The 137,696-nt window shown below is 32.4% G+C and overlaps 1 protein-coding gene across 1 annotated transcript; it reads right to left on the reverse strand.

The window, feature by feature from the left end:
- Window positions 1-73,245: 73,245 nt before the first annotated feature.
- Window positions 73,246-116,865, reverse strand: LOC145247985 (uncharacterized). The gene is made up of 3 exons (XM_080109642.1): window positions 116,097-116,865; window positions 79,632-79,752; window positions 73,246-74,348 (listed from the first exon to the last, which is right to left on the reverse strand). Exons 1-3 carry the CDS (start codon window positions 116,795-116,797, stop codon window positions 73,572-73,574), a joined length of 1,599 nt encoding a protein of 532 aa, XP_079965768.1. The 5' UTR covers window positions 116,798-116,865; the 3' UTR covers window positions 73,246-73,571.
- Between the last annotated feature and the right edge of the window lie 20,831 nt (window positions 116,866-137,696).

Here is a 137,696-nt window from a genome sequence, read left to right on the forward strand (position 1 = left end):
TGTTTATAAATATACATTATATATATATATATATATATATATATATATATATATATATATCATGGCATCTCACGTCGATTGTGACGTATGATGTTCTTGCAACTTCGTCTATTAATCCATGTCTGCGTGTCTCAGATGGCTTTCCAGTCCAGCCAATGATCTACATAAAAGTCCACAAATAGTGCAAGAGAAGTGTTCGAGTATATGGCTTGGACAGCGGATGATACTTTATTTCTTTCCTTAGTTTGACGTGGTTTGAAAATGTTTGATGCTGCATTTTTCATAAGCCATTTATTACGACCAATCATAGACGTTGATTGCAGCAAAGATTATTTCAGCAGCTAGTATATTGCTTTTTAATTTGTCCTTGTACCTAAATAATGGCCGGCCTACTGTCCGGTAACCACTGTAAGGTTGACTAGTCATCAACATTTTTTTTAAATTCTTTCCTCTTGCATGCGCAACATATGTATATATATATATATTAATATTTAAATACGCAACATATGTATATATATATTAATATTTAAATTATAATTATCAACTGACACGTGTTTCGTCGTCTACGACTCATCACAGTGGCTGACGAGTCGTAGACGACGAAACACGTGTCAGTGGATGATTATATTTTTAAAATAATATGTATGCCGCTCCATATTTAGGTGGTACCACATTGGTCAAAGGGAAAATTATTCCCAACGCGCATTTAGGTAAAAATGCACTTTCGTATAAAAATAATTGAATTCATTCAAGAAAGTATCGCTAACAAAAACAAATAAAAACATATATATATATATATATATATATATATATATATATATATATATATATATATATATATATGAGGTACGTTTCAAATGCAATACAATAGGATTAAAACCGATATCTTCACTGTGGAGATGTTGATAATAGTCGGCAAAAAAAATGAATGCATAAATTATGAAGTCTCATCTTAAAAAGGATGTCAAAGCACAAAAATAATATGCAAAACAATTCTATTGCAACAAACAATTACTAACTTGGAGCTAATTACTAAAATAGACTTTGATAATGTAATATATAAATTAAGTTACTTCTTGAATGTAAAACATTTGATTTGACTTAATATTATATATATATATATATATATATATATATATATATATATATATATGATTATTTTTTACTATAATAATTAAATACCTACAGACACTAGTGCTTCATCCTTTCGGGAATCTTCAGTACGGAGTGTCACGATTAATACCAGTCGCACGATTCGAACTCCGCAACACGAGACATTTCTGCCTCGATTAGAGAAGACCTAATCAATTCGGCTATCATTAACCGCGTGAAATAAAGTTGAATTTAAACATTTTTAATTTTAAATGTTCGTTTACGTCAGTCAGACAATGATCTGGGGTATATATATAAAGAAAGAAGAAAGAAGAACAATTGGCCATTTTTGTACCCTTTTTTTGCTCTCTTTTGACATTTTAACCGACGTTCTGACACTCGCTGGATTCGTAAGACGCTTCTCTGTAAGAATATGTGCTTTTTGAAACTTATAAGTTGATTTTAGTTGAGATTTGGATAGTTTTGTTTTGTAGGCCTATATAGGCGTGTACGGGCCATCCCTATATAGAGAGTGCTACCGCCTCTCTGATATATATATATATATATATATATATATATATATATATATATATATATATATATATATCATTCGTTGGAAAGCTATTTAGTCAGTCAGTCGTTTAATCACTTGCAATCTCTGCACCAACTTGCACTCTCGAATTTACAATAATATCAATGTTAATTTAATGTTAATTTAAGGGATTATTAGTTGTTTACCATGAAACACTCTTTCGGGAATTTTAAAAACAAACACTATATTAAATCATGGATCCCCAGCAGTGTTAATCATATACGACCTCCTTTAATCACAAGAACAAAAAATGTTTCAGATATTACATCTTGTTACTTACTCATGATGTATTTGGCTAACCTATTCACGTTATAAAAAATGTCTTCGTTGCCTGTGGGATTCGTCTCTGTTTCCAAATTCAAAATGGATATATTTTTTTTAAATTTGCCAGTGTTGTATTTATATTTACTATTATCATCCCGTTTAGGTTTAGTACTTTATCTATTTACATTCTTATTTATTTATTTAAAAAAAAAATGTGTATATCAATCAAACACGGTAGTGTTTGAATATATGATTAAGTGGCAGTTTTAGAATTAATGTAAAGTTTCACCGCTCACTCATTTTTCGACCAAATTTCAAACAATTATTACACTTTATAGATTACCTTCTTGGCTATATTGTGAAAAAAAAATCAATTTTCGTTCAGGAAAATTGAAGCTATGGTGAATTTCCTGGTGTTTAAAATCATAAAAATATGTCAGGGGTGAGTGACGCTTTTTATAACTGGTTTTCCTAGCAACCACGTCGCCTCAGCTACTACTGTTGTTACTAATCCAGTTGTCTCAAAAAGAGACGTAACAAGTGAAACCGAGAGAATGAAAGTATGAAAGGGAGATAATTGCGGAGATTTTATTGAAAGAAGACTAATCAACTTGGGATACCTATAGTTTGATGTATATATATATATATATATATATATATATATATATATATATATATATATAATTAGGCCAATTATATATGTATATATAATTGGCCTAATTATATATACTTATATATAAAATATATAAAAATATTTACATATATATGTATATATATGTATGTATGTATGTATATATACATATATAAGCGAAAATGTGTGTATGTATGTGTGTATGTATGTATGTTTGCATGTGTGTATGTGTGTTTGTTTTATCATATGCTTAGATCTGTTATCACCGGTTTGTCAAGCGCTGAGAGTTTGGTGGTTCTTGGTGACTTCAATGCACGGGTTGGATCAGACAATGAGACTTGGTCTCCATTGGGTCCATATGGCATTGGTAGAGGCAATTCAAATGGTATGCTGCTTCTCCATCTCTGCAGTGAACTAAATCTTCTTATCACCAACACTTTTTCCCACCAGAAACACAAGGAGACCTGGTTCCATCCCCAATCTAAACATGGCCATTTGCTTGATTACATACTGTGTAGACGTGGTGATTTTGGAAATTTTTGCAAAGTTAGAGTAATACGTGGTGCTGACTGTGGTACTGATCATTTAATGGTCAGAAAAATTTGGTTGTACACCTGCTTTTACAGACAAGTTCAAGCAACTTCATCATAGTATGAAAGGTCGCGTCAACTTCAATTGTCAGCTTTTGGAAGAATTCCCCATTGATAATAGTGTGAAGCAGGGTGATATAGCTGCACCAACATTGTTTTCACTCTATTTGACTGTTGTGCTCTGGTATGGTTTCCACGATTGTGATATGGGTGTTTATATTAGATTCCGAACGACTGGAACGGTGTTCAACCTCAGAAGATTCCAAGCCAAAACACTTGTTAGTGATGGACTTGTTAGGGAACTGTTGTATGCTGATGATGCTGACCTGGTAACACACGTCTCAGTAGATATGCAACTAGTGATGGATCTCTTTACAATTGCTTGTACCTGCTTCGGACTGACAGTTAGCATTAAGAAAACTAAAGTCATGTACACTCCCGCTCCCAATGATCTGTATTTGGAACCTGATATCTTCGTCTGTGGAAAGCGACTTGAAGTCGTAAAATTTTTGTCTACCTTGGGAGTGCCTTATCAAATGATGGCACTCTTAATGCGGAAATAAGACAGAGAATCAGCAAGGTATCTAATGCTTTTGGAAGACTACAAGATAGAGTCTGGTCTGACGGTGATCTGACTCTGACAACTAAAATTTCAGTATATCAAGCATGTGTAGTACCATCCCTACTCTACGCATCTGAAACTTGGACCTTGGACCTATAGAATTGCTCGTGAGGTTCCATCAGCACTGCCTTAGACACATTCTTGGTTTAAAGTGGTATAGCTTTGTCCCTGATACATATGTCTTAAAAAAGGCCAAAACAACCAGTATTGCTACCATTGTTATTAAGAACCAGTTGCGTTTGGCGGGTCATCTCATCCGTTTTGAAGACTATCGTCTCCCAAAACAATTGTTCTATGGTGAGCTCTTTCTTGGAAAAAGACCCCAGCACAAGCCCAAAAAACGTTTTCGTGATAGCATCAAGGAGAGTCTGGTGAACTTCCATATTCCTGTTGACAGTTGGGAGTCCCTAGCGTATGATCGCAAGCAGTGGAGGACACTGATATACAGGGGTGCAGAACACTATGAAGCAGCCAAAATAGACCGAGAGAAGCTTAAGAGAGCATGTAGGAAATGCCAAACCTTGCCGCCCAACCATGGAGATCTCTGGATCTGTAAGGTGTGTGATTGGGCTCTGTTGTCGAAGGCAGGTTTTGTTAATCACATGAAAGCCCACGATAATACAGGTTCTGCTGCTGTTAATCTCATACAAATCAGTGAGCGTTTTCAGTGTCATGTCTGCTTGAGGGTGTGCAAGTCGCTGGCAGGGCTAAAAAGTCATATTCGGGCACATGGACTTTTAGTGTCTGAGGGAGTGGCTCTCGTCTGACAAGACGTTGCAATCATCATCATGTATGTATGTATGTATGTTTGCATGTTTGTATGTGTGTTTGTGTGTCCGCTAAAAACTTTCGACAGACACGACGAAAATTCACAAACTCGGTATCATATTGAAGGACCATCCTTCGCTCGAAAAATATCGAAAAATTGGCCAAAAACGTTCATTTTTTTCACCCCGAAATCGACAATTTTCGACAGGGGGAGTCAACAAAAACGCCCCTCTCGTGACGACGACCGGTTCTACGCATGCGTCAGATGACGTCTTGACCTGATTTACTTTACATAGTTGAAAAACTGACTAAATTTCATGTACGTCGCGTTAGCTCAGTTGGTTAGCACGTTGGTTCGTTATCTAAACGTTTTGGGTGCGAATCGTGGTGTGAGATGTCTTTTTTTCGATTTTTTAAATTTAAATATTGAACCAGTCTTATTTAAGCCATTTTTCACGTAACGTTCGTTTTTCTTTTTTTTTTTTTTTCCTTTTTTTTACTTCGCTTATCCATCCCCGACCACACACACAAAAACACCCGGGTACACACCGATTTTAAAAATTTTAATATCGAAACGGGCCATTTTTCACGTGGTCGTTTTTCTGTTTTTTTTTTGTTTTGTTTTGTTTTTTCGATTTAACATCGTTCATTTGCCTCACGTTAGTTTTTTTGTGTTTTTTTTTCGATGTTTTGATTACCCACCCCCGCTTAAGTTTTAACGTTGTTTTCTTTTTTTTACTTCGCTTATAACAAACAAACCTGGTCATTGACCTCATTTGCTGAATAGCTATTGCTCTACGACTTCCGTGCGCTAACCTGTCAATTTGGTTCTTACTTAAATAAATTCAAACATCTTTCAGTAACTCATTCTGGCTGGCCGATTTTATTTTCAAACTTCGCCTCAGGGCTTCGGGTTCGATCCTACCAACTTTTAGCCCCCCCCCCCCCCGGTATTCTTTTCATTTTACAGCACACACACCTCCAAACACCCGGGCAACGCCGGTTACCCCCGCTAGTATAATATAAAGCTGAATGTCTGTCTGTGTGTGTATGTGTGTGTGTCTGGTCACAAATAGGCTCCTATATGGTTGACTATTTTAAAAAACTAATTACATATAATGATAGAAGATGTATCGAGACACAGGAATAGATATGTTTGATCGGGCAGAACGGTGGTCCGTTAAAATTGTGGGGTCTGCGTTCGCGCCTGGTCCGCAAAGTATGGAAATAAAAAATTTAAAAATTTAAAAAATCGTTTACAAGTGTTTTTGATATAGATGTATATAAGAATACTTTGATAAATATGTTTTAACTTAAATAAGGATGATATAATAAGATTGTGGGGTCTGCGTTCGCGCCTGGTCTCCATAAAATGGAAATAGGCACAAACTTTAATAAAGACTTTTATTATCTATCTGCGTCAGTATACTTTGATAATTATGTTTCAGTTTGAAGAAATATGGTATAATAAAATTATGGGGTGTTCGTTCGCGCCTGGCCTCCATAGAATGGAAATATGTCACTAAGTTTAACAAGGTTTTTTTAATATAGATCCAAAGAATATTGTGATAAGTGTTTCAGTGTGAACAAGTATGGTATAATAAATTATGGGGTTTATCTTTTTTATTTTGACTTTCATCATATTTTGCTTTGGTTTTGATACCCCAAATTCGAAGCTATCCCTTTACAATCCTTCCTTTTCATAACCTATCATACTTTCATAAATCAGAGTCCATTTTCTGTAGGCTGTTTTTTGACCCAGTCAACGACGGTACTTTTGCTAGTATATATATATATTGGCCTAATCATTTAGGAGTCCATACTCACACTCAAAAAAAGTATATCATAGCTAGATAGATAGATATATTTATTATTACTATTATATTATCCCTGCAGCAGTAATTAATTTTAATATTCCCATCGATTACTTCATGTATATGACCCCATTCCGATTTTTCTATTCGCATTCACCTTAGAACCCAATCCATCAATAGTCTACATTGCTTTACTAACTACACGGACGACCTCTAATTGCGACTTTCTTTGAACGACATCGTCCCCCTTCCTTCCATTGCAACCCATTTACTTTCCTCGTCCAGCTTCAGCATTTTTATTTTCTCTTGTATTGAGAAAGGTCCTTCCGTTACGGCCTGCCCACGCAAGCTACTTTCATCTGATATCAATACATGAATTTGTTCAACCTTTCACCTCTGCACTCGACAATAGCTATTCCCATTTAGTTGTGCCTACAATTTAATCTGCCTGCGTATAAAGCAAAGAAGTCTCTACCCATCCGTTATTTTCTATTTTATAACAACCGTCAAACGAATGTCAGTTTTCTCAACCACAGTTTATATATATATATATATATATATATATATATATATATATATATATATATATATATATATTTGTAGTCATCGACATACAGTCCTGTTTCGTTGTATCACAACTCATCAGTGCCGCTAGACTAGCCAAGTATTGAACCTAGAACCGTCGTGTTGACAGTCGGCAGTTCTCCCACTCGACCATGAAATTGACGTCCGTAAATAACTCGTCGGAATGTCTATTTAAATAGACACCCGCCACCACTTTTATAGTGCTCAAATCGCCTGTTCGTAAACAAACAAACAACGAGCTTCGCATATATATATATATAATTATATATATATATATATATATATATATATATATATATAATTATATATATACATGTATTTTATCCACATCACTCATATGTAAAAGTATAACTATATAGATTTGACTATATATGTGTGTCTGTGTGTGTTACTTGATTTTTGTACAAAACTTAATTAAAAACAATATGGAGGAAAAACTTATTTTTGGTCCCCCAACAAAAGGGAGTAGGCCTGTAAATTCACTCTCGTCCGTTTGTCCAATTGTTCTTTTCGTCTGCTCGCACTTTTAACTAAGCCTTTTAATTTTTTGCAATTTTAGCACAAACATTAAACATTTTATGATTAAAAAATGTAACAGAACGGATTTTCCGGTAAAACTCCAGTTGCTTCCCTTGGGGTGCCTTTTGAGTTAAGATGGCTAACATTGAACATTGACACTTTTCTGCTTATTTAAAAAAAATTGAAATTTTGTAGGATCGTCTAAAATCGATTGCAGTTTACAAAAATATTCAGTTTTATTAAGTAATACATACATGTTGGTTCGATCCTAGAAAATTTTTAAAAGTTTTTTAAAAGGTTCTGTTAATGATCTAAAAACTCAAGTAAATAAACTTATCACAGCGACTAATGCCGTAATAGACAATCTAAACCTCCCTCCAATAATTGGAGATTATAAACCTGGATATTTATATGGCAACGTAAACCTCATAAAATTAATTTCTCACTTCGTCCCATAATCTCACAGGTGACAACTTCAATATACAACTTAATTAAAAATCAATGAACTCATTACACCGTATTTACCTTGCCGATACAGTGTAAAATCTACAGAAGAACTCATGCAGATTCTTCAAGCCACTAAAATCAACAATAAAATCACCGCCTCTCTAGATGTCGAAATGTTTTTTCAAATGTACCAGTAAATAAAGCAATTGACATTATCATTGACAATACATACATAACAGTCCAACTCTTTCTCTACTGAAAATGAGTTCACAATTTTAAAGAAGTTATTAATAATGTGTACAACTAAAGTTCCATTTTATGGTCATCTGTGGATATACATACACAGGTGGATGGCGTAGTTATGGGTTCCCCATTGGGACCAACATTCAGTAATTTTTATATGGCGAATCTGGAAAACAAAGTATTTATTTCAATAGAGAAGCCTTTTATTTATGTTCGATATGTGGACGATATATTGATTCTTGCCGATAGCATAGAGGAAATAGAGAGTGCATTTCAGAGTAATTCCGTCCTTAACTTCACATACGAATTAAGTGCTGATAATAAAATCTCGTTTTTAGACGTTCTCTGACTCTAGTAGCGATGAATTTATTACCTCTGTTTTTTAAAAACCCTACATCCGTTAATTCCTGTAGTTAAAATTTTCAAAGTGAATGTCAATTCCGTTATAAAGCCAATATAATAAAGGATCTTATGCATCGTGCGAAGGTGATTTCCGCAAACAAAAATATTCTTTAATGAATTAAAAAATAGAAAACAGGTTTTCGTCAATTACCAATTCCCAACCTCTCTTGTAAATAAACAAATAAAACTAGCTATCAGCAACTTGAATCAAACTAATAATATCCAACAGGAAAATTCTCAACCTATCTATATATATTACCGTAACCAGCTACACAAGAACTCTAAAACTGATAAAAGTATTCTAAAAAATATAATCCGTCGATACGTGATTCGCAATAATAACAAAAAAAAATAGAAATCATTATCTATTATGAAAAACTGCAGACGACTAGCCTCATAATAAAAAACAAATTTCGCAGACAAATAACTTGTTAGAAAAACCCAATGTAGTTTACTAATTAAACTGTCCATTAGGATAGTGTATCTCTAATACTACTAACTACATAAGGTATACTACAAACACGCTGTCGTGACGACTAACTCTCCACCATTCCGACTCTAGTTCAATATCGGAGCATTTGGGAAAAGATGGCTGCCATCATTCTAAATTCCAAAGAATCAAGGGATGATGTATGTTTATTCATCGGAGGTATTCGATTGATATGTTGTCATTCTCGGTGGTAAGGCAAAGAGAGAAAGAAAACAAAATTAAACAGAAACGACGCTCACTATTTGCCGAGATATATGCAAAATAAGGGTACGAGCCGTTCATTTGATCTTTCAGGCATATATATTTAAAACAATGTCATAGTTCAGGTTCATTTTTTTTCTTTTGAGATGAGGCTTCATAATTTGTGTATTCATTTCTTTTGCGGACTGTTATCCTCATCTTCATAGTTTTTTTTTTGTATTATCACGTCTCGTCCAACTCATCCTTTAACCTTCTTCGCATGATTAACCGTGACGGGATAAGAGTGCTTAATTTTGTAACTGTATCCCCAGTATTTACTGTCTTCCATAGTTGTTGTTGTTGTCTCGAAACGTTTTGGCCAACTAATCCTCTGGTCTGCTTAGGTAGGATTGAAACCGCTATTTTCACACAATACTCAGCTGGAACTGTAGGGATTAGTGAATAGAGGTGTTGAGTCTCTATAGTGGCGCGACAACAACTATGGAAGGCAGTAATTGCTGGGGATACAGTTACAAGACTTCACATTCTTATTCCGTCGTGGTTAATCACCTGAAGTAGGCTAGAGGATGAGTTGGCCGAAACGTAGTTTTCTCTATTTGACATTCAAGTTCTCTCCTGTAGGCATTCAAGTTCTCTCCAGTAGGCATTCAAGTTCTCTCCAGTAGACATTCAAGTTCTCTCCATTTGACATTCAAGTTCTCTTCAGTAGGCAATGAAGTTCTATGTATAAATATATGTGTGTGTATGTTTTAGCAAGGTGCGACCAATCAAGATTGGATTCTTTTTCGTTTACGGCCAAAAGAAGGACAGTCAGCAATTAAAAATATGAGAGAGTAATTTAATGAGAGAATGATTACAAGAAATTAACTTATGACGAGACAACCGATCCAAAGAAACGAGACATCTTCATTAGGTCGATTACAATATTTTACGCATTTTTTCTATTTTTATTTTTATCTAACAGTTTATTTATTTATTTATTTATTTATTTTTGTCAATCTTTTATTTGTTCTCTTAGAAAATCTTTAGTATTATTAGATTCTATTAGGCTTCTTCGTGGTTATTTTTTTAGTGTGTGCTTTATGGGAGTTTTATTGTTTGGCATCCGTTGGATATGGCTGACGATACAGATTTTGGTGGTTCTCCAGTTTCACCTCAACACTTAAAATTATAATTGTACAAAGACTTTATTACGTACTTAGCTGTTAGGAAAAAATATTCTGTACACTAAAAAGAGGTAGATTCAACCGGCATATTTGTTTTTTAAAAAGCAAACCATTCTCCTGCAATTTTAGAAAGCCATTCTTAACATGAGTAGATGGATAAGTTGACTCTTTTCGTGCTTGAAATAAAGTTTGAGTTATGTCTGTAAACATTATTTAGCCTAAAAATGGCCGACGAGATCTCATGGATAAAATTTATTAGCAAAAATACTGGATGAGTTTGCGTAGTTTTCGGTGTACAATATTTTTCAACCTAACAGGTAAGCACATAAGACTCTTTTTCAAATAAGGTATCTTGCCTTCAGGTTGAACCCCAAGTGTAGTACCTGTTCTGAAGCTACACTTGTCTTTAATCAATGTGGAGTAAACTTCTATACTTTTGCAACTGCCAGGGTGCCCCTTTTTGAGGAGCCTGTTTTTCCTACACATTAAAAACGACCTTGTGTCACATTTTGCTCTCGTGGTGAAGCAAATAAATACACTTATACATTTTAATGTTATTTTGCTCATTTTATTTTTAGTGGCTGTTTAAAATATTCTAATAAAACTGGAAACCCACACCGGCTTATTCCACCCCAAACAATGTATATCGCCGGCATAATCACATTGACACACCAGTTCCTGCTGGATCACCGAAGTTAAGCAACGTTGAACCTGGTCAGTACTAAATGGGTGACCATTTGGGACTTCCAGGTGCTGTATGTGCTCTCCGCTTATCTCGGCGTTGTTTCCATTCGTCCTGGTCTTCTCGTTGCCACTGGACTCAAACAGAGCCGATTCAGGAGAGGTATGGTTGGGAGTGCGCAACCTTGCCTCACAATTACACACACTACTGCCCCTAAGGGGTATCGTTTGTCTTTAAGCATGGATATTGTCACTCAGAAGCAAGGTGTGATTATAGGATACATTTAAAGGAACTGTCATTGGTGTGCAGTAAGTTGTCCAACAAGATAGTTGTTCACTGTATATTTTAATTTCTACATGTTGATGCCGACGTGGAAACAACGAGTAATTACAAAAGCAAACGACCAAAGAAAAGAGTTTTGTGAATAGAAGTTTTTTTCAGCATCTCCGGACCCCTAACCATAACCCTAACCCTAACCCTAACCTCTACATGAAAAGGGTGTGAATTTGCTGCTTGTCCGACTGATCAGGGTATTTACGTTAAAGGTGGACAAAGTTGAATCATTTATAAAACAAGAATACGGATGTTAATCTTGAGAGACATCGCAGACACCTATTATGCAAGAATATTTTTGTACTCTACATAACTATAGACCAGTGGTTGGTGTATTAACCCCGATGAAGCAATACTACGCATGCGCGAATGGTGACCTATAAAGACATATGGTATGGGAGGTATTAGAAGTAATTTAATACGATATAAGAATTCCGTCTACTTTGCGGTAGATTTGGCAATATCTTCTACGTATTGTTACACTACCGCTTGAACAGAACCCCAGTGCCGCATCGATGTAGCTATCCCCGAAAGATTCAACCCCTAACTCTAAGCGGGATGAGAAAAAAGACGTCTGCTTGTTGCTATAATACCTATGAGCCCTGATTACATTAGATACATCCACTAGTATATAGCAGGGTTGTGGTATATGAGTGTTAACATAGATTGAACGCAACAACAAAGCGAAAATCACAATTCATATTTTCTGTGAATGTTAACCTGAGGAATTTGTACGTTTGCTTATCAGGCAGGGTGGTATCATCGATTGCAATCGGAAATGTTACTTTAAGTGTTCAGACAACGGAGCAATGTTTTGGAAGTATTGAATATAATTGTCTACTTTTTTTTCAGGTATCATTTTTCTTCGTTAAAATTCAACCCACATTTTTTCTGTAATTTTAACAACGGGTATATAACATCAATTCTACATTATTCTGTCTTTCCGTCTATCTGAGTATTTCACTTTTCATCGGAAACTAAGGGGGTGACCTGGCAATTTTTTTAAAATTATTTTAGGAATTAATAGGAATTAATAGGGACAAATATGTAATTTAACCATATTCAACCCTCAATTTGGCAGAAGGCACTTATGCAAATTCAACGGGTTATAACTTTTCCTTGTTTTTAACAGGCTAAGAAGTCTATTTAATGGATATTTAAATATATTTTAGGGATAGAAAGTTTAATAATAGCAATGTAAAGACCAAATTTATTACTCATGATGAATTAAAAAATTAAAATTAAAAGCTAGCTGACCGGTTTCGAACCTCGCTAAACAGAGCTAACATCGAAGTTTATAATGATTAAGAAAAAAATATGTGAGATTGAAATATGGCGGGGACAAGTAGAGGAATAAGGAGAAATAAAAAGAGAGAAAGAATCAGAAACTAATAAACATTCAGTCCTAAAAGACTTTCTTTTTGTTTGCAAATCAAAGAGAAAACCTTTGAAGATTTCATGTTGTCTCTATCTGATTCTTTCTCTGTTTTTTCCACTTATACGCCATATTTCCATCTCAAATATATTTTTCTTAATCGTTATTAACCTCGATTTTAGCTCTTGAGCAGGGTTTTGAACCGATCAGCTAGCCTTTTACTTTCTTATTTTTAAATGTATCATGATGTATAAATTTGGTATGTACATAACTATCATTTAATGGATACTTCTTTCAATGTGATATTAAAAATATATTTTGGTGAGGAAATCTCATTTTAAAATTCAAATATTTCAGAGTTTTATATTACATTTATCCATACATTTTAGACACTAATTAAGCAGGATTCCCCGAATTTGATTGTTTAAGTTTTCACATTTTAAACGCATCGATTAATGTAATAAAATATAATCAACACTGGAAAAGGGATTATAGCAACTTAATCTTTGTACGAAGGCATATCACCACGGCAAAACTGCTCTGTTCGCAGAATAATTTTTACCAGGCCAGGGTGGGTATTCGTCTTGTTTTCTATTTAGAGGAAAGAATAGTGTTATTATAAAAGTCTAATGCTGGTTCATCTATAATATAAATCTCACCTGTCTGTTTAAATGTGTGTACGTATGTATGTTTGCCTAAAACTTTCGGCAGAGGCGACGGATTTTCACGAGATTGGTATCATTTTGAAGCTCGACCCTTCGGACGACGAATATCGAAAAATTAGTCAAAAACATTAATTCGTTCTCCCTTTTTTCGCCGATATTTCTAGTTATGCCCTCTTTTCGATTGTCTAGCCTTCATTTAAACGTACGTTACTTATGATTTTGCGATGGGCGCAACAGCAAAGACGTCACTTTTTTCACATTCTTTTCGTCCTCTGTGGTCCGAATTAGAGCCTGTCTGCCTTCCTACCACCAGTTTTTTTTTTTGTTGTTTTTGTTTTTCTCAACCCACACCTCCAAATACCCGGGCAAAGCCGGTCACCCAGGCTAGTTATATTTATATTAAAAAAACGCCTATTTACATGTTTAATTGCGTCGTTCTCATTGATTCAACATTTCTAACAAGAAATCCGAAACATTATGCAAATATTCCAACCGCTGAACAAGTTTGCCGTCATTATTTTTACCCTCGAATTATATTGTTGCAAACTTCCATAATTACGTAAGATACGTTTTCTTCTTAGTGTGTGTACAGTCAGCACTAATCCTATTCGGGTTTAACTGGCTTCCTCCGAACAGAGGAAGTTTCATGGGAGTATGAAATTCACAAGCGGTCCCCAGTGGCATGTATATCCCCGTTACGGGAGATGACGACGTTGGGTTTTTACAACGTTTTGCAGGGAAGTGTCGACGTCCTCCTACATACAGCACCTGGACTTCCCAATCGGTCACCCATTTTAGTAATGACCAGGCTACACGTCGCTTAACTTTGGTGATCTGCCGGGAACCGATGTGTCAACGTCATTATTCTTTTTAATACATCATAACAAAATGTTACTACATGTTTAAATAATTTTAACATTTAAGTAATTGATTCAGTTTTCATGTAATGAATATGAGAAGAAAGTATAATGAATGGATTTTTATTTAAAATTCAATATCGGCGCCTTAGATCGCCACCAGCTTTTCAAGTTGACTGCGAACCGCATCAACTGATTTCACAAAAAAGCACGTGTGAAATGGTAGTCATAGTTCACGCATTCTCCCGTTCGAACAACAATTTGGGTCGATTATTAGTGCTAGGAACAAAATTGAAGGTGTCATGTTTGTCGCAAGATGGAGCTTCTACGCACTTTGCAATGGTTGTTGGTGAATGGCTGAATGCCGAATTCCTTGGAAGATGGGTGGGTCGTCGCGGTTTGCACGAACAGGTGGTCAGAAGGCCTGACCAAGCGGACTAGAGCATTTTTACTCTAGAGTTGGCTGAGAGAGCAAGTCTACTCTACAAAACCCAGAAATTTAGAACTTTAATAAAAGTCCATGTTTTTAGTGGTGGTGGGGGGGCATATATCGCGGAAAACAATGAGACAATCCTTGAATACTTCATTATATTAACAGAAGAAGAAGTATGGATGTGAAGAGGTGTGTAATATTCTGTTCATGTTTAACACATAGGAGATGTGAATTCCTTACTGAAAGAGGGGATTCTGTTTGCACTTTGGAGGAGGGAGACTCAGTTACACTTTGGAGGAGGGAGACTCAGTTACACTTTGGAGGAGGGGGACTCAGTTACACTTTGGAGGAGGGGGACTCAGTTACACTTTGGAGGAAGGAGACTCAGTTACACTTTGGAGGAAGGAGACTCAGTTACACTTTGGAGGAGGGGGACTCAGTTACACTTTGGAGGAGGGGGACTCAGTTACACTTTGGAGGAGGGGAACTCAGTTACACTTTGGAGGAGGGGGACTCAGTTACACTTTGGAGGAAGGAGACTCAGTTACACTTTGGAGGAGGGAGACTCAGTTACACTTTGGAGGAGGGGGACTCAGTTACACTTTGGAGGAGGGGGACTCAGTTACACTTTGGAGGAGGGAGACTCAGTTACACTTTGGAGGAGGGAGACTCAGTTACACTTTGGAGGAAGGAGACTCAGTTACACTTTGGAGGAGGGAGACTCAGTTACACTTTGGAGGAGGGAGACTCAGTTACACTTTGGAGGAGGGAGACTCAGTTACACTTTGGAGGAGGGAGACTCAGTTACACTTTGGAGGAGGGGGACTCAGTTACACTTTGGAGGAGGGGGACTCAGTTACACTTTGGAGGAGGGGGACTCAGTTACACTTTGGAGGAGGGGGACTCAGTTACACTTTGGAGGAAGGAGACTCAGTTACACTTTGGAGGAGGGGAACTCAGTTACACTTTGGAGGAGGGAGACTCAGTTACACTTTGGAGGAGGGAGACTCAGTTACACTTTGGAGGAGGGGAACTCAGTTACACTTTGGAGGAGGGGGACTCAGTTACACTTTGGAGGAAGGAGACTCAGTTACACTTTGGAGGAAGGGGAACTCAGTTACACTTTGGAGGAGGGGGACTCAGTTACACTTTGGAGGAGGGAGACTCAGTTACACTTTGGAGGAGGGGAACTCAGTTACACTTTGGATGAGGGGGACTCAGTTACACTTTGGAGGAAGGAGACTCAGTTACACTTTGGAGGAAGGAGACTCAGTTACACTTTGGAGGAGGGGGACTCAGTTACACTTTGGAGGAGGGGGACTCAGTTACACTTTGGAGGAGGGAGACTCAGTTACACTTTGGAGGAGGGAGACTCAGTTACACTTTGGAGGAGGGAGACTCAGTTACACTTTGGAGGAGGGAGACTCAGTTACACTTTGGAGGAGGGGAACTCAGTTACACTTTGGATGAGGGGGACTCAGTTACACTTTGGAGGAAGGAGACTCAGTTACACTTTGGAGGAAGGAGACTCAGTTACACTTTGGAGGAGGGGGACTCAGTTACACTTTGGAGGAGGGGGACTCAGTTACACTTTGGAAAGAGAGTCTTTCATATTAAGTTCTTTTACACATATGATCACAAAAGGCACATTATCCTTCGGTGGATGAAATAACGACAAAGACAAACGAAGACTTATAAATATGATGATCTTTCTTCCATCCGGATGAGATGATCAGGGGTTCGAATGCCTTGCCGATTTCTACATTGTCTTTCTTCCGTTTCTTTCGCTTCCGAAAGGGGCTTAGCAAACACTCCTCCTTCACGACTCGACCCTGACTGATCTGCCTCTACTTCTCTCTCTGATCTCCTGACTCGAACCCTCTTAACTGAATATATTGAAAACTATATTTCTTTGTGACGTCAGAAACGCGCTCAGACATGTGCTCTCCTCACGTGGATTTGCATACACATAAGTCCAACATAAATAAATTCCTGATGAACCGCCCCCTTAAGTAAGACACTTTATCAAATCTCCAATACTAACGATTATAACGATACTATCCCATTAAATACTGTACATGCAATAACCCTTATCCCCGAGTGGCTTCCGGGCCTTGATAAGCGGTGACCTCCATGTAAAAAAACACGTTCCTAGCAAAACAAAGATATTCCTTAATTTACATTGTTCGATATCTGACATAACCAGTTGTATTGTTATTTAGTTATTTCTAAAAACAATGGTCAATTCACTAAATCCCCAAGATTGCATTGTGTATTCACTTTAAATTTTGAATACTGGGTTCGATTTTAGCTTTTCCCTTTAATAAATATTATTTTTAATTTTATTTACGGAGTCAGTCCCTTTCCATATCTAACGCATGCATTACACTTTCTTCTCATATTTATTAATTGTAAAAATTATATTTCAAAAATAAATTGTATGTATTTTAAAGTAGGGTGTTACCTTTTTATCATGTAATATATAAAGACTTATTGATTCAGTACTTTGGTTTAGGGGTCATTGCTGAGACGTGCGTAAATCGATACCGACACGTGTATAAATAACTAGACCGTGGCGTTCGGCGTTGCCCAATCGTAAAATACGCTTAAATATGATATTTTAATTTACGCAGATTTCTTATTTATTATTATAGAGTCAATTATTTCATATTTTTATTGTACCCTTTATATAGTCATGATTTCGATTTTAAAAAAAAATATGATTTGATTGCCATCAGCTAGAATCGAAACCGAGACCAAAACATAGTTTCATGATTTAAACAATCTTTACAAGTAAAGGAAAGCCTGCATTTTATTTGTACTCAATATGGTTGGATTGTGGAAAAGAGTGTGGTTTCCATAACGACAATGTTTTTTGATAGACAAGATACAAGGAAGGCTGGTCGGATGGCCCATAAATTTTTTTTTAATTACATAGAAAAAAAAGAGTGTATTACATATAAATTATTGGATTTTTATGGACCGTTCTTTTATGGGTCTTTAGCCGATTAACATAATGTTTAAGAGTTCAAAAAGGGGTCAAATTTTAAAAAATCGTTAAATATTTTGTGCATCCATATAAGTTTCTATTGAAATTTTAATCACGTTATGTTTGTGTCACGCTGGTACAGTGGAAACATCACCATCTTTGAATGCTACAGTTTCTGTTTCGATTCTAATTCATGGCACCTAAATACTCTTTTTTTTTCTTTCGAAATCACGACTCTATAATAATATATACGAAATCTGGACAAATTAAAATATCATATTTAAGCGTCTATTACGCCCGGATAAAGCTGGGCACCCCTCTTTCGATAGTCATATATATATATATATATATATATATATATATATATATATATATATATATATAGAGAGAGAGAGAGAGAGAGAGAAATAAAAAGGAACAAACCGTATTATGTGTTCATGAACGTTTCGTCTTTATTTCGAGACTTCCTCTGGATATATATATATATATATATATATATATATATATATATATATATATATATATATATATATATATCAGTCTATCCATCACTTTTTATTTATCCCTCTTGTTTTATTTTTTTCTCTCATGCCCTACAACATGCCATTATTTATCTTTCTTTCTCTCCTTCTATCCGTGTTTCTAACTAGCCTTTTCTGTCTTTCTATCTTACTCACTCTCTCTCTCTCTCTCTCTCTCTCTCTCTCTCTCTCTCTCTCTCTCTCTCTCTCTCTTTCTGCCTCTATACTATCTCTCCTTTTCTGTCTATCTATGTCTTTCTATTTCTCCCTCTCCAATGTGTCCTACCATTCCTCATTTTTTTTTCTTTTCAACTAACCGTGTTTCTACCTATATTCTCTCTCGTTCTCCCTCTCGGATTCCGTACGAGTATTCATCGCTCTATCTATCTATCTCTTTCTATCTATCTATCTATCCATCTATCTATATATCACTTTCACATTTTTATTCTCGCTTATATATCTTCTCATTTCTCTATATTTGTCTTCATTTTCCTGTATTTCTTACCTCCCACCATTCTCTCTCTCTCTCTCTCTCTCTCTCTCTCTCTCTCTCTCTCTCTCTCTCTCTCTCACTCACTCACTCTTACTCTTTGCCGATCTCTCCCTTTCTCACAATCTGTCTCTATCCTTACAGTTTCCGCTGTGTATTTTTCTCTATAACCACCTCTGTTTCTATATATCCTCTACCGTTCTTTCCATTTTTTTTCTGTCGCGTTCTACGTTTCATACTCCCCTTTCTCTTCTCTCTCTCTCTCTTTCTTTCTCTCTCTTATTTTCTCTCTGTTTCTTTTTATTGTTCATTATTTGTATTCTATCACTCATTGGTGTTATGCATCATTGAACGGCGCCCATTGCATTCCAGGTCAGTTTGCTCAGCTTCAGATCACGATGACCTTTCTTTACGCTGTTCAAATTTCTAAAGAGAAGAAGATTTAAAATGGCCGCTGTTCAAATTCTACTTTTTAACAAACTGACAGCAAACGAATCCAAAATCCGCATAAGGATTCACATTTTACGTCAATCTGATAACAATTCGCCAGAATCAGTGACCTTTATTGCATTGATATCTCTATTTGACCAACGTTAGTTGTTTGTACTTTTTTATATATTTGTATGAAATTGATTAACAGATCATTAGAATTTTGGAACACAGCTGCTAAACGTGTGGTCGTAATACTTTAAACATTCTCTTAGCAGCACGTGGGGTTTTTTTGTGTAGTGCATATAATTGGGCGACGTTGAAGTTTATAGATGCTTTGCCAAAGGAAAAGAAGGACAGACACCTAAAAATATCTCTGGCTGGATTCCGACAACCCAAGAGATAGCTTCTGTTGGTTATGGTCAAATGAGTATCTTCGAGAACTGCGTATTATGTTAAGGTGGATATGTTTGAGAAAAGCGCTGTCCATGATTATCTATAGATAGTCCTTTTTAAACGGATACTGTCCGTCCGTTTCCTCCAGTGAATATCTCAAGAAGACAGCTTCTGCGCTATCGAGTAGTGTCTATTAACAAACGCAAAAAATCAGTCGGGGCTGAATAGATTCAAGAAAATGAGAAAAAGGAGATGAAAAGGGGTGGGATTTTTTATGAGATCAGGTGTCGGGTGGGGGCTGAAAAATGCTGATCAATTAATCTTATGGCAAGTTGATAATCTGGGATTCATGGCTGAAGGATTGTGTTAATTAAGCTTTGCATTTTTTGTTGTTTGGATTAGGACAACAAATTGTTTATAAGTTGAACTTGTGATTTTTGTTTGGAGGGAGGATATCTTTGTTGCAAGGAACTCTATAAAACAATAATTTTGGACCGGAACAACGAGCGGAACAATCCCGACCTGTGCAGTTGGCGCATTACTTTATGTTCATAATGTCACTCCTAGTTATTATTGAGTTTGCAGCCGATTCCATAACCCAAAGCCCCTGATATTACAATCCGGAATCAGTTTGTCGAGTTCCGGTTGTCTGAGGGTGTCACTGGAATAATTACTCTTGACTAACCTGAGAAGCAGTAAAATTCCACCCCTTCACTGTTGAGGTCCCTAGATGCCGGAAGTTTTCATGATATATATATATATATATATATATATATATATATATACATACATATATATATATATATATATATATATATAAAAGAAATAAAAATTACAATAAGTTTACCAAGATAATCAAAATGGTAAACTTAAAATATATTATAAATATTAAAGAGTTAATATTTACAAGTAAAGTAATCTCAACCAGATGTAAAAGTTCAATAAAACCGAAAAGGAAATAGAGCTTATAATATGAACAAATGATTAATAAAACATTTTAAGAAACATATTGAAAAAGAGTTAAAAACATATTTAATTTTAAAAAGGAAGCACAAGATAAGTGGATATTCCTTAATCCGCGGAGTTTCGAAAAAATACTCTTCTTCTCATCAGAGGGCAGGAATTAGCAAAATTCTGGATCGGATTTTGCATGTAAAAGTATTTAATGAAACCACAAGTAAGTCACAGATCTTACTTGGTTAAAAAAAGGGTGAGGTAAGGTGAATAGGAGGTAAAAGAAAAAATGATAAAAAGATTTCACATCAATGGATATTCCGGTGAAGGGAAAAAAATCCAAGAATGGTAAAATTCAAACACGGTCGAATAAAAAAGTTCCAATCCAACAGGTAAGTTCCAAATGGTCCAAAATGATCCAAAAGGCAGAATTCCTAGGAAAAAATCACAAATGGAATGAGTTCAAAATCATTAAAAGAAAAGTTCAAATGTGCACAGAAAAAGCACTGGAGAGGATATTTAAAACACGTCTGCCACGGCCGGAAGAATCAAGTAAAATAAGATTTTTAAAAAAAATGGTGAGGAGAGTATTTCTTCGAAACTCTGCGGATTAAGGACTATCCACTTATCTTGTGCTTCCTTTTTAAAATTAAATATGTCTGAAACTCTTTTTCAAGATGTTTTAACATGTTTTATTAAACGTTTGTTTATATATATATATATATATATATATATATATATATATATATATATATATATATATATATATATATATATATATATATACTAGCATGGGTACCCTTGGTTGACATGAAGTTCCGTTTGGAACACGCCTGCTATACTAATCATTTTCATCATGGGTAACGTGGATACCCCCCCCACAACAATTTCAAAAATAAAAGAACAGATAAAAAAATATATAAATGTAATCGCCCCCAAAAAGAAGTACCTGATGCCCTCTCCACCAGATATTTCAGCAGAAGGGATCACTGTTCTAAGAAAACTCACGAATTTTGTGAATCTAAAAAAATAACGTTTATAAACATTAACGCGTGCGTTTATTTCTTATTTTTTGTAAGGGCACTTTTTTCACAGGCTTTTTTTTTTTTTTGTAAATAAAGGAAATTTTCGATTTTTGGAGGAGGGAGGCATTTTGATTTGCTTGTTATTTGTCGTTTTATGTTTCTAATGTAATCCTCCCCCCCCCCCAAAAAAAAATTGACTTTGTCATATTTTGGGGTTTGTTTTGTTTATTAGATTGTTAGGTGAAAGTACGGAATGGTCTCATAAAAATAATTGGTAAATATGTAGTTTAGCGGCGTAAATTATTTGACAAACAGAAAGTTATAAAAACTATTTATTTTTATATAAAACACATTATTAGACCCAAAGGCTGAAATTTCTATTACTTTTCATCATTTTTTATTAGACTAAATGTAAGATAATACAAGCTGCTGTGTTGCTTTAAAAATTTTGCTTCTCTAAGGTTTGACATATTGGCCTTTTTAAGGCCAAATTTGGCCTTTTTTACACTCTATCATTACAAAAAAATATGGCAGCCAAAAATAGAATTCATGAAAGAACGTAAAAAGCTCAATCTGTCAAACCTTAGAAAGGCCAAATTTTAAAAGCAATACAGCAGCTTCAATTGTCTTACATTTAGTCTAATAAAAAATGAAAAAATAATAAAATGAAATTTTGGGGGCTTTATTTCAGCCTAAGGGTCTAATAAAGAGTTTTATAAAAAAAATAAATAGTTTTTATAATGTTTTGTCTTTCAAATAATTTACGCCGCTAAACTACACATTCGCCAAATAATATTATTTATCGTTATTTTATGTTTCAAATGTAATTACCGCCCCACCCACCACCAGAAAAAAAAACAAATTGTATTTATCATTTTTGCCCCCTGCCCAATCACCAAACTTGAAAAAATGCTAGAGGTTACATGTCTCGTTGAACGCTTGGTGGCCAAAAAGTGGGTGCAATTTTACGTTAAATATATATAGAAAAGTGATCCCCGACTCTAAGATGTTAATTTATTTATAAAGGCTGTTTAAACATATAAGGCCCCCCAAAAGTAGATCATTTTTGTTAGGGTTAAACGACGCTGGGTCACGTCGTATAAAGTTACCTTTTTTAATTAGAAATATAAGTTTGTAATCGATGAGATTAACGTGAGAAAATGTGTAAATTATGGAATTTACAGGGGGGAGGCTGCAGTAGATCTTCTTTTTTTTTAGGTTTTAACGAAGCTAGGTCAGTGGGTCACATCGTAAAAATTTACCGATTCTGTATAGCTGTTTAAAGAATAATAAAAACAACCAATGAAATTTTTTTTGTAAGCTTTTTATTTAATATTAAAAAAAAACAATAAAAGCCAAAAAAATTTCTATCTACACAGAATTATGTTTCAAGTATTTTATTTGGTGCGCGTTTGTATTGTTATGCTTAGCATCTAGGGGCAAATAACTCTAAGAAATTTTTTTTTAAAAGGTCGCTGTTGGAAATAATAATTCAAATTAAATTAAATTAAATATGTTATCAATATAAGTATTGTTTAAAATTTATTAAATACCAATTTTAAATGGCATACCTAAAACAATTCTTTCGCTAAAACATTAACTAAGATACCGGTATTTAGTAAAATCAATTTTTCTTAATGTCATATGCAAATAAGTTGATCTCTTAATTGTATATTTTTGCAAGAATCCAACTATATATAAATAAGATAAATGAAAAGACTAAAGTAAGAAACGTTTTGTATATATTAATCAAAATGTGAATAAACAAATGAACAAACAAACTGACAGGAATAAGAATTTATATATATATATATTTGTATTCCTGTTTGTTCACATTGTGATTAATAGATCATCGTATAAGGATTAGATTACTGCTCTGACGCAAAAGAACATTTAAAATTAAAATGTTTAAATTCAACGTTATTTCACGCGGCTAATGGTAGCCGAATGGATATGGTCTTTACAAATCGATCCAGAGATGGCTCGTGTTGCCGAGTTCGAATCTGTCGACTGGTGTTAATCGTGACACCCTGCAGTGAAGATTCCCGAAAGGATGAAACACTGGTGTCTGTAGGTATTTAATTATTTAAAAAAAATAATAATTATATATATATATATACATATAATTTTATCACTACGTCCTTTCTGTCACCTTTGAATTCTCATCTTCTATTTCACACACATACACACACACACACATATATATATATATATATATATATATATGTGTGTATCAAATTTTAGACATTAACCAAATTTTAACATTTATGACGTGAAATGTTTAAATTTCAAATCAAAAGATTTTTTATTATTCTGTGTAAGACAAAGAATAAATTTTAAGTAATGTACATTCTGTTGCACTTTTTAAAAAATAATTTAAAATTTTATATCTATATAATTAATTGCTTGATGAAAGATAATGTTTTTAAATTGCAACAAAATGTACATTATATAAAATAAAACCAAGATAATTTTTGTATTCAATTTAAATTAAATTTTTTTACGTTACTTTGTAAAATTTATAAAAGTGCACTTTAAAGATAAATAAATTTCAAATTGAATCTTGTACATTTATTTTTAAAGCCTATAGTAAAAAACATTTTGTTTAACAATTTTCATGCATTGGATGAAATGGTTTCCTAACTTGTATCTTATCTTTTTAAGATTATATTTTAAAACTTTCCTTCTCTCTATTTTATTTAGTATTTCTCCTCACACCACAACTTATTTTTGCAACCCTCTCTTTATATTATTACAGGTCTGAATATTCTCTCTGTTTCAGTTTGTATTTCTCCTCACACCACATATCATTTTAGCAACCCCCTCTTTGTATTATTACAGGTCTGAATATTCTCTCTGTTTCAGTTTGTATTGCTCCTCACACCACAACTAATTTAAACATACATACATATATACATGTATACACGAACACACATATATATATGGATAGATACATACATACATATATATATACACGCACACATATATATAGTCATCCAAATATAGTACTATTTCGTTGTTTCACGCACACTCACACACATACATACATACATATATATATATATATATATATATATATATATATATATATATATATATATATATATATATATATAAATGTTTATATGCCAGTTTTTTTCTATATTTGCATTTTGTATAATTCTGGCCCTTCTATTGTTCTGATGAGAAGCATTTAGCTTCGAAATGCCATGTTCTAAAGAGTTTCTTTTTCTTCTTATTTTCTTATTTTTACTTTTCTTTATTATTCTGATTCCATAATGAAGTTACTTCATTATATATATATATATATATATATATATATATAATGAAGTTACTTCATTATATATATATATATATATATATATATATATATATATATATATATATATATATATATATATATATATATATATATAGGTTAGTGCGTTTGAAGAAAAGAGTGAGTTCACTTCTATAAAAGAGTGAGCTCACTCCTATAAGCGGAGACTTATCGGGACAATATAATGTATCTAACACACCGATAAAATAGAATTACCACCCATCCACACTATATCTCTCATTTAGCCTTAAAACATAAACGACATACATTTAAGACTCTGATAAAAAAAAACTATACACCTTTCTACATTGCACTCTATATAATACGATCCTCCTTTATTTTGAATTCAATAAAACTCCCCCAACATCATATGTAATTTTAATTGATCTATTTCGTTCCTAATGAATCCCACGTTAGACGCCGCATCTTCCCTATGTTACCTAGCATCTTCTCTACTCTTCTGATGAGAAGCATTAGGCTTCGAAATGCCTTGGCATAAAGAGTCCCTTCTATCCCCCAACCAATTGTTTGTATTCCCTTATTGAATAAATGAACTAATCTATATTCACCAATATATAGTTTTGTGACTTCATTTCCCATTCCTATTGTTCTCCTAGAGAGAGAGAGAGAGTGAGAGAGAGAGGGGGGAGGGGATAGACACTCCACTGTCGTTATGAACGTATGAAAAGGATATAAAAATACCTCTTTCAATTCAGTCTGTATTTTGGTGCATGGCGTGACACTTCAGTTCAGCTACGAATGTTCACCATATAGTCACAAATAGTACAGCCGACCGGGATTAATGGATGAGGAAGCTGTGAGAGTTATTGATATTTAGTGAAATATCCATAACCTCGAAGTTGGTTCAAACTCAATTCTTCAAAATGATTGATGCCAGCGCCTGCATGACAAGCGGTTCGCAATTCTTCGCGATCTTCGGCGGTCAACAAAGTTTGCATCAAAAGTGGATATTTGTACACTCACAAAAACATGAGCATATTTTTCTGTTTGTCTTCATACCTAAGTTAGGGTCTGTCAAGTTTGCGCAAGACATCACAAAGCTGGCGAGTATTTAAGGGGTTTAATTTTTGTGACGATTTGTAAAACGACTATGTTAAAAGAAAGATGTATTAATCACCGTGGTGCGACTTTTTCAGGGGATTAATTCTTTTTCTCTTATACATGCCACAATCAAGTTGACACACCGGTTCTCCCCAGATAACCGAAGTTAAGCAATGATGAGCCTGGCTAATATAAGATGGGTGACCATTTGGGAATACTAGGCGTTATATGGGGTGGAAGGACAGCACTACTGTCAAAGGAAAAAGTTAAGCGCCTCCTTCCCTCTGCTAGTCTATGAGAGACCCCTGGGAAAATGCGTGAACCCACTTTATCAAGGTAACGTGACGTCATGAAAAGCAGGTGACTGGTGTAATACAAAAGCAATCATGGATAATTCTGTTCATGATTTCGTATCTCGTTGTGTGGGACAGAAAATCCCTTTGGGTACAATAGTCAGGATAATCGCCCAGTATGGACACTGCTCGGACAGAAAGAAACTGTAACCTACTCTTTGTACAGCTTCAAATAAAGCTGGGAAAATACATCAAAACACTTCCAAGAAAAAAAAACAACGTGAATGGGTTTCTAAATTATGAGCAACAATGAATTCATGAATGCCTTGAGGAAGATAGATAGATGAAAAGACATAACCGTCAATGCTTGTACCAGACAGGACACCACTTGAATGGATGAATTCTCTTTCGACATTTTTGAGATTATTCGTACGATTGTTCTCATTCCATATGTTATTCTCACAACGTCTCAACCGACTTAAGCTCCGACCTTCTTCAGGTGTATATTGTTGAATTCTGGAATTTTTATATCTAACTCTCGTAATATTTATTGGTTTTTCGAACATGAACTGTTTAGTAAATCGACGGGGGTAGATTGATCTTGTTCTGTCAGCTATGCTCTGGTACAATTAGAAATTATATAAAATTTATACCTGTCATGGCTTCATCTTAAGGGTTATTTTAACAAGGTTTCGGGCAATGTAACCCCGATCTTTGTCACGCATATCTTATCAAACTTGGACATCTGCATGTAATTCTGAAAGGATCTTTTAATTAATCCTTCAACTTTAAACTTCAATTTTATGTCATCTTCGAAATTTTAATGAAAGTCAATTGTTTTCAATTTTTTTATATGGATCGGATATTTATTTTAATTGCGAATCGCCACTCATCAAAGCCCAGAAGCCACTCTAGGATAAGGGTTAAATATTCGGAAAATAGTAAGACAACAGGAACTTAGGGAGTCTTAGATTATCTAGATGGTGTATTCAATTAGATTTTATTCATATTTGATTTGAAGACGACCCTGTTAGGGTTAGCTGAGAAACAGACACATGGTATTGCGTTCCACATGCAGACAGTTCTGGGAAATAAACTCTGCTCATGGATTCTCTTTTTTTTTAGTTTCGGACACAGATAGAGGATGAGGAACAGTGTTGGCGGTCGTTTCAGCTGCGCGAGTATTTGTTTCAAACGTCTTAGGGAGAACAATCATAGATTAGAGTTCAGTCGAGAACCTACCATAAAAGTATCGATATAGCAGAAATAGACTCGCAACTTCTTTCCTGTGAAGGAGAGAGAGAAAGAAAGAGAGAGAGAGAGGAAGTAAGGAGAATAAAAGGTCATCGCGTACTAGATTTCGAAGACGCTTTTGCATCGTCATAGCATGAAAGGGTGCTCTTAGGAGCGCCACAACAGATGAGGCAACAGTGCTCCATCCTAAGGGTGTATTTGGCTCTTGTATAGTTAGAGGATTGTGTCGAGATCGAGATACTTTCTGGAGCGGTAGAACGATCCAAGCATTTATCCAGTGATTTTGGCTACGAATCTGGTGTTGGTCTTCTCTTTCAGGTCAGAGGTAAATGTTAGTACTAGAAGTTTATCAAAGCCGAGTGCTTCTGAAGGCAAGATCTATTCATTTTAACTGGCGCACAGTCATCGGATTTTCTTTGAAACCATTATGGTTTAGCATCATGCTAAATGCCAGCTTAATAACCTAATTCATTCATTTTGTATTAATCAGATGATTATTTTTGTACATTCGTTTCCCCGATATCTTTCTTGTTAGAATTATTTCTTTGTTTGGTTAAACATTGCCGATAGATTTAGGGTTAGGGTTAGGGTTAGCATTGTGGTTAGTGTTAAGTTTAAACCTTTTCAGTTACTCTTGATAGTCCATACAATACTATACAAAAAGAAATTTGGTTTGGATTATACGAATATCGCTCCAAAAGTAAGGAATCCTATTTTTAACGCAAAAACTAACATGTTGAAGAGCTATGAAATGGTACTACGAGAGAAGTACCATTAAAACGAGTGATCTGTTATGCTCCGGGATTTACTTTTTTTTTTTTTTTTCAAAATCACCACTATAGTAAAAGTCTTTTTCGTAAAAAGTCAGGAGCAGGCTTTGTCACTCACATCTCTGTAATTACTCAGAAATCGACGAACCCATCTTCTAACCGTGCTGGCGTCAACGATTTCAGATTCGTGAACTTTCAATAGGCGCTGTTGACTGTTGATTGGTTCATTTTATTTATTTTATTTTTATTTTATTTTTTATTTTTTATTTTTTGCCTGGAGGAATTCAATTATGCATCTCTGCTTCTGACGCACGTCCAAGCTAAATAGACACGAAGATGGGAGTGGTAACATTAAAATGAGTGACTCTTTATGTTCCCGAATTATTTTTCTACATAGTCTCCATCATTCTCATTGCACTTTTGCTCGGAATTCATTGACGTATCCCTGCTTCTGGCGCCCGTCTATGACAGGGGTTGTCTTCTTAGCGTCTATAACTGCCAACATCTGCAACCGAAAGATATAATATTCAGGTCATGAATACATAAGTTCAAACATCATAACACTGCGATTTACGATCCCCGCTGATCCATTCGGGCGGAATAAAAACGGAGAGCTTTACTTTTGGAACATTCTTCGTATTAGAGTAAAGTATGTGCAGGAGTCTGGTTTTTGTTCACATTACATTTATATGTCTGTATGTTGGTAACGTCATGGAAACGGTGAATGTGGAAGGAATTCAAAAGGCAAGTCGCCCCATGAAAAGAAAAAAATAAGATGTTTTCCTTTTGGGACAATCCTTCTATGATAAAGCGCGCTCCAGACGCCCATGCAAAGCCATCATTCATTCTTGGCAAAAGTTCATTAAGAATGATGGTGGCTATATAGAAATATAAATTCCGGTGTACAAAATTGTCGCTAGTATTAATTTAAAAATTAGACAGTTATTATTACTAGGGTGGCTCGCCTTATAGATTTCCTAGCCACTCGCAGCTTTCATGGCGTTACCAACATACAGACATTTAAATGTATTGTTAACAAATATCTTGCGGTTATACTGTCCACTAACGTTTCCTCCTATATATCTAATCCGGATCACAGTAGCTTATCTTTATAAAGAAATAAGTTATAATCTTCTATATAAATAAAACAGTAGATGAATGTGTGTTTGTCTGTGTGTAAATATTTACCGATAAGCTCAAATTACTTGTTATAACACTGAAATAAACAGAAAATAGTAATCATACGCCAAAGATAGTTTATAACGAGTAAAATCTTTGTTTGGATGGATGAATAACGTGTATAGAAATACACCTGCAAGTTGAAATCCAAAATGTTCATTTCAACTTGCCATATTTTTACTTCTTTCTGCGCATGCCCAAATTCAATCCATTTCTTCAAGTCGTTTAATATTAATTTTTTCATAATTGTCTCTTGAAAGCTACATTGGTAAAAGACGGAGCTGGAGCGCTAAATCTTTTGATTTTAATTCCAGTTGATGGCACTCAAGTCACTTTTTTCACTTTGAAATCTCTATTAAGTAAAAGGTATAATATACTATTCGGGTTTGTATTACTGTAGACATAGATTCGAAAAAGTTGTCAAAAAACAAATATATAACAAATAAATGTTGTCAAAAGCAAGATAAGTTACTTTTCTACCAAACTGGATATATAAATAAAAACCCAGATAAAATACTGTTAAAAACTCGCTCAATATATGTTACCGTGACATAGGTTGACATATATTCGGCGGGTTTTAATAGTATTTTGTATAGTTTTTTATTTATAACACCTTTTCCAAAACTTATCGTGTTAAAGAGAGAATCAGACGCCATCTTGAATTTTCCAATACATCGGTAAACACTGTATGTTTTTCGAGCTAAATAAATATGTTACATTGAATAAAAACATGAAAAATATATCCAGTTTGGTAGAAAAGTAACTTATCTTGCCTTTGATAACATTTATTTGTTATATATTTGTTTTTTGACAACTTTTTCGAATCTATGTGTAAAGTAATACAAACCCTAATATTCAATAGAATTGGCTCTATAATAATAAGTACGATATCTGTGTTCAATTAAAATATCATATTTAAGCGTATTTTGTGATTAGGCAAGACCAGTGCCTCCCGCTAGTGCAGAATATTTTTAATTTAAATTGAATTGTTACGTTTTATTATTATTATTATTATTATTATTATTATTATTATTATTATTATTATTGGTGGTGGTGGTGGATAGATTAGCTGGTCGACCGGTGTTGCCCGGTCGTACAATACGGATAAACAGGATATTTTAATTTATGCCGACCGCATATGTATTATTATAGAATCAATCGATTGTTAATTATTATGTATTACGAAGGATGATTTGCCTGGTGGACTAATACGCAAAAAAAAATAATAATAATGTCGTTCATCAATTTCCGTCTGTGTTTGTTTACAATATCACGTCAGCTGATATTTGAGCCGACGATTAATACCCTGGAAAAGTCACTTCTGATTAATGTTTCGTTTTAAAATATGCAAAAGAAGAAATAATCTGCAGCGATTTTGAATGGTATCTCTTCTTTTATCAGAAATTGAATTCGCTAATAATAAAAATGAAAATAAAATGATGAGGTACACCCGGGGTAAAACAGGGGATCATTTGATATGTAGCTGAATGCTCTACCACTGAGCTATATCGCCAGATGAAAATAAATCTGATATTTTTTAAGAAGAAATGATTTGCTGAGATTTTATTATTTCCCCTTGGCCGGTATAACGTTAAATATTCTCCTATGAACTTCTTTTTATCTATAAGAGAGAAAGACTATTTTTAAGATTTTATTTTTTTCGATTTTTGGTACTTATCTGATGAATTTCTGTACATAACCTGTCTAAGAACACTGCCAGACATTTACATTAGCTTTGTGTGAAATTTGCAAAAGATATGCTCGGCCATTTCGGAACTTATAAAGAAGAAACTCACACACACACACACACACACACACACTCACACACACACACACTCACACACACACACACACACTCACACACACACACACACACACTCACACTCTCTCACACACACACACACTCACACACACACACACACTCACACACTCACACACACACACTCACACACACACACACACTCACACACACACACTCACACACACACACACACACTCACACACACACACACACAAAGTGACTTTCGTATAAGAGTCTTGATGTAAATGTAGCTGATCATTGTTTATCGTGTGAGAAAGGAGGTCACAGTAATTTCGACTTGCAGCTGTTCTTTACCGAAGAAAAAAGTCAGGTAAACTTTACATAAAAAAGGGAATATTCGAAAGAAACGTGGAAAATGTGCTGGAATAAAGGACTAAAGTAAAACTTATATCATACAATGTGATTTTATTATTTGTGTTGAGCTATGCAGCACAATATTACTTTCCGGTTCTTAAGAAGAAATGATTTGCTGAGATTGTATTACTTCCCTTGACCGTTGTAACGTAAAATATTTCTTCTGTACCTTCTTTTTTCTATTATTATTCATAAAATAGAAAATTCTATTTTGGAGATCGAACTTGTTCGATTCTCGATACCTATCGGATTAATTTCTGTACAAAACATATCTAAGAACACTGCCAGATATATAAATTAACTTTGTATGAAATTTGAAAAAGATAGGGTCAGCCGTTTCCGGATCTATAAGGAAGAAACTGTCTCACCCACATAAAGTAACTGTCATATATAAGAGTAGGAATAGAGATGAAAATACAAAATTACAAAATTACAAAATACACCCCTTGCCCTAAGCATCAGTTTCTAAATAGCCACATTATTGTTTCAGCATTGTCTGTATTCTGCATAAGTACCAAAACAAATAATTGTTAGCCATTTATTTAGGAAAAATTCACTTTGCGTGTTCTATCCTCGCTCAAACAAGAGAGAATACTGAGAGAATTTTTATTTTCGTTCCAATCCAGTTCACATTTTCATGGAGCTGGCTCTTTCCCAGATTAAAAACAATTTGTATAATTTTTTTATTTAATTATTTGGACTGTTATCTTCATCTTTTAGTTGTTGTTTTCAGGACGTTTCGACCGATTACTCCTCTGTCCTTCGTCAGGTAAACCGCGATGGGATAGGAATGTCGCATCCTCCAACTGCATCCACAGCAATTACTGCCGTCAATAGATGTGGTCATCTCACTATTTCCAAACTAATTGCCATTGCGTCTAACTTTAAACTCGTGTGTGAGGTAATGGGCAATCAAGTAGGAATAGTATATATAAAAAAAATATGCCGAAAAAATGTAAAAAAAAAGAAAAATAATCCAACGAAGACCGATGCTAAAACTAGTTGATATTTCTGCAATTTCGCTTCTCTTGAAGAACAAGACAGAAATCTCCTTTTGTGCCATTGTTTTTCTCGGTCAATATTGCTTGTGCCATCGCTAGCGCTTGGGTATTTCGCAATGCATGGCATCGGCCGTCCGTGGTGACGAATTTGACGTTAAAGTCAGTTTATGTCGGTGCTGAATAGAAGACTTTCACACATTTTATAGATACTTTATTGATCGGCCTGTCCGTCCGTTAGCATTTCTGGGTCAGAAAAGCATAAAATGGGACGACAAAGATAGTGCGGCATTGGAGCACCGACAAGGGACGGCCAGAAAGAGATGACAGGTGTTCATGACCGTTAATCTATCAAAACTATTGTAAACCAACTTCCTGACATCTCCACCCTCACTCTCTCCTTCGATATATATATATATATATATATATATATATATATATATATATATATATATATATATATATATATATATATATATATATATAGTAATTTATAAAATATATATGGCGATTAAGCTACACTGAATATTCCGCGTTTCATCCACTCTAGGACTCTTCAGGCTTATGCGCCTATTATAAGCCTGAAGAGTCCTAGAGGGGATGAAACGCGGAATATTCAGTGTAGCTTAATCGCCATATATATTTTATAAATTACTAACTTGCTCTACCTACGTATTGAGCACTTTTGAAGTAAATATTTAAAGTTTACGCATAAATCTATACTTTCGTATATTACTTTTATGTGAGTAAATTAAGTAGTTATATATATATATATATATATATATATATATATATATATATATATATATATATATATATATATATATATATATATATATACGTTAATTTATCCGCAGTGCCGGGACATCTTACTTTCATTTTTGCCGTTCCTCTTTTTTAACTGTCCTTTTATAGGATCATATACGACGTCATTAAATATGCCATCATATATAATATAGACATATATATAAATAGATATATATATATATATATGATATATGATATATGATATATATAATATTTAATTATTATAGTAAAAAAATACTGACAACCCCATTAAGAAACTCGTTTCTTATCGTTGAGGACTTTAAGTTGAATTTAGTCGGTCAATTTAGCTCTTATGCACAGATCATCGTATAACGATTAGATCACTGTTCTGACGTAAAAGAACATTTAAAATCACAATGTTTAAACTCAACGTTATTACACGCGGTTAACGGTAGCCGATTTGATACGGTCTTTGCAAATCGAGCCAGAGATGGCTCGTGTTGCCGAGTTCGAATCTGTACTGAAAATTCCCGAAGATGAAACACTAGTGTCTGTAGGTATTTAATTATTATAGTAAAATAATTATTATATATATTTTTAAATATGACATCATCACACACATATATATGGGTGTTATGATGTCATATATATATATATATATATATATATATATATATATACAAGTTAGAAAAGCATTTCATCCAAGGCATAAAAATTGTTAAACAAAATGTTTTTACTATAGGCCTTAAAAATAAAGGTAAAAGATTCAATTTGAAATTTATTTATCTTCAAAGTACACTTTTATGAATTTTACAAAATAAGATATAAAAATTTAATTTAAAATGAATAAAAAAATTCCCTTTGATTTATTTTAAGTAATGTACATTTTGTTGCACTTTTTTTGAAAAATCATTGAAAATTTTATATCTATATCATTAATTGCTAGATGAAAGATGATGTTTTTAAATTGCAACAAAATGTACATTACATAAAATAAATCCAAGGTAATTTTTTGATTCAGTTTAAATTAAATTTTTATACCTTACTTTGTAAAATTTATAAAGGTGCATTTTGAAGATAAATAAATTTCAAATTGAATCTTGTACCTTTATTTTTAAAGCCTATAGTAAAAACATTTTGTTTAACAATTCTCATGCCTTGGATGAAATGCTTTTCTAAGTTGTATCTTATCCTTTTAAGATTATATTTTAAAACTCTCCTTCTAACTATTTCATTTAGTATTTCTCCTCACACCACAACTCATATTTGAAACCCCCTCTTTGTATTATTATAGGTCTGAATATTCTCTCTGTTTCAGTTTGTATTTCTCGTCACACCACAACGCTTTTTTGCAACTCCCTCTTTGTCATACATGTCTGAATAATGAGAAAATCTGAATTTTTTTAACAAAAGCTTTAAAATAACTTTTTTAGATTAAATATTTTAAAACATCTTTCAGAATAGAAAATCTTTAAAATTTAATAAGGAACATATTTCGCATAGGTTTCATTAACAAATATTCAGTAGATAACGAGAAAAATAGAGATGCAAATTTCAAAAGGCCTGTATAACTGGTTTTGGTTAATAGTAGTCATCGCTAGCGAAAGTCTTTGTTATTGTTATTCTATTATTATTATTATTTAAAACATTTTGTGTCCTGCTCTTTCGCGCGAGGACTAATATATATATATATATATATATATATATATATATATATATATATATATATATATATATATATACAGCATAATAGTGTTAACACACCCCTTCTCGTCAGATCATCAAAGTCAAGCAACTTTGAGCCTGGTTAATACAAGATAGGTAACTATTTGGGATTTCTAAGAGCTCTGTGTACTCTCCGCTTATCTCGGAATTTGTTTACAGTCGTCCTGTATATACAGTTTACTTGCCACTGGTACTTAACAATGTCAACTCAGAAGAAGTATGGTTGGAGTTTGCGCATCTCCGTCCACAAAAATTTCACGCACGGATCACCCTACGTGGGTGTCCATAGTTTTTCAAAGACTGAAGGCGCCCATGTATATATATATATATATATATATATATATATATATATATATATATATATATATATATTATTCACAACCAGACACCGTCGCAGCTCACAAGAGTCATCATATCTAACAAACCGGAAGTCTAAGACTCGAGTTTGGCCCTTATATATATATATATATATATATATATATATATATATATATATATATATATATATATATATATATGGTGGGCGCAAAAATAATCTTTTTTTTTTCACGTTCAACTTCATCTCAAAACGCAACATTTTTTGCACCAACCTAATATATATATATATATATATATATATATATATATATAGTTATATATATATATATGTGTGTGTGTGTGTGTGTGTGTGTGTGTGTGTGTGTGTGTGTACGTAAATTGAATAAAATCACAACCTACATGAATAGAAATTCACTTATTTTGGCGTTAAGCTCTTACAGCTGTTTCGTGAAAGGATGGGCAATTACGTCTCGTCCATAGAACTGAAAATCTTCCATCCAGTCACTCCTCAGAGACGCTTACAACTATTCCCAACTAGTTTTTCAATCGGTTGTGAACACGTTTATTTTTTCCCTCCATATTAAATGGAGCTCGGATTTATACTTCGTTTTTAGTTTCGTACAACCCTTACAGTCAAGAACATCTACCTATAACTTTGTTTTTAGCCTATTTTGGGGGCACTATTTTAAATGAGTCTCACTTTTTAAGGATATTCTAATTTAATTTTAGCTTTTTATTTAGATTTAGCGGGTTTGAGGAACGAATGAGAAATCGATCAAACCCTGAATTCAGGATCCAGTATAGAATATGTACAATTAAACATGGATTTGGGGTTTTAAAAAAATGGGGGATTCTGTGAAAGTTAGTAAAACAGTAAAAACTTCGTTATTTACGTCTAGTTAAAACTTGATAATATTTACATGTAAAAAATAAAATGTGATAAATTAGTAATTTGGAGAAGTATGAAGCTAACGCTTATAATAATGAGTTAAGGAACTGACAAAAATAACATGGATTTGCCGTTTTAAAAAAACGTGAGATTATATTACATTTAGTAAAACAATAAAAACTTTCTTTTTTTACGTCTAAAAAACCTTTTGATCTAAATCACTTCTAAAAACAATGTGACGAAAGAAGGATTTAAAAATTATATAAGCTCTAGGTTCACTCTACATTAAACAAAGTTAGGTGTTTCTGTAATTCTATCTTGTATTATAATTATTCATTTATTGTGGGTATTCCTCTTTATCTATTATAATTATAATCTAATTTTACATTATCTCTAGTCTTAGTTTATATATATATATATATATATATATAATCGTTGTATACTTTGATTTACTTGATATAGATCCACTGAAACCCGTATGATTATTAAAGAGTGCTCAACTGAATACAGAGCAGATATAGTATGTTTATTATATCGAACATTAACCAATAATGTTTATCTCATAAACATCATACTATATATATATATATATATATATATATATATATATATATATATATATATACGATGGCGAAGTCCAGGTGACTTTGTAACTGGTTTCGGACCTCCCAATCATCACTTCCTGTCCTGCATTGATGATTGCGAAAGCATGAAACACTATTGTCTGTAGGTATGAAATACATATTTATAATTATTAGCCTCTTAGAGTTTAGCATTGTCTGTAGGTGAAAACAATTATTATTTATATATGTGTGTGCATGTTACTCCTCATTTATAATAGATATAAGTTTCTACTTGTTTCTTGTTTAGTTGCTTTGTATTTTATGGTTCGAAATATACCTAATGCATTTTTTAAGACTAAACTGCTTAAAAACGGTCAAATACGCGAAATTTTGCTTTATGTTGACCACTCTTGCCACTGTGGACAAGAATATAGGAGTGAACTTTTTTTGATGCCTTCTAATTTGTGAAAATCCTTATAATAATCTACTAGCTGGCCACCCAGCGTTGCCTGGTCATTCACTAGGCTTAAACATGATACTTATCGGATGAATTTCTGTACAAAATATATCTAAGAACACTGCCAGACATATAACTTAAATTTGCAAAAGATAGGATCAACCGTTTCGGTACCTATGAGGAAGGAACTCACACACATAAAATGACTTTTATATAATAGTGTATGCATATATATATATGGGTTTGTGTAAAGATTGAAACACTAGTGTCTGTAGATAATATATAATTATTATAGTAAATAATTATGTCAGCCCCTTTAAGAAACTCGTTTCTTGTCGTTGAAATAAAACGTCGGTCAATTTAGCTCATATGTGCAGATCATTATACAATGATTAACTCACTCTTACGGGCGTTAAAAAGCATTTAAAAATTAAGTTTTAAATTTCAAAAATATTGCTTGCGGTTAACCCGTCCTTGCTAATGGAGCCAGAGATGGCTTCTGTTGCCGGGTTCGAATCTATCGACTGGTGTTAATCGTGACACCCTGCACTGATGATTCACAAAAGGCTGGATCACTAGTGTCGGTAAGTAATATATTCATCGATCACTTCAATATACGTCATATATGACGTGTAGTGAACAAACAGACAAACAAACACGAATAAGACTTTATTATAATACTAGTAGGCTGCTCTGCATTGCCTGGGAAATCTATTTTCATTTTTGTCCCCCCCCCACACACACATACATTATATCATACATGACGTTATCTCCTCTGGCGCCATGTATGACGTCATCTGCTATAACATTATGCATGTCATAACATATATATATATACATATATATATATATACATATATATATGTATATATATATATATATATATATATATATATATATAAGAGCAAATACTTAATAAAACATTTATTTAATCTGAAAAGGAAACACTAAATAAGTGGATAGTCCTTAATTCGCGGAGTTTCGAAGAAATACTTTCCTTTTCATCAGAGGGTAGGAATTAGAAAAATGCGGGATCGGATTTTGCTTGCAAAAGTATTTGATGAAACTGCAAGTAAGTCAAAGACCTTACTTGATAACAAAAAGTGAAGCAGAGGAATTAGGGTTGAGAAAAAGGTGCTTTCAACGAAATCTTTTTATTATATATGTACATATATATATGTATGTATGTATATATATATATATATATATATATATTTATGTCAGGTAATGTCATGTGCTACTGGTACCATGTAACCCAATACTACCTGCCTCATGGTTGGGTCACCGGCGACTAAACTGGTTCCCCCACCAGACTTTTTTGGTGAGGAGGGCGGCTAGTCTCCCTGAAGGATTAAAAACAAGACCTTCCAAAGGTCGAATGAACTCTTTTTCTGGGTCAACGGCCAACTAGCACCGTGTATATTTGTGTGTGTGTATATGTGTATTGGGGTGGAGAGGGCTCCCGTAAGCCGTGGTGAAGGCAACCTTTCTAGGAGAAGCAAATCTCTGATTTAAAAAACCATAAAGCAGAAGACCATTACCCGCATTAAGCTGGTCTACAGTTTAATTTGTTGCTGGCTATCTTGCTCTTGCTTGTTGCTGGATCTCAACATTTTGAACCAAGAGAGAGACTTAGCTGTCGTACAAAGCTAAGACTCTGTAACATCATATTTGTATAGATACTCCCTTAGCCATTTGGGCTCATGGATTTTAAATGTCTGAGGGAGTGGCACTCGTCTGGCAAGACGTTGCAATCATCATATATATATATATATATATATACTTGTTTATTGTTATATAAACATGCTCACATCCTGCTGCTACAAATAGCCACTTGTTTCAATCAAACAAAAGATATCATCAGGCAGCGACTTGACTATTCAAAAGTTCAATGAATAATCAATTATTATTCATTGAACTTTTGAATAGTCAAGTCGCTTCCTGATGATATCTGTTGTTTGATTGAAACAAGTGGCTATTTGTAGCAGCGGGATGTGAGCATGTTTATATAACAATAAACAAGTATTATCAGCTCTTTTTATTGAGCACTATCTAACAACCTCGTTGAATTCATTAGTCCATTACTTTTGAATATAAAAAACCCGAGTATATATATATATATATATATATATATATATATATATATATATATATATATATATATGTATATATACAGCAGCATTGTTGCTAAACACCTTACAAAGCAACGTTCCTGTTTCCGCTTTTAATATCGAAAAATATTAGTAGACAATAAATCTGATCTGGAACAAACCATCACAAAAACATGATAAACTCTATGACTTTATAGAAAAATAACCTCATGGGCACAAAAGGCACACTTTTTATGGCACAACTCCCGTCTTTGTAGCTTCTGATTTTTTTCATTTTTAAGTAAAAAATAGAATGCATTACTTTTGCAACGACCTTCATAAAAGATTAAAATCGCTGGCACGTTTAAGACAATGTAGAAACTGGTTAGCGGATTTGATACAAAAATCGGAAAAATCGAGTTAAAACGAAATTTCGTTATGTTTTGACTTGACGCAGAAGAACGTATGTCTAAAACATATTTCGGTATGTAGCTCATGTTTATGAAGTTATACCTGTAAATAAAATAGGGGAAAATCTAATTGTACTTTATAAATACAAATTGTTGTTTTATGAATTTTGAGAAAATGTTCCTTGTTTAGTTTTAATCTTAATCTTGCAAATCAATTCTTAATCGAAAAAGCGAACAGAACTCTGCCTTCATCCATTTCACTCTCTCTCTCTCTCTCTCTCTCTCTCTCTCTCTATATATATATATATATATATATATATATATATATATATATATATATATATATATATATATATACTAGCAAAAGTACCCGTCGTTGACTGGGTTCAAAAACAGCCTACAGAAAATGGACTCTGATTTATTAAAGTATGATAGGTTATGAAAAGGAAGGGTTGTAAAGAGATAGCTTCGAATTTGGGGGTATCACAACCAAAGTAAAAATAAAATAGATGAACCCCATAATTTATTATACCATACCTGTTCACACTGAAACACTTATCACAATATTCTGTGGATCTATATTTAAAAAAAAAACTTGTTAAACTTTGTGACATATTTGAAAAAGCGAACAGAACTCTTCCTTCATCCATCTCTCTCTCTCTCTCTCTCTCTCTCTCTCTCTCTCTATATATATATATATATATATATATATATATATATATATATATATATATATATATAGGGCGACCCCCCCAAAAACGGGCCCAACTCTAATTAGGTCCCGTTTCTTAGTGTTTTGTTCGAATGAAATGAAACTTTGGTCATAACTAGTTTATTATATTCAAAATATCACATCAAAACACTAGGGTCTTTGGCCTTTTTTTCTCCGTTCTACAGCATATGTTCTAGATGGCCTCCATTTACCTCCATACATTTCTTGAGGCGCAGCACAAAGTTGTCCATGACGTTCTTACAGACCGAATTGGTAATGGCTCTCATCTCCTCCCTGATGGCTTCCTTGAATTCCGTGATGGTTCTGGGTTTCCCTGCGTAGACTGTGTCCTTAAGATAGCCCCAAAGAAAAAAATCTGGGGGGCTTAGGTCCGAGTTATGGCGTGCCCACGTAAAATCAGTCTTGAGACCGATCACTCGGCCTCCGAATTCTCTTTCAGCCGATTTCAGGACAGGTTTGAGGTGTGAAAACTTGCTCCCTCCTGCTGGAACCAGAACTTGCTCATGAGTGGCGGGTAGATGGTCTGGAGCTCACTCTTGAAGGTTTTAAGGACCTCCACATACCGCTCCTTGGTGACTGTAACTGCTGCGCCAGATTCATCGATGAAGATTGGTCCGATGGCCGAGATTGCAGCCCACACCGTGCACTTAGGAGAGTGCAGAGGCTTGGTGGCTACGCCATTGGGTCTGGAGGACGCCCAGAAGACATTTGTCTTGGAGTTCGCCTTTCCATAAAGATGGAAGTGGGCTTCATCTGAGGTCAAAAGGAGGTTAAGGAAACTTGGTGTCTCCTCGATCTTCTCGAGCATCTTAACTGCCATAGCCCTCCTCTGCTTCTTGTCTGAGGCTGTAAGGGTCTGCATGGGTAAGCCCTGATATCGTTCACCTGCACTCTCCTGTAAGTCTCATGGAACATACCGAGGGAATGACTTCGCCTACGCACAGAGCGTTTCGGACTCTGCTAGAGAGACTTTCTCACTCTTTCGACAAGCTCGGCTGTTCGATTCTTGGGACGTCCTGAATGGCTTGGACGGTTCTCTCTGGCAGCGTTGAGGTTCTCCACGGTCCCATACTTCTCGAAGTGGTCCACCCAGTTCTCAATACTGCTTTTGGATGGAGCCTTTTCTCATTCGAACTGACGCATGAAACTGTCCTGGGTTTTCTTAAACGAGCCTTTGTAGTAAAATTTAACACAGTGTATTCTTTGTCCCAGCTCCCACTGGGGTCTTGGTGTACTCATGGTCGTTGATTCTGCCATATCCTGTAAAATAAGGGCAATCGGTGAATGAATAATGGAAATATCACATAAAGTGTACACGGGGCTCGCCTTTTTGGGTTACCCTAATATATATATACATCCTTATCTCCATTTCTCTCTGTCTCTTGTTCCGTCTGTGTCTCTACCTACCTACCTACCTACCTACCTACCTACCTACCTATCAACCTGTTTATCTATGTATTTATCTGTCTATCTATCTATCTATCAGTTTCTTAGTTCTCTCCTCTCGCTTTCTCTCTCTCTCTCTATCTATCTATCTAATACATCTATTAGTATCTACTCTCTTTCTCTTTGTTTATCTATATATTAATATGTCTATCTTAATCTTTATCAATTTCTCTCTGCCTCTCTCTCTCTCTCTCTCTCTCTCTCTCTCTCTCTCTCTCTCTCTCTCGTTCCGGATTCAATACCGTTGACCAACCTGAGTATCATGACAAACGACTTAAACGTCAACAACAGCTCATTCCCATTGTGTATAACCTTTGAATAATGAATACCGTTTAACCTAGAAATGTCTCTCACTTTCCTGACATCTCCTACATCGTCTCTGTTTCAATCTCTCTTCATCTCCCCCCCTCTTTCTCTCTCTCCTTCCCTCTCTCTTTCTATGTTTATCCATATTCCATCATGTTTTCTCTCCGCTACCATTCCGATCTTAGTGTCTTGTGAACTGCATGCGTGCTGTCAAAATATCATTGTCTGTGTTTCTTTTCTTTCATTGTCTCATTATGTGTCCTGTCATATGTTGAACCCAATGCCTGCAATCTCGCTCTCTATATTCATGCGATTATCTTTCCTACTGTCACCATATTGCGACCGACTCTTTGTTTCTCTTCCATTCTGTGTATCTTCCACTTGTTATGAAGGAACAGATCCCAGTAAGTAAGAAGGAAAACTAGATAAGTTTCAAAACACGTTATGCAACATACAAATATCTGTGCGTTAGGTCGCCAAGCTAATCAAGAACCTTAACTCCAGTAAAGCAACTGGTCCCGACGGTATTCCAATTATAGTGTTAAAAAAATTACAACCAGAACTTGCCCCCATACTTACAAAACTGTTTAAGCGTTGCCTTAAGGAGAAGTGCTTCCCAACAACCTGGAAAACCTCATCATTGATAAGTGGTGAACACCATGTAAAAAAAAAAAAAATGAGATTTGGAAAAGGTTTGGATCGAACCCAGTAAGAAAAGTTTAAAAAAGAATACATATTTAAATCCTATGAATGCAGAACGATTGTGATCGTTCGTGCAAATAGCTAAATAATCTTTATGTCAGAGATAGATATTTAATTTAGGAATTCAGTCGATTGTTCATCCTTTTAGAAATAACTGGTTATTCAATATGTCAGTTAAAAAAATGGACAATACGAGTTTAGAAATAATAATTAAAAATAGGTAAGATTTTGAACAATTCAAATTGGGAATTCTTTTTTTGTCAAAAGTGTGTTTGGACATACATAAGTAAAATCCACGTGAATAAATGTCACGTGGAACAGTAGGCCTCTGACGTCATCAAGAAAGGAGATTCTCAATATAGTGAAACAGGGTTCGAAGTTAGTCAATCATAGTCACATTCCCAGACAGTCAGTAAGCAGACGAGAGTCTTACAGCGACAGTGAGAGCTGATGCCCTCTTGGGGGCGAGAGGGGGGAAGAAGAGACCATGTAATCGTAAAAGCTTGAATCCCTGACAAGCATCAATCATCCAGCTGTATGAATAAAGAATCATCTATATTTGTAAACTGTAAAGGTAAATGTGTTTTGCCTATCATCTTGGGAACGAACATTTGTATAACCCCCTTCAAGTATTAATTGCCTTTCCCTCCTCCATCATCAGTAATGATTCTCACTCTCATTACACATTCCTCTCCTTCAATAATGAATTCGCATCGCCTATGTGTTATAAATATGAACTGTGTGTGTAATTTATATAAATGTCATAACAGCTTCTGTATTATATGTCTCAGGTATGAACCCCCGAAGCACTACACAATACACTGTATGCTTTTTTATATATGGGCCGTCGTTTATCAACGCTCAAAGATCACTCGAGGATAAATGTTAATACCTTTGCCAAAAACCAATACCAGGAGAACGGGAAAAGCCTGCATAATGTATAGTACGAGGTTCCTTTTTTCGTACAGGTATTTTCTAATTTGTTGAAGAGTCTTGAAATCTAGTATCTCATTGCTATACATCTTATGAAATGACTGACCAAGTTTTATGATTTCAGATTAAAGTAAAAAGCTACAGTAGGAATTGGAGTACACACTACTAAAACCTGATTGCCATGGCTGGTGAATTTCGGAAATGCAATCTGTGATGATACTTTAGAAGAACGATATGAAATAAAATTCTGTTTTAAACTTGGAAACATATAGACTTTTTTGACTTTCTTGCATGAATCGAGCGTCAGTTTTTGAGTGGCATACTAGATTCAAGAAATGGCAAGGAGTTTGTGAGGGATAGTCAGAGGTGTGAGAGGAGTACGGAAGTCAGAACACCAGAGTTGATTGGCCAAATAAAGAATTTCCATTGATAAGGACCGTCCTATGTTTATAGGGGCAATAAGTGAAAAAATTATGTCAGTGTGGGAACTGTACACAATTATTCAGTAGGACCTGAAGATGCGGAAGATTTGTTCGAAGTTGGTCCCAAGGGTCCTCAGAGAAATCAAACTATTTGATCAAGATGGGCATCAAGACAAATTCCTCATCCCCCATAATCCATACCTTGCTCCCTGTGATTTTTCATTATTCCCTAAACTCAAGGAATACTCTAGATGCTATCGTTAATTGAAAGATGAAAGAGGCTGTAACAAGGGTCATTGACACGCTCACACAAGGGGACCACCATGAGGCCTTCCAATAGTTGTTGGAATGGTATAAATGCATTGCAGCCGAGGGAGATTACTTCGGAGGGGACTAGAGTATCAATAAACGTGCACAAACGAAAAAAGTCTGAAAAATTATTCAAGGTACCTCGTATCTCAGGTAATAAAAGATACCAAGCCCAAAAGTTTGAATTGGGTTTTAGTTGATGCCAAGAAGGAACTCCCCTTGAATTTATTGGAATTCATACAATAAAATGATTTGGACATATTCTGATTTAATACATATAGCTTCTAACCAGGGATGAAGCAGAAAAAATATCAAATCGGGTTCAAGGTGGAAACACTTAAAGTTAAAACCGGAGTATCTTGGCAAGAAACGGAGAGCTGTATGAATTGTTTTGTTGAAATGTATAAAATTTAAATATTCCGATTACTAAAGGAAAACTTTGTTATATTATTAATTAAAAGAGGAAAAGTAAACAAAATTTAGTTGACCGGTTTCGCCCTTACTCTTCAAGAGCTGAATCGAGGGTTTTTCTTTTGCATTTTATTAAAGGAAAACAATTAGGAAATTATCAATATTAAAAAATAAAGCTGTGTTTTGATTTATTAAAGTGGATCAAACCAAAAGCCAAAGAATACAAAATATATTAAAAATCGATATTATGATATATGCGCAATAGTGGAATATGCGCAATAGTGGAATATGCGCAATAGTGGAATATGCGCAATAGTGGAATATGTTAATTACGTTGAAACCTAAACTACATTCCTTCTGTTTACAAAGCGATGGTTTCTTTAAACAAATGTGAACAGTCACCAAGATGTTCAGATGATATTTGGACTGTGAATTTCCATCTTTATTTTTTTAATCCTGGGTTAGGGTTCTTCATTATGGAATTGCCTTTTTTTTTTTGTGTTTTTTTTTTTGTTTATTTTGGGGGATTTGTTTTACTTCTTCCATAATCGTAAGCACTTGGGTGCAACTGCACAAATTTTTATTGAAAAATGGTGGTAGCCGTAAGGGAGCCGAAGCGGGCCTTAAAATAGCATATGAACACCTTGAAAAATGTCAGGGATCGCTCCCTATTTAAGAAAGCTCCGTTCAATCTTGACAGATTATAGATACTCCCTGAAGGAGGCCTTGCATACAATTTTTTGTGGTAAGAGTTGCATTACTTCAATCACACATGTCCTGAGTTAGCATTTTTAATTTCAGCTGCAAGTATATACGTTCAGGACAATTGTAAACAATGCTGAGATAAGCAGAGAGAACATACAGCGCCTAGTATTCGCAAATAGTCACCTATCTGGTACTAGCCAAACTCATCGTTGCTTAACTCATGTGATTAGTCGATAACCAGTGTGTCAACGTGTTTATGTTCATGTTTAATGCAATTTACATTTACACTAGATGTCATGATGTTGTCAGAGATACGGTTATAACTGAATTGCTTTACTGAGAAGTGCATATATTTACTGAGAAAAACACATTTTTAGAGAGAAGAAAGCATTTTACCGAGAAAAACCTGGTCCTGGATATGACCTTAAACTATATCCGATGGTAAGGCCTCAGCTTGCGGCTTTGGGGAGTGTAGAGCCACCCTTTAATTGCCATTGCTCCCAGGTCCACTCTGACCCGGAGTGGTAGTACCTGTAAGGGTCCCAACTATGGGTTAAATAGAAACCGACGTGAAAAAAAAAATATACTCTATTAAAAAATTATTCTTCAAAATAACTGGATTCGGCATTAAATAACCTGAAATGGGTTGCTATGTTGTAAAAGAAAAACAACCAATCAACCACCTTTACCAAGAAGTCCACATCTTTTCCTGAAATACACCTATTTACCCTAAATTAGAAACTTTTACTGAGAAACGTACACATTTTCTTCGAAGAAGCGGATGCTGTTTGTTATGATGGCCCATATAACAGTTAGTTCATAAATAAAAAAGTTATTGCTTCTAGATCAATATTTCTCTAGTGTTCCATGATCAATCTCAAGCTGCCGGGACGGTCTATTTTTAACTCAGTTCAAAAGTAGTTTTCTAATGTGTGCCATAGATTATAGATAAGCCTTCATGGGTCAGTGAGATGGAACTCTATTAAAACTTTTTTTTTATCTTACTGTTAACACAAAACGCGATGAGGCCATCGAATATTCGACTCGCAAATAATTCGGAGGTGGGAGATTTTTTTTCCACTCTATCAGGCATTGCCCCGCTATTCATTGATCATTTACTCTTTTCATTCTTTTAGTGAGCCGCCGGATCGATAGTTCGATAATGACCCCCGAAGAAGGAAGTAGATATGGAAAAGCAGAAATAAAGTGACAAAGTATTGAGTTTGTATAGTTTTATCTTATTGTTTGTATGGTTTGTCTTACATAGACTATTGTTCTCATCTTATGTGTTAATTTTACGATATTTTGAGTGATATAACCTCTAACTTTCTTCAGATATATCTGCATTAGAGCATGCGTGGATGCGTGTGAATATATCAGCAGGAGCTGAAGCTAGTGAAAATATAAGCAGCAGCAACCGTTAAAGCATGCATGCAAATTAGTGTCACAAGAAAAGTAGAGAAAAATACTCCACGTAGTCGACAGAGAAAAAATGCGAGTTGGAGTTATTTCCTATTCTTTGTCTTGGTTTCCTTTATGACTGAATCCTCGCACAACGTTGGAGTTATTGCCTGGTCTTTGTCTTGGTCTTTTTTTCTCTTTTTTTTTACACAGGCATCACCACATTATCAAGGCAAAGAGGCCACTCAAGGATAAGGGGTAAAGAGTATACAGTAGAAATTGGACAATATAGTAATCATTAGTAATGAAAATTCGGTAAATTTGATAACTTATATGGAACGGCTCATCAAGAACTTATTTACGTTAGACTTGAACACAACCATATTGTAGTCAGCCGGAAAACAGGAAAACGGAAGACAATTCCACAGGCGTGCAGTTCTAAGAAAGAAGCTTTGTTCATGGAATCTACGTTTAGGTTTAGGCACAGATAAAGAGTGGGGGGAATTATTGATAGTTTTACAGCTAGACGAGTGTTTCTTGTGAAAGTTAGGCGAGGGGGGGGCCATAGACTGAAGCTCAGTCGAACACTTTCCATGAAAATGACTGAATCCTCACACAACGTTAGAGTTATTGCCTAGTTTTTGTTTTGTCTCCTTTATGACTGAATCCGCACATAACGTTAGAGTTATTTCCTATTCTTTGTTTTGGTCTCTTTGCGACTGACACTGCACACAATATGTGTTGGTCCGTGGACAACATTACAGTTGGAGTTCCAATTTAGGGGAATTTGGGGGAGAATCGATTTTGGAGAGATATTTTTAGTGAAAACCGGTTTTGAAAGTGTACTTTAATCTGAGAAAGCGAGAGAATGCTATATTATAAACAGGAAAAACATATTCAAAACAGAAATATTTAATATATGTTTAAGATGGAAGATTACATCTAAAACATGGAAAACATGAAATCTTCGTTAATATTTTAGGATCCTTGTAGAACAAGTGTTTTTTTTTTTTAGCTGTGATATATCAAAGAAGTCTGCATCGATAATTTAATTACTCATGGATCTGAAAATCGTAATCAAAACTTCCCCACTCAATTACACAACTTTTACTTCATGAAAAGTTATTAATAAAAGTCATTGTTCATTTGTTTTCATTGTAGAAAGAAAGTTCAGTGAGAAAAGTTATGAATATTAAAAATGAATAAGTGGATTTGTTTTTGATGAACAGACGATAACGAGAAAAGTTAAAGAGTTATGGATGCTTGGTAATATCTGTGTTCGGATGTTTATGACTGTGTGTATGTGTGACTTGAGAAAACAGCAACTCCAAGGTCCTACAAAGAGGTATAGAAGAGTTCGTACGACACAATTATGTTGACATACCGATTCTCGCCAGATGATCGAAATTAAGCAACGTATAGCCTGGTCAGTACCAGATAGGTGACCATTTGGGAAAGTGAGGCGCTGTATGTACTGCAATGTAAAATACCAGGTTAAAAAACTAGAACATTCTATCCTTCTTGTGAGGGTAGATGGGACTCTCTTAAGCCATGCTAGGCACCCCATCTAGTGATGGCATCACAATAAAAAATATCCTTCATAACCTCAAGTATTCAGCTACCGACAAGATTTGAATAGCATAACATCAAGTATTCAGCTACCGACAAAATTTGAAGTACACTACAAACTCGAGTTTCAATCTCGGCTGCGGATGCACTGGATGGAGGCAATGTAGATCTTAGCTCTGTTGTTCCGCTTAAAGAAATTTTGAAAAAAATCTGGCTTTTATGCATTTCGAGAGCTGGTCAGTACAAGATGGGTGAGGATTTGGTAATGTTGACCGCACCCGACAAGAATTGCTAAAAGTCTAGCATTTTCATTTCCTCTGCTCAGGATATTCGTGTGACTAAGGACCTCTTATGAATTTAACATTCCCTTGGCACTTGTTTCTCTGAGAAAGCTGGTTCAATCCGCCTGTGGTGAATGCCATTTGCATAAATTATTAAAACTGTTATGTGTTATGCATCTGTCCAGGGATATGAACTTGCAACAAATTAACAAAAAAATAAAATAAAATAAAACTCAGTTATCCTGCTTTGACAAAGTTCAAAATAGACTCCGTAGCCTAGTGGAAGATACCCTTTTATCTTCCCTCCAACCTATTTCTCACAAAAGAAACATTGCGGGCCTACCTCTTCTTTATTGTCATTTTCATGGCAAGTGCACGTCTGAGCTCCAATCTATGGTCCCCCCTCGCCAAACTTTCATGAAAAAACACACGTCTAGCTGGAACCACTATCAATAATTTCCCCCACTCTTTATCTATTGTAGATTTCATAAACAAAGCTTCTTTCTTAGAATTGCATGCCTGTGGAACTCTTTTCCATTTACCTGCTTTTCAGCTGACTACAATTTAGTCGTCTTCAAGTACAACCTAAACAAATTCTTGATGATCCATTTCCTTAAGTAATCCAATTTACCAAACTTCCACTACTAACAATCACTACAGCATTATCTCATTGACTACTGTATACCCATTAACCCTTATTCTTGAGTGGCCTCTGGTGGTAACTCCTCTGTGTAAAAAAAAAAAAAAAAGAAATATTTATTTTAACATAAATAAAACCTACAAATAATATTTACACTTTATGTAAGAATGTATTTGCTAGTTACCATCTGTCTGTCGATCTATCTATTTATCTATGTGCGTTAGTGTTGTGTCATAACAAAATAGTAAAAGAAGAAAATCAAGTCGAGGTTGGTTTAACAGACAAAGTGTATTAACATTCCAGGTACAAAGGTAGGAATACAGGTATAACTGACTAGCGCTCAGGTATGGCAGTGGAGTACTGTCACTCCTTCTCACCAGTGTAGACATTACTGGCACTATATATATAGTGAAAACCGGTGTAATTCCCCTTATGCATAGAAGGCCGGTATAACAATATCTATATATCTATAAAAGTGAAAATGTCTGTGTGCATGTGTGTGTGTGTGTGTGTGTGTGTGTCTGTGTACACTTCCATACAAAATAACTCTGTCAATATATATTAGTGAAAATTGGTGTAATTTCCCTGATGCATAGAAAGGCCGGTATAACAATTATCGATATATCTCTCGATCTAATTACCTATCTATTTCTGTATTAATCCATCTCAATCTATTTTTGTATCTCTCCATCTCTTTCTCTCTCTTTATCTAACTGGAGAGATAAACAAGAGATGAATATGAAGAATGTTGATAAAAGGCTGTCAAAATATGGTAGGGCTGGATCGTGGACAAGTTTACCGGAAGTATTTGGTCAGCTGACAGATCTATGTGTGTGTTAAGTGGATCAGGTTAGCTGGAGATGATTGAAGTTGGAATTTGGACATTGAGCAAAGTGGACGGTTTAACATTTCGTGACGTGTTTCAGAATGGAGACCTATAATTAACCACAGAAGCAAAGATACTCACTTACCATTACTTATGATCGTCACCTGGAAAGTGAATAAAAACTATAAAAACCAATCAGCATTCTTGGAGGTGAATAAATATTCGTCCAAACAGGTTCCGGCCTTCCCTCCAAGAACAAGATGACTTCCAGGTGGACAAGATCGAAGATGTCCAAAATACATGTATCACACAAACACGCCCGCATATGAACATTTAGACGATCATAAAATTGGAACAAAAATAGACAGCAACAACATAACTTAGGGTTCAGATAGTGTAGAACCACCATAGACATTTAGTAACACGTATACACATCAGGATGAACCCTCCATTCCAAGTATTCATATCGACTAAAGGTGCTATGGTATCCATAATTTAACACTACTAGCTTTGAAAGCAATTATAAGGTCTATAGTGTTGATGGTAAAAGGGAAATAAGAACTACTAACTTAAAATCAAATATTTTATTTATGGTGAAAATCTAATGATAAGAATATTCAAATATAGTTCTTTGGTAAGTAAGAAAATTTACAGAAATCTTTGTATTTACTGAAATTACAGTTTCTTCAAATGGTTCAGTGTTGGCTTTTAAGGAGTTTCTTTCAGCTGGATTTTTATCCTAGAAACATTACCTTGAACACTGAATGTTACCAACCAATTACGGCTCCATTCCACGACACACTGGAGGTCTTCCTCTAGAGTTTTAGCAATTTCTTTAGGTATGTGTTCATTTGTTTTACCTCCATGTCTGTTATAGAGTGTGATGTCATCAGTAGGGATATGACAACAGCATATTCTTTTCATTGTTTTTACGCTTGAGTATATATCCGACACAGTCAGACAAAATCAACCGAGAACCACATCACTCTACATAAAAACATATAAGATATCAATGGATATATACCGGAGAATCAAAACAAGGAAAAGAATATGCTGTTGTCATGGCCACAGCCATCAACAAATTGAAAGTAAATATTTTTTCGTTTGTATGATATAGAAGTGCCGAATATTTTAATATTCTATTCATTTTTATAAAGTAAAATGGGATGCCATTTATAAGGACAACAAAAAAAAAATGCAAAACAAAGGAAAGCTAACATCTTCAACAGAGTAACAGATGAGAAAATTCTTGCTATATAATTTTTTTTTTTTTTTACACGGTGGTCACTACTTATCAAGGCCCGGAAGCCACTCAGGGATAAGGGTTATTGCAAGTACAGTACGTTAGTGTGGAGATTTGATGAAGTGTTTACTTAAGGGAACGGTTCATTAGGAATTTGTTAACATTGGACTTGAAGACATCCAAGTTGTAGTCAGGTGGGAAACAGGCAGACGGAACAGAGTTCCACAGGCGTGCAGTTCTAAGAAAGAAGCTTTGTTCATGGAATCCGCGTTTTGATTTAGGCACAGATAAAGAGTGGGGGAAATTTTTCACGGTGGATTCAGCTAGACGGGTGTTTTTCATAAAAGATTGGCGAGGGGGGAGGGATATAATGATAAATGTGCATGCTCTAAAGAACAATAAATACAAAATACGAAATAAAATAAAACCACCAAAATACATTTTCGATTGAGTAAGGTTTTATTCAATAAAGCTTTATAAAAGGATACATTGAAATAATAGTTAACACAAGAACATATTTTTTTCCGGCCAGTCAGGAAAACGCTGATGGCTCGTAGGGTACCATAAAATACGGTTCTTGGGAAACATATAAAAAATATTATCTTTCAACTATTTGGATTTGGAATGTGTAGAAAATGCATTCAAAAGATTTCGAAAAAATATAAGCAGAGAAGGTCTTTAATATGAAAGAAACAAAAAAAAAAAAGAAAAAAAGATCAGTATTTGAATTAGATTGCCACGGTGGAAAACTTTATATATATTAGTGATATATATTATATATATATTAGTGATGGGACGATTCCAATATTTTTCCCGATTCTGATACAATTACCGCTTCTGTACTAAAATTCCGATTCAGATACAATTACCGATTCCGATTCTTATAAATCTCTAAATATTTAACTATAAAAGTGTTTACTGTAAAAACGCATCTTAAATGTGCTTATATTTTCTTAAACGTAAAAACACACTTGTGAGGGATGGGGGGGGGTGATCTAGAGATTTTAGTCTTACTGGAAGTTTAAATCAAAAAATATTTATCATTTTATTATTACTGCTATAAACAGTGGAAGGTGTTTCTTAAATCAAAATTAAATAAAAAAAGATAATTAAACGAATCAGTTTTGGCATTGGAAAATAGGCGCAAATTTTACAAATCCGATACTCCCCAAAACTCTGATTTCTCGGATTCTGATTAATCGTCTCAACACTAATATATGTATTAGTGATGGGACGATTCCCATATTTTCCTGATTCCAATACAATTACCGATTCAATACTAAATTCCCGATTTTCGATTGTAATTCTTTATAAATCTCTAAATATTTAACAACCAAGTTGTTATTTTTTCCTGCTTACCTTAAAAACACACAGAAATGTGCATATATTTTCTAAAATGTAAGAACAAACTTGGTTAGGATGATCTATAAATTTTAACTTTACTGCTAGTTCAACATCATTAAATATTTATTTTATTATTACTAGCAGTAGTGGAAGATTTTGTTTTAAACAAAATCAAATAAAAACAATTAAAGGAATCGTTTTTGGCATCCGAATATATAAACATATTTTCAAGATTCTGATACCGATTCCAATACTCCAAAAAGTTCTGATTTTTCTGATTCAAATTAATCGTCCCACCACTAATATATATATATATATATATATATGTATATAGGGTGTCCCAAAATTATCTGACATATTCGTTGGTCAAAAATAAAATAAAATTAAAAACAAATAAAGAAAAGATTTCTATATTTTTTAAATGTACGTAGAATGCCATTTTATTTTAATTAGGTCAAAATTTATTTATATCTGCATCTATGTTTTGTTTTTTGTTTTTTTAATTTTTAGAATACACTTATGAATTTAATTTTTTTGCATGTGAAATAAAATGGCATTCGACGTGTGCTACTCATTTAATTGTTATTTAATTCATTTTTTAACCAACAAATCTGTCAGATCATTTTAGTACACGCTGTATATACGTCACCATACATACATTATATATATACACATACGTTATATATACATATAAATATATATATGTATACATATCTTCAAAAATCTCTCTCTCTCTCTCTCTATATATATATATATATATATATATATACACACACATACGTCTATACATATACATATGTATATGCATACCTCACTGTCTCTCTAGATATATATAGACATATATACATGTATACACAACGTTATACAGGATGACCCAAAAAAAAACAAAAGCTAACTGGAGGCCATCTAGAACATATGCTGTAGACAGAGAGAAAAAGGCCAAAGACCCTAGTGTTTTGATGTGATGTTTTGAATATAATATACTAGTTATGACCAAAGTTTCATTTAATTCAGTAAGAAACAGGGCCTAATTAGAGTTGGGCCCGTTTTTTGGGGGGAGGGGGGGTCACCCTGTATGCATACGTCTATCTTTACATATATACACAGGCGGCAAAAACAAAGTCTGCACTTGTAATTTTTGCAAAAACTGCAAATTTAAGCTAAATTTAATGTAACTGTTTAAACAAACTATACCTCATTTGATTTGCCTTTTATTCTTCTATAATTTTACCTGTTCATATTTGACTTTTAATTGAAATATTATAGTGTTCACATCAATTTTAAAAAAATTAACTTCAAATTGGGGAAGCAAAAAGAAAGTCCGCACAATGGAATATTGTTATTTAAATGTAACTTTAGGACATTAATGCAACACAAATACAGCAGGAACACAATGAACTAGTTAACATTTAGTAGCATAGCCCTTCTGCAATTTGACAGCCTGCAATCTTTTGGGAATTCCTTGAATCAAACTGCAGAAATACACCAGGGAAAGACATCCAACTTTCCTTTAATTTTTGTCCAAAGTTGTTTCAAATTTGAAATTTTATCATTGAGTAGCTGTTGCTTGATGTAATTCCATACGTTTTCAATAGGATTGAGGTCTGGAGATTGTGCAGGCCAATCCAAACATGGAATAGCATGCTTTTCCAGGAACCTCTTGACATTGCCAGCTGTGTGAATGGGAGAATTATCCTGCATGAAGATGGGATTATCATCCAAATTCTGACCAAAGTATGGTAGAAAATGCTCAGTCAACATATTTATGTACTTGGTCGAATTAATTCAAACTTTCAAGCGTACTATAGGCCCTGGACCGTTGATACTAATAATGCCCTACACCAAAAATGAACCTACACCACCTTGCAGCATTGAAAATGAGCACCTAGCATTAAAGTCTTTCTTCCGACGGACGTACTGCCTACCATCACTGTCTAGCCTACTTGCTTTCGTTGCTAAAAAGAATCATGATCTTTATTGCATCTGGCAAACTCCGGATGGCGCTTTCTGTTCTTTTACAGAAATCATTGATTTGTGTCTTGCAACATATCCTCGCAGATTAAATTCCCTTAATCTGCTCTTGACAGTAAAAATAGAGCACTTTTTAACAAGATTACACTGGTGTTAGATTTGGGGAGCCGTTTCAAATCCATTTGTTAGGCTGCAAATCTTGATAGCATTGCCTTCTCTGTTAGAAGTAACTCTAGTCTGACCAGAATAACGGGCATCACGAACTGGTGTTTTGGTGCTTTTGCACAGTATTTCGTACCGCTTTATCATCACATTTAAATTTGCGGCCGATTTCTTGATTGGATAAACCAGAAAGGTGGAGATTAATGAGCTGATGATCACTAAGAGAAAGTCGTGGCATACGGATTAAATGTTACGTTGTATAACCTGGAACAACTTTAATTACGATTACAGATGCTTTGTTGCCTGTTGGTGAATATTTTTAACTGATTTAAGGGCAATAATTTAAGGTGGTTGTAAGAAAATTTGTTACTGCGTACTTTCTTCTTGGCTTCTCAATTTGAAGTTATTTTTTAAATCGACGTGAACATTTTCAATTAAAAGTGAAATTAAATTGAAAAATTACAAGTGCGGACTTTTTGGCGGCACTGTATGTCTATATATGTATATCTATATATACATAGGTATATGTATATATTTATGTGTATATATACACAAGTATAAGTATATATATATATATATATATATATATATATATATATATATATACAGAAGTACATATATATATATATAAACGTACATATATACATATGTATATATATATGTATGTATATACACAAGTACGCATATATATATATGTATATATATATATAAACACAAGTACATATATATATATATGTATATATATATAAACACAAGTACATATATATATGTATATATATACACACAAGTACATATATATGTATACACAAGTACATATATATATATGTATATATATACACAATACATATATATGTACATATATACACAAGTACATACATATATATATACACACAAGTACATATATATATACATACACACAAGTACATATATATATACATACACACAAGTACATATATATATACATACACACAAGTATATATATATATATATATATATATATATATATATATATATATATACAGAAGTACATGTGTGTGTGTGTATATATATATATATATATATAAGTATATATATATAGATATATATATAGATATATACACAAGTACATATATATGTATATATACACACAAGTATGTATATATGCCTGTGTGTGTATATATATACACACATGTACATACAAGTATGTATATGCGTGTGAATATATATATATATAGGTGTATATATACATTTACACACACAAGTATTTGTATATATATACAAACCCACAAGTATATATATACACAAAGTATATATATATATATATATGTGTGTGTGTATATACATAGATATATATAGACATAAGTATATATATGCATGTATATATATACATACGAAAGTTTATATATATACAAACACAAGTATACATATATGCATGTATATATATACACAAACAAGTATATGCATATATATGTGTGCATGTATATATATACACAAGTATATATATGTGTGGTTATATATATACACACACAAGTATATATATGCATATATATATATACACACTCAAGTATATATATATGCATGTATATATATACACACTCAAGTATATATATATGCATGTATATATATATACACACAATTATATATATGCATATATATATACACACAAGTATATATATATATATATGTATGTATATATATACACATTCAAATATATATATATATAACACAAATGCATATATATGTATATATACCCACACAAATGCATATATATATACACAAATTCGTATATATATATATACAAATGCGTATATATACATACAGATGCATAAATATATATATATATATACAAATGCGTATATATACATACAAATGCATATATATATATATACATACAAATGCATATATATATATATATATATATATATATAAATGCGTATATATATACACAAATGCATATATATATACACAAATGCATATATACAGGGTGTCCATAAAGTCTGGCTACATTATGTAGCCAGACTTTGTGGGCACCTGATATATATATATATATACACACACACACGTGTGTGTGTATATATATATATATATATATATATATATATATATATATATATATATATATATATATATATATATATATACAGGGTGCCCACAAAGTCTTGCTATATAATCTACAGGATGCTTCCACAAAGTCTGGCTACATAATATAGCCAGACTTTGTGGACACCCTGTTATATATATATATATATATATATATATATATATATATATATATATATATATATATATGCATATATTAACATACATGAATATATATACGTATACACACATACTTATGCATACATTATATATGCAAGCAATAGTCTGCTTCAATCAAAAATAATTGGGTAGAACACTAAAAATAGACAATGTTTTGATTGCAAAAATAATGAAAATCACAAGATTTTTAAATTGGGTGGAATATTAATTCTCAAATCCTGAAAAAAAAAAAAAGTGTTCATATTCTTACATCTCGATATTCATTTTCATATACAGTTGTGAATAACATTCCAATGACAAAAAAAAATGTCAAGAATCATGCTTTAGTCTATATTTTTATTATTTGAAAAAATATTTGCCAAACATTATGAATTAAATAAATAATTTGAAAACAGAAAAAAAAATGTAAAAATAATTTTAAAAGGTAAGCAAAAGTCAGGATTGTGAAACGATTCTGTTTTCTCGTCAATGAAATGTAATTTATTACTATATATGCTCTGTGGGCCGAAATAGATGTTCATTGAGCTTGTAGTAATTTTCAATTATTTAAACTATATCATAAGGAAAACACCCTTTAAGAAATATATATTCTTACATATAAAATCCGGAAATGCATATATATATATATATATATATATATATATATATGTGTGTGTATGTATGATGAGAATAATGGAAGTAGTATTCTGACAAAATAGAGAAATAAAACGGAGCAAATCGAGTTATGTGTTCATCAACGTTTCGCCCTTATTGCATCCACTGGAAGTCTTGAAATAAAGACGAAACGTTGATGAACGCATAACTCAGTTTTTTTCCTTTTTATTTCTCTCTCTCTCTCTCTCTCTCTCTCTCTCTGTATGTATATATATATATATATATATATATATATATATATATATATATATATATATATATATATATATATATATGCATGTGTGCGGGGGTGTATAGAATATTATCTTTTTGTTAATATAATATTGTTTCAGCCATAAGTCTACATAAATCAAAAAGGAATGTGTTTGAAAAGTAACATGTTAATGTTAGGAGATATTCATTCTACAGGTCTGAAGCCCCTATATATTAAATTTTAAATCTGCAGACCAAAAATTAACAGGGGAATTTGGTAAAGACTATTTTGCACATAGATAAGATCACTTATATATATATACATACATGCATACATACTTTTTCGCTCCTAATGAACCTTACGCTAGATGCCATTTCTCCACCATGCTACCTAGCACCTTCTCTAATCTTCTGATGAGAAGCATTAGGCGTCGAAATGCCTTAGCATAAAGAGTCCCTTCTATCCCCAAAATTTTGCTTGTATTCCATTATTCAATAAATGATCCATTCTATATCTACCAATATATAGTTTTGTGACTTCATTTCATACTCTTGTTGTCCTATTGTATAAGCTCCAATAATTATTGTTGAGCTTGGCATTATCCGGATAATATAGATACAGATCTTGTGGAATTGAACTCTCTCTTTTCCTCTTATGCATTAAGCTATATATATATATATATATATATATATATATATATATATATATATATATATATATATATATATATATATATATATATATATAATATAATATATTAATATATATATATATATATATATATAATATAATAATATATTAATATATATATATATATATATATATATAATATAATAATATATTAATATATATATATAATATAATAATATATTAATATATATATATATATAATATAATAATATATTAATATATATATATATATTAATATATATATATATAATATAATAATATATTAATATATATATATATATATTAATATATATATATAATATAATAATATATTAATATATATATATATTAATATATATATATATAATATAATAATATATTAATATATATATATATATATTAATATATATATATATATAATATAATAATATATTAATATATATATAAATATATATATATACACACACACACACACACACCACACATATGTACACAAATATATATATATATATATATATATATATATATATATATATATATGCACAGAGAGAGAGAGAGAGAGCTTTGGAATATAACTTTTAAATTCAGCAGTTCAGTAGGCAGGTTTGATTAGAAATCTTACTCATACAAAAAAACTGTGCAATCTTTCGTGGAAAAATATTAAGAATCTGATTAAAAAGAGCCAGAATGATGTTAATTGCAACAGAACCTCTTCTATGTCCCTCAGGATAATAATATTTAAAATAAGATATAACATTGATTTCTGTCTTTAAATCTTAATTTCTGACAATTTAGTATTTAATATGTATGCTAGGCTGTTTTAATGTTTATGTATATGAATATATATATATATATGTGTGTGTGTGTGTGTGTGTGTGTGTGTGTGTGTGTGTGTGTGTGTGTGTGTGTGTGTGCCTGTGGATGCTTTCCCATTTCTTAAATTATGCACTTTCAGCAAATTACATCATGTGCTGCTTACTTAGCGTAATGCAAAGTGCTTAGTTTGTAAACAAACAAATGGAGCAGTTAGGGTTAGAGTTGGACAAATGAAGCACTTTAAGAGTGTCAGTCAATGTTTACATAAACATTTCCCCTAGAAGAAGAATTGTTGGTTTGATTTATGAAAGAGTTGTGAAACAGTGAATTTTTTTGTAGATTACTGTGTGTGTGTGTGTGCATGTACATAGTGTGTGCATAGTGTGTGTGTGTGTGTGTGTTCATAGTTTGTGTGTGTGGGTGCATAGTGTATGTGTGTGCATAGTGTGTGTGTGTGTCTGTGTGTGCATAGTGTGTGTGTGTGTTCATAGTTTGTGTTTATGTGTGCATAGTGTGTGGGTGCATAGTGTATGTGTGTGCATAGTGTGTTTGTGTATGTGTGTGTGCATAATGTGTGTGTAAGTGTGAATGTATGTGTGTGTATGGTGTGTGTGTGTGCATAGTGTGTGTGTGTGGGTGTTCATAGTTTGTGTTTATGTGTGCATAGTGTGTGGGTGCATAGTGTATGTGTGTGCATAGTGTGTTTGTGTATGTGTGTGTGTGCATAATGTGTGTGTGTGTAAATGTGAATGTATGTGTGTGTGTGTGTGTGTGTGGTGTAAGATTCTGAAGTACCTCAGAAGTCCAAAAAGTAAACCAAGTTCAATGACATTCAATATTTTAATTTCATGATATTGAGAATTTTTTAAACTCAATTACTTATCTTCTCTTCATTGTGAACTTTAAAAAAATTATATATTTATTAAAAATTCAAAATAATCTATTAAAAATTTTTTATATATTTTCCCATAATTCATCTGAATAGTGCTCAATAAACAGAGCTGTCTAATAATAAAGAAGTTGAATAGAAATACAAAGGTAATCACAGATTTAAATCACAGATTTCTTCACCAATAATGACAATTCTTTAAAAAATAAATTTAAATTAATTATTATAGAATAAGTTTAAATGAAAATGGATTTGATAAAAACAGATCAGAAATTCTGTAACAAAAAAATCTCAAAGTTTCACATTATTATAAAATATTTTATAACAGAACAGAAAGTCTGTAAAAAAAAAAAAAAAAAAAAGAAATAGAGAAAATGGACAAAACAATGGATAAAAACAGAACAGAAATTCTGCTAAAAAAAGAGAAAAAAATGGACAAATCTCAAAGTTTCACATTATTATAAAAGAATATTTGATAAAAACAGAACAGAAATTCTGCTAAAAAAAAGAGAAAAAAATGGACAAATCTCAAAGTTTCACATTATTATAAAAGAATATTTGATAAAAACAGAAAGTCTGTAAAAACAAAAAAAAAAAAAAGAAATAGAAAAAATGGACAAAACTCAGTTTCATATTATTCATAAAATAATATTTGGTAAAAACAGAACAGAAATTCTGTTTAAAAAAGAGAAAAAAATGGACAAATCTCAAAAGTTCACATTTTTATAAAATAATATTTGATAAAAAAAGAACATAAATTTTATATAAAGAATGGACAAATCTAAAAAATTCACTTCATTATACAAGAATATATTTTTTACTTTGATTAAAAAATGAAAATAATAATGATACATAATATATTGAATTATGTAGGATTTGTCCACCAAGAAACGAGGTGAAAATTGCTAAATATAATTTCAATAAATGAAAGATTTAAATTAAATAATCATATTTCAATAGTATACTTTAAAAAATACATACATATATCTATATATTCGTAGATTATATATAATGTATTTATTTTGGTTATATATTAAAAAATACACACACACACACACACATATATATATATATATATATATATATATATATATTACTGATGATATATAATATATTTATTTTGGTTGTATAGTCGAACTAAAGTGTTTAAGCTCAATGGATATGAAGAAAAATAACAAGAGCAGACCATTGAGAACATTTACCATGAATTGAGAGAAAAAAATTATGAAAATATCCTTTTTTATTTTCTATAAATATCAAGATTTGTAAATAGCAATACTCTGATTGTATGACCATGAAGAAACAACTGTGCCAGTTCAAATAAAAAACAATTTTTTTTATAAAAGACCTTGTTTTGTCAAAAGATATCTCAATTTAAATGTGTGCGTGTGTTTGAACATATCTATATGTATTAAATTTTAGTCATTCAATAAATTTAAAAATTCATGACGTGAAATGGTTAAATTTCAAATCAAAAAGATTTTTATTATTCTATGTAAGACAAAGAATACATTTGAAATATTATAACTCCTTATCCTATAGATATTTGATTTGAAATTTAACCATTTCACGTCATAAATTTTTAAATTTATTGAATGACTAAAATTTGATTTATTTGCTCTATCTTGTATATTGAGCAATTTTTATTTAGATGGGATAGTACTTATAGAATATTACTGCCTATAATATTTTGTAAGACTTATAATCACAGGTTTCCATACCAGTTGATTGTTAGATAATTTTATTTTGAAGTATATATACATATATACATACGATATACACTCACACACACATATATATATATATATTGGGGAGTTAAAAGAATAAGAATAAGATCGATTCTTTAAGAGGAGACTTATGGAGATAATGCAAAGCTCAACAAATTGTTTTGGAGCTTATATAGAATATCGATAAAATAAGAAAACGACAGTATAAAAAAAATATATACTAATGTATATAGATTTATTCAGTTATTAAATCAAGGATGATACATTAATTCAAGGATAAGTAAAACTCTTTATATTATGGTATTTCGAAGCCTAATGCTTCTCATCAGAAGAGGAGAGAAGATGCTAGGTAGCATAATAATGATGTGACATCTAGCGATAGCTTCATTAGGAGCAAAATAATTGTGCACCGTGACATAAAATATTGAAACTGATTGGAGAGGGAATGGCAGAACTAAAGTGATCTCTGTGATATAGAATGAATATAGTTTTTATTATATAATGAAGGTAGGTGTATACCACCTAGGTATATGCCACGGTGGGTGTAATATATGACAATTAACTCTCAAAAGTAAATAAATTATTGAAATATATAAAGAAATAAGAAACAAAACCAAAGACATTAAAGATGCTGTCTTAGATATTGAAAATAAGATGACACGAGAATCGAAAAACCTTATATTTTCTTTCGTCCTCAAATTTATCTTATCTAATAACTAGTTGATCCAACCCTGAACAAGAATAGGAAAGTGACCTCCCTTGGATATAGAATCATTTTCGAAGAGTAACCTATTTTTGGGGGCCTTTTGAAAAGAAAGGAACTAGCAGATAATTATATAGATAACTAAATTAATATTTTTCTACTTTTCCTATGCATAAAAAGAGACGGTATTGACACAATAATAACCGTTTTTTTTTTTATATATAATGAAACGGATCTGGAAAAAAAATGTGTCAAAATTGTAATATGCTGGAGGAGCTGTTTTGCATGTATTTCCAAGAGGCTCGACAAAGGGAGACATTTAATCCCACGGAAATTCAAAAATATCAAAATAAGAAAAATATTTATTACATACAAAAGTTGGTACTTATGTTGACATATTCCGGAAAGGTTATGTAAACCACCAAAAAGAAAACTGCCATTTTTTTTAGAATTTTTTTTTTTTGCAAAAATGCTGGCCAATTTTTAAAAGTCCTTAACAAAAAATATGTGTGTGTGTGTGTATTTTTTTTTTTTTTTGCCTATTTTTAAAAAAAGTGGGTTTCTTTTACCATTTTGTCATTGTATGGTAATTTCAACAAAAAAAAATATACATATTTGTGCAGTTTACGGTTTGTGCTGGAATAACAATGTTATTTAGAAAGCCATTCTTAAGAAAAGGTATGGGCAAAATGAATTTTTAAATATCCTGTACTGTAAACCACCAAAAATTGCCATTTTTTCTTTTTAGAAATTATTTTTTTGCAAAAATGCTGGCCAATTTTTAAAAGAAGAGCTAAACAAAAAATGTGTGTGTGTATTTTTTTTTTTCACCAAAACAGTTAAAAGTAAAAGAAAAAAAAAATTACATTCAATGAGAGTCATTGTATGGTAATTTCAATGAAAAAAAAAAAGAAGATATTTGTGCTGAAATAACAATGTTATTTAGAAAGCCATTCTTAACAAAGGCATGGGCAAGATGAATTTTTAACTATCCTGTACTTTCACTTAAGATTTTACTAAACAAAATATACCATAAACGAAAACAAATTAAAAGATACAATTTGCCAATTAATCATTGTATTTTGATATCTCACAACAGGTTACATAACCTGCCTGGAATATGCTGATGATAATGCATACCGCATTTTGCATAAGTACTAGAAAGTGGACTTTCTTGTCAGACTAGAGTCAAACATCATAAAAAAAAAAATTGTATCCAATACAAAATATTCCCCAAAATAGTTTTTATTTTTTAAATTTCAATAAATCATAACAGAAAAAGAAATATTTTAGGAAATATTTTGTAATAGATACGTTTATTTTTTTTTATAATATTTGATTTTAGTTTGAAAGGCCCGCAGCAAGGAATTTGCTTGAAGAAAGCTGAAAAGTGTTATATCATAAATAACATAAGTATTTATTCTTCTCAATCAATCAACAAAAGAAAAGCTTACAGCTACGCTAAGTGTTCATCTAACTCGACTAGATTCTACTGTTGACTACAATTGCTTGATTATAAGGCATTGGTTTAGTCCATTCTTGTTGAGGTTGTTCTACTTAACCACAACAAAACGTTAGGACTATTTCTGTACTATTACTACAATCATTATCCTAAATTCAACTCTATTAAAATCTATTAAAAAATTGTTTTAATACAAATTGATAGGATGGGGTGAAGTTTAATTGGCTTGTTTTAAGGGGTAAAGGCAAATTTTATATTTGGCAAGACAAGGAATTTGATATGGTAATAGAATCCACTGTAGATCGGAAGCAGCAAGAAACTGATTTCTATAACAGAAAAGGAAGTCCTATAATAATAATGTCTATTAAATGACTCCATAATTTGTTCGTCAAGACTAATCCAAAGAAGAAAAATAAAAAATAAAATGAATGCTTGTGAGAAATAGACAAAAATAATTTTCATAACACAAAAAATAAAAATCCTATAATATTATTAAATAATACCTCTATTAAATGACTCTATAATTTATATACCTCACAAGTCTTTAGACAAGACAAAGTCAAAGAACAGAGATGAATGATAGAAAAAGAGGAGAAAGCAGAGAGAGGTAGGAAAGAGAAAGAATAAAAATGAAGAAATAGAAAGGGGCAAGTGGAGCATTAGTTAAATAAACATTCATGGTTATTGCAGCAAAAAATTTGAATATTGAAATATTGAATTTCAAGTGAAACTGATCATATCTATTGAATTGTTATGTCGCAGTAATTAAAATATAAAAAAATTACGAAAATTGATAAGATAGAAAATTAATTATTAATAAAAACATTTTTGAAAATAATTAATGAATATTAAGTTTTGCTAAATTGACCTAAGATTTTTAGTTTTCAAAATAGATTTACTTCCCTTTTGTTACGATTCCATTTTTTTTTTTGCAAAGACAATTTTCAATAATTGACTTCGAAAACTATTTTTGTTAATAATTGATTTTCTATCTTATCGTTTTTCATAATTTTTGGATATATTCATTACTGCAACATGACAATTCACTTGAAATTCAAAATTTCAATACAATAATGAAGAATAATTTATGGCGTAAAAACTAACATAAAAAATCAGGTCAGACAAAAAAGGAAGAGAGATCAAAAAAGTTCAAAATATTAAATGATCCAAACTATAAATAAATGAAATGAAAATCTATTATATTATAGAATCCAAATCGTCTTGCTTGGGCGTTGAAACAGTGGCTTCGCTCTATAGCTTCCGGTTTAAAAAATTCTGCGCATGCAGGATTACAAAAAAAAATAAAGCCATGAAAGCTTCTTTTTTTTTTTTAATCAATATTTTTTCCGCATTTAAATATAAACCAAACTAAGTTTATTTTGCTTTTTTTCATCGGCATTTTACGAATTTTATTTGTATTTTTCATTGCAAGTTGGAATCGTTTTCAAACAAAAAAAAAAACAACAAAAAAATCAAAAACAAACAAATATGTTTACCATTTAATGTCTTTTATATATTCTGAAACTGACAGTTATAATCAGCTTGCCTAATCATTAGAACAATATGAATAGATATTTTTTTATAATGTTATATAATATAAACGTTTTTAGTTTTAGTTTTTAACTCTATAAACATATTTTTTAACATATATATTTCACGGATTCTTTTGGTTGTACACAGAAAGATATTATGGTTTTAGCGTCTCAAATTTGTAAAAGGATTATTTCTGTTGTATTTTCATTGCAAGTTGGAATCGTTTGCAAACAAAAAACAAATGTTTTTCTAATATAAAAACACAAAACAAAGAAAACTACTTGTTCAATTTATTTAATTTCCAATACTAAAATATAAAGCTCTTCCAAATTTTCTTGAAATTTTCCGAGCATCGTAATTTTATAGGGCTTTGATATCAGGTGTATAATAAAGTATTTAGGTAGGTGTTGCCAATTGTAATTAGAGTACTTGGAATCGTATTGCACAACTACATAAGACACTAGAGAATCTAAAAATTTGGAAAAAAAATCAAACTACTAGCATATATAAGCATTATCAATTTTTGATAATATAAAGTCTATTTGATTTTGCCGTGAAATATATATGTATATAATTATTTATAATTATACATGCAAGTGTAAATATATTTATCAAATAAATACAAGTTTCATATTTATCACATGCTCAAAGAGAGAGCAAAAAAGAGATTTATATAGAAAGTGTGCGTATTTATGTCTGATTATGATGTTGGGTTGGCCAACCGCCTGTGTGTCTTTTGTAGGTTTGACTTGATTTTAGATGGTTGACTGCTTGTAATGAGAAGTTTGTATCATATGTAGACTGTTTTGGTTCATAGATTTTTGGACCATCTGCCTATTCATCAAGCTTTTATACTTCCTACTTATCAAGGCCCAAGGCCACTCGAGCATAAGGATAATGAGAGTCAGGCGGACAATGAGCCAATGTGAAAATCAGTAGTGCAGGTTTTCAATAGTCTCTAATCTAATAGATCCCGCTTTGTAACTAAGCTCCAACCCTTGTCCCAACACCACAATGTTGCATCCTTGTGCCTGTTTTACAAGTATTTTAATGGAATGTACTCTGATGAACTTGTGCCCCCTTGATGCACATACCCCTGACAAACTCACTTAGCAACAAAATCACACTCCTTCACTTTTGAGGTCCCCAAGTGCCAGTAAGCTTTCTACTATAATAGTTTCTTCCCTCAAACAGCTACACTTTGGAATTCCTTCCTGCTACCTGCTTCCTTAACTGTACTGATATGTAGAATTTTAAATGTAACATAAACCAACACCTTGTTCATCTTTCCTTAGCATGGTCCCAAATAGTAGATCTTACATTTATACATCCAAGTGGCGACATGCCTTGGGGTGAGCATGAGTGAGGGGGGGGGGGAAGAAGAAGAATTTGATTATTTACGATGAAGGTTCAATAAGAAATTATTAACATTGGCCTTGAAAGCAGCCATGGTGTGTTATTATTGGTGCTAGGAAGTGGGGAGGAAACAATATTTAACAAAAGAAAAGGAAGCTGGTTATCAGATGACAAAAGAAATAGGAAATAGGGTTTATCAGTAAACAAAAGGTAGGAAAATAGACTATAGAAATCTGACATGGGATTTGTTGGTCAGGGTGTGGTGGTCACAAACAAAGGGATCAAAAAATATGGCCTGTAAATATATTTAGATTTGGTTTGCAGCAGTTGGAAGTGTTTTGTATGAAACTGTCTGATCAACAAAGTCGAGAGCAGTTTTTGGCAATGACCAATGATAGTTCAGCTGAATTTTTTTCATCAGTTGGAGTTTGGACTTCAAGGAGTTCAATTCAGAGCTGGACCCAGTCAAGAGCAGTTGGTTGCTCAGAAGTTTCTGAGGGAGATCGAAGAGATTGGAGTCCATACTGAGCAAGAGCAGATCGTATTGAGAAAAAGACATTGGAGACTGACGGATGAACGGACATCGGGGTTTCTAATTTTAGGTGGCATGGCATATCAGACCCCCCCACACACACACACACACTTCAAGTACGTGCTTTGTCTTGTTTACTTTGGTGTGATCACAAAGACAATCTGGTTACAATCCTATAGTAAGATAATTCTCTGGAAACAAACTTTGCTCATGGAAGTTCCATTTATGTTTAAGATGCACAGAGGAAAAAAAGGAAATAATTTAGGGTGGTTGTAGCTGGACGAGTTTTTGTTCCGAACGTTTGGGGAAATCATAGATCGGAGCTTCGTCAGGCATCTGATATGACAAAAAAACAAAAACAATAGAGTAGAAAAATAGATTTCTAAATCAGCCCTGTATTCTGTCAAGGTAGGAAAACATGCTCCAAGTGGAACCTCCACAAATGTGTCAATATATATATATATATATATATATATATATATATATATATATATAGAGAGAGAGAGAGAGAGAGAGAGAGACAGACAGACAGACTTATCACAGCTCTTTAGTATGGCTAGACTACCTCAAGCCATAATTGAAACTCGACTGCCTAGGCGACAGGCTGCACTTCTACTATTTGATTGCTGCTAAGGTGGGTACACAACTTAACAATGTCCAAACGCCTAAGCTGTATCTGCTCACACAATATCAGTCTACCCATCTCATTAATCCTTATCCTTGAGTGGCTTTCATCCTTCATAAGTGGTTAATCAGTTGTAAATAAACAAAGATTTATTTGGCATTGCTATGTCAAGAAGTGCTGCTGATTGTCTTGCATAGGTTGCGACCAAAAGACAAAAGTGACCATTATCGATGAATAAAGTGAAAACTCAGCCCATTTCCAATGAAGTAATATCCTAAGGTCTGTCGGACACTTAGCCAAGTTAGTGCATATTCTGTAGTTAATAAAAGAACAAGAAACGATGATGCAAATGAACATAGTAGAATTGAACTCGTCCTGTCAGTTTTATAGTTTGCATTTATACACAACGTGCTACACTTGCACACCGTATCAAAATAGATGGAAATTAACAATTGGAAAAAATTGGTTCAGTAATGTAGAGGATTTATATATTATTATTATTTTTATTTTTTTTTGGAATCCTTTGAGATTAGGCTTCATCACTTGTGTATTCATTTTTTTACAGACTGTTACCCTCAGTTTAAAACCATTGGTTAAAATTAAGGTTTTACAAACAAAGGGCAAAAAAAAATGAAAGGTTGTGACAGTATAACAATAGTAACAAAGTTTAATCATTTTTATCTTTTTTTGTGTATATTTGAATAGTTTAACAAAATTTATTTTTTTACAAACAAAAGACAAAAATAAAAATGGAAATCATCGGTTGGAACATATAATAGCTAGTAATAATATCTAATAACAATAATACTGTATATTTCGGCATATAAGACGACCCTTGAAGTTTAAAAAAGCATCATCAAAAAAACAATATTTCATAAGATACCGAGTGTTACAATCATGGTTTCATGATTTAGCAGTCGTCTTATAGAACCGATATATGATAAATTTATCAAAATTTGCTCCAATTTTGTACTTTGTCTTATTTGACGATCACCTTATATGCCGAAATATATGGTAATATTAATAATAAGAATAAAATGCTCCCGGACATCACTGAGTTGCAACAGATAATCTAATAATAATAATAATATCTAATAATAATGATAGATTAGGACCTTGGAGAGGTTTATTGCCACCCAAATTCTAGTGAAGGCCAATGGTCATTACCAATGAGAAATCAATGGTAAGCAGATGTTGTGATAATGCAAATCGTTTTGTATAGGCTATCAGAAGAGGTGGAGAGTACAAGATATTTGGGGAGACATGTTCTCACTTAGACTCCAGAGAAAACTACAAGTTTTTCTCAAAGATAAATCTTTGATGATGGCCTGTGTGACTACTTGTGAGTAAATAATAAATAATAATAATAATAATAATAATAATAATAATAATAATAAATAATAATAATAATAATAATAATAATAATAACAACAAAGTTTAATTATACAAGGTTACTTTTACTTTTTATCTGAATAATTACGAAAAAATTGTTTTCTTTAATCTTGATAACAAATTAACTCTTTGTTAAGATCAAAATATTGTATTTGCTCTAACAGAGCACTTAATCTGTTCTCTCCTAGATCAGTAAATGAAAAATCCCCCTTGATTGAGACAATTGTCACGTTTGTATCAATGTATCAGAATGCTCGTTTTAAGGAGCTAGATTATCCCCACATTCAAAACCGACTTTGTGTCTAACTCTTCCCCTCATCGGAAACAAAATAAATAAGGACAAATTATACTAAGAATTAAAATTAATAGCATTTAAAAATCAGGATACACACAAGTAGTAGTTAATGATTTTGTTCTTTTAATCAATTAAAATTTATTATTCAAGCAATGAATTCAAAAAAAATTGTAAGCAAACATGTTTACTGATTTTTTAATGTTTACAAATTTACATTTTTGGTTTTGTTTAGAACAAAACAATTTAAATAATTTAATTTTTTTAATCACTTAATAATTATTATTTATGCAATGAATTTTTTAAAAAATGTTAGAGAAATAAACATTACATTATTGTTTTTTTTTAATTTCAACGAATTTTTATTTCTGTTTTTTTTTTAGGATAAAACAATTTAAATAATTTTATTTTTTAATCACTTAATAATTATTATTCACGCAATGAACAATAAAACAATTTAAATAATTTTATTTTTTAATCACTTAATAATTATTATTTACACAATGAACAATAAAACAATTTAAATAATTTTATTTTTTAATCACTTAATAATTATTATTTATGCAATGAACAATAAAACAATTTAAATAATTTTATTTTTTAATCACTTAATAATTATTATTTACGCAATGAACAATAAAACAATTTAAATAATTTTATTTTTTAATCACTTAATAATTATTATTTACACAATGAACAATAAAACAATTTAAATAATTTTATTTTTTAATCACTTAATAATTATTATTTATGTTATGAACAATAAAACAATTTAAATAACTTTATTTTTTAATCACTTAATAATTATTATTTATGCAATGAACAATAAAACAATTTAAATAATTTTATTTTTTAATCACTCAATAATTATTATTTATGCAATGAACAATAAAACAATTTAAATAATTTTATTTTTTAATCACTCAATAATTATTATTTATGCAATGAACAATAAAACAATTTAAATAATTTTATTTTTTAATCACTTAATAATTATTATTTATGCAATGAACAATAAAACAATTTAAATAATTTTATTTTTTAATCACTTAATAATTATTATTTACGCAATGAACAATAAAACAATTTAAATAATTTATTTTTTAATCACTTAATAATTATTATTTATGTTATGAACAATAAAACAATTTAAATAATTTTATTTTTTAATCACTTAATAATTATTATTTACGCAATGATTTATGAAAGGTCATTATTAATCACTTAATAATTATTATTTACGCAATGAACAATAAATATATGAAAGGTCATTATTAATCACTTAATAATTATTATTTACGCAATGAACAATAAAACAATTTAAATAATGAAGAATGAAATTCTTTCTGTAAAACAATATAAATATTAATATTTTTCTTAAAAGTATTGTAGATATAACTATTTAAAATAAAAATACAGCATGAATAGTTATAGGATATTTTATGCAAATTAAATATCATAAACACAAACGTATTTGTTTCTCTCTTTTTTTCACCCTTCATAGTTGAATTCTGTTTTATAATTGCAGATTTTTTTTTAGACAAACAATTACAAACTCATGTACATATATATGTTTTTACAGACATATGCATGCCTAAAGAGGTTTCTCCCTTATTCCTCTTTCTGTAACACTTATTTACTTGATAATGTAAGTTCTTCTATAACTTTACTATTTATTTCCTTAACTTTATCTATTGCTTGCTCCTCTTAACCAAGTAGAGCTTCTTTTTTTTATCTAGATAGGCTTGCCTATCTTTGAAAATTTATTTTTCAGCTTAATTTTATTACAAACATAAATACATATACATATATATATATATATATATATACATATATATATATATATATATATGATTATTGATACGGTATAATCCAGTTGACACACCAATTCCCACTGGATCACCAAAGTTAAGCAACATTAAACCTCGTCTGTACTGAATGGGTGACCATTTATGACTTCCAATTGCTGTATGTACTCTCCGCTTATCTCGGCATTGTTTCCAGTTGTCCTGGACTTCTCCTTGCCACTGGACTCAAACAGTGCCGATTCAGGAGAGGTGTGGTTGGGGATTGTGCAACCCTTGCTTCACAATTACATGCACAGCTGCCCCTGCAGGGGGTATCCTTTGTCTTTTGAGACTGAACGGAAGCATTGATATCTAATGATAATTATTGAAATAATAATCCGACATGATTGACAACAAAAGGAAGAAGTGAAAATTGTTTATCTCTTCATCAATATTTCGTTTCTCATCTTGAGAAAGTCTTAAAAAAAAAAAAAACACTGATGAATAAAAATTGTAGGGGATGTTTTTTTTCAATTTTCATATTAATTTCTTATGTATGTTTTGCATAAAATTATGGTAATGGTCATTTATAAAACTCTTTGTTGTTCCCTCCCAACAATTTCATAACATTTCATTGGTTTAAAATTCTACAAAAATTCTTCTATTTTAACATCAAAGTTCTTAGTGCTTATTTAGAATTCAACCATTTAAACCAAAAAAAAAAACTAAATTGCGAAAATATCATTATGATGTATGTATCCATCACAGAACAAAGGTGTCATATTCCAAAAATCACAGAGATTGATCAAGTAAATTTTTATATATAGAAAATCATTTTTACAATTTTAAGTAATTTTAATAGTAAATTGTATTCATTTTGACATTTATTTTTAGCTTAATAGTTCAAATTGAGTTGTCTCCACTTTATTTTTAAAACCCTACGTCTTGCTTAGTCATAAAATTTGATTTTCTTAGTTAAAAATAATCTACTTAATCAATTTAGATGATTTAAAAAAAAAACTAAATTGCAGAAAAATCATTATGATGTATATATACTCATCATAGAATGAAGATGTCATATTCCAAAAATCACGCAAATTTCTCAAGTACTTTTTATATAGAAAATGTTTTTTTTTTGTACAATTTGTACGATTTTAATAAGTAATTTTATTCATTACAACATATACTTTGATTTTGATTGTTCAAATTGAGTTGCCTCTCTCTTATTTATAAAACATGGCCAACTAAACTCTTGCTTAGTCATAAAATTTGATTTTCTTAGTTTTTAAAAATAATACTTCATCAATTTACATGATTTTTGGAGTACAATATCTTCGTTCCATGACAGGTATGTACATTACAAATATTATTAAAGATCTTTCTGTATTTTTTGATTTGAAATTAGGTTGAATTTTAAACAAGCACCCAGGTCTTCATTTTCATCAACTTCTAATTAGTTTTCGAGATTAATTTGCTGCAGCATCTCTTGGATCTGCCGAACACCTTCTTCATCACCTTCAGCTATGAATTTTTCGCCCATCGTCCTCAACTCGGCAAGCAAGCGTTCCTTTTTCCGAATATCCTTCTTCTTCGATTCTAACTTTTGCATGCAGGTACGGGTCGTGCCTTTGCAATGGTCAACAAGGCCCTGGGTAAAATTATACAATCCGCTAACTGCCTGTTCCTCTGTGCGTTTCGTCTTGGCTTTGGCTTCTTCGCTTCTCTTCTTGGATACAACAGACTGTAGCAAGCAATACTTTGTCAGTTTAGCGTGCATCATATCCAGGCGTGGAGTTAACTTTTCAACCCTTTCGATATAAGAGATAGAGGATTTTGTCTTTGTGGAAGCAATGCCTGCCGAGTCAGAGGTGCTACCAGTTGCAGTTGCACCGCCGCTGGCCTGCGCCAACATGACTGTAGGTGTTTGAATACTTACAGAGGTGCTCGGGGGTGCACTCATAGGGGAGGTGGCTGTTGGAGGAGGAGCTGGGTCAAACAAGGAGGAATTGGATTGGGGAGTTGCTTCTTTTGTCTCGGGTGAAGTCGCATCGTCAATAGATAAGATTTGCTCAGGTGGGACTTTCAACCCAAAACTTTCAGCAGCAGCAGCTAATGCCTCGGGAGTAATGCCAGCACCAACATGAGCAGCAAAAACCTTCCTGAGATATTTTGCCTCATAGGATTCTACCTCCTGGATACCATCTTCCAAAGCAGAAAGGCGACTTTTTAGCTGTAATTAAAAATAGAATAAAGATACAAATATATATGTATATATGGTCGAAGTTGTGTTTTCTGTAATATAAGGATTGTTTAAAATTAAAAACAAAATATTATGAAAAAATGGCATAATGGAAGCTAAGAATAAGGTAAATGCAACTTTCCTTCATATTTTCGGATTTTGTTATCATGCCCAAATGCGTTTTATTTTCTTTTGGTGGATTGATAGTGGCTATTTCTTATGATGAGTTAAGGGCAAAATAGATTCATTGATTGATATAATAAATGAATGATTTTGTACTACGAAACAGTTAGTCAAAAATTGTAAATGTCAACTGAATTAAAGGAATAAATTGTAAGATGGTCAACATCATGACATTTAGAACATAGACTTTTGTCATTTATTTGTTATATGCTCTGTAATTACATTGAGCTTCTTAAATTAAGGATTTGCATATGTAACAACTGAAATATAATTGAAAAAATCATATTTCCACAGATATACAGATATATATATATATATATATATATATATATATAAAGAGAGAGAGAGAGAGTGAGAGGGAGAGACGGAGAAAGAGATAGATATATATATATATACACACAGGGTGGAACAATAAAAGTGTTGCCCCAAAAATACAACACTATAATTTATTTTTAAACTTTTAATTCAAGAAATCAATTCAGGTAACTTGAGTATGTAGTAGAGCTGACATCTATTTAATGTAGCCGCTTCAATCACTTTTTTTTATCTTAAAGCATGCCTTTTCAATGAGCGTCAACAGGAACTCAGCAAATACTCGGTAGATGAGGGCAATTAGGTTGGCTTTGGTGCTGTGGAAGGTCATGTTGGTAATGTTCTTAAGGTATGATGAAATGATGTGATCCAGCAGGTTTAGCATGAGCCTCTTTGGATTTGGGATCACCACATCCAGATACACTTTGGTGTTGACTTTTAAACTGACTTGTGAGGTGGCATGATGTGGCCCTCACTTGAAACCACACTAAAAACCATAACTGTGGCGGGAAACTTTGTTTTTGTCACCTTGGGCACGTCCCTTTTATTCGTGGCAATCCAGTGGTGCATTTTGAGGGTGCTGTTATCATAACTTGGATTCGTACAGCGGTGCATCTCTGATCTCGCTCAAACAAGATAGAAGGCTCCTATCGCTCTTGGGATTTGTACACAACTGGCCAACTAGTAGATGGTCTCCAACAAACAAAGAAAAGCAGTTTTCACCAAATGGAAATGGAAACATGTTGTCTTTTCTAGAGCAACAGTTTTCTCATTCCACGCTGTATGTATATATACATATATATATATATATATATATATATATATATATATATATATATATATAAAGCTGAATGTCTGTGTGTGTGTGTGTGGTCACGAATAGGCTCCTATATGGTTGACTATTTTAAAAAACTGATTACATATAACTATAGAAGATGTATCGAGACACAGGAATGGGTATGTTTGATCTGGCAGAACAGTGGTTCATTAAAATTGTGGGGTCTGCATTTGCTCCTGGTCCACAAACTATGGAAATGAAAAATTTAAAAATTAGAAAAAAAAACGTTTACAAGTGTTTCTGATATAAATGTACATAATAATACTTTGATAAGTATGTTTTAACTTAAATAGGGATGGTATAATAAAATTGTGAGGTCTGTGTTCGCACCTGGCTTCCGTAGAATGGAAATAGGCACAAACTTTAATAAAGACTTTTCATATCTATCTGTGTAAGTATACTTTGATAATTATGTTTCTGTTTGAAGAAATATGGTATAGTAAAATTATGGGGTGTTCGTTCGCGCCTAACCTACATAGAATGGAAATATGTCACAAAGTTTAACAAGGTTTTTTAATATAGATCCACAGAATATTGTGATAAGTGTTTCAGTGTGAACAGGTATGGTATAATAAATTATGGGGTTTATCTATTTTATTTTTACTTTCATTATATTTTGCTTTGGTTTTGATACGCCCAAATTCAACACAAATTTACAACCTTTCCTTTTTTTTTTTTTTTTTTTTAACCTATCATACTTTCATAAATCAGAGTCCATTTTCTGTAGGCTGTTTTTTAACCCAGTCAACGACAGGTGCTTTTGCTAGTATATATATATAATTATAAAACTCAAATGACCTTGTAACGATGTATGTAACCCACTTTCCGGTTTATGACATCTGGTTGCGCATACGCGCATGACCTGCGCACAGAAATATTAACGTTATTATTTCGAAATTATTATTTAACATGGGAAGAGTGGGGTTTAAAATAACTTAAACCTAATACAGAAATGAACGATGTAAAAAAAAAAAAAGAAGATATATCAAAATTTGAATTTTACTATAATAAGTTTTATGGTATCTGTTCAGTGCACATTTACCTATAAGTATCGCCAACCACTTATAATTCAGTAACTGTAAATTTTTTTTTTTTTAAATAATCAATTATAATAAACAGAACGCCTCATAGAAATCTATCTATATTCTTTTTTTCATTTTACTATGCTTTCATAGAAATGTTTCTGTTATGTCACAAAAAAAAAAAAAATTTCTTTACGGCACAAGTGTCATGCTCATACATGAATTCCATAGCTAATATAACATACTGACCCAACGGGTCACGGGCAGTCTAGTGTATATATATATATATATATATATATATATATATATATATATATATATATAAAAGAAGTAGAATGAAAAGCACATCTTATTTTTCTTTTATTAATATTATTTTTTTTTTCCTTGTACACATGTTTGTGAATTATTCCATGGATTTCTGCCTTTGGATTATTACGGACCATCTTCTTCCAATTACGGGATTTCCTTGGATTTTACTTGTACAAATGGAAATTCTTTTAACTTTCTTGAAGTTTTACATTTGGATTTTACCGTCACTGGATTTTTTATCTTCCACCAGACTATCCATTCATGTGTAATCACCTTTTTCTTCACCATATTCCCTCTGCTTAACTTATTTTGTTTTCAAGTAAGATCTTTGACTTACTTGTTGTTTCATCAAATACTTCTGCATGCAAAATCCGATCCCGCATTTTGCTGATTCCTACCCTCTGATGAGACGGAGAGTATTTCTACTAAACTCCGCGGATTAAGGACTATCCATTTATCTAGTGTTTCCTTTTCAGATTAAATATGTTTTTAACTCTTTTTCAAAGTGTTTTTTAACATGTTTTATTAACTGTTTGCTCATATATATATATATATATATATATATATATATATATTTATTTACCAGTGGTGAAAAAACCGGACTAGAGTGCTCAATGTGTAGTCAGAGCAGTATATATATATTCTGGACTCACAGTAATAAATTTCCTATATATATATATATATATATATATATATTCCAAGGAGGGGAAAAGAAACTCTCCAACTGTATTTTTCTTTCTCTGATGAGGTGTTTTGTGAATTTCTACTATTCAATGAAACACAAGTAAGACATACTATAAGGTGCCTTCAATAAGTTTTCAGACATTTTGTACATGCATTTAAAATTGTTGAGCTTCTTAAAAATTCAGTATGTTATTGCTATACATCGTATGAGATGACTCGTGTTCTGTTATCCTTACTCATCCCATACCTCCTACACCTCTCATAAACTCCCTGCCTTCCTTTAATCTCTTATGCCACTCAAAAACTGATGCTCGATTCATGCAAGATGGTCCAAAAGCAGTCTGAAGCATTCTACACATTTCTGTGGCGTTTTTTCCCAAGTTTAAAACATTGCATATCGTTCTTCTAAAGTGTCCTCACGTCCAGATTGCATTCTTGAAATTCACCAACTGTGACAATCAGACTTTAGTAAGGTGTATTCAGATTCCTGCTGAAATCATAAAAAATGGTCAGTCATCTCATAAGATGTATAGCAATAACATACTGAAATTTTCAAGCGTTTACAACAATTTCAAAATACCTGTACAAAAAAAAATCTGGAAACTTTTTGAAGGCACCTCATATTTTGTTATTCATACATATTTAAAAAAAAAAAAAATCATTTGACAAGCACAATGATATTATACAAATGCCGTTAATAATTTGGCAACGAATACATCTCATTTCTATATTCGGCTTTATAGATTAATTGATTATTGGTTTGTTACTGAACTCATCTCTGTTCGGGAAAGACGTAGCGCACAAAGGATGAGGATGGTTGTCGATATTGGAGGTTGTCAGCAAATTATTCTACTTACCTACACTAATTTTTTTTTTTTTTTACAAAGGAATTATCACTTATCAAGGCCCAGCGGCCACTCGAGAAAAAGGGTTAAAGCATGCCCAGTCGTCAAATGGACGATATCATAGTAATCGTTAGAAGTGTAAACTTAGCAAATTGGATTACTTAAGGGGGATTTGTTTACATTGGACTTGAAGACGACCATATTGTTGTCAGCTGGAAAGCAGGTAAGCGGAAGAGAGTTCCACAAATGTGCAGTTCTAAGAAAGAAGCTTTGTTCATGGAATCTACGTTTAGGTTTAGGCGCAGATAAAGAGTCGGGAAAATTATTGATAGTGTTTTCAGTTAGTTGAGTGTTTTTCAATGTTTGGCAGGGGGGGGGACCATAGATTGGAGCTCAGACGAGCACTTGCCATGAAAATAATGATAAAAGAGAGGTTCACAACGTCCTCTCTATGAGAAAGAGGTTGCAGGGAAAAGAAAAGGGCATCCCCCACTAGGCTATGAAGTCTAATTAAACTAAGTTACATATACAACATTAAACGATTTGATTGTAATTTTTACAATAATTCAAATGATGTGACACCCAACCTATTTCAAGAGCATTTTCATAGATTAGTCAACTATCTCATTTGTATATTACCAAACTCCTCTGCATTTGAAAAGGACACAGCACAACTGATGTAAGCCCCAACCTATTTCAAGTGCGTCTTTTGAAACGTCAGAATTAAATGTGAAACTCAGGAACCAATACAGAATTTAGAACTGTATGTTTTATTTATTCTACAGGGTAGATTATTCTTGTCGCATTAGTAGGCTCTTGTGGTAGGCAAAATAGTTGGCGCCGTGATAAGGCAGGGCATACCCGTAGACACACTGCCTTAAATGCTGAGATTTCTGAGTTGAAGAATTAAGTTACCACTTCAGCTTTCATGGAAAATCTCAAAACTGTTTCTGTGATGTCAACAATTTAAATAATTGTTTGTGAGCAAATCGTTTCAAGTTTCCCTATCACTGATATAGGTATGTTTTGGCCACATTTTTACACGATTCTATGAATGGTGACTACATAAATTCTGACTTACCTGAGTTTCAATGTTTTTTCTTTGCTGTGGTGCCGAGGAGGTTTTCTTTAATTGCAAACTCCGCAAGGTGATGATGAGCGGGTAGAGGTCCGCGCATTGTCTCGAACAAGCCTGAAGACGACTGATAAGAATGAAGAAAAAAACATTGTTGAGAAATTTTGCTGAAATGTTGATAATCCACTCACAGTGTGAGAGGCGTTTCTTCTATTCTTTTGTGTACATGTGCATGTATGTGTATGTGTGTGGTGAGCTTGTGTCTGTGTGCATAGTGTGTGTTTGTGTGCGTGTGGTGCACATACATGTATGTGTGTATGTGTGTAGTTAGCATGTGCAGTTTGTGTGTGTGTACATGTGTGTGTATATGGTGTGCATGTGTATTAGTTCCATTTTTTTTTAATGAATACATTAATTTGTTTTTAAAGGTAAAATACTGCATTAATTCCTGTATATAATAAAAGCGGCACAGTTTTCCCCCTCTGGACCAAATCACTGTGGGTTTACAACAACAAATACCACATACAAATTTATTATGTCTACAGTCTTAGCCACTACCTTACGTAACTTTAGAATGACATTATATACACATTTAGGCATTATATTAAAATCTTATGTTAATTCTGAGGAGTGCCATGATCACAGACTCATCATCTACAGAGGAAGTACTTCCTATTTTATTCTCTACATTTCCTGTACTCCCACCGCCCCCATTTGACACTGGCATCATTCCTACATATTCCTACTCTGCTGGGTTATAACCGCTCTTAACTGATTATTTGACACATACACACACATTAACTTATAGATATTCCTAATTATAGATAATTTCTCCCTACTGAATCCAGCCAAGCTGATTGGCTGAGAAGTAGACATTCTCAAATTCTGCTATTCGTTTCTCCCACCATTAAACGAACATGCCGCCATTTTTATTCATTCGTTGCTCTACACTTAGGAAGTATTTGCTTTTCTGGACTTTTCCGATATTAAATCATTTATGATGCTATTATATGCATTCATCATCAACGGACACCTGAGACATCACGCAGCTACGTGAAACTGCTTCTCATTCCACTCACTCCCGCCTCCATTATTTCTACATATTTCTTTTAACTTATGTCTTCATTTATTTAATTAAAACATAAAACACAAAAATTATTTTTTTTTACTTCATTAGGGAGAGAGAGACAGAAAGCGATTGTAAGGGAGACACAGTTAGAGATAGAGAGATACAGAGAGTGGGAGAGAGAGATAGAGAGAAATCAGCCGTATTACACTTTAATTTTGGTCACTAATTCATTCACATGTTATAAGGGTTAATTCGAAAAGCTTTTGTGTTACTGTGCTAAAAAGAAAAATGTAATTCAGATACAGGAAGTACATTTTCAAATATAGTACTGCATTCTCATATTTATTGCTTCCAGGTGACTCCAAATAGAACAAAACAATGAGATTCTTGAAAAGGTAATTCTGTTCCTTCCACCTGCTTTCACAATTATATGAAGAGAAATTAAAAAGAAAAGATTTTAAAAATATATATGAAATACAGTAATTTTCATATTGTAAACTGCTTCAGCAATTTCCGCAACTGACTCCATATACCTCCCTCTTAAAATATTTGTGAAAGTGATTTTTAGGTTGTAAACTGCTTCAGCCATTTCTGGGACTGACTCTGCATACCTCCCGTCTAATATATATATATATATATATATATACACACACACAAAATAAAGTAATTTGTAGATCGAAACTGCTTCAACCATTGCCAGGATTGACTCCATATACCTCTCTCTTAAAATATATAAGTGATTTTTAGATCGTAAACTGCTTCAGCCATTTCTAGAACTGACTCTGTATAACTCCTATCTAATATATATATATATATGAAATAAAGTAATTTTTAGATCGAAGCTGTTATTTACATGTTATAAGAGTTAATTCGAAGCTAATTTAAAGTGACAATTTATCGTGGCCAATTCGCTAAAAATGTTTACTCTTTCTTCACCTCCTTCTCCACTTAGCGTCCCACGTTCACACCTTGGAACTGATGGTAACTTTTTTGTTGTTGTTGTTCTACGTTTTTTGTTTGCTCGACACGGTACTAGATGCTATTTGTACATTTCCATAGGGTGTTGCTTAATTTTTAAGCTATTTTTTTTTTGCACCTGTGGGCTCGCAAGGCTAATAACTAATATTAAATGTCTTGCTTCTATTCATAAACCCACGTAGGTCACAAACCAAAATACAATTGCAGTTTGCTTTTATCTATATTTGAAAGATCTGGGTGGAATTTAGATCATTTTCATTCTGTGTAAACGGAAATACGTCACAAACCTAATTAACTTGCTGTGAAATATATTTCTGTCAAAAATACATAAAATAACCAACTCCTCCCCAAATCATAAAAGAGAGTGTTTATTTCAAAAGCCTTTTTTTAATATAGGGAGGCTGGTGGTATCAATTTGAAAACTGTTCTAAACGTGAGGAGATTGCTGGTTGGGCTACAACAACAAAAGTACTTTAATTTTGTAGGTGGTGGGGTGCATATTAACACCGGGCAACGCCGGTTAACTGGTCCTGCTAGTAATAAATAAATTCTCAACAAATTGAAATCCAACGTCTTCACTCTAATGTTTTATGAACTGAGCTACTTAGATTTTATTATTATCTTAAAACATAATTGCAGCTTGTTTTTAATTTTGAAAATTCATTCTCCTCAAATAAATCGACAGTTCTACTTTGACTATTAATGTTATAACTATAAATTTGCCACGATGTCATAGATCTATGACTTATACCAAATTTCAAAACATCAACTTAAACACAACCGATCATAAGAATAAATAGTTAAACATAATCAATAATGTTGGAAATCTATGCTCTTATAAATTTGGTTTATTTGTGCACTGATATTCATATGAAAACCCGTTTTTCTATTTATTTAAAAAAGAAAATACAACTAATTGAATTGCATTCATCTGCAAAAGACTGAATGTCGTAATATTTGCATAAAAATGTTTCTATATATATTTATGTATGCATATATATATATATATATATATATGTTTAAAAAATTTTGCCTACCAAACTCCTCTGTCATTTTTTGGTCAACGGACATGAAACTTCATATATAGAGTATTCAAACCTATGCAAAACTTATATTTGGGTTTTAGACTGGGAAAATTGGGACAAAGGTGTGAAAATTTAAAAAAAAATGAAACTTTCCAAGGTGAAGGTCGAATGACAGCATTATGAATATGCATGCGTAATGTAATAGATATTGGTTCATGCTTTGATTTTTAGCCTTGCAGCAAACGTCTTCAAAGCTCAGGCATTAACGTCAAAGGAAAAAGTAAATCGTAAGCTAAGCGCTTTGGTTTTGATTCTCGGTGGTGTCGCACAAGTCATTTTATTAAACTTTTTAAATCATTACTATATATATATTAGGTCCAATATAATATAATAATAAATATGAAATTTGCATTAATCAAAATATCATATTTAAGCATATTTTACAACCAGGCAATGCCGAGCGGCCTGCTAGTTGTCTTAATCATCTAGAACAATTTATTTTGCTTTAACTATGGATTCGTATTAAAAGTTAATATGTAATCTCTACTTCTTTACTATTATATAAAGGGATGCATCTGTGAGTTCGTTCCCTATGGACTCCTAAACGACTGGGCATATTTTTTTTTTTTTTTCACACAAATGTACTTCATGTACCTAGCAATGGTTTTAGATAGGTTTTGCGTTGGAATGTCTTTTTTTTTTCTTTTTTTTTTTTTTACACAGAGATCACCACTTATCAAGGCCCGGAAGCCACTCAGGGATAAGGGTTATTGCAAGTACATTATGTTAGTGAGGAGATTTGATGAAGTGTTTACTTAAGGGGGCGGTTCATTAGGAATTTGTTAACATTAGACTTGAAGACATCCAAGTTGTAGTCCGGAGGGAGGCAGGCAGACGGAACAGAGTTCCACAGGCGTGCAGTTCTAAGAAAGAAGCTTTGTTCATGAAATCCGCGTTTTGATTTAGGCACAGATATAGAGTGGGGGAAATTTTTCACAGTGGATTCAGCTAGACGGGTGTTTTTCGTGAAAGATTGGCGAGGGGGGACCAGGGATTGGAGTTCAGACGAGCACCTGCCATGAAAATAACGATAAAACAAGGATAGGCTTGCAACGTCTCTTCTGTGGGAGAGGGGTTGCAGGGTAGAGAAAAGGGCATCCCCCACTAAACCACGAAGTCTATTTTGTACTCTGTCAAGGCATGATAGGCTGTTTTTGGCAGCTCCTGCCCAGATATGGCAGCAGTATTCCATCCTTGGCCGTACTTGGCTTTTATATAGATAGAGAATTGCATCAGTAGTGAGATATCTTCTGGAGCGGTAGAAGGATCCCACCATCTTTCCAGCGACCTTGACAACAGACTTGATGTACGTGTTCCATTTCAGATCAGGAGTAAAGGTCAAACCCAGAAGCTTGTCAAAACACGGGGCCTCACCCAGACGAGAGCCATCCATCACAATTGATGCCATCTTTGATAAGTATTGATAATCGAAAAAAATCTTATGAGAAAAGGAACAGGCAATTTTGATCAAAGTAAACGCCTTATACAGCCTAACATCACAAGTGCATTTGAGAAGTTTTATCACCGCACAAGCAGAAAGGCTCAGCATATAAAATCAACAATAGATTCTTTGGTATGACAGGGGCACATTTGAAATTAATGTTTATCTTTAGAGCCCAGTTGAACCATGATACTTGACTTGTACATTTTGAACTTTACTTGAAGCCATTATTACAGCACAAGTAGAAAGGTCTGGGTGGAATAAACATTAGGCTCTTTGATGTGACAGGAGCATGTTTGTAATGAATGTTTTTGTTTAGAGCACAATGAAACCATGATACTTGATATTTGTATTTTAAACTTTAATTCAAGCCATTATATATAAAAATAATTTTATAAATTAGGTTCTCTACAGTGCAATGTAAACTACACTGTATTGTGGACTAAGTAATTGTGTGGAGGATTGAAAGATGGACGATTTTACCGATTTCAGAATGTGGAAGGATGAAACATTCATTGATGTACATTTATTCCCAGGCAACCTCGAGTCTCACTGCTGGTAAATACTGCAATATAGGCATATATATATATATATATATATATATATATATATATCAGTAGAAAAACTCTCTCAGCACAAAGAATCTAGTCTATATAATAAAATTTTTAGCTAGTTTTATCCATCTGTGACAAATTACATTTCCAATACAAGTTTTTAAATTAACTTTCTGTTCATAATTGTATACGGTTTAACGTCCATTTTACATGCAGGAATGTGTCAGATGGTTTTTAGAAAGTGATTTCCATAATAACCTATCTTTGGCAAGGTCTTTGCTCATCTTTTGTTTTGGGGGGGGGGGGATTGGGATAACAGGGGCAGCCCACAGGGGAAAGGGAAGGAAAGCGTAGGAAGAAGGGATAAGGATGAACTTGAAAAATAATAAAAAAATAAATAAAGGACTGGCAAGATTTAAGTCAGTTTGAAAGTTAATTTCTAAAAGCACATGATGGCAACCTTCTTTCTGTAAAACTAGCGAGGGTACCCGGCATTGCCCGGGTGTGGAGAGGTTTTATGGTAAAGGTATTGATCAACGGAGTCCTAAAAAATCTTTAAAAAAAAAAATTAAAAAAATTATTAACCAACCCCCTAAAAAAAAAAAATGTAAATAGCAGCAAGTACCTGTGCGAGCGTAAAAAAAGTAGTAGGCAAGAAGGCAGGCCCGAACCTGTACCACTAAGAGGTAAAGAAAGTGAAAAAAGCAAACGGTTTAGTCGCCGTGGTCACTGTGATATATGACACCATCGTTATTCAAATTAAGTTTAGTCATTGCAAGGCGTACGAAGACTTTGCAAAAATGTTGACAAAAAATGTTACCCCTCCTTGTAAAAAACGGCTCAGCTGACAGAGAAAGCTTCGGATGCAAATCTGGGCTGGTGATAAGAAGACCTAGGTTATCACGACCCCACCTCTCAACGTAGCAGATAAAGTCTGCCGTAAAGGCAAGCCAATAAGGTTGGAACGAGTGCAGCTGCAGGAGTTACCGTAAAGGTGTTGCAGTGCTTCACCATCCGCCTATCAGGACTCTAAACCGTATTTTTTATCGTCCAACACATATGACCACGTAAAATTGATACTAAACTGAATATGATGTTTATTTTGTTCAAATCCATTATTATTAGTATTTTCTGCCATGCTTAGTGGTAGTGGCGGAAGCGGGGGGGGGGGTCAAAACAGCAGTAGGCAGTTTTGGTGAAGAGAAATTTTAAAAAAGAAAGTGTTAGTAGGCGAGCAGGCTTGAACCCGTAACGCAAAGGAGGAAAAAAAACCCTAACGTCTTAACCGGTGCCGCCATTGCGCAACCGGAAGTCACAAATGTTGTAATCGAAAAGAAGACGATGACTTGCAAAAATGGTGACGCAAAAACCGACCCCTCCTTGTAAAAAACTGCCCAGTTGAGGGTGAAGGAATGAATGATTTTGGCCAATTTTTTAAATATTTATCGGCCGAAGGATCAAGCTTCAAAACAATACCAATCATATGAGGATCCGTCAGGTTAGGGTTAGGGTTAGGGTGTGTCAAATGTTTTTGATAGACATACAAACACGCACACATTTTGCCGTTTATACATAAACATTTGCCTGACCCTTTTATAGATTTGCTCGTTTATTTAAAAACATGGAGTGAAATTATTTTACAACAGTGCTCTACCAGAGAAGAGGGAAATTTATACATATACTAAAAGGCTAACCGGCATTGCCTGGTTTTAAAATATGTTTAAATATGATATTTTAATTAATGCAGACTTTGTATATATTATTATAATCTATTGGATCCCATATACAGTAATGATTTTAAAAGTTTTTAAAAAATGACTCGTGTGGCACCACTGAGAATCGAAACCAAAACGTCTAGCTTACAATTTACTTTTTCCTTGGACGTTAATGCCTGAACTATGAAGACATGTTTACTTCAAGGCTAAAAATTAAAACATGGACCAATAGCTATTACGTTACACATGCATATTCATAATGCCGTCACTTGACAATGTACAATCCTCGTAAATCCTGAAAGTATTTGTACATTATAGCAAAATCCTTAGAATACTTGTAGAATCCTGTGAATTGATGTAAAAATAGGATTTAGGTAGGAATTCGTGAAACGGAAAGGTTATTAGTGGAATTCCAAGAATTGGTAAGTTTCAATTCTGTCAAGGTAGAATTTATTAATTTGTTGGATCAGATGATTTTAAAAAATTGGGGCTCAGTAAACTACCCTTCTGATTTAGCCTTATATATTATACCAACTTTTAATTATTTTTTACCATATTATCCTATCCCTCATTCTCGTTTCCTAATTATTAAGCCAGTTTTTTTCTATATTGGCATTTTGTATAATTCTGATCCGTCTCCTCTTCTAATGAGACGCATTTAGAAGGCGGTTGAAAGTCATATAGAAGCAGCGGAGATATGGTTTTTAAGCAGAATTCTGCAACTTTAATGGAAAGATAGAAAGACAAAGACGTCATGCAAATCACTATTCTATAACGTCCAGATCAGACAGCTAAAGTTCTTCAGCCATTTAATGTGGGCAGATGGCTTAGAAAAAAGCTTGGTGTTAGGTAAAAATCACCAGATAAAAAAGCAGAGGAAGCCGACGAAAATGTTTACTGGAAATACGACTATGGATCTCATTAGAAATATCGAACGCAGAGGAGACTGGATAGCCATGATCATCGATGTCTGCAATAACAGACCTGATACCTGTAGAATGAGAAGATGAGGATGGCTAAACAAGAAATTGACTTGAAACGTTATTCTGTTCTAGAGATTTATAATTCTGAAGAAGTAACGATTTTTTCTATTTCGACCCATTTTTCACCTCTTAAAAGATATTTTAACCGGCTAAAGACCCATAAAAGAACGATCCATAAAAAATACACTCATTTGAGGCACCTAGCGCAGCTCTGCGAGTTTTAGTTTCGGAGGAGATACAGTTTGAAAATATGGAGACAGACAGACAGACTTTTATATATTAAATAAATTAAAATACAAAAAACAAAAATTATACTTCTGAAAAAGTAGCTTTGTCTATTTATATCGATTTTTGCGAACACAAAAGGATTGTATTTGAAATTGTATGTACTAACGTTTTATATATATACTAGTATATAGTATTGCATTGAAGTTAAAATTCTCATAAGTTATATTGTCAGTAGTAAGTCGCAAGTTTATTTTTCAGTGGCGTGATAGTCAGTGTACTTGGAAAAACCCCGTTAGGCAACCTTAGTTTGTATCTTCAAGTCAAACATAACGTTCAGTGCATCTTGAAAAAAAAAGGATAGAAAAATCTTTATAATGTACATACACATTACAGAACAATGATATCATATTCCAAAAATCACACGAGTTTAGATAGTAACTCTTCCATTTGGGTAATAATCAAGCGATATAGAGATTCCAGAATTTGATAAGATTCACTCAAAGAAGGCCGGAGGTTATATCAGCCAAAACATTGTGAAAGAGACACCAAAGATGAGAACAGTAGTCAGAATACTCACAATAATATGAGTATGAATTAGATTCATTTTTGATGGGTAATATTCTAATTAGCATTGAAATAAAATGCTACGTATTTCTTAGATGATTACACCATAACTTTCTTTCAAGGATTCACTATGCATAATTGCGGCTGTTGTTTTTAATTTTGAAAATTCATTCTCCTCAAATAAATCGACAGTTCTACTTTGACTCTTATTGTTTTAACGATTTTATTTTGATTTTTTTCATAATGGCAGCCTTTTATTAAATTGACAGGAATTGTTTAATTAACTGAAAAGCAAGGAAAGAAGCCATTTCAAGTGATAAGAATATATATATATATATATATATATATATATATATATATTTTTTTTATAGTATGTTATTTGATTATACACATATGTATTATATATTTTACTGTATTTTGTTACTAATTTTTAATGCCATATCCTCGGGTTCCTATATATATATATATATATATATATATATATATATATATATATATATATATATATATATATAGTTATTCTTATTATTATAAGCCTGATGAATCCTAGCGTGGAAGAAACGTGAAATATTCTGTGTAGCTTAAGTGCTATATATATTTTATAACTTACTATATATATATATATATATATATATATATATATATATATATATAAGTTCAGGTAAAGTGCTAACCTAAACTAAAAACCAATATTTCTCCAAAAGTGCTCAATACATTTGTAGAGCTTTTACATAAATAAAATTATAAAAACATCGTAAGGAGTCTACACAGATCAAACAACATTTCACGTTTTGTCCAAGTAATTTTTGCAATCAGAAAGTAAAATTTTTTCTTTTCTTTTTTTTTTTTTTTTACATAGGCATCACCACTTATCAAGGCCCAGAAGCCACTCGAGGATAAGGTTTAAAGCATGTACAATAGTCAATTGGACAAATAAACCTTTCCCAGAATTCCGTCCAAGAGACACAAAGAATGACTCTCCCTCTTTACTCATTCAGATGCTTTGGTAGGCACTAACCCCATCCTCTGTCAGTTGTCTGCGTCAACCACATACTTCCAAGGTTCCCTTAATTTAATTGCTCTTTTCCTAAACCGGCCAAAGAGTAATTAAAAACCACATTATTTAGGTCTAAGAAAACAGCTAAAAAATAAATAAGTGTTGTGGGATGAGTGTGAATCTTAGAGTAGAACCCTGGGATACGGCATCAATCTGTTCCGGGGCTGGGATCGTACGATGAAATCACTGTATGGCAAGGCCTAAGCAAAATTTTATACAGTACATATATTTTATACAGTACATATATTTTATACAGTACATATTAAAAAATAGTAACAAAATACAGTACAGTATATAATACTCATGTATATACCTATTTACAATGACACCCCACGGGACAGAGTTAGACACCAGGGTCGTTTTTTAACGTGGAGAAAAGGTACAAAAATAAAAAATTGCCTCAGTCGTGAAAGACTGCTCCTCCACTGAAAGAGAACAAGAAATGGAAGTGCAGTATCTTAAGAACAGATAGTACACTTTGATCTCAGCCAAAAGGCCAACATCGTAAGGTGGAGCAAATAATGTAAACGGGGGCTGGCATTGTATTCCACATCATAACCTAAAAAATCATATCCTAAGGTCACCGTATACTAGGGCGACGATATTCCAGGGCCACCGTATTCTGGGGTTCTACTGTATATCCATGCCTACTACATTTCTTATATTAATGAAATATTTCTAGACCATCATACGTGCATATATTCACTTCGATAAATAAATGAGTAAGAAATAAGACTTTTTTTACAAAGGGGTTACTATATATCAAAGCCTGGAGGCCACTCTAGGATAAGGGTTAATGTTTGTATGGTTGTCAATGGAAAAATATAGTAATCAAATAGAATCATAATGGAAATTTGGTAAAAATTGGATAACTTGAGGGGATGGCTCATCAAAAACTAGTTCATATTCAACCTAAAGACGACCATATTGTAGTCAGTTGGAAAGCAGAAAAACGAAACAGAGTTCCACAGGCATGCAGTTCTAAGAAAGAAGCTTTGTTCACAGAATCTACATTTAGGTTAAGGTACAGATATAGAGTGGGGAAAATTATTGATAGTGGTTCAAGCTAGATGAGTTTTATTCGTGAAAGTCAGGCGAGGGGAACCATAGATTGGAGCTCAGACAAGCACTTGCCATGAAAATAATGATAAAGCAGAGACAGATTCGCAATGTCTCTTTTGTGGAAAAAATGCTGGGCAGGAAGGGCTAGAAGCACTTTATCCTGTCTTGACAAAGACAGGATAAAGTGCTTCTAGCAGCTCCTGGCCAGATGTGGTTACAGTACTCCATATTTGGATGTACTTGGCTTTCAAAGAGGTAGAGAATTGCATCAGTGGTGATATATCTACTGGATTAGTAGAATGATCTCACCATTTATCCAGCAGCCTTAGCATTTGATATACGTGTTCTAACTCAGATCAGGAGTAAAAGTCAGACCCAGAAGCTTGTAAAAACATGGCACCTCCTTGAGATGAGAGCCATTCTTTTCAATTGATGCCAGACGTGGATCTGGCCCTGTCGGTGGGGCATTAGAATACGCCGACTGCCCCCCTGCAGAGGGTAGAAGTCCCTCAATGGGGGTCCTGGATATGACCTGAAACTATATCCAGTGGTGAGGGCCCCAGGTTGTGGGCTTTGGGGAGTGTAGAGCCACCCTTTAATTACCATTGCTCCCAGGTCCACTCTGACCCGGGGTGGTAGTACCTGTTAGGGTCCCAACTATGGGTTAAATAGAAACCGACGTGAAAACAACAAATATATTCTATTAAAAAAAATTTTCTTCAAAATGTTTGGATTCGGCATTAAATAACCCGAAAAGGGTTGATATGCCGTAAAACAAAAACAACCAACCAACCAGAAAGGATCAGAGCATTGATGATAGTAAGATAGAAGCCACCTCTTTCCCCAGTGTACCACGTGCTCAAGATCAGAGAACAGAGATTAAGAGAGAACTTAGACGTTTACGGCCTTTGAAGTGTGGCCATAAATGGTCGTGTTAGCAGCATAGATGTCTATGAATGATCTTAGGATGTAATTTGGGAGATTATTGACATAGATCAAGAAGAGAGTTTGGCTCAGGATAAACCTCTGAGCGACTCCAGCATTAATACTGTGAGTTTCTGATTTCTGCCATTCAACCAGAGCTACATGCAAATACCAAGACGTGAGCAGAAATTATGTCACAGTAAGGAAAAAAAAGATGATTATATTAGAGACAGGGATACTGCTGGAAAAAAAAGCACTTGAGAGACATCATAGCCAAACGAAGAAGTCACACGTGGTGGGAGATTGGGAAAATAAATGCTGATATACAACAAAAAAAATGAGTTGCAGTTCTTTTCTATTCTTTGTCTATTTTGCAACTACGGCTACAATGTGTTGGTTCCCGAACAACGTTACAAACTTACATGTCAATCCACCTACACACACACACATTATATATATATATATATATATATATATATATATATATATACATACAAATACATACAGAAATATATACACAGGCACATACATACATATATACACACATATGTAAATATATACACATACACACACATAAACATATATACACACATGTACATTACTGTATGCACATATATATGCACATACATTACTACATACAGATATACACACAAACATAAATATATCTACATATATACACATATAAATATATAAAAATATATGCACATATATACATGCACACACATATAAATATAAATATATGTACATACATAAATATATACACATATACGCACACATATAAATGTATACACGCGTGTGTGTATATATATATATATATATATATATATATATATATACCCAGAAATATACATAAATACATATATATACCTACATACACAGAAATATATATAAATATATATATACCTACATACACAGAAATATATATAAATACATATATAGACCTACATACACAGAAATATATATAAATACATATATATATATACCTTTTTTTTACATGGAAGTCACCACTTATCAAGGCCTGGAAGCCACTCGGGGATAAGGGTTATTGCGTGTACAGTAATCAATGGGATAATATCGTAGTAATCGTTAGTAATGGAGATTTGATAAAGTGTCTTATTTAAGAGGGCGGTTTATCAGGAATTTGTTTATGTTGGACTTGAAGACATCCAAGTTGTAGTCAGGTGTCAAACAGGCAAACGGAAGAGAATTCCACAGGTGTGCACTTCTAAGAAAGGAGCTTTGTTTATGGAATCTACGTTTTGATTTAGGCACAGATATAGAATGGGGAAAATTATTGACAGTGGTTTCAGCTAGACGGGTGTTTTTCGTGAAAGATTGGACCTACATACACAGAAATATATATAAACATATATAGGACATTATACTCTTTCTGATAATGGACTGCCCAGGTTGTATGAAATTCCTTTTTCCAATAATTATTTTCATATAACTATCATTCACAACCCAATAAACTATTTTCAATATTTGTGCTGAAAAGCAAAATACGTGCTTTTTCACAGCTGAACATTTTGCTAACCGCATTTCATTTCCTCTGATGATATGAGCCATTATTGAAAATCCATGGATTAAGGAAATTAATATAATCCCTTCTATATATTCCTTTTGTCAAACAATAAATTCTTAACTCGAAAATATATGTGTCTATATTTTTATTTTCAGAATTTAAATTTAACCACTAAACTTATATATATATACACACCTACATACACAGAAATATATATAAATACATTGATATATATATATATATATACCATACATATACAGAAATATATATAAATACATATATATCAATAAGCACACTGATATCTTTATCGCCTGCTATAATCCATTCATATATATATATATATATATATATATATATATATATATATATATATATATATATATATAGCACATACAATTTCATTCATATCCGTATTTATCAGCCTAGCTTATTTATATATAATTTAACACTAAATCAAGACCAACTTACAATCTTCAAGAGTTAAAGGAGTATGTCTGTAACAAGCAGAATTATTAGTCTTATTATTATTATAGTTATCAACCAAAATGGATTTTTTCCCAAACCTGTCTAGTTTAGAAACTTAGGCTCAATCGCATACATTTTATCAGTCATTTGTTTATCCGATTCTGGTTCTAACAAAAACCGGTTTAATATCTCCTAGGAGTGTGCATGTGTTCAAATTTATGTAGCCAATAGCGAAGTGGTGCTTGGCTCCCAACATGGTTATTTTGTAAACAAAATGAATGACATGTTAGACAAACTCCATTTGAATAATTTTTTAAAGCAACATGTAACATGTATAGCAACGTTTTGGATGATGTAATCTCCAACCACATTTGGGTGTGTGTCGTGGAATTTTTGAGACAAGGAAGCCTTCACTACTTTCAAGGATTACACTTTTAAGTTTCAAATGTAGAACGGATCATTACTGAAAGCCTTCCAACACATATTAGCATGTAAAGTGGATGCTAAAATTAAATCAGATTCTTGCTCTCTCGACCGTACTAGAAAACTACCTATGCCTGAAAGTATCTTGTACCTCTATAAGACCACCATTCGACCATGTATGGAGTATTGTTATCATATTTGGGCTCGTGCATCTACTACTTGTCTCTCACTCCTTGACAGGGTTCAAAAGAGAGTCGCCAATCTGACAGGTCCTGAACTGTCATCTAGGCTTCAGCCTCTGTCCCATCGACGAAATGTTGCATCCCTCGGCCTGATCTACAAGTACTTTAACAGTGAATGCTCTAACGAACTACAAGCACTTGTACCCCCTCGACGTGAATACCCCCGACAAGCAACTAAATCCCACCCCTTCACAGTAGAGATCCCTAGGTGTAAGAAGGCCTTCTACTCCAATAGTTTCTTCCCCAGAACTGCTGAATTCTAATATTTAAATTATGCTGAATTTTAATATTTAAATTATGCTGAATTCTAATATTAAATTATGCTGAATTCTAATATTAAATTATGCTAAATTCTAATATTAAATTATGCTAAATTCTAATATTAAATTATGCTGAATTCTAATATTAAATTATGCTAAATTCTAATATTAAATTATGCTGAATTCTAATATAAAATTATGCTAAATTCTAATATTAAATTATGCTAAATTCTAATATTAAATTATGCTGAATTCTAATATTAAATTATGCTAAATTCTAATATTAAATTATGCTAAATTCTAATATTAAATTATGCTGAATTCTAATATTAAATTATGCTAAATTCTAATATTAAATTATGCTGAATTCTAATATAAAATTATGCTAAATTCTACTATTAAATTATGCTGAATTCTAATATAAAATTATGCTAAATTCTAATATTAAATTATGTTAAATTCTAATATTAAATTATGCTAAATTCTAATATTAAATTATGCTGAATTCTAATATTAAATTATGCTGAATTCTAATATAAAATTATGCTAAATTCTAATATTAAATTATGCTAAATTCTAATATTAAATTATGCTAAATTCTAATATTAAATTATGCTGAATTCTAATATAAAATTATGCTAAATTCTAATATTAAATTATGCTAAATTCTAATATTAAATTATGCTAAATTCTAATATTAAATTATGCTGAATTCTAATATTAAATTATGCTAAATTCTAATATTAAATTATGCTGAATTCTAATATAAAATTATGCTAAATTCTAATATTAAATTATGCTAAATTCTAATATAAAATTATGCTAAATTCTAATATTAAATTATGCTGAATTCTAATATTAAATTATGCTAAATTCTAATATTAAATTATGCTAAATTCTAATATTAAATTATGCTAAATTCTAATATTAAATTATGCTGAATTCTAATATTAAATTATGCTAAATTCTAATATTAAATTATGCTGAATTCTAATATTAAATTATGCTGAATTCTAATATTAAATTATGCTAAATTCTAATATTAAATTATGCTAAATTCTAATATTAAATTATGCTGAATTCTAATATTAAATTATGCTAAATTCTAATATTAAATTATGCTAAATTCTAATATTAAATTATGCTGAATTCTAATATTAAATTATGCTAAATTCTAATATTAAATTATGCTTAATTCTAATATTAAATTATGCTGAATTCTAATATTAAATTATGCTGAATTCTAATATTAAATTATGCTGAATTCTAATATTAAATTATGCTGAATTCTAATATTAAATTATGCTAAATTCTAATATTAAATTATGCTGAATTCTAATATTAAATTATGCTAAATTCTAATATTAAATTATGCTGAATTCTAATATTAAATTATGCTAAATTCTAATATTAAATTATGCTGAATTCTAATATTAAATTATGCTAAATTCTAATATTAAATTATGCTGAAATCTAATATTAAATTATGCTGAATTCTAATATTAAATTATGCTGAATTCTAATATTAAATTATGCTAAATTCTAATATTAAATTATGCTGAATTCTAATATTAAATTATGCTAAATTCTAATATTAAATTATGCTGAATTCTAATATTAAATTATGCTGAATTCTAATATTAAATTATGCTGAATTCTAATATTAAATTATGCGGAATTCTAATAATAAATTATGCTGAATTCTAATATTAAATTATGCTACATTCTAATATTAAATTATGCTAAATTCTAATATTGAATTATGCTAAATTTTAATATTAAATTATGCTGAATTCTAATATTAAATTATGCTAAATTCTAATATTAAATTATGCTGAATTCTAATATTAAATTATGCTAAATTCTAATATTAAATTATGCTAAATTCTAATATTAAATTATGCTAAATTTTAATATTAAATTATGCTGAATTCTAATATTAAATTATGCTGAATTCTAATATTAAATTATGCTAAATTCTAATATTAAATTATGCTGAATTCTAATATTAAATTATGCTGAATTCTAATATAAAATTATGCTAAATTCTAATATTAAATTATGCTAAATTCTAATATTAAATTATGCTAAATTCTAATATTAAATTATGCTGAATTCTAATATAAAATTATGCTAAATTCTAATATTAAATTATGCTAAATTCTAATATTAAATTATGCTAAATTCTTATATTAAATTATGCTGAATTCTAATATTAAATTATGCTAAATTCTAATATTAAATTATGCTGAATTCTAATATAAAATTATGCTAAATTCTAATATTAAATTATGCTAAATTCTAATATAAAATTATGCTAAATTCTAATATTAAATTATGCTGAATTCTAATATAAAATTATGCTAAATTCTATTATTAAATTATGCTAAATTCTAATATTAAATTATGCTAAATTCTAATATTAAATTATGCTGAATTCTAATATTAAATTATGCTAAATTCTAATATTAAATTATGCTGAATTCTAATATAAAATTATGCTAAATTCTAATATTAAATTATGCTAAATTCTAATATTAAATTATGCTAAATTCTAATATTAAATTATGCTGAATTCTAATATTAAATTATGCTAAATTCTAATATTAAATTATGCTAAATTCTAATATTAAATTATGCTGAATTCTAATATTAAATTATGCTAAATTCTAATATTAAATTATGCTAAATTCTAATATTAAATTATGCTGAATTCTAATATTAAATTATGCTGAATTCTAATATTAAATTATGCTGAATTCTAATATTAAATTATGCTGAATTCTAATATTAAATTATGCTAAATTCTAATATTAAATTATGCTGAATTCTAATATTAAATTATGCTAAATTCTAATATTAAATTATGCTGAATTCTAATATTAAATTATGCTAAATTCTAATATTAAATTATGCTGAATTCTAATATTAAATTATGCTAAATTCTAATATTAAATTATGCTGAATTCTAATATTAAATTATGCTGAATTCTAATATTAAATTATGCTGAATTCTAATATTAAATTATGCTAAATTCTAATATTAAATTATGCTGAATTCTAATATTAAATTATGCTAAATTCTAATATTACATTATGCTGAATTCTAATATTAAATTATGCTGAATTCTAATATTAAATTATGCTGAATTCTAATATTAAATTATGCTAAATTCTAATATTAAATTATGCTGAATTCTAATATTAAATTATGCTAAATTCTAATATTAAATTATGCTGAATTCTAATATTAAATTATGCTGAATTCTAATATTAAATTATGCTAAATTCTAATATTAAATTATGCTGAATTCTAATATTGAATTATGCTAAATTCTAATATTAAATTATGCTGAATTCTAATATTAAATTATGCTAAATTCTAATAATAAATTATGCTGAATTCTAATATTAAATTATGCTAAATTCTAATATTAAATTATGCTGAATTCTAATATTAAATTATGCTGAATTCTAATATTAAATTATGCTGAATTCTAATATTTAAATTATGCTGAATTTTAATATTTAAATTATGCTGAATTCTAATATTAAATTATGCTAAATTCTAATATTAAATTATGCGAAATTCTAATATTAAATTATGCTAAATTCTAATATTAAATTATGCTGAATTCTAATATTAAATTATGCTAAATTCTAATATTAAATTATGCTAAATTCTAATAATAAATTATGCTAAATTCGAATATAAAATTATGCTAAATTCTAATATTTAAATTATGCTAAATTCTAATATTAAATTATGCTGAATTCTAATATTTAAATTATGCTGAATTTTAATATTTAAATTATGCTGAATTCTAATATTAAATTATGCTAAATTCTAATATTAAATTATGCTAAATTCTAATATTAACTTATGCTAAATTCTAATATTAAATTATGCTAAATTCTAATATTAAATTATGCTGAATTCTAATATTAAATTATGCTGAATTCTAATATTAAATTATGCTAAATTTTAATATTAAATTATGCTAAATTCTAATATTAAATTATGCTAAATTCTAATATTAAATTATGCTGAATTCTAATATTAAATTATGCTAAATTCTAATATTAAATTATGCTGAATTCTAATATTAAATTATGCTAAATTCTAATATTAAATTATGCTGAATTCTAATATTAAATTATGCTAAATTCTAATATTAAATTATGCTGAATTCTAATATTAAATTATGCTAAATTCTAATATTAAATTATGCTGAATTCTAATATTAAATTATGCTGAATTCTAATATTAAATTATGCTAAATTCTAATATTAAATTATGCTAAATTCTAATATTAAATTATGCTGAATTCTAATATTAAATTATGCTAAATTCTAATATTAAATTATGCTAAATTCTAATATTAAATTATGCTGAATTCTAATATTAAATTATGCTAAATTCTAATATTAAATTATGCTAAATTCTAATATTAAATTATGCTAAATTCTAATATTAAATTATGCTAAATTCTAATATTTAAATTATGCTAAATTCTAATAATAAATTATGCTGAATTCTAATATTAAATTATGCTGAATTCTAATATTAAATTATGCTGAATTCTAATATTAAATTATGCTAAATTTTAATATTAAATTATGCTAAATTCTAATATTAAATTATGCTAAATTCTAATATTAAATTATGCTGAATTCTAATATTAATTCATGCAAAATTCTAATATTAAATTATGCTGAATTCTAATATTAAATTATGCTTAATTCTAATATTAAATTATGCTGAATTCTAATATTAAATTATGCTAAATTCTAATATTAAATCATGCTAAATTCTAATAATAAATTATGCTGAATTCTAATATTAAATTATGCTGAATTCTAATATTAAATTATGCTAAATTCTAATATTAAATTATGCTGAATTTTAATATTAAATTATGCTAAATTCTAATATTAAATTATGCTGAATTCTAATATTAAATTATGCTAAATTCTAATATTAAATTATGCTAAATTCTAATATTAAATTATGCTAAATTCTAATATTGAATTATGCTAAATTTTAATATTAAATTATGCTGAATTCTAATATTAAATTATGCTTAATTCTAATATTAAATTATGCTGAATTCTAATATTAAATTATGCTGAATTCTAATATTAAATTATGCTGAATTCTAATATTAAATAATGCTAAATTCTAATATTAAATTATGCTGAATTCTAATATTAAATTATGCTGAATTCTAATATTAAATTATGCTAAATTCTAATATTGAATTATGCTAAATTTTAATATTAAATTATGCTGAATTCTAATATTAAATTATGCTAAATTCTAATATTAAATTATGCAAAATTCTAATATTTAAATTATGCTGAATTCTAATATTAAATTATGCTAAATTCTAATATTAAATTATGCTAAATTCTAATATTAAATTATGCTAAATTCTAATATTTAAATTATGCTGAATTTTAATATTTAAATTATGCTGAATTCTAATATTAAATTATGCTAAATTCTAATATTAAATTATGCTGAATTCTAATAATAAATTATGCTAAATTCTAATATTAAATTATGCTAAATTCTAATATTAAATTATGCTAAATTCTAATATTAAATTATGCTGAATTCTAATATTAAATTATGCTAAATTCTAATATTAAATTATGCTAAATTCTAATAATAAATTATGCTAAATTCTAATATTAAATTATGCTAAATTCTAATATTAAATTATGCTAAATTCTAATATTAAATTATGCTGAATTCTAATATTAAATTATGCTAAATTCTAATATCAAATTATGCTGAATTCTAATATCAAATTATGCTAAATTTTAATATTAAATTATGCTAAATTCTAATATTTAATTATGCTAAATTCTAATATTAAATTATGCTGAATTCTAATATTAATTTATGCTAAATTCTAATATTAAATTATGCTGAATTCTAATATTAAATTATGCTAAATTCTAATATTAAATTATGCTGAATTCTAATATTAAATTATGCTAAATTCTAATATTAAATTATGCTGAATTCTAATATTAAATTATGCTGAATTCTAATATTAAATTATGCTGAATTCTAATATTAAATTATGCTAAATTCTAATATTAAATTATGCTGAATTCTAATATTAAATTATGCTAAATTCTAATATTAAATTATGCTAAATTCTAATATTAAATTATGCTGAATTCTAATATTAAATTATGCTAAATTCTAATATTAAATTATGCTGAATTCTAATATTAAATTATGCTAAATTCTAATATTAAATTATGCTAAATTCTAATATTAAATTATGCTGAATTCTAATATTAAATTATGCTGAATTCTAATATTAAATTATGCTGAATTCTAATATTAAATTATGCTAAATTCTAATATTAAATTATGCTGAATTCTAATATTAAATTATGCTAAATTCTAATATTAAATTATGCTAAATTCTAATATTAAATTATGCTGAATTCTAATATTAAATTATGCTGAATTCTAATATTGAATTATGCAAAATTCTAATATTAAATTATGCTTAATTCTAATATTAAATTATGCTGAATTCTAATATTAAATTATGCTGAATTCTTATAATAAATTATGCTGAATTCTAATATTAAATTATGTTAAATTCTAATATTAAATTATGCTAAATTCTAATATTGTATTATGCTAAATTTTAATATTAAATTATGCTGAATTCTAATATTAAATTATGCTAAATTCTAATATTAAATTATGCTGAAGTCTAATATTAAATTATGCTGAATTCTAATATTAAATTATGCTGAATTCTAATATTAAATTATGCTAAATTCTAATATTAAATTATGCTGAATTCTAATATTAAATTATGCTGAATTCTAATATTAAATTATGCTAAATTCTAATATTGAATTATGCTGAATTCTAATATTAAATTATGCTGAATTCTAATATTAAATTATGCTGAATTCTAATATTGAATTATGCTAAATTCTAATATTAAATTATGCTGAATTCTAATATTAAATTATGCTGAATTCTAATATTAAATTATGCTGAATTCTAATATTAAATTATGCTAAATTCTAATATTAAATTATGCTGAATTCTAATATTAAATTATGCTAAATTCTAATATTAAATTATGCTAAATTCTAATATTAAATTATGCTGAATTCTAATATTAAATTATGCTAAATTCTAATATTAAATTATGCTGAATTCTAATATTAAATTATGCTAAATTCTAATATTAAATTATGCTGAATTCTAATATTAAATTATGCTGAATTCTAATATTGAATTATGCTAAATTCTAATATTAAATTATGCTGAATTCTAATATTAAATTATGCTAAATTCTAATATTAAATTATGCTAAATTCTAATATTAAATTATGCTGAATTCTAATATTAAATTATGCTGAATTCTAATATTAAATTATGCTGAATTCTAATATTAAATTATGCTGAATTCTAATATTAAATTATGCTAAATTCTAATATTAAATTATGCTGAATTCTAATATTAAATTATGCTGAATTCTAATATTAAATTATGCTAAATTCTAATATTGAATTATGCTGAATTCTAATATTAAATTATGCTGAATTCTAATATTAAATTATGCTGAATTCTAATAATAAATTATGCTGAATTCTAATATTAAATTATGCTACATTCTAATATTAAATTATGCTAAATTCTAATATTGAATTATGCTAAATTTTAATATTAAATTATGCTGAATTCTAATATTAAATTATGCTAAATTCTAATATTAAATTATGCTGAATTCTAATAATAAATTATGCTGAATTCTAATATTAAATTATGCTGAATTCTAATATTAAATTATGCTGAATTCTAATATTAAATTATGCTGAATTCTAATATTAAATTATGCTAAATTTTAATATTAAATTATGCTGAATTCTAATATTAAATTATGCTGAATTCTAATAATAAATTATGCTGAATTCTAATATTAAATTATGCTGAATTCTAATATTAAATTATGCTGAATTCTAATATTAAATTATGCTGAATTCTAATATTAAATTATGCTAAATTCTAATATTAAATTATGCTGAATTCTAATATTAAATTATGCTAAATTTTAATATTAAATTATGCTGAATTCTAATATTAAATTATGCTGAATTCTAATAATAAATTATCCTGAATTCTAATATTAAATTATGCTGAATTCTAATATTAAATTATGCTGAATTCTAATATTAAATTATGCTGAATTCTAATATTAAATTATGCTGAATTCTAATATTAAATTATGCTGAATTCTAATATTAAATTATGCTGAATTCTAATATTAAATTATGCTGAATTCTAATATAAAATTATTCTGAATTCTAATATTAAATTATGCTAAATTCTAATATTAAATTATGCTGAATTCTAATATTAAATTATGCTGAATTCTAATATTAAATTATGCTGAATTCTAATATAAAATTATGCTAAATTCTAATATTGAATTATGCTAAACTCTAATATTAAATTATGCTTAATTCTTATATTGAATTATATCCTTGAAAATAATTCCGACTTAGACAAAATAATTTCAATTAAATTACATTTAATTTTTTCAATAATATAACAATGATAAAGAAACAATAAAGAGGCCGACTTTAACTTATTCGTTAGATCATGTGTATTTACTGGAATTTTTGTTCCAATCAAATGGAAGTAACTCTATGAATGAATACAGAGTTATGCTCATTTTTATAAATGACAGCTATTGAAAATAAATCAGTTTGCAGGAAGCAAGCTATTGGTTACAAAGAACAACTAAAGAGACTGGCTTTGCCTCATACATAGTCTGTGTTATTTTTTTTTTTTTTTTTTGCGTTTCGTTTTTTAAATTTGGATGATTTCTTCTCCAAAATATTTATTTTGTTTCAATCAAAGGGAAATGACTCATATGAACGAATACAGAGTCATTTCCCTTTTAAAAATAACTGCTATTAAAAATAATTCTGATTCAGACAAAGTATTTTCTGGAAGGTCTTAAATTGAATAAACCATATGAAAAACTGAGTAAACAGAATGAAATATTGATTTTGCAGGAAGAAAGCTATTGATTACAAAGAAATGATAAAGAGACTAACTTTATTTTCTGATTGGTTGAAAGCGGATTTTTATAACCAATAAAACTTGAGTATTCACGAATTTGGCCTGTTTTGAAGCAGTTGGGCCTTATAAAATTGTATTTGACTTTTTTCAAAGCGTAATGTACGGACTAATTAAAGAAGAAACAATTAGATAATCATAGAGACGTTAACAAATGTAATAAATTGTTAAATACTAGGATATCATATCCCACAGTGAATGTGGTATTGTGGTGATTGCAAGTATGGATGTGATGAATAATTGAAGATTGTCTAAATAATTACCAGCACAAAATCTGTCAAAAATGAATTTAGTTAAAAACAAAGTAAAAGATCAACGACTCCCTCACACATGCACACAATTTCATAGAATTCTATAATTGAAATTTTTGAATAAACTAGAAGAATACAAGTTTTGGGATGAAGAAAATTAATTCCCACAACTGGACAGTTTTGCAACACTTTTATAGCAATCTATAATGTAAACCTCACCTGTCTGTTTAAATGTGTGTATGTATGTGTGTGTGTGTGTGCATGTATATTTCTATGTCTGCCAAAAACTTTGGACAGAGGCAACTGATTTTCATGAGATCAGTATCATTTTGAAGCTCGACATATCAATATCGAAAAATTGTCCAAAAACATTAATTCCTTCACCCCCTCGACCTGAATACCCCTGACAAGCAGCTAAATCCCACTCTTTTACAGTAGAGATCCCTACTCCAATAGTTTCTCCCCCAGAACTGCTAGACTTTGAAACTCCCTTCCAGGATTCTGCTTTCCCAACTGTACTGACATGCAGAAGTTCAAATGTAATGTGAACAAACATCTTGCTACTCATCTTCTTTCATAATACCCCTGCAACTTATGTCTCGATAGTAGCCATCTACTTCAAAGTGGCACTGTGCCTTGTTTGGGGTGAAAATTGAAAAAAAAAAATAAAAAAAAATTTTATTGAGACCCTTAATTCTAGTTGTGGTGAACTCAAATCTCTCTCTGCCCCTTTATTGAGTCAAAACAAAGGGAACAGACACCGCCAAAAATGGCCGAAAAATCAAGTTGTTGTTGCTTTTTAAATCGAAATTACATTTATTAAAATCCATTATTTCTGAGTAACTTTTTTTTTTTCCAGAAAGATAAAACCCTGAATTTTATCATAAAGAAAACAGAATAATGTAAAACTTTTTCTACTATTTTTAATTAAATTTTAAATGTTAAATTTTCGAAAAAAGTTAACAATTGACATTTTTTGTCTTGGACAAAAAACGTACATAAATATTAAAAAAAAAGAAAGGTTTTTGAAATAATTAATTCATTTATTTGTTGTCTAACTAAGATTTAGGGTGATTTTCTATTTGCTGTCCTAGAAAACTGGTGTCATTCCCAGTCTTTTACCTTACACTGATAATAGACTTTCACACTATTTTCTGAACCAACATCATTAAAAATTGGGGGGGGGGGGAAGAAAACTTTTTATAATGCTATTACATAACAGCTTCACAACGTGCTTTCTCCTGCTAAAGCGACAAACAAGGCTTTTAAGATCTGGCCAAAAAATGATTTAAATAGAGTCATCTAACTCCCCAGCTATTTTAAGCCAACATAAATTAGTTGGGAATTATGCCAGTCGCATAGTTGTGGAATCATCAACTAAAATATCAATTCACAGAAATATAAAAACCGAAGACTCACTGCTCAAAGCAACAAGGTATTACAAAAAGGCTGACAGGGAAGCCATCAGGGACCTCATCAGAGATTTCCCATGGGGAAATATCTTTTCTCTTCCAGCTGAACAGTGCGCAAATGAGACCACTGAATGGTTCAAAACTGCAATTGAAGCACATCTTCCCACACAGAAATTCTATAGCAAGCCACACTCTCCCCAATGGTTTATTTCTACTTGTGCAGCTGTCATTGCTCAAACGCAGCATGCATACCACAGATTCAACTGACATAAGTCCAGTTCAAACAGACAGAAATGTATAGAAGCTAGAAGTAATTGTAAGAGAGAAATAGTGACAGCTAAGACTGATTACAGTGAAACCACTAGAAAACGCATCGAAGCACAGAAATTAGAAACCCGTGATTTTTGGAAAATCTACAACAGCGTAGTAAATAATGGACAGTCAACGATTCCCCCACTATCAAACAATCGTGAGGTTGTTTGTACGGCAACCAAGAAGGCTAACCTACTTGCCAGATGGTTTGCCTCAAACTCCACATTGGTCCCAGTAAACCACTCCCTCCCTGACTTTCCTTTACGGACAGACGCCACACTAGATGATTTGAAAGTCACCCCTTCTCAAAAGCATGTAGACCAGTTACTCCAGTTCTCTCGAAATTTTCAATAAATGCCTAAACGAATCTTGCTTTCCTGACTGCTGGAAAACCACTTCTACCAATTTTCAAGAATTCTGGCGAAAGAACTGACCCACTAAATTATCACCCCATTAGCATTCTCCCACTTTTCACCAAAATATTTGAGTCCTTAATTAATCAAGCTCTAGTCCATCACCTTACAGATGCTAAACTCCTGACCGACAAACAATATGGATTTAGGCAAGCACATTCCACAGCAGACATCCTAACTGTAATCTCTGAACGTATATACCGTTAACTAGACAAAACAGGGGAGGATAGAGCGGTAGCCCTTGATATATCTAAGGCTTTTGACAGAGTGTGGCAGGATGGGCTTCTAAGGAAAATTAGATCATATGATATCACTGGAAGAATACATAATGTAATTAAATCCTTCTTAAATAAGAGAAAAATCCAGGTTCTCCTCGATGGTCATACATCTAAACAATATGATATATATATAGGAGTACCTAAAGGGTCTATCCTTGAACTATTATTATTCCAGATATTCAAAAATGACTTCCCTGATAAAATTGTTTTGGAGATGGATATATTTGCTGATGACACCACTCTCTATAACAGGCATGAGGGGAAAACAAATGAACACATATCTAAGGAAATGGCAGAAACACTAGAGGTTGACCTCCAATCTGTAGTGGAATGGGGACAAATATGGATGGTCACATTCAATGCTGCCAAGACTAAGCTTGTCTCCTTCAATAATTACAAGAAACCTTCTCTACCACAAATAGCAATGGCCAAAAACACATTACCCGAAAGTACTTCCTTTAAACTCCTCGGCCTAACGTTTACAGGGAACATGAACTGGAATAGATACATTAAGAACATTACCAAGGCTGCTGCAAAGAAGGTGGGCGGTATTTATTTGCTCCCCCACCGAGCAAATTAGGCACAAAGCCGATTTTTAATGTGAGGAGTGAAGGGGAAATGGGGACCAACTCCCCGGGGAGTAGGGGAGCTGGATAGTGACAATTGGTATGAAGGGTTTCCCCTACATTGACCAAGGTCTTATATGTGGCCCACACATATGGTCTTTGCTTGCAGTATCTGCCGGAAAGATACTACACTTTGATCTTGGCCTGAACGCCACGGAGGTCCCTTTTCTTGCGAAGAAGGTGGGCTCTCTCTAACATGCTAGAAAACTACTTATGCCTGAAAGTATCTTGTACCTCTATAAGGCCACCATTCGCCCATGTATGGAGTCTTGTTGTCACGTTTGGGCTTGTGCATCTACTACTTGTCTCTCACTCCTTGACAGGGTTCAAAAGAGAGTCGCCAATCTGACAGGTCCTGAACTGTCATCTAGGCTTCAGCCTCTGTCCCATCAACGAAATGTTGCATCCCTCTGCCTGATCTACAAGTACTTTAACAGTGAATGCTCTAACGAACTACAAGCACTTGTACCCACTCGACGTTAATACCCCCGGGAAGCAGCCAAATCTCACCCCTTTACAGTAGAGATCCTTAGGTGCAAGAAAGCCTTCTACTCCAATAGTTTCTTCCCCAGAACTGCTAGACTTTGGAACTTCCTTCCGGGATTCTGCTTTCCCAACTGTACTGACCTGCAGAAGTTCAAGGGTAATGTGAACAGACATCTTGCTACTCATCTCTCTTCAGAATACCCCTGCAACTTATGTCCCCTTTAGTAGCCCCCTACTTGAAATTCCATCAGCCTAAAATCTACAAAAACATGCGCCATGGTTGAGGTGACTTGTTCTCTTTTCCGTATAGTGTATGATCCTGTGTCTGGTTCACTTCTAGGAGGTTCACACTCCTGGGCTTAAAAGGAATGCTTTAGGCGATATTGATTATTGAATATGATTAAATTTGTTCATTTCTGCATAAAATACTAATCCATAATAATCCCTAACTGCGTATCGAACGGATACCATAATACTTAGGTTGTATCATAACAAAAGTCCATACAAAATTTCAGATAGATCAGCTAAGTTGTTTCCATAGAATGGACAGCCAGACAAACTGACAGACTAAGAGAAATATACGGAAACTTCACAAAGTGAAAGCAAAAAACTCAGATAAATGGGAGGTGATGGGTGTAAAGTGGTTAATGACATGGACTGGTGATCTAAGTGTTTCAAGTTCGAATCCAGTTCGTTCCACATAAAAATTTTTTTTAAAAATCACTTTCACTCAGGATGTTGGTAACCTTCATATTGGCCTTCTCATAAGGAATGGGCCTTTGAAATAATTCTGACTACAAAAAAGTCAGGGAAACCAATGCCAACAACTGATTCAGATTCATACGATATGATGATCATGATGATTTAACTGTTGGTACTTTCTTCTCATTTTTTTTCATTTTTTTTACAAGGGAATCACCACTTATCAAGGCCTAGAGGCCACTCGAGGATAAGGGTTAAAAAGTGTAAAGTGGTCAAAAGGACAATATCATAGTAATCGTTAGAAATGTAAGTTTTGTAAATTGGATTACTTAAGTGGAACAGCTCATCAAGAACTTGTTTACATTGGACTTGAAAACGCCATAATTGAGGTGACATGAGGTTTATGGTCCTGAGTCTTGTTTATATCTTAGGAGGTCTAATCTCCCAGGCTTTACTATTTTCACTCTTGAGAAAAGAATTAGTTTATTGCTAATCACCTGAGCTGCTTATACTAGAGAATGTCAATGGGGTTGTCCATGCATTTTTTGCAGACCAGAGTGCTATTCAAATTCCACTTTCCCAACCTACTATTACATATTCCTGCCATTGGAGGCAAGTAACGATCTCTCCCTCCTTCACTTCCACTATTTCTAATTATCGACCTCAGAAGCGGAAGATAGCAACGGGAAGCTGATAGTGACTCCGTGGTTAACAGCACTGTCGGACAACTTGGGTATGCGAAGTCTGTGTCCAGTTCATTCCACAAAACATCTTCACTTAAGTATATTGGCAATGGCAAAATCACATTGACACACAGGTTCTCGCCAGATCACCAAAGTTAAGCAACGGTGAGCCTGGCCAGTACCAGATGGGTGACCATTTGTGAAGGCTAGGTGCTGTATGTACTGCGCAGAGTCGTAGAAATTTCCAGATTGGTATCTGGCGATGCGTTTAACTCATGGGGGTAAAAATATGCCTCCCAAATCAAGACAGAATGCAATGGGAAACTATAGTATTTACTTGTCTTCCCAAGATTACAATGGTTCTACAATTTGGAGAGTTGTGGTCACTGACCCTGTTAAAAGGGGGTGGGGCAGCAGGGCCACTATATGCATTGGCAATCTTCACATGGTTCTTCATTAAGTATCTGCTGTATTTCTATAAAATATATAAAATGAAAACAAATGCTGACAAAAATCATCTGCCCCATGAATGATGGCTAACAACAACAACAAAGCAACACTAATAAATGCAATTAAATATTCACTCTTTGCTGCTGTCTGCTCTCCAAGATACCCAGCCGACTCCAGCTTGCCTCCCCAGTTCCTGTTCCTTCCTGCAGCTTTCTGCTCCTCTTCATCGTCCCGCTCCAACTTCATCCACCAGGTCCAGTTTTTGAAAAGCAGGGTATCAAATTATTGATGAATAAATATTGGTGTATACAATGTAGTGCCAGTCAATTACGGCACAAAAAATATGGGGAATTGAGTATTCCACTTACAATTTTGCAGTTTCTGTTTTCTTTGTGGCAGGTTTGCTTTATTTACTTTGCATTTTCTAAGTTGGATAACAAGCTATCACATTATTGATGAATAAATGTTGCTGTATATAAACCGACAGACAAGGTGTATATAAATTTTTACGATGGAGAATGTTTTGTTTGAGCCGGACTGGAACGATGATGCGGACATATCGACATGTTATTTTGAGGGGACAACAAATACTTGTGCAGGAAGTAGATTCTAAAATTTTTTGCTATTTTTTATGATATATTCAACCTAAATGTAATCATGGATAAACAGCATTCAATGACTGAACAATAAATTAATAGTTAAATTTGATTTTTCAAACTTCATTATTAGAAAAACTATATTAGTAAAAAAATTGCATGCTACAAAAAGTAAACATTTTTTTTAACTCATTAAAAATGGGCAAAGGTTATAGCCCATTGACTTAAAACAAGTGGTTTACCAAAGTAAATGATTAAATTTGTGTTCTCTAATCTTTGAGTGTTAAAGAAAAAAAAAAAATGATTTCCAGATCGCCAAGTTCACCGTGTCGAAGGATACATAAGAAAAATCTGTCCTGTTCCCTTTTCGATGTTATCGCAAACAAGCTTTCTTCAACTAACACCAGATTGCTAAGTACACCGTTCCGACATCGAGCAGACAAAAAGAATCGTTCCCAACTGAAGAAACGCTAGCTTTTTATATTGCCAAACCTGACAGCGTCTTAATTTGCAGAAGACACGTTTTTGTTTCAAGTTTAAGACTTTTTCACTTTCTTTTCTTAAGCGAATGACACCTGCACTAATCATGCAAACTATAATTTTCTCTACATGTTCATTTTTGCATTAAATACTAATCCATAATAATCCCTAACAGTGCACTGAACAGACACCATAATACTCAATCCACTGCATCATATAAGAAAGGTCCATACAAAATTTTAGCTAGATCAGCTAAGTAGTTTCTAAGAAAAAGTGGAACAGACAGCCAGACAAACAGACTAATAGAAATGTAATATGGACACTCAACTAAGTGAAAGCAGAAATCTATAAAAGTGTGTGTGTGTGTGTGTGTGTGTGTGTGTGTGTGTGAGAACAGTTCTCAGCCTATATACTCAATAAATTTTTGATCTGCAGACTTGAAAGTTGGTATATAGGGTTCATGTGGAAAACTTTTTAATCATTTTTATCCGGAAAAAAAAAGAAAAAAAAAAAGAAAAAAAAAAAGAAAAAAAAAAAGAAGAAAAAAAAGAAAAAAAAAGAAAAAAAAAAGAAAAAAAAAGAAAAAAAAAAGAAAAAAAAAGAAAAAAAAAAGAAAAAAAAGAAAAAAAAAAAGGGCTACTAAGGAGTCAAAAGTTAAAAATTGGTAACTTGAGTCTCATCGGATTTTTATCTGTTTGTCAACTGTTTCACGACTATGCATGCTTGAATTGTTCACATTATGTTAAGAATAAGTAGGTTTGAAAACACGTTTTAAAAAATGTGTCAAGCTGGCCTAATGGTTATCATACTTGACTCAGTGACTTCACTTCGAAAAAAAAAAAAACCCAAAAAACATAATACTCGCATACACATGTCTCAGTTTTTTTGTTTTTTATTTTTTTATTATTCATTTTATTTTTAGGAAATTTAACGTAATGTTTAATACTGGGCAACATCGGGTACATCTGCTAGTATTCAGATAAAAAGATGCTCTCCTATGATTACAGGTAGATTAAATATTACAAAAACATCTTTGCAATATTAAATTTACAGAAGTGTTTGTTATTATTTTAAATGTAAGCACCTGCTTGACAAGAATATTCTATTGTTGTGATTAAAGGAAATATCTAGTTCTATTTTAGGATTGTTCACTATCAACATGCTAAAAGTGTGGGGGAGTCATGAAACAGTCAAAACCGGTTTTCGCAAAATCATTTTGAGTAGGTTATGTTTTTTTAAAGAAAGCTGATCAAAATATTTTATCAATAAAATGTTAGAAACATCAGAAAATAAGTTTCCCTATTTGTTAGCCTACAAGGAGAAAAGTGTTTTTAGGGGCAATCTGGATTTTAAGGAAAATGGTTTGGTTGTTAAATAAAATGAGATTAAGATGAGGAAACACCACTGAAACTGAAACCATGACAACAAAAATGGTTCTATAAAAATAGCTTTTTTTTATATGTATATATATATATATATATAATGATTAGTTTTTTTGGAAAAAGAAATCCAGCACAGTGCTCAATTAAAAAGAAAATCTGAAAATAAGAGCGTATTTATATTTTGTATTTTGTGTACAGAAAGTTGTTAGATGAGACCTCATTGATACCGTCGGTTTCAAGCCCGATAATTAGGACCATATCCATACCGAGCTCTCTTCAGTCAATAGTTATCCTATATAAATGGTATTTGTGGGACCCCCCCCCTCCAGCAAAGTGCTCAATTATTAAGTCTGATGAATTTTAACCATCATGAAATGCAGAAAATTCTGTGTAGCTAAATTGCCATATATATGGCACACACACACAAGGAGAACTGTTGAGGCTCTATTCTGAATATTAATTTTTTCAAGAATAAGATTGATTATGTAATATTTGTATTGTGACTTTAAATATATATATATATATATATATATATATACTAACAGTTCAGCCTGGCTTTGCTCGGGCTTAAAAAGTTTGACTCAAGTCCATGTAACCTACATCTAAAATTTCAAGTGTTTAGATCCAAAATTAGTGGATGAGTTTGGTAGAGTCTGTAAAGGTCAATTCCGTAAACTTTGACCTCTTGCAGCTAATTTTTACCCAAAAACCGATAAAAAAGCTTGGTGCATGTCTGAATACGTTTTATGTAAAATTTCAAATGTTTAAACCCAAAATTGGCTGAATAGTTTGCTAGAGACTGCAAAGGTCAAATCTTTTTGAACTTTGACCTCTTGGCAGCTAAGTTCTCAGCCAAAAATCGATTTAAAAGCTTGCCCTCTCTAAATACACTTTATGTAAAATTTGAAATGTTTAGACCAAAAATTGGATAAGTAATTTGGTAGAGACCGCAAAGGTCTAATTTTTTTTTTTAATTTGACCCCTTAACATTTATTGTTTTGGGCTCAAATCAAATTATAAAGTTAGATCTATGTCCATGTAACCTATATCTAAAATTTCAAGTGTTTAGACCCAAAATTAGCGGAGTAGTTTGGAAGGGTTTTCAAAGGTTCCATCGTTGAACTTGGACCCCTAAACTGACAAATTATTGGCCGAAAAACCAATTAAAAATATTTTCCCAAATCTCAATACCCCTTATGTTAAATGTCGAGTCGGTAGACCGAAAATTGACAGTTATTTGATAGGGAAGCGTACACACACAGACAAACACATACACACACATTTTCACTTATTTATATGTGTGTGTGTGTGTGTGTGTGTGTGTGCGCGTGCGCGTGTATTAATTTGGTATAAAACAATACTATGGGGAAAAAAAGGATGTTTAAATACTTTCTCCTCTTGAGCGATAAATAAACGACATAGTGGTATCCCTTAAGTTTCCATTTTGTGAAAATCGCGCTTTTGGTGGCATTTTTACACATTTCAAATGTGTTTTATATTTATATGCGTTGTAGAAAACCGATTTTCTCATTAAATATTATTTAAAAACACAACAGAAGTAAATCATTTTGGTCGCCTACACACGTTTTCAACGCATTGTTTCCACCTTCAAACTAATCAGTGACCGATAACACAGTCGCAATGTTATTTAATAAAGAAAACAATAATGAAATACGAAAAGTCGTATAATCGAACTTGCAAATAAAGTTTCGACGCAAAAAAAAAAAAAAAAAATCGGTACTTATTTTGATTAGCACTTATGGCGACATTTCAAATTCAAGAAAATACAGAAATGTCTGTACCAATCACGGGACGAAGATGGAAAATTCCAAAAAATCCCGTAATTTGAACTAGTTTTTTTGGTATTATTATACAAACACCGTGACAGCGTTAGGGTTAGGGTTAGGGTTAGGGTTTAGGTTAGGGTTAGGGTTAATTCGCTGTCACGGTGTTTGTATAAATTTACCGTTTTTTTTTGGGGGGGGGGTAACTTTTTACATTAGGTCCACCTCCACAATTTTCGAGAAAATGACGACATAAACAGGTTTTCGACTATGCTGAATAAGAAAATTTTATTTAAATGTTGCAGAGACAAATAGTTTTCAAGATAAAAAGAACTGTATTACGCACTGTAATTCACTGGCCGCCATATTGGTACGCGCGTGCAATAAACAAATTTAGCTAAATTTGGAGGGGATGTTTATTCCGAAAGCATTTCTCAACACGAAGATTGGGAGTGTTTATTCCGAAAGCCGTTCTTAGCATGAAATTACTCAAGGAAGTGCAAAAAGTCGTAATTATATTTATATCCTGAAAACTACTTGTCTCTGCAAAAGTTAAATGAGATTTTCTTTTTCAGGATAGTCGAAAACATAAAAAGTCGTCATCTTAAAGAAAATTGTGGAGGTAGACCTAATGTAAAAAAAAAAAATACCTTTTTTTTATATATTATTCAAGAAAATCAACTTTTACTGTTTCGATTAGGATGGAAAAAAAATTAGATCAACGAATCAGTGGACAAGGACAGACAACCGTAATGCACGTGAAAACTGTAAAAATAATCACTGATTACGTCCCCTTAGAGAAACGTTGCCTCATCTCTCATTTATCGGTAAAAAAGAAAAAAAAAAACTCAAGAAACGGCAAATTTGTTATTCGTAAATAAAAAAAATACTTGATCAAGTTTTATGATTTTGGGAATATGCAATGTTCATTTTCCGTGACAAGCAGGTAGGCTAATTTTTAAAAATTTATTTTTGTTTATAGCTAAAAGTGGCTATCTGAATAAGCACCAAAAATTCTACTAGAAGGTTCTCGAGTACGAAAAAGAGTCACACTGAAGAAGGCCGGAAATTATGAAACGTGGTGAATATGCTAAGGATATATACAATAGTTTTCTTAATAATGCTATAAGGTGAGGGTTGGGCACTAGTGCAATTTAACACCCACAAGCAAATTAATGGTTTCCATTTTAGGAGAGTTCCGTCCGCGCAACGTAAGAAATATATGGTCCCGACAAACCCGATAACCAGCAAAGGCCCATCCTTTCACTCTTGAGGTCCCTAAATGTCGGAAAGCTTTTTGATTGGCAGACTTTGGAATTTCCTTCTTGTTTCTTGCTTCCCTGACTGTACTGACATGCAGAAGTTTAAATATAACAGACATCTTGTTAGTCAACGCCCTACAATCCGCTGTTAGACATGATCCCAAAAAGTAAACCCTAACGGCGTGAGTTTATTGTGAGAAAAAAATTCTGTGTAGGCATTAATTTTTGTTTTTGTTCAATATTATTATACGAAGAAACTTTTCGAGTTAAAATCTATTAAGAAATACGCATTTTGTATAAAGAAATACACAATTTAAATATGTAAACAAGAGCTAAAAATACCAATATAGCCAGCAAATTTGGATAACTTTATTCTTTACCGAATGTTTACATAATTAAAGTGTGTATTTCTCCATACAAAATGGGTATTTCTCAATTGATTTTAACTCGGGGGAAAAAAGTCCTCAAGTAATTTAACAAAGACAATAAAAAATTAATTCCTATATATTTTTTTCGCCGTCATTTAGTGAATTTAGGTTTTGTTTGAGGTGAAAAGGAGTTTTTAATGCACTTTTGTTACCGTGCTGAAATAATAACGTTATTATTTAGAAAGCCATTCTTAGCATGGGGAGGGTGTTTTGTAATTATTTTGTAAAACTTGAAAATACTATTTGAAAAAAAAATAGCAGGATAAAGTGCGTAAGCACAATAAATAAATAAATAAATAAATAAAAACGGCTACTTATGCAGAGAAATGTACCGTGCTTTTTTTAAATAGTGTTTTCAAGTGTTATGGTACATTTTGATTAAATTGTTAGGTGAAAGTTTAGAATACGTACTTACTTAGAAACTATCCTCCCCATGTTAAGAATGGGTTTCTAAATAATAACGTTAATATTTCAGCGAGATACCTTCTCTGCATACGTACCCCCCCCCCCCCCCAAGAAAAAAGAGTTAACAAACTCCCCTCCCTACTCCATGTTAAAAATAAAAGCTTGTGAATATTAAACTGCAAAAGAGTCATTTTTTTATGGGGGTTATGGGCGTTTTCGATATCGTTGAATAGCGTCGCAAAATGTAGTTTAGGTGTTGCTCAGTTGCTGCGTCATATTACGTCAGAAGAGAAAACCCTCTTTAAAAAAGAATAAACTTAAGTATTTGGAGATGAAAATAATTCAATAAAAATACCTTCTCCTTTTTTTTATTCAGAACAAAACAAGACCAAAGTGTGCTTGGGGTTACAAAAGATCTACTTTTAAAAAATTAAAGGAGTATTCGGCTGTTTTGAACGAATATCACCTTTAAAACCGTCGCCGATTAGTAGTTAAAACCTTTATTATCCAATGTATTTTCTAGTGTTTTCATTCCTGTCTAAGGGGGTGCTTTTTTTGCGAGCGCACAAAAATTTAATGCGCGCGAAAAAAAACAAAAAAACAAACATGGCCCCAGTGAACACAATAGGGGAACATTAGATAATAAAGGTCTTAATACTATGAAAATTACTTGTCGGCGACAATTTTAAATGTGATATACGTTCACAACAGAGCCGAATACCGCTAAAAATCAATTTTTTAAAAGCGAGTCTTTAGTTGGTCTTCTAGCGCACATTGACCCCCCGCCCTCAAAAAGTAATACGCACTGAGCAAAAGTCTGGATGCGAGATTCCCTCTGTTTCCGTTCTTCCATCACCTCGCGGTAGTCCTCCCTCAAAGCCGATCTGATTTTCTCCCCGGCGTTTTTCCAGACGGCCTCCATCAAGTTGCCCGTAGGGAGGTCTTCTTTCCGGTCGGGGTCAGCTTCGCTCATTTTCACCACGCCGCTACCGTCGGGTTTCAATAAGACCTCGTGGGCGCCACATTTTGAACAGGTGATCACAAACACATCCGATCGTTCGCCCTTCTTACCCACATTGTTGCCGAGGCATCTCTTACAAAATAAGGGGAAGCTCGGTTGCTCGAAGGTCAAAGGGGCCGTTGTTCCGCTACTACACGTGGTATTATTATTAATATTATTATTATTCGATGCGCCCTTGACCATTTCGCCTTTCTTCTTCTTCGGTTTGTGCGTTTTTTTCTTCGAGTTCGAAATGGTGGTACCATCTCCGTTAAGTTCTTCAACTCGTTGTAACAACGGTAATGTCTCGTCGACGGTCGCACCTGCTCGCACATTGTTATTATTAACAATTGTGTTGTTGTTATTAATCAAGATATTCCCAGACGGGGTCTGCTCCCCCAGCGGTAAAGGTACATTATCATCGCCGTTCGAATCCAACGAGGAATCCTGTCCGATCGTATTTGGAGACTGTAGACAGTCAGATTTCTTGCGATCACCGTCATTCATGGTCGTTTCAATAAGCAAAAGTCGAAGTCGACTGCAACAAGTGATTACGGAGGCACGAAAGGGCAGTAATCTATGTATTTATGAAACGATAAAAAAATCATTGAAACTGTGTGCGTTTCTTGCTTTCATATATATATATATATATATATATATATATATATATATATATATATATATATATATATATATATATATAACTGTAATAAATACATAATGAAATATTAATTCCCTATTAAGTTAATATCTATAAAATCAACAATAATTGTTTTTTAATCTTATTAAAATATTATAAACAACATCACAGTATCGTTTTTTTTCTCTTAGAACTCCACCAGTTCAATCGGATATGGATAAAACTATAATGAATAATATATATATATTTATATATATATATATAGGTATTTAATTTAATTATTATAGTAAAAAAATAATTATATATATATATATATATATATATATATATATATATATATATATATATATAAAGTTATGAATTGTCAAAACCAAAAGATGTGCTTAATTCAAATTCATAAGTTGTTATTCTTTTTTTATTATGCCTTACACGTGTTGCGTTGAATAGGGGGAATTCACTATACAACTATTCAGAGATAGATGTATGTTCCTGAAAAAACTTTTTTTTGTTTTATATATATATATATATATATATATATATATATATATATATATATATATATATATATATATATATGGAATGATAAAGGATTTGGGGAAGACAATGGTAAAATGGAAATGGAGATATATAAAGCCTAAAAAAAATCAAATTAAAAAAAAACATGAGTCTTGTGTTTATATAATATAGACCGCCCCCGCCGCCCCGCCCCTCCCCAACAAAATCATTCAGTTCCAAACACAGGTGGAAAAAATGTCTTACGATGCTACACACACACACACACGTATATATATATATATATATATATATATATATATATATATATATATATATATATATATATACGTGTTAATCCACTGAAATATTTGTTTGTGAAAGAGTGCTCGCCTGCTCAATGAATTATCAGAACTTTTTGTATAAAAAATATACTATCTATCTATCAGGCTCTAATTTATTTAGGACTAGAGAATATCACTCTTATACATGTTCTCTTATATCCGGGTCTCTTATATACGGGTTACACTCTCTGTGTGTGTGTGTGTATATATATATATATATATATATATATATATATATATATATATATATATATATATATATATATATATTCACTAATTTCGTCAGAACCGAGTTTTAATTGCATTACTTCTCGTCTGGGCTTCCATACAATTTCACTGCGTGATTCGTTTCGATTTTACTTTTTTCTTCTTCCGCTATCGTGGTTTTATTATGAATAAAAATAAACTATTTCTTTTCCTTTTAATTTTTTTGTTGTTGTTGTTGAATTTAACTCGTTTTATTGGCATCATTTATTTATTTATTTATTTTTTGTTAAAAGATTATAATTTCGCGAGTTACAAGCGATTATATATTTGTTAACTTTAAACATATGTTTGTTTTGATAAATGGTTTTTGTTTTTTTTTTTCTTCCGGGTTGATCGATGCGTTTTGTTTGTTATTGGTTTAGTTTTCGCGGATTTTTCCGATATGATGATCGTGGATTTTTCCCAAGGAGAAAAGGGTTAAATATATAAATGTGTGTATATATATATATATATATATATATATATATATATATATATATATATATATATATATATGTTCATTAAATACGAACATCAGGAAAAAATAATCAAATTTAGAAAAATAGATTCGAAAAAAGAAAAGAAGTCATTTGAAATTTTTATAGTATTTTTTTCGTAAACAATAACAATAAGTTAAACGAGTTCCGTTTTGATTTTCTACGAAATGAAAGGAAATTCCCCGGACTATCTGCATACAAATAAAAACATCAGACTGAAATTGAGTGTGTAATTATACGTTATATTGAAGCGATTAGCTCCAAAAATAACTGCCGAATTTTATCGACTACTTTTGTCTGATTTTTCGACCGTATTAATTTTTTCTTATTTACTTGCCTCCCCACGAGGGCAGAGTTAGACACAAGGATGGTTTTGAATGTAAGGGAAAATCCAGCTCCCCAAAATGGGGCATTCTGGATAGGAACAAAGAATTTAAATTGTCTCAGTCAAGAAAGACTTCTCCTGCACTGCATGAGACAGAAAAGGTGCATCAGAACAGATATTACAACTTGCTCCTATTTCGTTTTGATTTTACGGTATATTTGAAGATTAACACCCTCGGCTTAATCACCTTAAAAAATGAGATTCTACATTTTTAGGCGATTACGTGTGTGTATATAGTTTGAAAACTTGGAAAAAAAAACATTTCGCCATAAAATGATCCCCTATTCCGAACTATTATATCCAATTTTTGTTTCGCTTTGAGATATTCGATTATGTGTGGGTTTACGACCTTCTCCTGATCTTGGCATAAAAATAAATAAATAAATAAATAAACTGACAGTTCTAAAACTGTTAGAATTACCAGGAAATATTGGCAGTCTTGCCTTGCAGTAAGTCCCGGCAAAGTTCGACAACTCTAGAAGGGTCACATACATCAGTATTTTGGTCAAGATCAAAGTGTAGTATCTGTTCTTCTGCACTTCCATTTCTTGTTCTCTTTCGGTGGAGGTTCAGTCCTTCACAACTGAGACAATTTTTTTTTTATTTTTGTACCTTTTCTCCACGTTAAAAAACGACCCTGGTATCTAACTCTGTCCCGTGGGGAGGCATAGTAAATAGGTACACAGTCAAATCACGAATATTACGAATTATTAAAATTTTAAAATAAAAAATTATCTAATTAATATATAAAAAATATTTTAATATTGGAAGTAAGCACTTGATTGGTACCTGTACACCTTAGTGACTAAGGTGTACCAATCAAGTGCTTGCTTCCAATATTAAAATATTTTTTATATATTAATTAGATAATTAAGACATTATAAAATGAAAATATCGAAAAAAAAGTTTAAATTGTATGTATGCGTTATGGGACGAAGTTCTCTGAAAAAAAAATTTCACTTAATTTCATCAAGTAGTTTTTATTTATTTATTTTTTTTTTTTACAGCGAAAAAACAATTTGTTATGATAACGAGCAAAATGTTCAATTTTTAGGAAGAAAAGCTAGTATTAAAGATGTGGTGGGGTGTTTGCGCTTTAACTGGAGTTATCTCCCTTTGGCATTTATAAAATTCAAACAATTTTTTTTTAAATCCAATATGGCCGCCTTCAACGCGCTCTCAAAAACGTGTTTTTCCGCTGTAAAAAAAAAAACACAAAACTACTTGATGAAATTAAGTGATTTTTTTTATTTTGAGAACTTCGTTCTATAACGCATACATACAATTTAAACTTTTTTCGATATTTTCATTTTTTAATGTCTTGACTAAACTGTACAAGTACCACGTGATTAAATAAAAACGAAAAACGAAAAAATATACATTTTTGGGTTTGTATTACTGTACACATAGATTCGAAAATGTTGTCAAAAAACAAATATATAACAAATAAATGTTATCAAAGGCAAGATAAGTTACTTTTCTACCTAACTGGATATGTTTTCAGTGTTTTTATTTAATGTAACATGTTTATTTAGTTCGAAAAAACATACTGTGTTTACCGACGTATTGGAAAATTCAAAATGGCACCCGACTCTCTCTTTAACACGGTAAGTTTGGGAAAAGGTGCTATAAACATAAAACTAGACAAAATACTGTTAGAAACTCGCTCAATATATGTTACCGTGACATAGGTTGAGATATATTCGGTGGGTTTTTAATAGTATTTTGTCTAGCTTATTGTTTATAACACCTTTTCCCAAACTTACTGTGTTAAAGAGAACGTCGGGCGCCATTTTGAATTTTCCAATACATCGGTAAACATTGTATGTTTTTCGAGCTGAATAAACATATTACATTGAATAAAAACACGAAAAATATATCCAGTTTGGAAGAAAAGTAACTTATCTTACCTTTGATAACATTTATTTGTTATATATTTGTTTTTTGTCAACTTTTTCGAATCTATGTGTACAGTAATACAAACCCCAATAATTTATTGTCTTAACAGAAAAACGAACAAAATAAAATCTGAAGTAATGAACCAGAACCACGTAACAAAATATAAATTTATATATACAACATAAAACAACTTTGAAAATTAAACATTTCTTAAAAATTGTATTGTTGTCGTATGCTTTTAATAATTCGTGGAAATGCGTATCCTTTCTCATGCCGTCTCCACAACTCTTCCATTAGATGTGAATGTATCAAATTTTCAGATTTTTTTAATATTAATTAGGATTTGTTTTACTGCACACATAGATTCGAAAAAGTTGTCAAAAAACAAATACATAACAAATAAATGTTATCAAAGGCAAGATAAGTTACTTTTCTAACTAACTGTATATGTTTTTAGTGTTTATATTTAATGTAACATGTTTATTCAGCTCGAAAAACATACAGTGTTTACCGATGTATTCGAAAATTTAAAATGGCAGCTGACTCTGTCTTTGAGGCGGTAAGTTTGGGAAAAGTAGTTATAAATAAAAAAGCAGACAAAGTACTGTTAAAAACTCGCTCAATATATGTTACCATGACATAGGCTGACATATATTCGGCGGGTTTCTAACAGTATTTTGACTGGTATTTTATTTATAACTCCTTTTCCCAAACTTACCGTCTCCGAATGAGTCGGCTGCCATTTTGAATTTTCGAATACATCGGTAAACACTGTATGTTTTTCGAGCTGAATAAACATGTTCCATTAAATATAAACACTAAAAACATATCCAGTTAATTAGAAAAGTAACTTATCTTACCTTTGATAACATTTATTTGTTCTATATTTGTTTTGTGACAACGTTTTCAAATCTATGTGTACAGTAAAACAAACCCATTAATTATATAATATAGTTTATATTAATTACATATTTTTTATTTAAAAACTTTTACAATTTTTATTTTCAAACTAATAATTCGTAATATTTGTGATTTGATGGTGTAAAATGCTGCGCGAGCCTTTTCTAGTCTCACACAAAAACACGCGTTCACATTTCAAGACGCGCCCACGTCCACACACGTACATATATTCACGTTCGCGTACATACACTCACATTCACGTGTATATACACACACGCTAACGCACACACATGTACTCACACACGTGCACACGTACGCACACATGGACAACGTCACTTCCCCTTTCAAAGGAAATCCACACATGCGCAAAAGACCACCGGAAACAAGTATAAAAGCAAGTGACAAGCTGTTTCCAGCCCTTCTTCAGACCAGCTTCCTAGCTGGTCGGTCTATGGACTGACAGCATGCCTTTTCGGCAGGCGCGCGCATGCGCATACCTCACACCACTTGCTACTATGTGGGACAAAAAACAAACAGACAGTACGTACACTTTATACGCTTTCTATCTCCATAACCTGGATTGACTTTCTCACTCTATCTCCCCTTCGCCTTTGGTCCATCAACACAGACATGTGCGCGACTCTCTACTGAGCTGAACCCTCTCTTTCTACAGGCCGGCCTGCCACTTCGCGTTTCTCTATTGCATTCCCCTTTCCTTCCACGTGCGTAGTCGTCAACGGCCGAATGAACACGTGTACACCCAAGACTTTCATTTCTCAACAGAAAATAAACGACATGTTTATTTTATTCCGGCATTTGAGTTCTTTGTTTCCTTCATTCAATCAGTTAGTTTCATTATTTTTTTCTTGTAGCGAGTTAGGGTTGGTTGTTTTTGTTTTATGGCATATCAACCCTTTTCAGGTTATTTAATGCCGAATCCAAAGATTTTGGAAGAAAATTTTTTTTAATAGAGTATATTTGTTGTTTTCACGTCGGTTTCTATTTAACCCATAGTTGAGACAGGTACTACCACTCCGGGTCAGAGTGGACCTGGGAGCAATGGTAATTAAAGGGTGGCTCCACACTCCTCAAAGCCCACAAGCTGGGGCCTCACCATTGGATATAGTTTAAGGTCATATCCAGGACCCCCATTGAGGGACTTTTACCCTCTGCAGGAGGGGGGGGCAGTCGGCGTATTCTAATGCCCCACCGACAGGGCCAAGCGAGTTAGGCTATTTATATCCTGGTCCGCAACAATACTGATGTGACCCTTCTAGAGTTGTCGAACTTTAACTGCAAGACTGCCGAAATATTTATATACGAAACTTATCCCTCACTCAAAATTCTAAAAAACGAAATATTGTGATTTTGTTTGTTTTTCTCTCCAGCAATTTTATTTTTTATTGTGTTCACGCGTAATCGTTTAAAAATAGTAGAATCCCGTTTTCTTTGGAGTGGAGTGATTTAGTTGAATAATAATAGTAGATGTAATCATACCTAAACACCAGATCAACAATAATTATTGTTAAAGTAACAAAAGGTTATGTTGAAGCCGTTAGCTCCATAAATCTCTGCAAAATGTTATCAACTAGTGTGAGAAATTAATCTCACAAACTCAATACTCCCTGGCTGAGGCAAAAATAATTCCACAATCACAAAACCATACCTTTAAACTCAAATTTTATTCAGTTATAACATTAAAGAAAGGTTAGTGGTCCGGGTACAGTCCTTGCAAAACGGTGGGCCAGTTTTGCCTCCCGAATTGGGAGCCAATAGTTAACTCTTTTTGTTGGAGTGGTAGTGTGGTTTTTCCTCGAAAAGGTCCATGATAATTCATGGTGTTCTCGGCAAGAGTTCTGGTGCCTTTAATTAGGTATAAATCGAGTCTCTTGGGACCCTAATTGAATTGAGAAAAGTTCAAACATTTATGAAGAAAATATTCAAATGATGCCATCCTCTAATTGGGATATCTTCGGCACAATATAAAGGTGTCTCTGCTTGTAGAGATTTCAAGTCCTTTTTCACCAAACATTTAGGAGATATGAATATGAAGAAATTGTTGCGGCTCCATTCTTGATAAGGCATTCTTCTTGGAGCCGACTTTTGGTGAGTCTCGCTTTTGCCGGAGCTTTTCGTAGACTGAAAAACAAAATGGACGTTTACAAAAAAGGCGCCAAGTAATTATCTTGGCCCATACAAATTAACCAATCGCAGGCTGCCTACAAGAAATGTGCATAGGCGGCTTAAAACATAAAAATGGTATTTTAACTGGAATTTCTCACACTAGCTTTTGTCTGATTTTCCAAGCAATAACACGCCAACTTAATCGAACATATTATTCTTTTGCTTGATTTGTGTGGATTTTTTTTTAATAAACAGTTTGATTTTATTATTTATCGTTTTTCTTTTTTACAAATCCAAACGATGTCACTAACCATAAGTCTGGGTGGCAATACAGGGTGGAACGGTAAAATTGTCGCTTTAAAGTAAACAACAATACAATGTTGCCGCCTTCAGCCTCAATCACCACCTTGATATGGGTCTGGAACTGGGAGTATGTCTTTTTCACAAGTGTCAGTGTGAGCTCGGCGAATACTTGGCAAATGGCGGTGATCAGGCTGGCTTTGGTGTTGTGGGTGGTCATGTTGGTGATGTTCTCGACGTATGACCAAACGAAGTAGTCCTGTGAGTTCAGATCGGGAGAGGAAGGGGGCCAGTGAAAGAAGGGTACAAAGTCATAACACTCTTTATGAAGCCCAGCCTGAGTCTCTTTGGACTTGTGGGCTGGTGCCAAGTCCTGCCGCCACACCCAGCAGCCACCTGATTGCATCAGGGGATCACTACACTCTTGAGCACATCCAGATACACTTTGGTGTCGGCTTTCAACCCGACTTCAAAAATGTGAGGTGGCATGATGTGGCCCTCACTTGAAACCACACCAAAGACCATAACTGCCACCGGAAACTTTGTTTTCATCACCCTGGACACATTCCTGTTATTCGTAGCAATTCAGCAATGCATTTTGAGGGTGTTGGCAATGGTCCTGTTTTCATAACTTGAATTGGTAGAGAGCATGAGTTGTACAGTGGCACATCTCCAATCTTTCTGTTTGAACATTGTGTCACTTTCAGGTATGATAGAAGGCTCCTATCGCTCTTTGAATTTGTACATAACTGGCCAATTGTAAATGATTTGCAGCAAAAAAACAAAAACAAAAAAAACATGTTTCCATCAAACAGAAATGAAATCATGTCGGCTTTTCTAGGGCGACAATTTTATTGTTCCACCCTGTAATATTTTTTTAATAGAAATGTAAAAAGATTAAATAACAAAGTATTATTAGCAAAACAATCCGCAAAAAATACAAATTCATCCGCAAAAAATACAAATTCATTCGCAAAAAATACAAATTCATCCGCAAAAAATACAAATTCATCCGCAAAAAATACAAATTCATTCGCAAAAAATACAAATTCATTCGCAAAAAATACAAATTCATCCGCAAAAAATACAAATTCATTCGCAAAAAATACAAATTCATCCGCAAAAAATACAAATTCATTCGCAAAAAATACAAATTCATTCGCAAAAAATACAAATTCATTCGCAAAAAATACAAATTCATTCGCAAAAAATACAAATTCATTCGCAAAAAATACAAATTCATCCGCAAAAAATACAAATTCATTCGCAAAAAATACAAATTCATCCGCAAAAAATACAAATTCATTCGCAAAAAATACAAATTCATCCGCAAAAAATACAAATTCATTCGCAAAAAATACAAATTCATCCGCAAAAAATACAAATTCATCCGCAAAAAATACAAATTCATTCGCAAAAAATACAAATTCATTTGCAAAAAATACAAATTCATCCGCAAAAAATACAAATTCATTCGCAAAAAATACAAATTCATCTGAAAAAAAAAAAATCAGAAAACAAACAATAATTTGTAAAAAAACAAAAAAAAAAAAAAAGAAATCTGAAAATATTTGACAACAAATAATATGACGTTTCTGAATTTTATTTATCTTCGAACTCTGGGATGTTTCTGTCGTGCTTTGGAATTCGGACAGAATTTTGAATGAAACCCTTTATTTGTTTCACAAGGACCTGTGGCACAGTGGTTAGAGTACTGAGAAAAATTAATCATAAAAATGATATTCTCCTGAATGTTGAAGGTTCAATTCTCAGTGTGATTGACTCAAAAAATATAATTGCGAATTACTTAGTATCTCTATCCAGTCATGGTTGAGGGAACAAGAGCATGCTACTCCATGAAATAAATAAAGGGTTCTGTTCAAAATTCCGTCCAAATTCCGGAGTTCTACAGAAAAATTTCCGAGTTCAACAGGATACACGTGAAGATAGTCGGAGGTTACATCGACCAAAACGTTGTGAAAATTAATATGAGAACAGTAGTCAGATGAATCTTAATAATATAAACAAATTAATATAGTGGAATAATTTGGCAGCGTTCTGAAAAATTAAAATTAAACAAAAGCAGTTGATAAAATTTGGTAACCATTTTAGGAGATGACCGTTTAACACGGCATTAGTCACATAGGATATTTTGTCATCCCAATTTTGCTTTAGCGCTCATAAATCCTAGCTCGCAACTTATTTCTTTTCTTCCTGCCTCGTACTCTCTTAACTCAGTGAGGGTATATCACATATCGTATGGCGTAGTTGTATCGCAGTTTTTCTTGGAGGTAGTCGTTGCTTTGTTCTTCTGGAGTGCTTAGTAACCCCCAACTGACTGACGTGATTTATATATTTTTTGTATTTTTCCAGTGGGAACGAAAATTTGTAGATATAAGTGCACATTAAATATCATTAGGCTACTCTGTAATATTCAATTTCGAATTAATACGGCACAATCACGTTGACACACTGGTTCTCGCTAGATCGCCAACGTTAAACATGGAGTCTGGCCAGCACCAGATAGATGACCATTTAGGGAGGGGAGGTGCTGTATGTACCATGAAATAAAAAAATACCAGGTTGGGAAACTGACGGTCTATCCTTCTTTTGAGGGTAGATGGGCCTTTCTTAAGCCGTGGTAGGCAACCCGTCTAGTAATGATGTCCCGATCCTTACATCATCAACGCTCTGATTTCCATCTGGCATCAATTGGAATGGATGGCTCTCGTCTGGGAGAGGCCCCGTGTTTTGACAAGCTTCTGGGTTTGACCTTTACTCCTGATCTGAAATGGAACACGTACATCAAGTCTGTTGCCAAGGTCGCTGGAAAGATGGTGGAATCCTTCTACCGCCCCAGAAGATATCTCACTACTGATGCAATTCTCTATCTATATAAAAGCCAAGTACGTCCAAGGATAGAATACTGCTGCCATATCTGGGCAGGAGCTGCTAAATTAGCCTATCCTGCCTTGACAGAGTACAAACTTAGTGGGGGGATGCCCTTTTCTCTACCTTGCAACCTCTCTCCCACAGAAGAGACATTGCGAGCCTATCCTTGTTTTATTATTATTTCCATGGCAGGTGCTCGTCTGAACTCCAATCTCTGGTCCCCCCTCGCCAATCTTTCACGAAAAACACCCGTCTAGCTGAATCCACTGTGAAAAATTTCCCCCACTCTTTATCTGTGCCTAAATCAAAACGTGGATTCCATGAACAAAGCTTCTTTCTTAGAACTGCACGCTTGTGGAACTCTGTTCCGTCTGCCTGCTTCCCACCTGACTACAACTTGGATGTGTTCAAGTCCAATGTTAACACATTCCTAATGAACCGCCCCCTTAATTAAACACTTCATCAAATCTCCACACTAACGTAATGTACTTGCAATAACCCTTATCCCTGAGTGGCTTCCGGGCCTTGATAAGTGGTGACCACTGTGTAAAAAAAAAAAAAAAAATACCCTTGAAGCATCAAGTATTTCCAGCAATTAGAAAAAAACATGAAACATTCTGTGGAATCTTTCATCTGCGCCTACTGGCATTGGATGAAACATTTCTATTTTTTCTATTTCTAATATTTTTGTGTTTTCTTTAACAAGTTTTGATAGGATTATTATTTTATTTACAATCTATTACTCTTTCAGCAAAGACCATAACTATGAGCTTAGCTAATGTAATATCTTAATCTTTCCTTAGTTTTATAATTATTTTATTGTATATTTTATATAAATATCAATAAGCTACAAGTCTGTATTTTTAAGATGAGGTGTTTTCATTAATTGACAATAACAACCAAGATGAGGAAGTCAGTCCGACAATCTCAATCAAGCTACAAGTGTTTCAAATGATTCAACAGGGAACTGTATATATATAATATATATGCTGAGCCATTGGTAACAATATTTTACAAAATAATAACATTAAGATCTGGCGGCCACTCGAGGATAAGAGTTAATGTGTATATAGTAGTCATTGGAGGACAGTTGCCTAAGAATCGTTTGGAAAAGTAATTTGTTATAATTAGATTATTTACGAGGACAGCTCAACAAGAACTTGGACTTGAAGATAATTATATTGTAGTCAGCTGGAAAGCAGACCAGTCGAACAGACTTCCACAGGCGAGCAGTTCTTAAGATGAATCTTCTCAATTATATTTGTATCTCAGTTTTCCTTAGAGGTAGACGTCGCTTTGTCATACTGGGGTGTCCAGTCACCTCAGCTGACTAACATAGGTATGATTTTATGATTCATATATTTTTATATTTTTCCAGTGGGAATGAAAAGTTGTACATATAAGTGTATATTATGTATTATTAAGCTACTCTGTAATATTTAATATGAAATTAATGTTTTGGGTTTTTTTCTTTATCATAAGTTTTGATGGGATTATTATTTCATTTACAATTTATTACTCTTTCAGCAAAGACCATAACTATGAGCTTAGCAAATGTAATATCTTTATTTTTCCTTAGTTTTATAATTTATTTTGTTGTATCATTTTATATTATCAACAAGATACAAGTGCTTCCAACTGTTCAACAGAACCAGCAGGGTAACTAAAAACATTTTTGTATTGGGATGTATAAACACCCCATGGGAGTAACCATGTTTGGAACACCGAGGTGATAACTCAGGATTAAATATAACCCCCGCTCTCCTCCCCCTTCCCCCAAAATTATATATATTTTAGCTCAATTCTTATTTTAGTCATACAAATCAAATGGTTTCTTTTAAACAAATTAGGGCATTATTGGAACCGAGTAATTCAGGGTTGCCCAAATTTTAGGACACCGTGGAACCCCTGAGCAGGGCAAAAGTTTTTCATGGAGCACTAACACAATAATTTCTAAAATAAATATGAAAAAAATTAATTGCAAATTTAAACACTAACTAATGATAATGTTTACAACCATTTTTTTTGTTGTTGATCAAAGCGTAGATTCCATGAGCAAAGCTTCTTTCTTAGAAGTGCATGACTGTGGAACTCTCTTCCGTTTGCCTGTTTCCCACCTGACTGCAACTTGGATGTCTTCAAGTCCAACATAAACAAATTCCTGATGAACTGCCCCCTTAAGTAAGACACATTATCAAATCTCCAATAATAACGATTACTACGATACTATCCCATTGATTACTGTACAAGCAATAACCCTTATCTCCGAGTGGCTTTTGGGCCTTTATAAGTGGTGACCTCCATGTAAAAAAAAAAAAACTTAATAAAAAAATTGTGTCATTTTTGTTAACTTATTTCTTTTTTCTTTTTCATGAAACATCCTGAAACTCTTCACACTTGTAGTTATGTATCATATCTATTTCCAGTAAAAAAAAAGATCAGTAATTAAATGTCTGCAACCATTTAATTTTTCCATATAAAGAATTTGGTCCTCTTATAGAAAGGTCATCTGGGGTCCCTCAGCCTCAGTCAGGGCTCCGTGGAGCCCATTTGGGCAACCCTGCTATAACCTATGCTAATTCACTTTAAAAGAAAAATGTGTCTACTTTTTTTTAGGCAGTGATATGTTACTGTTACTATTACTGGTCCTGTAACCCACCAGGGTCGTAGGCCACAGCATGCTAGATGAAGTGTAAGCCAACTAGCTCCATCTGATGCTGTTGTGGTGATTGCCTGAAAAACTGTTATGGCAGATTACCTGTGTTACCTATAAATGAACAACCCTCATTTTTTGTATGCTCCGTTAATAAATTTTGGTACCCTATCCCTGTTTTCTCTTTTTCTTGTGACCCCTTAAACAGGGTCATAGCAGTAACAATGAAACTTTCCTCTGTTCAATTAAGTCGGGTCTGTTCTTCTGTCTGCCTCATCTTCTTTTCCTCTGGACTATTCTGTGCAGGATGGTCTTTGCAAGTTTTTTTGACTGTCTTATGTGCCCATACCATCTGAGTTTCCTCTTTTTATTGAGGTCAGTAGGTCTTTGTAATGCACTTATTGGATAACCTTTCAGCAGACTTCATTGTTTGTAACATGGTCGTTGCATGAGATGCCAAATAGTCTGAGGACTCTAATTTCTATTGCTTTGGTCCTCTTTGTAGGTTTGCATTCAGGATCCGTTCTTCACATGTGTAAAGAAATAACTAGCACGTTTTAGTAGCCTCATATTGATTTTGAGACGGATATTTCTGTCTTTCCGTCACGTGCAAACAGCCTAAAAACATTGAACAAAAATAAACAAACGGATGTTTTAAATGTATTATTTGGATTCATCGGACTGCTGTTCTCATCTTGAGTGTGATTGTCACAACGTTTCGGTCGATGTAACTTCCACCCTTTTTCAGGTGTATCTTGTTGAATTTGGGAATTTGGACGGAATTTTGAGCGGAACCCTTTATTTACATCACAAGGGTAGCGTGCTCTTGTTTCATCAGCCATGACTGGATAGAGGTCCTAAGTAATTCCAATTGTATTTTTGCGGTCGCCCACACTGAGGATTGAACCTTCAACCTTCAGGAGAATATCACTTTTTACAATTGATTTTTTCAAGCAATCTAACCACTGCACCACGGGTCCTTGCTGACATTTTCTTAAATTTTTCTGTATAGTTGGACGGATCGAGTTCACATGGTTTAGTAACGTTTGAACATGTCCTTGATGGGGCCAGAGTCTTACACATCGCAAGCATATTTAGTGGTGTTGATCCTAATGCATTTCCTTAAAGTATTCCATGTATGCATTGGCTAGTACTGGGGATAATGTTTTAAAGTGCGGGATCAGATTTTTTTAGTTTGTAGACTGTCAGTCTTGAACAACATTAGGATGACGAAACTAACTTTGTAGAGTTAGTTGTACCCGTACCTGTAGTGGCATTCACTTGGGATGGGTTGAGCCAGCCTTAATAGTGTTCACTGCATCTAGTGTCAAGACCATCCAACCTTGTCGGTTGTCAGTAGAGTTGCTGGCATGATCCAGCCATTCACGGTTCCGGACAGCAAAAATGCGAGAACCAGGCATGATCTACATATCTACTTTTACTTTTGTGAGCCAAGTCTTAAGTTTTTTTGTTTTTTTTTTTTACATAGGCATAACCACTTATCAAGGCCCAGAGACCACTCGAGGATATGGGTTAAGAGTGTACAGTAGTCATTTGGACAATATAGTAGTCGTTAGTAATGGAAATTCGGTAAATTTGTTAACAAGTGGAATGACTCATCAAGAACTTGTTTACGTTGGACTTGAAGACAACCATATTGTAGTCAGCTGGAAAGCAGGAAAACGGAAGACAATTCCACAGGCGTGCAGTTCTAAGAAAGAATCTTTGTTCATGGAATCTTCGTTTAGGTTTAGGCACAGATAAAGAGTGGGGGGGAATTATTGATAATGTTTTCAGCTAGACGAGTGTGTCATAAGTTGACCACCTTAGCACTTCTCCCACCAAGTGGATGCAATGGGCGCCACCAATTGATGGACCAACTCATCCCCTCGGCCGTCCTTTGTAGAGTTGGTCTTGTTTAAATGCATCTAAATGAAATTGAATATTGAATAAGAAAAAAGGGACACCATCTTTTGTGAAAAACAGCAAACACCTCCACTAAATGTTTCCAAATTTTTTAGATGAGAATTGATAATTTGGATTATTTGGATTATTCAGGCTATTGTTCTAATCGTGTTATTTTCATAACGTTTCAAATGATGTAACTTCCAATCTTCGTGAAACCCAGGAATGTTTCTGTAAAATTCAGGAACTGCATGGAATTTTAAACAGATCCTTTATTTAATCAATATGCTCTCCAATCACTAAAGACTTTTATTCAATAATGTCTGACAGAACGAGAACATGCTACCCCAATATATAAAATAAAGGATTCTATTAAAATTCTGTGCAGATTAAACAATTCGATAGAAAGATTCCCAAATTCAACAAGGTACACCTGAAGAATATGAAAGGTTACAGCAACCAAAACATTTTAAAAATAACTCAAGATGAGAATAGTGTTCTGAATAATAATAATAATAATAATAATAATAATAATATTCATTCATTCATTAAATCAATTAATGGGGCTAAACATGTTTTCATTCTGTCAGATATGACTGGGTCATGAAGCCTTAAGTAAGTTGCATTTGTATTCAGAGTATCACCCGCACTGAGTACTGAACCTTCCACCTCCGCAAGAGTGTCACTTCCAGCTAAATGTTAACTAGTACTCTATTTGGTACCCTACAAATTCGTGTGAAAAGATTCCTGAGTTCAACTAGAAACATCTGAAAGAGGACTGGTGGTTACATTGACCGAAATCTTGTTAAAAAGAATGCTAAAGATGAGGACAGTAGTCTGAAGAATCCAAATAATACAAAATCTACACTAAAATACGAATCAATTTTATATGAAGGGAATGCTGGAACATAGAGAGAGTTGTTAGGTCCATTGCTTTTTTCACAGACAGAATGTGGTATCTTGGAGTTCTACATCTTGCCTTGCCACTTTTGCCACAGCATGGTGGGTCAGAAATCAGTCAGCTTCTTCTTTTTTCTTTTTTAATTACATTACGATAGAATATTTCAATTAAAAGTCAAATATGAACAGGTAAAATTATAGAGATATAAAAGGCGAATCAAAGGAGATATATTTTGCTTAAACAGTAACATTAAATTTAGCTTAAATTTGCAGTTTTTGAAAAAAAATTACTAGTGCGGACTTTCTTTTTACCAGCACTGTATATTTCAGAAGTAATGCTTTCAATTTTTTCTTCTGTCCAAATGGATTAGACAGGATTGCAAATTGCATCATTATAATGACTAAACTTATGCTTTCATTACATTTAAGTTTAATATCTCTGTTACAGATATTAATGGTATGAAACTCTAAAAAGCAAGCCCTGTCAGGGACGTGCACCAGAAACAGATCTGTCATTAAATTTCAGGCAAAAGTGCATTGAGAATGGTTCTGACTATGTAGAAAAATAAATTTTGGGAGCACAAAAGGTCACTCGTTTTAATGGTATCACTCCTGTCTTTGAAACTCTTCAGCGTTTTAGTTTTTAAGTTGAAAAATAGGAGCCATTCCTTTTGAAGCAACCCTCATTTATAGATATCATTTGCAGTTCCCTTTGTCCATCCATTCTTTTACCTCGTCAGCTGTTAATCGCTGGCTTTCGAAAATAGCTTTCCAGGAGGTCCATTGTTTGAAGTAGACAGAAAGGGAACTTCATGGCGATTGCTTTCCCCTTTAAAAGAACCCCAAGACCGTGTTGACATTATCATTCATGTTTGTATTGATCGAGTCTGTGTCAGAAGCGCCCGAGAACAATGTGTGCATGCTTTTGCTGGACACCCCTTGGGGTACAAGAATGCACTTGCCCAGGAGCAATATAAGAATGCACTGGCCCAGGAGCAATATAAGAATAAAAATCAAGCAATTTTTCAGTGGCATCATAAGTCGTTTGTATTCCGTGTCAATGTTATCATTCATATTCATTCTGGCATTATGATTGGAGTTTATATTGGAGTTACTGTTCGAGTCCGTGTCAGTGTTTTTTTTTTTCTTTTTCTTTTTACAAAGGAGTCACCACTTATCAAGGCCCAGAGGCCACTCGAGGATAAGGGTTAATGGATATATATTAGTTATGGGATTATAGCATAGTAATCATAAGTAGTGGAGATTTTGTAAATTGGATTACTTAGAGGGACGGTTCATTAAGAATTTGTTTATCTTAGACTTGAAGACAATCAGATTGTAGTCAGCTGGAAAGCAGGCAAACGTGCAGTTCTCAGAAAAGAAGCTTTGTTCATGGAATCTATGTTTAGGTGTAGGCACAGATAAATAGTGGGGGAAATTATTGATAGTGGTTTTGGCTAGATGAGTGTTTTTTGTGAAAGTTTGGCGAGAGGAGACGATAGATTGAAGCTCAGACGAGCACTTGCCATGAAAATAATGATAAAACAGAGACAGGCTTGCAACGTCTCTTCTGTGGGAAAGATGTTGCTAGGAAGAGAAAAGGGCATCCCCCACTCAGCTACGAAGTCTATTTTGAACTCTGTCAAGGCAGGATAAGCTGCTTCTAGCAGCTCCTGCCCAGATGTGGCAACAGTGCTCCGGCACTGGACGTACCTGGCTTTTATATAGGTAGAGAATTGCATCAGGAGTGAGATATCTACTGGAGCGGTAGAAGGATCCGACCATCTTTCCAGCAGCCTTAGCAACAGATTTGATGTATGTGTTCCATTTTAGATCAGGAGTAACGGTCATGCCCAGAAGCTTGTCAAAACATGGAGACTTCCCAAGACGAGAGCCGTTCATTTCAATTGATGCCTGATGAGGATCGGAGCGGTGATGATGTAAAGATAGGAGCTTGGTTTTAAATGCATTAAAAGTAATTAGCCACCGCTGTCCCCTTTGTACAATGTGCTCAAGATCAGAGGAGAGAGAGTCAGAGAGAACTTGAGTTTGTATAGGCTTTGCTGTTGGAAGCATGTCGAGGATTGTTCACAGTCAAAAGTTTCTCTTGCGTTCTTATTACAGCTTACTTGTTTACCCATGAGGTCAAATTAGGCACAACCAGTGCCGATGTATATTAATAGTCTAACCTGTTTACACTAGAGCTGAATTAATAAACGTTTGCTTCCCTAAGGCCTTTTTTCTTATGCATTGTGATCACAAAAAATACATGTTAAAATATTCCTTAGTTTAATGATTGAGTTATCTTTTAAAAAAGTAATTAATTTAATTGTTTTAATTAGTCATAATTTGCTATTTACTCACAAAGTCACCCATTTCTTATTAATTTTGTGTCTGTTACTCTCATCATTATTCTCCTATAATAATTTAATCCCAACCGAATAAAACAGCTCAATACACAATAAAGAGTAGAGTTTATATTATGCGCGTTTCGTTTTTATATGTTTTTACTTGTTTTTCTTGGCAATTTATGACTATAATAAATTGCAGTTTCACTTAATACCCTTACCAGCAAATGCTAATATAATTTGCTGATTTCTTTATGTCCTCTGATGAGAAGAATAGCAAAAATAGCATTCTTTGAAACTCCGCGGAATAAGGAGTTTGTAAATTGTTTTTTGGAGTATTCAGTCGAACAATAAATTTTGATTGTAAAGTTCAACTTACAGTTTTAATTTTCTTACTCTTTATATATATATATATATATATATATATATATATATATATATGATTAGTTTTTTTTGGAAAAAGAATTCCAGCAGAGTGCTCAATTAAAAGGAAAATCCAAATTTTAAGAGCGTACTTATATTTTGTGTACAGAAAGTTGTTAGTTGAGACAGGTCATTGGTACCGTCGGTTTCAAGCCCGATAATAAGGCCCGTTTAAGGTATCCTTTGGCTGAAGAGAGCTTGATAAGGATACCTTAAACGGGCCTTATTATCGGGCTTGAAACCGACGGTACCAATGACCTGTCTCAACTAACAACTTTCTGTACACAAAATATATATATATATATATATATAGTGCCCCACAAAAGTTTACAATACACATATGAAACAGTCAGTTTTTGTATATATATATATACACACACACACACACACACACACACACACACACACTTATATATATATATATATATATATATATATATATATATATATATATATATATATATATATAAGAGAAAGAAACTCCATGGATTAAGGAAATTACTTTGATTTGCATTCTTTGTTCAAATAATACATTTTTATTTTGAAAAAATATATTTTTCCAAATAAAATTTAAATATAAAAACTGTAAATTTTAAGACAGGATTGCAAATTGCATCATTATAATGACTGAACTTATGCTTTCATGACCTTTAAGTTCAATATTTCTATTGCAGATATTGACGGTGTGAGACTCTAAAAAACAAGCCCTGTCAGGGACATGCACCAGAAACAGATGTGTCATTAAATTTCAGGCAAAAGTGCATTGAGAATGGTTCTGACTATGTAGAAAAATAAATTTTGGGAGCACAAAAGGTCACTCGTTTTAATGGTATAACTCCTGTCTTCGAAACTCTTCAGCGTTTTAGTTTTTAAGTTGAAAAATAAGAGCCGTTTCTTTTGAAACAAACTTCATATATAGATATCATTTGCAGTTCTTTACTTTAACCTCGGCAGCTGTTTATCGCTGGGCTTTCAAAAATAACTTTCCAGGAGGTCCATTGTTTGAAGTAGACAGAAGGAAATTCATGGCGATTGCTTTCCTCGTAAAAGAACCCCGTCTGTAGAGGCAATTACGTTTTTACAAAATAGCTAACCAAACTCCAGGTGGTCAAACGCCAAGCATGAACATTTACAGAACAAAAGACAAAATCTTTCATTACTGAGGAGAGAAAGCACTAGCCAAACCTCCACTGGCTGTGTGCAAAGAGAACTGTGATCTTGCAGAGGCTTATTGCCACCTAAATTCCAGTGAAGACCAATGGTCGCCACCAACGAAAAGTCAACAGCAAGTAGCTATTACAATAATGCAAATTCTTTTGCAATGGTTATCGAAAGAGGTGGAGAGTACTGGAAGTCTGGGGAGACTTGTCACTCGGACTCCAGGGAACACCACAAGTTATGCTCAAAAAACAACCTTTTATGATGGCTTGTTTGATTACTCCTAGTGAGTAATTAATAATCCTATTACTACTAATAATAATAAATGAATTTGCATTAACACAATATCCATTTACATGAATTTTAACGCTTATCCTCGAGTGACCTCCAGGCCTTTATAAGTGATGATTCCTTTAAAAAAAAAATTCTTTCTAGCAACGACTATTGGCTTTTGCTGGAATTTGGGTGGCAATAAATCTCTCCACTGTCCAAGTCCTCTTTGCACTCAGCCAGTAGAGGTCTGATTAGTGCTTTTTCTATTCAATATTTCCATCCTCCTTAACCCTTCACAACTATTTGATGTGATATCAGTTGATGACGAAGCTAATTTTTTTTTAAAGTGGTGGCGGTGGTGAAGGTGGGGGGGGATAACGTTCAATTATGCGATTTCAGTGTTCTTTATTCCATGTCGCTCATGGGCATCATCATCATCATCATCATCATCATCATCATCAACAACAACAACTCACAAGGAGTAAATTGATAACTGCCTTTAACTGCGTTTAAGCCTCACCGCTCACTCATTATTCAACCAAATTTCAAACAATTATTACAGTTTATAGATCACCTTCTCAGCTATATTGTGAAAAAAAATATATTCAATTTTTGTTCAGTAAAACAAAAGTTATGATGTATTTTCTGGTGTTCAAAATCGTAAAAATATGTAAGAGGGTGAGCGACACTTTTTATGACTGGTTTTCATAGCAACCACTTCGCTTCAGCAACTACTGTTGCTACTAATTCACTGCTATCACGGAAAGAGAAGTCAGTGAAACAGAGAGAATGAAAGCACGAAAGGGAGATAATTGGGTCGGGGTTATTGAAAGCAGATGAGTGCCATGCATTGTTATTACATTTGTTTATGGGGCTCAAGCAAATTTATTGGAAGCATGGAAAACTCATAGATTACAATAGAAAAATGCGAGCATGAAAAGTAATATGGTTAAGCTTAAACATGGAAAAGTAAAGGACTAGTTGTTAAAACTGGAAAGGAAAAGAACATGATATTCAAGTAAAAAAT

The sequence above is a fragment of the Euprymna scolopes genome, chromosome 26 (assembly GCF_053919585.1).
Source record: "Euprymna scolopes isolate OS-2025 chromosome 26, ASM5391958v1, whole genome shotgun sequence".
NCBI classification, from domain to species: Eukaryota; Metazoa; Mollusca; class Cephalopoda; order Sepiida; family Sepiolidae; genus Euprymna; species Euprymna scolopes.

Coding starts and splice junctions, on each gene's coding strand:
- LOC145247985 (XM_080109642.1), bottom strand. CDS start 116,797: ATGAATGACGGTGATCGCAAGAAATCTGACTGTCTACAGTCTCCAAAT. Junction 79,753..116,096: donor CGCATCCAGACTTTTGCTCA/GTGCGTATTACT, acceptor CATTCTTATCAG/TCGTCTTCAGGCTTGTTCGA. Junction 74,349..79,631: donor GAAAAAACATTGAAACTCAG/GTAAGTCAGAAT, acceptor TTTTAATTACAG/CTAAAAAGTCGCCTTTCTGC.